Source organism: Nansenia antarctica, assembly GCF_963989245.1.
Source record: "Nansenia antarctica genome assembly, chromosome: 4".
NCBI classification, from domain to species: Eukaryota; Metazoa; Chordata; class Actinopteri; order Argentiniformes; family Microstomatidae; genus Nansenia; species Nansenia antarctica.
Window position 1 is genome coordinate 56,252,152 of NC_137689.1, and position 142,165 is coordinate 56,394,316.

Below are 142,165 nucleotides of genomic sequence, written 5' to 3' on the forward strand. Positions count from 1 at the left end.
AGAGGCAGTAGTAATTATTTTTCTCTTCCATTTCCAAAGGGAAGGGTTTCTCACTTGCAAATTGAATCAATTAGATTACAGAAATACATTTGCATTCTAAACTCCACTTGTGCCTCACTTGTTTTTTTATTTTATTTTTTATTTGTTTATTTGTTTATGTGTGTGTGTGTGTGTGTGTGTGTGTGTGTGTGTGTGTGTGTGTGTGTGTGTGTGTGTATGTGTGTGTGTGTGTGTGTGGGCGTTTGTTTGTTCATTAGTCTTCACTTTCTGCTGCAATCCCTGATGCAGTTTTCATCATATTTCTTATATCACGCCCAAACCCCCCCACCCACCATCCTTCGAAAATATGCAAATCTAGGCCGACTGAGTATTATGATTATATATTATTATAATTACAAAGTATTATATCAAAGGAGGAACATTCTGAAAAACCCTCAACCCCTTAACCTCAGTTTGTCAGCTTTTAAATCCAAAATTTGCTGAAGTAGATTTAATTAGCAGCACACAAGGGACAGGGGCAGTGAGGGGGTCACATGGTTCTAATGTAGAGAGCCAGAGTTGTGTTTCTTTGTCCTTACTAATTACCTGCTTGATAAGAGGGGGCTAGAAAAACGTTTGGCTGCTGGGTGTGCAGGGACAAGTTTAGTCAATTCTTATTAGTGTCACGCCCTCCACTTCCAGTTAGCCCTCTCTCTCTCTCTCTCTCTCTCTCTCTCTCTCTCTCTCTCTCTCTCTCTCTCTCTCTCTCTCTCTCTCTCCCTGATTACAGGAGTGGAGTCAGGTGTGCAGGAGTCAGGTTACCAGCTGGTTGCCATCATCCCATCATTAGCCCTGCCATGAATACCCCGTCCAGACTTCACCACTCTACCAGATAGCTTCAGTTTCACTGTTAAGTCGTGCTTCCAGCCTTTACTTAATACTCTTCCATCAGTCTATCTGGTATACTAATTCCTGTTTCCCTGTGCCTGCAGTACCCCAGCTTGACTCCTGCCGCTGACTCCAGCCTCATGTCTACCTGCCTGCGTGCCCTGTCTACTTGCGTGCCTTCGTGCCCTGTCTACCAGCCTGCCTGCCCTGTCTCCCTGCCTGCCTGCCCTGTCTCCCTGCCTGCCTGCCTGCCTGCCTGCCTGCCTGCCTGCCTGCCTGCCCTACCTGCTCTCTCTACCTGCCTGCCTGCCATGGGAACTCTGTTCAGCCCATCTCTGCCCTCGCCCCCCTCATCCACTCCCTAACTCACCCCTTGTTCCTACAATAAATACACTGTGTTCTGCATGTTACAAAGGAGAGAATCTGGGTCATGGTGCCCCAGTCCCAACAGCCCAACACAAACAATGCAATGGAACCCCCCACCAGAATAGAGAGCTCAGACCTGTGCTCTGATGAAATATTTACTTTCAAGGTGTCTCTCAGAAAAGCAAGAACAACTTATATCAACCTGCTCCTAAAAGGATTATGGCTAGCAAAGATCCATGGCTATCTTTGGCACAACCCACCTTTGAGATTAAATTGAAACTGATTCAGGATGCTCTCCTCCGCCGTGGCTATGGACAGTGTTGGGCTCAGCCCACCCAAACGTGCATCTTGCCCACCCGATCAAAAGTGAAGACATTTTGTTTTCAGCTCGTCAGCCTTGCCACCGCTAGCCCGTCATCCTGCCCACCGTCGGGTCCCCCCCCCTATGAACCCCCTGTTCTCCAACTCTCTTCCTGTACAGGGTGTGCGTGTGTGTGTCCCAGAAGAAGGGTCGAGAAAGGATCGTTTTCGATCGATTTATTGGAGTCTGGGGGGAAGACAAGCTTGGTAATATGACATTATCTGATATTTCTGTACAACGCCCTGAATTATTCTCTTTTAGCTGGAAGATTTATTTCAACAACTTTATCTTCAACTGAACTAAATGTTTTCTCTCAGTGATATATTGGTATTTCCATCAAGAAGTAGGTCTCGTTTCAAGATTTCATGAGACAGCAGTCTTCCACTCAAAAGTCTACTTTACCTCCATCCCACTGGTAAAGCAAAGAGTGGTTGGTGAACAGAAAGTCCCGGGAATAATGGCCCAGGCCTGGGCAGGATAAATAATGCAAACCTAATATGAAGCTGTTAAGTGTGCTGTGGTACAGGTCCCTTAATTGAAGAGAGACCCACTCAAGCGTGAAGAGCAGAAAATCCTGCTCGGCCTCTTGAACATCCTTCAGCTTTTTGATCTTACATCTTTTGATCTGTTTTATGTTATTTTCATATTCACACCAGACCAAAACACATGAAGGCAGAGAGGTGTGGAAAAATGAGAGAGAATATTACAGAGAGAGCTGGACAGGAAATCAGGGTACTTGATGAAAGATTAAAGCAGACTGTTCTGATCCCAGTTATCCAGATGTTGGGCATTTGGCTTCAGAAGGATAAAAGCTGATGAATAGTCCAGAGGGAGTATGAGACAGAGACAGAAACAGGAGGTAGGGTGAGGGAAGAGGAGATACAGCAGCAAACAGATGGACAAAATATAGAATGAACTTGATGACCTTCCGGCAGAATAGTGATACAACGGAGAGAAAGTGAGAACGCCAGTGACAGCAGGGCTGACAGGTATTGATGGTAGTTCATGGGACATGGTGCATTAGAGTCCATTGTGTATCAAAACTAACTCTGGACCTTACATGGCTTCGCTCCTCCCTTCCACACTCTGCATTGGTCTTATTTTTCTCTCACTCAACCTGTCATTCCAAAACATACGTTCTTGTCACTCCTACCTCTGAGCAGTGTTGCCTCTGATGATTTCTTTGTCATTCGTTTTTACAGGGAAGCTTCTTGCTGAGATTTTGTCTCCTGCATGGTTTTGTAGTCCTGAAATGAACACTGAAGAGCGAGCATTGCACCATGATATGGCTCATCCAAGACACACCATAACACACACAGAAATAGGTGTGTGAATGCAACTCCCTACTTTACAGTGAAAAATAAATACAACTGCAGAATAGAACAAAATATTAATATGATCACAATACACTTTCCCTTTCAAATATCCATGACTGTGTACAATAATTGTATGTTGCGATATGTCCAAAAACAATGATTTCTCTTTCCCGTTACACTGATCCCCTTGCTCACCCAGGAAACGATGCGCAGTGATTATAAAACATGTTAATTTTGTGGTGCAATGCAGTGTTCGTGTTTCAGAATCATGTTGTGTGTTACCTGATACATGTCAGATGAGAGAAATATCAAATTAGATGAATTCAACAGATATGTCGTCATGTCATATCAACAGTCATATTGATTATGTCCGTCACAGTAAGTGGCTGCATCTACATAATAGTGAACAGTCTAAGGTCTGCTCCTCTGGTTAGTTCATCCTTGTTTGACTCATGGGCCTCATAACATGGTCCTGCTATTACCCCCTTCACTTGGGTGAACGCTGAACACTCTTCATGGTGACTGGGCTGTATGTGACATAGCATAATGGGTCACTCATGTATAGTAGAGCAGTACTGTATAACCAATTACCTTTTTAATTTCCATATCTTGTCCCTCACAATGGATCAGTTGAGTCATGGACTGACTCTATCACAATGTTTGACTGCCTACAGTATAATGCGTGTGACTTAATTTAATTCTCAGAGAATGTGTGGCTGAAGCATATAAAAATGAATACCATTGAAGCAGTTCAGAGAGGACAGCCACAATTAACAAAGTTCATATCAAGAAGCCTAACACTCATCCTGTGGTGCAGGTTTGACGCATTTATATCACATACAGTCAAAGAGTAAAAATTACACATCAATCAAACACATGGAGTGTGAATCTCTCTCCCCAGAGCACGATGAGAGATACGAGGTGTGTTTCTGTAATGAAGCAAACATTGTCAGGAAGATATGAAATATGACTCATAGAGGTAGAACAGACACATGAAAGAAATCCATCACCATAACAGTCTCTTGCACTGAAGAACACTTCGCTCCAGTATTCGGTATGTCATGAAATATTGTAGTGCACAGATTAAAGCAGATAAGGTAGTAGGACATTCTCACATTTATATGTAATTAGATGTCTTTATGATTAATTATTAGCATAATTATAGTATGTAATGCAAGCTAGCTACATAGGTGTTCGTGATTAATCATTGAACACATTGGTATTCATTTACAAGGCACAGTATATGCTATCACTTGTATGAAGCTCATGAGCTGTAAAACAATAGTAAAAAAAAGTAGAACTGTAACTATTAAAGCTCATCTATATACAGTATGTGTAATAATGCTCCCAGCATCCATTTTAAAAGACCATATCAAATGGGGTGTTTTCTATCCACGGGGGCCATTTCCTCTCACATTAACGAACAAGAGATTGTAGAAATCCAAAGGGGAAAAAACAAAACCATGTCTCAACTCTAAAGGGCCGGTTTCACAGACAAGGCTTAAGCCTAATCCTAGACTAAAAAACATCTTCAATGGAGATTTTACATTGAAAGTGTGATTTAGTCCAGGACTAGGCTTAAGCCTTGTCTCTGAAACCGGCCCTAAATCTTTTTAACTTGTGGCTTAAATGCCTATTGTATCATTCTTCCTTCTTTCTCCTCTGATGGCATCTGTTTGACATGTCACCTGTCAATCTCAGAGATGTTCTTTTCTCTTCACTACAACTGATGTCAACACTGCTAGACTTTATGGCTTCCCATTATAACGGAATAGACAAGGATTAAAAAGACAATGGTACACTATCGCAGTCATCTGGATCATCTGCCAATTTTAGGATTTCACTGTCCCTCCCCATGTCTCAAAGTCCAACATATAAATAGATGAGAATTAGAATTGGGTCTATTTTTATATTGTGGTTAAAAGAAGAAAAACAGCAACATTGGATTCATCTATTGTCAACTGTATGTTGGTTTTTGCTTGATTCTTCTTTTTGGTTAGATTTTCATTGATTTTACATGCACTTGTTTCAGGGGTGGTCCAGTGGTCTAGCACCACAGTCTACAGTGCACACATTATGCCCATGTCAGCACGGGTTCGAATCCGGCCCATGCCTTCTCTCCCTTACTTTAATGGCTGTCTTCACTATATCTGTCCAATAAAATGAAAAATATGAGTTGGACTGCCCCACTCAGAAAAATATACTTAAAAATACTTTATTTTTTATTTTTTAAACCCTACGTTGGTTAAAGAGAGAAGCTGTAGTAAGTAAGCCTAGAGAACGGATGGTTCTTGAGCCTAATGGCCCTTAGGCAGCAGGAGCCTATCTCCTGATTCCGTAGCATGAGGAGGCTTGATGTACAAGTACAACCCCTGGACATGACGCTGGTATGTCACAGGGCCTTACCCCCAATCCAACCCTTAATGCTGAGTGCCAAGCAGGGAGGCATCGGGTACCATTTTTATAGTCTTTGGTATGACTCAGCCGGGATCGAACTCACGACCTCCCAATCTCAGGGCGGACACTCTAACCACAAGGCCACTGAGCCACTAGAAGCCACTATTAGTTTAATGTGCAGGTAAGAGTCTCTTTAAATCCCAAGATGAACAATCTTGGTTTGAATGGCATGGATCAATTAATCAAGTATTTTCACGTTTCAAGTTTCAAGTTTAATAGTTTAATACAAGTATAAGAGAATACCATGTTTATGCTTCAGTTCCTCGACATTGCAGCAACAAGAGAAATAAAGTGACAGTAGTTATAATTTTACTTTTTTAATAATAATAATAATAATAATAAGGCAAATAAGGCAAGATAAACAAGTGACAAGTAAGACGAATAAGACAAGTGACAATAGTTTAAGAGACAAATAGAGAAATACAATAGTGGTAAAAATAAAAAAATACAAGTAATAGAAAAAGCATGAGTAGTGCAGTAGAGGTAGTATTGAATAAAGTGACAGTGTACACTCATCTAAGGTAGTGTGGAACCTTTAATATCCAGATAACAACAGATTAATGGTGTTTGTCTCAATTCTCAGAGAGACGAAGCACATGACTTTGTAAGGATAGACAACATTTCAGCCAATGCTTCAGTGACAAAATCACTTGTTCAAAACATTCAAATGTTATATTATCCTCTCTTACTTACTGTAATATCACAACAGTAACTTGCAACTTCTGACTGCAGCACATTATGAAAAAGGAGGACTACCCTTTCTGTTTCACAGGGAGAGACAATAGAGTAGCAGCTCATCATGAATGCCCAAGAGCACGCACGTCGTTATGGAGCAGACAGTAAAAGGGAAGGGTAACCTTTCCATCCCATACAACTGACACTATTCTTATGGGAGCGCCAAACCATCCTGACTAGAATTCACAATGAGACACCATTCCAATCCAATAACCTCTGCAACTTTACAAAAAGGGATTGATTTATGGAAAGGCTTTCCCTCCACAGCCTCACCTCCCCCAGGGCCAACAGATCTACATAAAAACTCTGATTAGAATGAGCAGGAGGAGGAAAGAATCCAACTGAGCAAATCTATGAGGAGGAGATATTGGAACTGGAGCAAATTTAGTGAGCACATTTGGTCTCGGTCAAACGAGTGCTACACTTGTACAATTCCAGCAGTTGAGCATGAGGAACTAAGTGGATGAACTCCAGAGAAAATCAGGGATCCCCTTAATGTATTGGTCAGTTCATAATAGGAAACTCGTTCCCAGAGAAAAATAACTGGTTCTAGAATAATTATAACAATGTCTGTGAGCAGTATGAATATGAATATGAATGAAGATGATGATGATGATGATGATAACGTTGGTACTGAAATGCTGTTGGGACAGGTTCCAAGAGGGAAGGGGAGTCAAGGTTACTTGGGTGACTACTGCACTTGTGAAAGGGTTAACTAGCATCCTTCTAATCATGTGTTCTAAGTAGCGCTGCTTAGCCTCTTCTGTGGCAAGGTCTAAGAGACTTCTGCCCACTCTCTGCTCTCCCTTTCATGTATTACGTGACAGGTCGTTAGAGTCACCCTGTCTCCACAGGCACGTGTTCTGTATGCCAGCCAATGGGCCTCTTCAAAGGACCACGAGCCCGGTGGAAACCTCAGAGGTAGGACTGAGATGCACATGGATCGACCCCTGCTGCCTGAAGAATAGAGAGACGGGAATCTCAGACAGACACACGGATGTTGTTCTGAGCCAGTGCACACCAGCAGCTCCATCTCCTCTAGCACACACTTTCAGTCTGCATTTTAAATATGCTGTATGTAAAGCTTCCGTATGTAATATTTAATACTGTAATACTTAATATACTTATACTTAATATAACATATACCTACGCGTACATAAATTATATATTATTTCCTCTTATGTAACCCAGAATCATTGACATGTAGGACCACATCTTGCAGACATAACTTTTTCATATGGAACTTCTAGACATGATATATTCAGGTCTCCCTTCGAGGGCAGTGTGATCTTTTATCCCCTGGTTTTACACATTTATGAAATGTTAATGAATGCCCTCCAGAACGTATGTATTATTGCATGTGTCTCACTCTACTTAGAGTAATCATTCTCTTGGGCCGTTTTGGTGTCATGAGGTCTCACGCACAGTGGGATTCTTTCTCTTTCTCTTGACTGCTGTGGGAATTCTGTCTTCAGTTATGGGGTTTCTCAAAACTAGTTTTCAAATAATCACCTTTTAATAGTTATGGGCAAAGCAAGTAATAGCATATGAACTGAATCCAGACAAACTGCATGGCATTAACAAGCTCTTGAATGATAGGGGCTGAATCTCACTGCAGCTAATTACCTCCACATCTACATTAAACCAACATCAAAGAAGAGAAAAAGCGTTGGTCGAAATACATCTACCGCCATAGCGACTGTTCATTAATAGTATAATGTTGAACTCATTGGGTATTACGTGATGGCAGTGAAATGTCAAGATGGCTGAACATGGTCTTTCTCTCAATAATAACTCCTATTACCAGACGCTTACAGTGGATAAGCAGCAAACACTGATATTGTAGGTCTGCACAAATAAGCAAGTTCAGAATCATCTCACTTGAGACTGAGAAAAAAAAAATCATCATGGAAGGACACTACTTCACAGAATTTGTCTTTGGAATGTTCCTTTCTTGCTTCTCCTTATGTTGTCAAAGCAATATAACTGTAATGCTTCAGTGCCAATGTACTTTTATTTGGATCTCTCAGGAAACTGCTTTGGATGAAAGTAGCACACTCTAGCAAGATAAAACGGATGTCCTCTACATATTCTCACTAAAAACCTGAAATAATCACTTCTTTCCTTTGAGTGGTGATTACTTTGTACATCCTGAAGTATTATATAAGTATTATATAACAGCAACGAAGATGAGTCAAGCATCAGTACAGGACCATCATCAAAACAGATTTTATTTAATTTTTTCCTATAGGTCTTGGTTGAAATAATTATTTTTTTTACCAGATGTGTAGCTATTCTAGTTAGTGGACGGGGTCAATGACACCCTGTGCTTTATTTTGTCCTTGAGTTAGTTGAAGTACTCTGTAGTCTCTTACAATAAGGTGCTTATTTTTTGAGAATGTGTTTTCTGTTTAGCTTGAATTGCCTCCATGATGGAAACAGGCCTTGTTTGGTCAGAAACTAACCAAGACTACAGTAGGGTCACCAAAAAATAAATTTGTTTATTCACTTGATGTCATGTAAAACATGAGAAGCTGCCTTGAACCCCTGAAATGTTGTGGATGTTGTGGGTGTTTCAAGGTTTGTGGATACTAGTCTATTATTGGCAAGTGCATTATGTGCATTATGGTCTTGACAATGCAACTACTTGTACCTATACTGTATGTATACTACAGGTGTACAAGATGTACTACAACAGGGGTAGAAAACCAACATTAGGTTTTATCAAAAATGTTCTGGCTGTGTTATTAGTAGGTTGGCATTTGATTTGTATGTATGTGAGTGTGTGAATCTCAGTTGGTGTCGATAGCGTGTTTCTTGGCAGTGAACTGGCACATATTTTGTGACGCTATCTTACGCCAGATTGTTAGTGATTTATTTATATAAATGTATTAATTATTCAAAGATATAGGAGAAGGTATGAGGATTATCTTCATTCTATCAAATGGTAAGACAATGGCACATACAGTAAATAACACTCTGTCAAAGACAGATAAGGAAATGAGAAATGATGTAATAGATTATCCAACAAAACAAAATATTGTTTTGTTAATAATGTCAAGGAATGAGAAAGGAATACATTTCACAGAAATAGGTTACTCTGACAACATCAAGGAACAAAAGCTTACAGTAGTTGACTCAAATATTTTGGAGTTCCATGTTATTTGATAAATACACACAGACCATCATCTCCCTGTTGAAAAACCTTTTATGTTTCATAATGTGCTTCAATCAATTTTATTTGGAAAACACATGACACATGGAGAGAGGGCTAGGGAGGGGATGGGTGGTTTCCAGCTTTGGAAACGAGGAGGAGGAGATGGTCATAGCAGCTCAAATCTGAGTCCCACCACCACCACCTTTCATCCTGATGTTGCATGCCTGATTGCCCACCCCCCCAGAGGCCGCAGCAGCAGGGCGTGCTTCAGGAATGTGTGATTCTGTCTGCCCTTCTCGCTGTTTTGTGTCTCCGAAGCAGCAGGAGTCACCTGACTGAGCCTAGTTCCCATCTCTCAAGCTGTGCTTGTAGTTAGTGGGGGAAAACACAGCGTAATTTAATTTCTAGCTGTATTGGCTTTGTGATAGACTGCTGCATGTTCATCTGTCTTTGTCTGTAATGAGTTAACAGCATGATGTATGCTGGTTGACTGTCTTAGGTGTTGTTTGATTGATTTGATTTGTTTGTCACTTCCTTGCATTCATCAGCATAATTCAATTGCATAATTTGATGAATAAAGGCTATTTATCCGATTATAATTGTTGTGTTCGGTGTAATGCAATTAAAGATATTCTCTATACTCTTAGGTATATTGTTATGATGAAGATCAAAAAGATTATATTTATTTTCAGTCTATTCGACATTTGGCCACATTATGTACATTTTGTCTTGTCTTTTCTCTTACTAATTATCTCAAATATATACCTGTACTACTAGTACATTATTATATATTACATCAACATTTACATTGTCATACTGTAAGTTTCATCTAAACCTTTGTCCATCAGATAGACCTCCCTCCTTAATAAGTGTCCAATAACTTATAAGTAACTGCACTGGATCTTGCTTTTGCCTCTCTTTGGAACAAGGTAATTGAACAGTGGGTCAATATTCCAAAAGGTTAAACACCACTGTTCAACACAGTCAGTTATTGGAGCGGAAGAGGGTTCTGTAAAAAAAAAAACGAAGGATTTCTTGTCAGTAACAGATGCCCTGACTAATGACTGAGTAGAATGCCATTTCAAACTAATTAGATGAAAATCGAAGACATGGCCTACTTGTCAAAAAGTTATGTACACTGTTTGCACAACAAGACCACAGGCCAGGGCAAATAATAAAATATAGTTTTGGCAAGAAACATGGTACCCTGTGATCAGAGCATACAGTAATCATCAATGGCATGGACTGAATTGATATAAAGGTTAAATTAGACATTCCCGTTAACAACCCTACTTCCAGCGAAGAGAACCGTTATTGTCTGCCCTGGGTTTCAGCTGTTGTCTTTATCTTCTCATCTGGAAGACATCTTGAATGTAACCCAGGTTCTCTGGGAGGGGGAGACCACACACCTTGTGCTAATCCTGGTACACACATAAAGATTTTCTAAATCTTAACAGATTTGTTATCTTAGAGAGACCCCACACATGACGATAACAAATCATGGATTTAACAGTTTTGATCGTATTGTGTGTGGTGTGCCCCGATATTCCCAATAAAGCACACCACATACATAAAGATCTGTCCTACGACAGTCTAGAGTCTCGCCCCGCAAGCCAGAAATCTCGCGTGATCAGTAGTAGTACCCTGACTGACCTGTTCGAGGCAGCCATGTGCGACAGAGCAAATATAGTGCAGAAGAACGAAAAGAAGAAGACGCGTCAGTCAGCTAGCTTCGTGATTGGCTACATTCCATTCCACGTCACAGTCGGACTTGGGAGTTGCCCACACACAAGAGGACCTTTGACCGTAAATATTGAATTGTTAGGAGAAATTGACTCTTAACACACCTCACAACACAGGATAATCTTGTAGGATAATCTTTAGAGCCAACCCGATAATCAGGCATTTGCTGTCCTTGGTTGGAAGGGGCGAAATCGGGCCAAAATCTGCCAGATTATCTTTATGTGTGTACCAGCCTTTAGTCTTATATATAGGAGGACGTCGGTATCTGCCTGCAACCGTCACCGGCTTGTACCATGTGTGATTATATAGGGGTCTTCAGCGAATGTCCCATATGAGGGGTCTCTAGTTACTAATGTGGCATATAATTGTAACTAAACAGCTTTGATGCTTTGAAATATATTGCAAGCCCTCCGGTGTCCCCCGTATAATTTGTGCGTCCTCCATTCCTCCAACTCCAGTACACATATTGCAGTTCAAACAGAGGACAACTGGAAATGTATTTACTATTTACAGTATATGCAAAGGTGAAACTATAGTAGAAGAGGCACTGTGGGGATTTGCATTGCATTTCAGGAGACTTTCACACACACTCACCTTTGTGTTGCAATGCCAGAGGATCTGCTCCAGCTGTTTTGAGGAGATGTCTCATGACTCATTCTCCAGTCCATAGCTTTATTCTTCAGCATAAGAACAAATAGGCCTACAGTATGCAAGACAAGAAGAAGAGTAGAGTATGTGACCCCATCCCCCAGTCCCACCCACAACGTTAACATCACAAAAATCAAAAAAACTCAGATTCTATCATTATACTGTAAACCACACAGCAGCAAATAGCTACAGCCTGAAGGCTGCAGTTGAGATACTATTACAAATAAATAATAATAATAATAATAATAATAAATCGCCATAAATCTGCACAAAGTAGTGAATGCATCAGAGGGACATCTACAACACATACATACATATACATAGAGTACATACATACCAGGCACGTGCCGTGAGCTTTTAGATTGGGTAAGCATAAGATATAGAAATACACATAATTACACATACACGCTATCAGTGAACGCAGTTTCAAGGAAATGCAATTTTGATGCCCTAGAACCCGCTAATAAACTGTAGTGTCACTTTGTGATCAGATTACCAAAAACAAAAAAAACAGTTGCCAGTTTCGACTATATCAGGGGTGCTCATTGTTCAATCTTTTTTTAACCAAGATCTTATCAAGTAGCCAGCCTGCTGAAATCTACAAGTCCAGTTTCAACATCGCAAACGCACACATGCACAACACAGACACACACCGTTTCCATCCTCCATAGTAAACTCACAACACACTTTCTTTTCACACTTTGTCACACAGGCACTTAGCTCTCGGCATTTAGCCAGTAGTTGTGTTTTTCCAGTCCAGTCCAGTCTACGAAATCCCTTTAGGTCGCTGACAGTAATGTCCATATTCACAAAATCAAGCAAGTTATCCTTATTGATTATTATTATTTAGATCGTTTGAGCTAGTTAGCATAAGCTATTCTGCCGGGCGAGAGGTGAAATGTTAAGTGAACTTGAAAGTGATGAGAGCCAATCAGTAGCTCTTATCGGAATGAAAGACCTACTGATTGGCTGTAAGCATGCTTACCCTGGCCACATTAAACAGCGGGCTGAGGCATCGGGAAAAAATAAAAAAGACATTTTCACACATTCGAATGTACGCGAGGGAAAGCAGAGAGAGAAGTGCTTTTAATGTAACGCAATGCAAGCAGAGTAGGGAGTGCTTACTCCTGCAGGTGGCGCTAAAAATGCAACGTCAAAATGAATGACTCCTGCTGCCCTGGGACCTAAAATACGACTCTTTTAATGAAAACAAACAAACGGTTACATGCACTTTTATTTTAATATTTTCACAGTCCTTTTTTTTTTTTTCGTTGGGTAAGCACTGCTTACTCTGCTTATATGGACGGCACGTCCCTGATACATACATACATACATACATACATACATACATACATACATACATACATACATACATACATACATACATACTGTACATACACCAATCATTGCTTGAATGTCACACCCTATTTGGAGTATTGGTTGCTGACCATGTGTATCCCTTCATGGCTATAATGGAACCATCTTATAATGGCTACTTCCAGCATGATAATGTACCATGTCACAAAGCAAAAGTCATCTCAAACTGGTTTCATGAACATGACAATGAGTTCAGTGTTCTTCAGTGACCTTCCCAGTCACCGGATCTGAATCCTATAGAACACCTTTGGGATGTGGTAGAACGGGAGATTCACAGTTTGAAAGTGCACATGATGCAATCATGTCATCATGGACCAGAAAGGAATGTTTCCAACATCTTGTGGAATCAATGCCACAAAGAATTTAGGCTGTTTTGAGAGCAAAGGGAGGCCCTACCCGGCATTAGTATAGTGTTCACCATGGTACATGTAGATCAAATGGAGATCTTGTTGTTTTCTATAATTGCATTATATCCCAGCATATGCAGTAGGCTCAAATTATTTCTCTTAAGACAGTGTGGCCTAAATCCATTCATGATGTTTAATATTTCATACAGCTGCTCTTTCCCACTATTGCACAATTCAATAGGTAAGAAGTTGTTTAAGGCTCTTCACAGACAAGCAGTTGTATTGCATAAGCCTGAGTCTCAGTAGAACTGAACTGAAACACTGAACTTCTCATATATGCAGGCTGTATTTACCCTCTCCTCAGATACAGTAAATATCCACTATCTCTGTCTGGCACTATGGCATGGAGGGACATTTAGAAAAAGAAATGTATTCTTGGTGCAACATTATTCCTTGATGCATTCAGTGTGGAACTATAATTACAGTGGAACACCCACACACAGTTTGACATGTTATTGTTATCTAACCTATTACAACATGCACTTTGTGCCTTGAAAAACAACAAAATACTGTTGAAATATTTAAATAAAGGCTCTGAATAATTTAAGCTGCTATTTCTGATCATTTCTACTTAATCTCTAGCAGCACCTAGAGGTCACTGAAACACTAAACACTATAGTACATTACCCGACTTCTGGATGTGATTTATGCATGTTAACAATGCTTGTTTCTACCATGAATAATTGGCCTCTAGCTGGTGGAAACAGAGAGTTTAATATACAGTGAGGTAGTATGCAGCTGTAGGTGTGCAGCAGTGAGGAAGTAAGCAGTGTATTGATTCATATGCACAGCAATGTTTAGTTCAATCACCTAGCGTACAGCACAGTGTAGCATAGGGTGTTTTTGCATATAATTGACATTAACATAAATATACATATTTTACAATGTTATTACTTTATCTGTACAACTAAAGTGTCTATAATGTTCTATCACAACTGAAGTTCTCCAGCTGCACAACCGCGGAGAGAAATGCGCTACAGAGAGTCGTGAGAACAGCCCAGAAGATCACCGGCGCCCCCCTCACCTCTCTGGAAGAGCTGTACAACACACGCTGTCTCAGGAAGGCCTCCAAGATCTCCAGAGACCCAACCCACCCTGGGTACGAACACTTTACCCGGCTGCCCTCGAAAAGGCGGTACAGGACCATGGCCGCAAGGACAAACAGACTGAAGAACAGCTTCTACCCCAGGGCCATCCAGGCAGTTGAATGAATGAATGAAAGACCATTCATTAATTCATTCATTCATTCATTCATTCATTCAAATGTGCTTATGTAGTGTCAGATACTGTAGAATTGAGTAGAGTTGTTGAACCAAAATTGACTTTTCTGGAACTATAAGGTACTATCTGCATTTGCACCCACCGAAATCCTGTCCCAGGATTTAGATTTTTCTGCATTTAAAGTACCCTTAGGGTGATGGACTTATTGAGATACAAGAGAGGAATACATTATTTAACAGTTCTGAGATGTGAAATCGTTGTTGCTCAATATCTCAGAACTATAGTCCTAAGCTCTCAACCTACTGAATCTTTCACAGTCTCTGAATTATCCATGTTGTTTTTTTATGTTTCCAGCGATATTCTACTGGCTGTTACTATTCTATGTTAGAATGGGTATGGTTGTTCTCTGATTGAGAGGTCAGTGTTGATGGAGAGGGTGACCACTAACTCAGGTGGAGGGACTTTCATGTGAGCCATCTAAAATGCGTGGCCATTTGTCCCTCTGTTATCCTCAATTTCATTCTCGGGCCTGTAGTATATTTTCCTCAAACAGTGGCGGCTGTGGGGGTGGCTGTGGCTCAGGAGGTAGAGCCGGCATCTAATGATTGCAAGGTCGGAGGTTCGATCCCCAGCTCCTCCTGTCCACGTGTCGAGGTGTCCTTGGGCAAGACACTGAACCTCAAAATTGCTCCCAATGAGCGGGCCGGCGCCTTGTGTGGTGGCTTGCTGCCATTGGTGTGTGAATGAGAGGCCATTGTAAAGCGCTTTGGATAAAGGCTCTATAAGTGCAGTCCATTTACCATAGTATCATAGCACACATTATTCAATAACTGAGGAGGCAAGAACACAAATCAACATCCAGACCAATACGCTGGCTCATTCTCAGCAACCAGGAGAATGCAATCTCCTTAGTTCTTCATCCTTTTACCTATGACTGACTGCACTCAGGATAGATGGGGGGTGAGGCTGGCAACAGTATCCCGATTCTTAATTCTCTTGGAGGATTACCAGACAATGTTTTTTCTACAGCAACTAAGACATTAAGACACAACTTGCAGAAATTGCCAATATTGTTCTTCTGTCTTAACTAGATCGGCGGTATTGAGAACCAGGTAAGTGGTCTAACCTGCCACCGATCAACTCATTATATGAATGACAAGGAAACATAGGAACTTGCTGATATTGCAATCCTCCAATAGCCAATCTAACAGTGGGTACAGTTACCGTATGAACACTGAACAGGGACATAACACTTTAAAATGGGAATTATAGAAGGCACCAACCCTTGGTTATAAATTGATACAGTATGACGGCAACACTTAAGTGATATGACAAAACAAGGTCTAAAAAAACATTATTCCTCCTCCACTGAAATACACAGTAATTCCTTTATATGCACTAAGCCAAATGAAATATGACAGGCCAATTGAAATACTGCCGCGAGAGACCACTCTGGTAATCCTCCAAGAGAATTAGGCATTAGGACAGTGTCGCCGGGCTCTCCAGCTATCCTGAGTGCACACAGACAAAAAACTGAAGACTCTTTGCCTTCATCAAATGGGAGCATCCTTTGGAGGTGATGGTGGTGCCATATTCTGGGTCCAGTACTCCAATGTATCTGGTCTGATTTTGGCAATCAGATTGGATAAAATCGTAGTATTGGGTATTTAAAAACAGAACATTTTGATACTCTAACAGATACTCTATCTGGATCAGAATGATCCTATACGATAATGTTTTAGATCATTTTGATCCAGATTAAAATTGTGGAAATACTGGGCTCTGACGTTTTTTATGATTATTGATTTCACAGAAGACTACATAAAATGTATTCATAGTTCATGGAGAATTCCAGGAGTCTCCACTTCTCCACATACTGCAGGCAATACATACTACACACACACACACACACACGCACACACACACACACACACACACACATACCATACATACCATACATACATACCATACATACATACCATACATACATACATACATACATACATACATACATACATACATACATACATACATACATACATACATACATACATACATACATACATACATACATACATACATACATACATACATACATACATACATACATACAGTGGCGGCTGGTGGTGATACTGAGTGGGGGGGCTAATGGAATGGAATGGAATGGAATGGACTTTATTTGTCATTGCTACAGTACAGGTACCAAACAACGAAATTTAGGAGGGGTGGCTCCCCTGGTGTTAGGAAAGGGAAAATAAAAAATAAAAAAATTGAAAAAGCATAAAAGCATAAAATCACAAGAAGGTAAGGAGCTGGTTTACATCAATAAAGGCTATGTACACAATCCACTGTACTATACTGCACAGATAGTCAACTAGGGTTGTCATATTGCACAAAAGTATTTTTTCACGTTATTTTAAAGTGTCACAGTTTGCAGGCTTGAAAATGTACATGTTTGTGCCTCAGCACTAGCTGCCATACAATCTGTCCGGACTGTCCTGGGCCCAGAACTTAGGCCTTTTCTGTGTTCAGGGCCTTGACGGCCCTGTGGTAGAAGCAGTTCTTCAGTCTGGTTGTCTTAGCGGCCGGGGTCCTGTACCTCCTGTTCGAGGGCAGCCTGACAAAGTGTACGTGCCCAGGGTGGGTCGGGTCCCTGGAGATCTTGGAGGCCCTCCTGAGACAGCGTGTGTTGTACAGCTCCTCCAGAGAGGGGAGGGGGGCGCCGGTGATCTTCTGTGCTGTTCTCACGACTCTCTGTAGCGCGTTTCTCTCCGCTGTTGTGCAGCTGTGGAACCAGTTGCAGATGCCGTAGGTGAGGATGCTCTCCACTGCGCCGTGGTAGAAGGCCACCAGTATCTCCTGCTTGTTGTGTTCTTTCCTGAGGCATCTCAGGGTGTATAGCCGCTGTTGTGCCCTCTTGATGGTGCCTTTTGTGTTGTCCTTCCAGGCCAGGACATCCCGCATGTGATGTCCCAGGAATCGGAGGGTTGAGACTCTCTCCACGCTCTCTCCGTCGATGAGCAGGGGCTGGATCTCGGACTTTTTCCTCCTGAAGTCTACGATGAATTCCTGGGTCTTTGACTTGTTTAGCAGCAGGTTGTTAACCTTGCACAGCTTGCTCAGTTGCTCTACCTCATCCCTGTACGCCGCCTCGTCCCCCCCCGAGATACATCCCACCACGGTGGTGTCGTCTGCAAACTTTACGATGTAGTTGCTGGGACGGACGGGGGTGAAGTCGTGGGTGTAGAGGTTGTAGAGGATGGGGCTTAGCACGCAGCCCTGGGGGGACCCAGTGCTGAGGCTGAGGGCTGTGGAGGTGTGGGGGCCCACCCGCACCCTCTGGGGGCGGTCGGTCAGGAAGTCCTTGATCCACGCACATATAGAGTGTGATAGACCCAGGTCTAGTAGTTTGGTCACTAGCCTGTCTGGAAGGATGGTGTTGAAGGCGGAGCTGAAGTCCACGAAGAGCAGTCTCGCGTAGCTGTTTCCCCTCTCCAGGTGGGATAGAGTGGCTTTAGAGTAATAAAGCCATTAGGCCTAGGGTCTATACCAGGGGTGGGCAATTCATTTTCACAATGGGCCACATGAGAAACTGGGACTATTGTGGAGGGCCGGACCAGTAGGCTGAACTTAATTCTACTCAATATTACTTTTATCGCTTTATAAAAAGCAGTAAATTATATGGTTTTGACTAGCTGCTACTGGTAAGAATACATGTTACGATAAGGCTATGAAAATGTGGAGTAGGTCAAATATAGAAGAGCAAGAGGACTCATTTAAACACAGGGAAGTAAATGCAGCTATAGTTTTGACCTTTTGCAACATCAGTCTGTGCCTATTATTTATTAACATTACATACATACAACATTACGAGTCACAGTGTAGTATTTCTACCTTCTGAAATGGCTAGGACTGGTGATCAAGCGAAAGGTTCTTTATATACAAATCTGCTGACGTACATTTACATTTACATTTTTGGCATTTAGCAGACGCCTTATTCCAAAGCGACTTACAATCAATACATTTGAATACTAAGCATGTGAATCAGCAGTCCACTATTCGTTGCAGGAAGAGTACTCTAGCTCGGGCCCGGGGCCACTGATAGAAGGAAAAACCTTCTCCCTATTATCGCCTTCTACTAAAACGTTTTTATTTTTTTTATTTATTTTTTATTACTGGAGAAACTGAGAAACAGTACAAGGGGGGCAGTAGAAGTTCTTAGGGACACAGTAAAGGGGAAAGCGGGTGTCTTTAGGAGACGTAGTGGTGAGGGTCAGAAGATGTCTCAGGAGGAGCAGTTAAGATGTAACCTGAAGAGATGGGTCTTCAGTCTACGACGGAAGATGGGTAGTGACTCGGCCGTTCTGACAGCCGTGGGGAGCTCATTCCACCAGCGGAGAGCCAGTGTTGTGAAGAGACGTGATCGGGCAGCCCGACTGCTGTGTAGAGGAGGTGGGGCCAGTCGGCCAGCCGAGGTGGAGGAACGGAGTGAGCGGGCAGGGGTTTGGGGGGTTACCATTTCCTTCAGGTAGGCAGGGGCTGTCCCTTTAGCTGCCTGGTATGCAAGCACCAGGGTCTTGAATCTGATGCGAGCTGCTATCGGGAGCCAGTGCAGGGTGCGAAGGAGAGGGGTGACATGCGAGTATTTGGGGAGGTTGAATACCAGCCGGGCAGCAGCATTCTGGATGAGCTGCAGGGGTCTAATGGCTGAAGCGGGGAGCCCAGCCAGGAGTACATTGCAGTAATCCAGGCGGGAGATGACCAGTGCCTGGGTCAAGAGTTGCGCTGCCTCTCTGGTAAGGAATGGTCGTATCCTTCTGATGTTGTAGAGGAGGAATCTGCAGGAGCGAGCCGTTGCTGCAATGTTCTCCGCACAGGATAGTCGGTTATCCAGGATCACTCCAAGGTTCTTGGCTGTCAGGGAGGGGGTTACAGTAGAGTTCTCCACTGTGATGGAGAAGTCTTGGAGAGGGCAGGCTTTCCCGGGGATGAAGAGGAGCTCGGTCTTGTTAAGATTGAGCTTGAGATGGTGGTCAGCCATCCAAGTTGAAATGTCAGCGAGACATGCTGAGATACGGGTTGCCACGTGTACATCAGACAGGGGGAAGGACAGGAAGAGTTGAGTGTCGTCTGCGTAGCTGTGGTAGGAGAGCCCATGTGAAGAGATTACCGAGCCAAGAGACTTGGTGTAGAGGGAGAAGAGTAGGGGCCCTAGGACGGAACCCTGGGGAACTCCAGTGGAGAGGGTTTGTGGAGAAGATAGCGATTCTCTCCAGGTCACCTGGTAGGAGCGGCCCGCCAGGTAGGAAGAAAACCAGGAGTGTGCGGTGCCAGAGATGCCCAGGTCTGAGAGGATGGAGAGAAGGATCTGGTGATTGACTGTGTCGAAGGCAGCAGACAGGTCAAGGAGAATGAGAACAGAGGAGAGGGAGGAAGCTTGGGCAGAGTGGAGGGCTTCCGTGACAGCAAGGAGCGCAGTCTCAGTGGAATGCCCAGCCTTGAAGCCGGATTGGTGGGGGTCTAAGTGATCCATCTTCCGGAGATAGTCAGTCAGTTGTTTAGATGCCGCGCGTTCAAGGGTTTTGGAAGGGAAGGAGAGAAGGGATACCGGTCTGTAATTGTGGACAGATGATGGGTCAAGGGTAGGTTTCTTGAGGAGAGGCTTGACTCTGGCTATTTTGAAGGCCGCTGGGACAGATCCAGTGGATAGGGAGGAGTTGATTAGGGTGGTAAGGTAAGGAAGGATGTCGGCGGAAATGGATTGGAGAAGAGGGGAGGGGATGGGGTCAAGAGGGCATGTGGTTGCCCGCTTTGATATGATAAGTGTGAGAATCTCATCGGGGGAGAGGGGGGAAAAAGATGACAATCCAGAGATCGAGTGTCGAGGGGAGAGTTTGGAAGGGGTGTTAGCATTGTTAGTGGGAACAGTGTTAGCATTGTTAGTGGGAGGAGGGAGCGGTGGGGGGAGAAAGGTGCTGCTGATGTCGTCCACCTTTTTTTCAAAGTAGGTGACAAAGTCATCGGCGGACAGGGAGGAAGGAGGAGGGGGAGGAGGTGGATTAAGGAGTGAAGAGAAAGTGGAGAACAGTTTTCTAGGATTAGAGGCAGAAGAATGCATTTTTGAATGATAGTAGGATGTTTTAGCAGCTGATGCCGAGGAGGCGTAGTTGGCAAGGAGAGAGTGATAGAGGTTAAGGTCATCAGAAAGGCCAGTTTTTCTCCATTTCCTCTCAGCTGCTCTGAGCTCTAGTCTACAAGCATGTAGCGTTTCAGAGAGCCAGGGAGCTCGAGGAGAGGATCGAGCTGGCTTCAAGGTTAGTGGACAGAGGGTGTCGAAGGATGAGGTGAGAGCGGACAGGAGGGTTGAGGATGCCGCATCAGTGGATAGAAGGGAGAAGGATTCGACAGAGGGTAGGGAGGATAGGACAGAAGAAGAGAGGGCGCTGGGGGACAGGGTACGTAGGTTACGACGAGAGGGTCTTAAGTGGTTAGAGGCTGAGAGGGAAGAGGAAGTTTTGAGGGGAAGGGAGAAGGATATAAAGTGGTGATCAGAAACTGGAAGAGGGGTAACGGTAAGGTTGGAAGTGTGGGAAGATCTGGTGAAGACAAGGTCGAGCTGATTGCCTGCCTTATGAGTCGGAGGAGAGGGGGACAGGGTAAGGCCGAAGGAGAGGAGAAGGTCAAGTACTCCAGATGAGAGAAGACATACACTTGTGATCACTTTCTTTTTTAATAAAACAAGCTATTAGATATTTCTCTTAGCTATTTCTCTTTTTTTTCAGACTTTTATTCAGAAACTTTTTATTTTCGGACTTTTATTCAGAAACTTTTTTTTGTAGGACTTTTATTCTGAAACTTTTTTTTAAAGACTTTTATTCAGAAACTTTTTTTTATTTTTTTTGGAAACTATTTAAATGCTGCTATTGTTAGCGAATTTTTTTCAGAGGTTGCAAAGTTGTAATGTAGCGTAGGCTATGGAGATGTTGTAGTTGATCCCTAAATCTGTTCAAACCCAAGCAGCGAGACCAGCAGGAAAACACAACTTGATCTTCTATAATTCTAACTGGATAGTACTTTGTTTCCAATCATAGTTAGCTAGATTACTTACTTAGCTTGCTTACCTTTACTTATCAAATGTACATTTTGTGATATACAGTAAACAAAATCTTTATTAATAAGTTATTACAGAAGCAGTAAGTGAAATTTTCCGAGAGCGGAATCTGTTGTGGTATTTAAAAATGGTGGTTAAACAACCTCCATACCGCTGTGACTAAGCATGAGCGTGCATCTTCCCACATACTTTGTCTGGTCAAACTTCAGACATTTGGCAACACACGGAATGACAAAGTCATCATGGGATTTACTAGGAAGGATCGTAGGATGGACTTTGCCTACACATTTTTTGTTGTTGCTTTTTTGTACTGTAGCCTCTCCGGTTGGGTTTGGTGGCCTCAATGTGTTGTTTCATTTGAATATTCAAAATTCGCCACTGTATTATAATAGGGTAAAAATACGGGAGATTTACGCGAAAACATTTAAAAGGGAGCACAGCGGGAAAGAAGGGTAAAATACGGGAGGGTTGACAGGTATGCCTTAGTATTTAATAACCAACGTGATACAAGAAAGTAATGAATAAATGAATTAATTAATTGTAAACTATATTTCTATTTTTATTTTTCACATTTGAATACATTTCCGCATCTGATTGTCCGCCACTGATGTATGACATCACAATGTTCTATGACGTAATGTGCCACTACAAATGCCGCTGACAGCCGTCCTGTCGTCAGTCACAACTTTGAAATAAGTTGAAGGACATTTCACAGCTGGAGGTAACCACGGTTAAACCAGACTGACTGAGTATAGACCAAGAAAAACGATGGACCAAGACATGGTAAGGTCTTATGCTAACATTGACAGAACAAGCCATTTGCTGCCTTCTGACTGATTATCATTTTAATACTTTTTTATGCGATGCCATCTGAAGCTACTTTGACTTCATGTAACAAGTTGACCAGAATCATTCTGAGAATGTGAGGTGTGTGTGTGTGTATGGTGTGTGTCAGTGGAGGCTGTTTACTTCCAGAATTGAGGAGGCCAATTTGTTTCCTCTTGCTCTGTGAAGAAATACACTAACTCTAACAAAGAATGTTACAAAATGCAGTAATTTGATATGGAAGAATATTAAATTGACTTTTAATAAAACGAAATCGACTACATTAAAAATAATGTGAGGTGTGTGTGAATGTGAGGTGTGTGTGTGTGTGTGTGTGTGTGTGTGTGTGTGTGTGTGTGTGTGTGTGTGTGTGTGTGTGTGTGTGTGTGTGTGTGTGTGTGTGTGTGTGTGTGAATGTGAGGTGTGTGTGTGAATGTGAGGTGTGTGTGTGTGTGTGTGTGTGTGTGTGTGTGTGTGTGTGTGAATGTGAGGAGTGTGTGAATGTGAGGTGTGTGAATGTGAGGTGTGTGTGTGTGTGTGTGTGTGTGTGTGTGTGTGTGTGTGTGTGTGAATGTGAGGTGTGTGTGAATGTGAGGTGTGTGTGAATGTGAGGTGTGTGTGTGTGTGTGTGTGTGTGTGTGTGTGTGTGTGTGTGAATGTGAGGTGTGTGTGAATGTGAGGTGTGTGTGAATGTGAGGTGTGTGTGTGTGTGTGTGTGTGTGTGTGTGAATGTGAATGTGAGGTGTGTGTGAATGTGAGGTGTGTGTATGTGTGTGTGAATGTGAGGTGTGTGTGTGTGTGTGTGAATGTGAGGTGTGTGTGAATGTGAGGTGTGTGTGTGTGTATGTGAGGTGTGTGTGTGTGAATGTGAGTGAATGTGAGGTGTGTGTGAATGTGAGGTGTGTGTGAATGTGAGGTGTGTGTGTGTGTGAGGTGTGTGTATGTGAATGTGAGGTGTGTGTGAATGTGAGGTGTGTGTGAATGTGAGGTGTGTGTGTGTGTGTGTGTGTGAGGTGTGTGTATGTGTGTGTGAGGTGTGTGTGAATGTGTATCTGAACTCTGTTGTGTTGCAGGTGAGTAGTGGCAGTAGGGCCAAGAGAGTCCAGGGAGCAGCCCCCCTCCTAGAGGTCAAGGCTGAACCCGAGGCCACCTCTGCCTCTATGGCCATGGCTGCCCCCGCGGACAACCAGCCCAAAGCTTCATATGCCAATGTGGCCCAGGTAGGCATCCCGCAGGTAGAGGCACTCCAGAGAGAAGCCAGCCAGGCCAAGAGAGCAGTAGTAGCCCAGGCCCAGAGAGCTGCCCACACAGCAGCCCAGAAAGCAGCCCGTATCCAGAGAGAGGCCCAGAGTCCCACAGCAGTCAACTGGGCCCAGGGTGAAGCCGAGAGAATAGCCCGACAGGCCCAGAGAGCAGAAGAGATCCTGGCCCAGGCCCAGACAGCAGCCCAGGCCCTGACAGCAGACCCACAGGACCAGAGAGCAGCCCAGGACCTGAGAGAAGCGCAGGACCAGATAGTAGTCCAGGCCCTGAGAGCAGCCCAGACAGCAGACGAGAGAGCAGCCCGTACCCGGAGAGACGCCCAGAGTCCCAAAGCAGACCCATGGGCCCAGAGGGAAGCCAAGAAAGCAGTCCGATGGGCCGAGAAAACAGCCCAGGACCTGAGAGCAGCCCGACAGGCCCAGAAAGCAGTCGAGAGACTGGCCCAGGCCCAGACAGCAGCCCCACAGGGAGCAGCCCCACAGGTCCAGAGAGCAGCCCCCCAGGGAGCAGCCCAGAGCGCAGCCCCACAGGTCCAGAGCGCAGCCCAGGCTTCATATGCTTCTGTGGAAAAGGTAAGACCCACCCCATGTCAGGAGACATGTGCAATGTGCAATATACAGTAGTACAAAGGTAGTAATGTACATCAGTAGTGCAAAGGTTATAGAGTGATCACATTAACCAGGGATGAGCAGCCATTATTAAGTATTGTCATTGTCATCATAGTGTAGGCATTTTCCATTGTCATATCTATAGTATCCTAAGGTGGGGGGGGGGGGGGGGGGGTACTGAGAGTCATAGTCAAGTGTGTGTGTGTGTGTGTGTGTGCGAGGGGGGGGCAATAGTTCAGTGGGGTATGTGGAGGGGGGGATTGTTTATCAGAGTGATAGCTCTGTTATCTTCATCGGGGAGTTTCAAAGGACTATGGTACTGTATTTGATAACTGCCCACTCACCCTATTTAGGATTGCTAAAAATAGACAATACACAAAGATGAGGGGAGACAACTGACTGGTTTTATTCTCAGAAAAGACAAGGGACCCCTCTTGCCAAATACATTTGAGATTCCACCTTAAGTGTGTTCACTGTATGTCCACAGGAGTGTAAAGATGCCCAGGCTGCCCTGCTGTTGGAGGTGAACCAAACAAAGGCGGAGCAAGAGCTCTACATGGCAGAGAAGGCCCGAGTGGCAGAAGAAATAAAGGAAGAACAAGGGGTCTGGAAGAGGGAGATGGAGGAAGCCCAGGCCAGGTACATGGCAGAGAAGGCCCGAGTGACAGAAGAAAGAAAGGAAGAACAATGGGTCTGGAAGAGGGAGATGGAGGAAGTCCAGGCCAGGTACATGGCAGCCCAGGCTTCATATGCTTCTGTGGAGAAGGTAAGACCCACCCCATGTCAGGAGACATGTGCAATGTGCAATATACAGTAGTACAAAGGTAGTAATGTACATCAGTAGTGCAAAGGTTATAGAGTGATCACATTAACCAGGGATGAGCAGCCATTATTAAGTATTGTCATTGTCATCATAGTGTAGGCATTTTCCATTGTCTATAGTATCCTAAGGTGGGGGGGGGGTACTGAGAGTCATAGTCAAGTGTGTGTGTGTGTGTGTGTGTGTGTGTGTGTGTGTGTGTGTGTGTGTGAGGGGGGGCAATAGTTCAGTGGGGTATGTGGAGGGGTGGATTGTTTATCAGAGTGATAGCTCTGTTATCTCCATCGGGGAGTTTCAAAGGACTATGGTACTGTATTTGATAACTGCCCACTCACCCTATTTAGGATTGCTAAAAATAGACAATACACAAAGATGAGGGGAGACAACTGACTGGTTTTATTCTCAGAAAAGACAAGGGACCCCTCTTGCCAAATACATTTGAGATTGCACCTTAAGTGTGTTCACTGTATGTCCACAGGAGTGTAAAGAGGCCCAGGCTGCCCTGCTGTTGGAGGCGAACCAAAGAAAGGCGGAGCAAGAGCTCTACATGGCAGAGAAGGCCCGAGTGGCAGAAGAAAGAAAGGAAGAACAAGGGGTCTGGAAGAGGGAGATGGAGGAAGCCCAGGCCAGGTACATGGCAGAGAAGGCCCGAGTGGCAGAAGAAAGAGTAAGGACAGCAAAGCTGGCAGGCTTAGGGTTAACACTAGGCTTAGGCTTAACACTAACCCTAAAAATGTTGCATGTTTTTTTCAGATAATTTTTGCATTTTAGATGCAAAACTGAACTGTCAGAGCAAATCAATAAATGTCCTGAAATGTCTAAAAATGTTTTTTCACTTTGTCATTCTGGGGTATTATGTGTGGATTGATGGCAAATTATGACTTTGCTTGTTCTGTAGACATGGGTCTACGGACATCAACTAAAGTTGTTTCTCTAAAAGCTTGTTTGCTTTGAGAGAACCATAAACAGCAGAGGAACTATTAGCTCTTACAGGAGATACGAGAATGATAGTGATTTGGGATATTAAGATACACAGGTTACACAGTGTCTAAACTAGCAAGATAAACACCTTATATTAAGATACCCAGGTAACACAGTGTCTAAACTAGCAAGATAAATACCTTATACTGATCCACGGGCTGAACCAGCGCTGCACACAAGAGCCCTCGGCATGACGAGTCTCATCATGATTATCTACAATCATTCACCTGTAGGCGTACTCAATTTATTGAATTGATTGAAAACCTTTATTGTCCCCAATGGGGAAATTTTGTCAAACAGCTTAGTTAGGGCAGACAGAAATTTTGTCAAACAGCTTAGTTAGGGCAGACAGAAAACATTCAATAAAATACATAAAAACAGTGCAGGCTCAATAAGTAAAAAGTTCCAAGTTCCAAAGTTCCAGCTCCAGGTCTCCCCCACCCTGCAGGGCCTGGTTGTAGAGTCGGAGTGCAGCTGGAACAAAGGACTGTCCAAATCTTTTTGTACTTTGACTGGGGAGAACAAATCTGTGGCTGAACTTGCTCCTCATCCCCGCCAGCTCGCAGTACATCGGGTGGGAGGGATTGGCCAGCATGGCCGCCAGTTTTTTCCCCATCCTCTGTTCTGCCACCACCTCTAGGCTGTCCAGCCCGGTCCCCACCACAGAGCTGGCCTTCTTCACCAGTTTGTTTAGCTTCGCAGCATCCCTGGCACAGATGTTTCCACCCCAGCAGGCCACGGCGAAGAACAGAACGCTGGCAACCACCGACTGATAAAACATTCGCAGCAGCTTGTTGCAGACACCGAAAGACCTCAGCCTTCTCAGGAAAAACAGTCTGCTCTGCCCTTTTCTGAGAAGAGCCTCGGTGTTGTCAGTCCAGTCCAGTTTGTTATTAATTTGTACTCCCAGGTACCTGTAGGAGTCCACCTCCTTACAGTAAGTTGTCAGTGAGGTCACCTTGTTGCGTCCTTCTGAAAGGTAACAAGTTCTACAGCAATAACTGTACGCAGTTGCAGCACAGCTGCAGGGCGGAATACCACCGGCATCCGTCCAACTTCCCTGCTTTTCCCAGTTTTTTCTTACATTACAGAAAGGTTCCACCTCTAAGAGGACGGTTCTACCTCAACGAAAGAGCTTGAAAAGTCAAAAGATACAGCCTAATGTTGGTGCCTGTTCAGATACAAAAGAACTGGTCTGTTAGAAAAGACTAAAAGTGATTTCTATTGCCTCTGCCCTTAACGGCGATCATTAGACGGCGACTCTACCTCCTGAGACACAGACGCCCCAGATTCCGAACCCACAGCAATATCTTCCTTGTGATGAAAATTCACCAAAAGTGTGTAACTTGGCTTCAAATTGTGTAACTTTCCTCACCACTACGAAGCCTGCCTAACTTACTGTGTATCCCTGTAGACGCTATTATCAACTGACCTGACATCTGTGTTCATATCAACTGACCTCACATCTGTGTTTATAGCGTAAGCCTACTTCTGTATAATGGTAAAACAAACACATATTTTTGTTACACCATTCATATATACAGTATATTTTAAAAAATACATTTAAAAAAAACATAGAAAAGCTAATAATAATAATAATAATAATAATAATAATAATAATAATAATAATAATAAAGGGCCAATTGCTTTCAAATTAGACAGGGGCATCATCACAGTCTGATCACTTAACACCAGAACAGCAGCGTCTACTATAAGAGCCGCCTCGGGGGTCACATGACATAGTCTTTACAATGGGAAACTGCTACTTACACACAACGACCACCAGTTGGCCACCTTGTAAATTAGCCTGCCTCCTACACAGAAAAACTGCAAAATAGCTTTATACTAGCTTATCCTGATGTGATTTTGAAAATGTAAAGATACTGGGTGGTAGAACGCACATATCTAGGAAAAGTCATGAAAGGAGGCTCCTCAAATTTTATCGAGTGCAAAGATATAACTTTTTACTCTTTACACCCACGGCTGTTCTAGTGATAAACCAGGGTGTTTCTATGCTCTACCCTTCCACCAGCAGCATGTCACATGGTTGACTGGAGCTCCACCATACTGCTTTACATCTGTCTAGTTCCACTGTCAATATGAGTGCTATTAATAATTCAATAGAATCTTTGCGTTCTGTGCTGTTTTCTCGGAGGACATTTGAGGAAAAAAAGAATATTATTTCAAGAGAACGTCCAACTCCTGAACTTGCCATCACAAAAAACAACGAAGAGTTTCGTTCGTCACTTTCAAGCAAGCACATATGAAAAACAACGGTGTTGTTGGCCATGTCTCCTTTATTCTACTGAACACAGTCTGGACCACGACAGGCTATGGTGATTTAACACTGGAGGCGCGACGTTTTTTTACCTACTAAAGTGCGACGAGGTGTGGAATCACACGACCACTAATCACAATGGGGGTGTGTGTACTGACCTACAAAAATCGCTGGATGGCGATGTCACGCAAGAAGCGTGAACACGCAACGCCAACACACCGCGGGTGAAACCCGATCTCTTTGTTCATTGATCGGAGAGCCATCAAGTCAAGTCAAGTCAAGTCAACTTTATTTGTATAGCACCTTACGTACAGCAATGCTGAGCCAAAGTGCTTCACAGTAAAAATAGATAAAATGCAGGAAACAAGCAAGCACAATGCACACAACACAATGCAACACAAAACATGGCAAAATCAAACGAGAAGACAAAAAGGACCAAAACAATAAAACAATAAGTTTTACACAAAGTCTGTTTATTTGTCGTGAACTTCACGCCGGCCCTAACATCAGCAGACAATCGAGCTGTGTGGACCAGGTATCTGTATTTTCACACAATGACAAACATGTGATGCGTTTTATATTATATTCTTTGAACAACAGAACGGGACAGGCGCCAGAAACTGCCATAATATACCATACATATATCTGCCATATATTGTACCTCCGTTTTATATTGAGAAATATGATGATAAATACATATAGGGCGGAGCTATGATATGTGGTGTGTGGCTAGATATTTTCATGTAGCACTGTGACTGTGCCTATCTGTGGATTATTATTTATAAATAGTGGTCTCCTGAGAGGAGCGACTTGAAGGAGGAGAAAATGGTTACAGAAACACACCGTTGGGACGTGGTGGAGCGGGGGAAACCCGATGTCTTTGTTCATTGATCGGAAACGATCGAGAGCTATCAACCCTCCCCCATCAACATCAAGTGATTGTAACTCAGAAGTTTTGTAACTTAGAAACGAGTTGTCGAGCGGACATGCCACATATCATCCCCGTACCTCCATCCCACATGTATTCATCATCATATTTTTCAATATATGTTGTATTGTCTGAACGAACATTTATTTCACCATATTACGTGACTTATGCACCTTAGGTTTTTGTGAACGGGACGATCAGAAAGAGATTAGTTTACCACGAAACAAGGAATGCAAAATCAAAAAAACAACGCATTACATTGGCCGTCCTATTGAGATGATAACTGTTTACAGATTGAACTCATTATCACTATTAGGCTACCGAGTCTCGATCTCAAATGGCATTCAATTGTCAGGATTCATCTTTGATAAACAATGGCCTACTAATCAATCGTTGATGATTACATAATCAAATGTAGCCCGCAGCGCAGAGCGCATGTCTTATTGAGTACACATTTCACGGCAAGAGAATTCCGATTTGTGGCAAACACCCAACAATTGTTCGTTCACTAAACATTATAACATGAACACAGTGAGGATTCAAACAAACAAAATAATTAATACACATCATTTCATTTATAATGTGCAGTAAACAAACAAAATAATGTATACTCTCTGCAATTGGCTAATGGTGCCAAAATCAACTATCCAAATATGAATCTGCGTATATCTATGTACAACCTTGTTGTAGCCTATTATTATCATGGTCGACATGAGAATTGTTGGCTACTTCATATCACAACTGAACATTCATATATATAGCCTATTGCATTATTTGAAAATTGACAGCGCTGTACATAGTGTCATTCAATGCACAAGCACGTAATTTCAAACGATTTTGGTCGACAGCGAAATACATTATCAATATCTTATTATCAATTGTCAATATACTCTCTCCCTTCTTCTCCTTACTTTCCTGTCTGTCTTCACTATATCTGGGACTGCCCCACTCAGAAATATCCGTTCGTTATATCGTTGATTCTGGTGGGGGATGGTTTGAAGGGCTTGTTGGAGGCATCCTTTGTGTGGTGATCGGAAACGATCAGAAAGAGATCATTGAGAATAAGATGACCCTCCCCCATGCATCAACCATCAATTGTCAGGATTCATCTGTGATAAACAATTGCCTACTAAACCAAGTCTTGCATGGCATTGTTGCATCCTTTCAAATACAGTGCATAGGCCTGTAGTGACTTTCCATCTTCAGCCTTTATGCTTGGCCAGTTCAAGGCTTTTTCCATGTAGGCACTGGTTATCTTGATTTCATTTCCAAAGTTCTTTTCAAGTAGCTTCTTAGATTCAGCATAGCCTCTGTCTGGTTGCATATGCATGCAGCTACGCACCAAGTCTCGTGACTGTCCAGTGGTGTACTGTTCCAGGAAATAAAGCCTGTCTGGATTGCTACTTGTCTTGTCCTACAATATTCAAAAGCACGCATAAAGGGTAGGAAATTCATTGGGTCTCCATCAAATGTATTCATTTCCCTCACAGGAAGTAAAGCAAGTTTCTGCTGAGTAAGAAGGATATCAGCGATGTCATGTTTTTGCTCTACATTGGACATGGTGTCTTGATTGATAAGATTATCCATTGTTGACTGATTATTCATTGTTGACATTTGATCATGTTCTCTTTTACTGTGCAATGTGTTAGTAGGCTTTGGATGCTGCCTTTGAATAACAACCTTTTGAAGTGGGGTTTTAGGCACTGTTCCTATATTAGCATATTCAACCGGTGATTGTTCAAGATTCATAGACACAGATTGTCCCTTTTGCATATCATCATAATAGGCATTCGTGTCATCATGTTCTTTACATATTACATAACCAAGATTTATTTTGCAATCACAACAATGTCAACACAATCACAACAGAATCTTATTTAATCCAATCAGGTTGTATATATAATCTATATATATAATCTATATATAATCTATATATTGGTTTCAATATACCTCCATAGCAGTCTACAGTCTAATTTAGCTATATCTATAATTACATTATGAGAATATCAGTATTTTTACGCCTTTGGTTGTATTGTCTGAACGAACATTGATTGGGAGACATACTGTACAGTTTATAATTTTCATAACTGTCTGCACATATACATATCTTATTTTGATTGTTATTGTAGCCTATATATAAACACAAATATCAGTCTTATGCACTGTGTCTCATTCAGCACTGAAGCCTGAATTTGAGCACAGTGTGTGCCCCCTTGCTACCTCTGCTGATATAAAAGAGAATTGCAGGCTTGGAGAAAAAGATGGCAGCCACAAATACACAGACACACACAGAAATACTGCTAAAACGCTTTATACTAACTCGATTTTGAAAATGTAAAAATGCTGTGTGGTAGAACGCACATATCTAGGAAAAGTCATGAAAGGAGGGTCCTGAAATGTGATCGAGTGCAAAGGTAGAATTTTTTTTGTACTCACTGGTGCTGTTTAACACCTCACGGCTGTTCTAGTGTTAAAGGGTGAACTCTGAACATGGGATGACGATGTTGTGACGATTCCATTGACCAATCAACGGTCTGCAGCGTCACACGTCACACACAGCCTGGCAAAAAGTACCTCTCGCTGCCCCTCTGAAACGAGAACTAAAACGGCTCGGCCCGGCCCGGCTCGGTTGGCAGTGGAGAAAGCAAAACAAACCGGGCTCACGCGGTACGCACGGGTCGGCATGGTAGTGGAAAAGCGCCATAACATACGTCGCACATACGTAAATTGAAAATAAAATTGTCGCCTTCTAAATAAAAGCAATGCAATTGTACTGGACTGTCTGGACGCATTGCCTACACTTATTTACATGTTATTTCTATTATTATGAATAGAGGCTAAAGTGGTTAGATACAGTACTGTATGAGGGCTTCCAATCCTGCACATCAGAAAATGACAGGATAACTTGTGTTGAACAATGGGATGCTTCACAGAATCCACAACACAAAATAGTATACACGATAGAGACTAGAAAATAATGATTTAATGAGTTTTATTCCAACATCTTGACATCTTGAGTTGCCACCTGGTGTCACCTTGTCAAATAACGGGTTGGTTATTTTGTAATGGGGTTCATTTTCCTTTTCAAATAAGACTGACATATAAACAACATTTATTTGGCACCTCTGCATTAAGTGTTATGTCCCGTTCCAGACCTGCCTCTAAAGCCTCGTCTGAAGTGTCAGAGGTGGAAAAACAACCTTTTCCCACCCCATTCTCTGATGTCATTCAGAGGACAACATTGTATTTAGCTGCTATTAAATCGATGAAAAGTGTCTTTCATTTTCTGTGTCATGTGGGGCACTTTCTTGTTAATGCAAGTCAAAGAAATAAAGGTGCAAAGCATTGAAACCCAGGGATCGTCGTTTAACTAGATATATAGAGTAAATACATACAGCACCACTGAAACTGCAGCTCTGCAGCCTAGCATCAGTTACAACTGGCTCTATTTCTCTCACATTAACTAGCCCCAGGGGACATGGTACAACGCGGCTACTCTGGAGGGGTCACACATATGAAAAACTCTAAATCACACTCTTGTGTTTATCTGCCTGTAAATGTCCAGCTAGAACTGGCAGCAGGACCCTGTTCATGGTTCATGGCTGAAACTGACTTGAGAGAGAGGGAAGAGATAGGAGGGAGGAGGGGGGGGGGAGAGAAGGGGGGAGGAGAGAAGAGTGAAAGAGAGGGGACAGGAGAGAGAGTGGGAGGGTGAGAGAGCGGAGAGTGAGAAAGAGGGAGAGAGAGGAGAAAAAGAGATGGAGATAGAGCAGCAGTTAACAGAAGAGCACCATTATCGCTAGCAGCAAATGATAGAATGAGATGGGTGCTGGAGGTTTGTTTACCCAGAGTGAAAGTCAGAATGTGTGAGTGAGAGGAATCATGATGAGTGTGGTGGCATGTCCTAATCACCAGTACCTAGGGGGAGGGGCTGGGATGGAGGGTAGAGGGGGTAAGAGACACAAATGGTTAATAAGCGTTCTGCATTAGTAAGGAATGGATAAAATATAAGGTATGGAAAATCTGTAATCAATACTGATTTTCCAATGTATAATGATATTTGACGCACAGTATTTTTTATAAGATAGTATTTTATAAGATAATGCTATATACATGTCTACCAGACAGAAGAGAAGAGATAGAAACCATCTACTGGAGATATAACTGAAGAAGACTCCTCAATGTCGGTTTATAATATTTATTCAGACAAAGATGTCAACACCCTGTGGGTGGGAATACAGCGTATGAGTAAATACAATTACCAAAACAAGACATACATAACAAGATATAAACAAACATGAACGATTACTGTTAACCACAATCTGATAATAAGATACATATAACTAATAACAGACTTACGTATAACAGGCAAACACGTCCTAAAGAGAGAGGAGAAACAGCGTGTATCCTCGGACCACCTGGCATCCACAATGGCCACCACAACTTCTCCTAACTCTAACCTCTTAACAGAGAGTACTAAACACATAAACCAATACTATCGCCCCCTAGCGGTCGGGAGTACACTCCACCCTGCATCCCCCCCAGACCGGGGAGCCACGAATCCACGTGGGTCCACGGGCTCAAATCCATTGGCCAGACTCAGCTTCATATCGCTTAGGTGGCCTCCTAGCACGGGCCGGCCGGGCGGGCCGCAGTGGCGACGGCGCAGGAAGAGGTGTAGCGGGAGCCACACCAGCGGGAACTAGGGGTGCGGGGAGAGACGACGCCCCGCCTGAAGGCCCTAGCAGAGAGGGGCCCAGAACAGCAACACGGGGCCCATCCGTCCCCAGCCGGGCGTCACCCTGGGGCACCACTGGACCAGAGGGGGTAGCTAGGGGCAGAGAGTCCAGGGAGGGAGGAGGCAGGGGAGGCGGCGACGGCAGCCGCTGGGTACATGGGGCGACTGGCGTGTAGCCACGGAGGAACCGCCGGTTGCGCAACGTCAGGCGTCCTGAGCCATCAACTCTCACCCGATACTGATCGTGGCCAAGCGACTCCACCACCACCCCAGACCTGTCCCACTTATTGGGGCTCGGGCCCTGCTGATTCTGGATGAACACCCTCTCACCGAGTGCCAGAGGGCGAAGTGGTCTTGAATGAACCCCCAGAGACTCGGTGGTACGGGACATCCGCGTACGAAGGGCATCCTCCTTCACAGCCCATGCCTGACGCCAGAGAGGACGGATATGCGGGTTCGAAAACTTCTCCAGCCTGTTAACGAAGGAGAGCGAGCCTCGAAGGGGGTGACCGAAAATGATCTGTGCTGGTGAGAGGTTGCAGTCTGGGTCGGGTGTGTTACGCAACTGTATCATCGCGCGCAAGAAGCGATCCTGGTCGAGACTGCCCGCCGGGCCACTGTTGGACATCAGAAGCCGCTTCGCAGTCTTAACAGCGACCTCCGCTCTCCCGTTAGACTGTGGGAAACTGACGGAGGACACACGATGCCTGATCTGCCATAGGCGGAAGAAGTCCTGAGTGTGGCTTGCCATAAATTCTGGGCCGCCATCGCTTGAAAGCTCCTCAGGCACCCCAAAGGTCCGGAAGAATGAGCGGAGGTGGCGAACAAGGCCAGCTGCGCCTCCAGCATCAGTCCCGGCCGCAGCGCCCAGGACCTCCACCCAGCCTGAGAGCCGATCCCCGACGACCAGGTAGTGGCGGCCCCCGTAATCAAAGAAGTCAGCAAACACTGCCTCGAACGGGGTGGACGGTGGCGGAGATGACAGAGGGGGCGTAGCTGCCTGTGATGGAGCATTGCGGTTGCAGTCCGCGCACCCGGTCCTGACGGTGCGGATATCCCCAGACATCCCAGGCCAGTAGACTATGGCCCGGGCGTGCTGCTCCATCGCCGAAACCCCCTGGTGGGCAGCATGAAGGTGTCGAAGGACTCTCCCGCGGAGGGATAGGGGAATCACGACGCGATCCTGATACAGCAAGACCCCGTCCTGCGCATAGATGGAGTCACAGACCGGCGACAAACTCACCACGGCAGGGTCATGCGCGTCCACTCCGTCCCCGTGCTCAATCATGTCCAGCAGGCGGCCGAGGCATGCGTCAGCCGCTGTCTCTTGCGCGAGGAGGGGCCAGGAGACGGCGCCGAGCTCCTGAGCATCGACGCAGATGGAAGCCATGAGTGCCAACTCAACAGTGTCAGGCACGCCTGGCGGTTCCAGGGAGAGGCCGCTAGCCGAGCCCGAGGGGGAAGGGTGCCTTGAGGCAGCGTCAGCGGCATGGTTGCTCACGCCAGGGAGGTAAACAATCTCGAAACGCCATGGGAGGGTACGCTGTTTGAGCCTGAACAAGCGTGAGTTTGTGATCTCGTCGAGTGTGCGGTCCCCGAAGATCTTCACCAGGGGCTTGTGGTCGGTGACCACGACGAGATCGTCGCATCCCTGCGTGAAGTATCGTGCCTGCTCCAGACCCCAGGCCACGGCCAGGGCCTCCCCTTCGATAGCCGCATAACGCTGCTCCGCGGAGGACAGGAAGCGAGACCCAGCGAGTGTGATTCTCCAACCTCCCGGGCAGCAGTCCGGCACGCCCGAGGCACAGCTGCAATGCTGTTGGAGAAGGAAGTAGCCAATGCCTCGCCTGGACCAGTCGGGGCGGAGGCAGGTGCGCTTCTGCATGTCATAGATCTCTACACCTTCGCGAATGGCCCCAATTATGGCATGCTTAGACGCCTGGAAGGCCTCCTCCAGCTCGGTTGACCATGCGAACTTGCAGCGTGGGCTGAGGAAGGGCTTGAAAGGAGCCATAGTATCGCGCAACTGGGCGTAGTTAGTCACTTGATTTACAAGGCCGAACCAGCTTCTGATATCTGTCGTGGAGACCGGGCTGGGGAAGTCCCGGATGGCGTCCAGGTATTTGGGAAGTGGCTCGATGGTAGCGTCCGACACCCTGAAGCCAGCGAAGTCCACGCTCCTCTGCGCAAACTGAAACTTGCCCGGGTTCAACACGACGCCTGACCGCCCGACACGTGTCAGGAAATCGATGGTCCTCCACCAGTGCTGCTCCAAGTCGGTGTCGTAGTGGACCGTGTCATCCACACACCGTTCCTTGCGTTCAAAGTCTGAGAGGATAGCGTCAAAACGGCGGTTGTAGCCATCACCCGACGAGAGGAAACCCTGTGGTGCCCTGGTGTAACGCCACCGGCCAAAGGGAGTGATGAACGTTGTCAGATGACGGTCAGACTCGCGCAGTGGCACACTGTGATAACCATTCCAAGCGTCCGTGACTGTCTTCCAGGTGCCCTTCGGGACACGACGTGCGAGGTGGAATGGGGACTCAGTGGCGAACGTCTCACGCTGGCAGAACTTATTGAGAGGGGAAAGGTCCACGGTCCTGCGGGGGGACCCGTCGTGCTTCCGGGTAACCACCATCCGGTGGCACCATGTAACCGGTTCGCCGTACGGCACACGCTCGATGACACCAAGGGCCTCGTCCCGGAGAAGGTCGTCGTGGACCTTCTGCTGCCAGTGGAGAGGCACACCGGCTGCGGTGTGGCACGCTTTCGGCGCGGCAGCAGGGTCCACATGCATCTCGACGGGCGGCCCCTCCATGCACGGCAATGCCCGATGGGGGCACGTGTTAAATGTAGATGAGGCATACCTCTCAATCAACCACCCCTTCATCCGGCTATTGTTCTCAGGCTCGCAAGAGAATGGCAGCGCCGCGGGGCGTGACGGAGGGACTGCACGCTGTGGACACGAGCACCCGGCGTCATGGGGGTCGCTCGGGCCGTCGCAGCCGCCGTTGGCGGACCTCAATGCATTCACAGACAAGGGCCGACCCGGCGAAGACGGGGGGGCAGGATCGTGCGTGTCCCTGGGTCGCCCCTCACCACCTGTTGGGAAGTCCTTAGGCAGGAGGCTGAGGTTGAGCAGCGACTCATAGGAGAGGTACATTCCCCGGACCGAGCTGCTCACATACACCATTGAGCGGCAGGACGACACCTCGCCGCCGTTGGAGACCGCCGAGAGTGTAGCAAAGAATGCGCCATCAATGGCTATGGGGGAGCGATTTGCAGCCGAGAGGCTGAGGCTAACAGGGCGCAGGTCGTCACGCGAGAATCCGCAGGACAGGTACTCCTCTAACGACCAAATGTCCGACTGCGCACCTGTGTCTGCGATGGCGGACACCTCCACCATGTTCCCCGAGGGCCGACAGCCGGCGCCGCCCCCCTGACCCACCGGATTGTCAATCGAGACGGAGATCAGTGCCCGGGGGTGTTCCCTCAGCCTGGCCCGCCTCCATTCGCCCTTGGAGAAGATATGGTGCTCGAGTCTGAGAGGTGCCGTTGTGCGGCGCCGACGATGGTTCCCGTAGTGTCGATCTGGGCGCGCCTCAGACTGAATGACCGAGAGCTGGGAGATTGGCTCCGACTCCAGGGCGGCCTGCTGACCGTTAGACGGCGTCCGCAGCCACACCTCGGATCCCATGGTAGCCTGCTGACCGTCAAATGGTGGCAGCCGCCGCTTGCGTCGACGGGCCTTGAAGCAGTCGACACAGAGCTGGTGAGGCCTGATGTTCCATCCGCGAGACCCCTCTGTAAAGACATGGAACGTGTTCTGACACCCTGGGCACACGGCTCGTTTTGCCACATCAGCTGGACTCGGGGCCAAGGAGGGGCTCCGCTGTGGGCTTGGCTGTGGGTCCTTCCTCAAGCGCTGGAATGAGGAGACAGCCGACAGGGCGGATGATGGAAGGGCGTTACGAGCCATCTCCTTGCCCTCGACGAGCGCGACCACATCATTAACGGGCTTCAGAAGAATGTCAGGCGTCCCTAACGCCTCGCGGCGTATGTCCGGGTCGTAGATCCCATTAACAAGGACATCGCGGATGATGTGATCAGTGTAGCTCACACTCTTGCCACACTCGCAGACAGCCACGTAAGAGCACGTCTCCGCCTTCCCACGCACTCTGGCAGTAAAGGCGCGGAATGTCTCATCGCGTTCCTGGCGCAGCTGAAGCAGCTCTGTGCGCAGGACGCATGTGGCGACCGGGACAACGGCCAGCAAGCGCATAGCAGCAAGTAGTTCCTCTAGAGCCCCAGAGGCGACGTCCGGGTCCGCTTTCAACAGGCTGTCTCCAAGTTCGATCCCAGCGCACTGAAACAGCTGGAACGGGGCCTGGGCGGCTCCAATGCCCGACCCCGCCCGGAAGACCTCCCACCGCCGGACGAACACGTTCCACTCCTCCGTTGAGATGCCGGTGTCAACCCTAGGCCGCTCCATCCTCGGGCCTCGGGGAGCTGGGGTCTGAACCGCCGCACCTCGATGGAAATGTCCATGGTTTGTCAGCAAGACGATGGCGAGTGCTTCGGACACGTCTCTGGTCTCGAAGTCGCAGCCGGGGAAGGGGCATTCCACCTTCATGGTGTTGACATGAAGAAGACTCCTCAATGTCGGTTTATAATATTTATTCAGACAAAGATGTCAACACCCTGTGGGTGGGAATACAGCGTATGAGTAAATACAATTACCAAAACAAGACATACATAACAAGATATAAACAAACATGAACGATTACTGTTAACCACAATCTGATAATAAGATACATATAACTAATAACAGACTTACGTATAACAGGCAAACACGTCCTAAAGAGAGAGGAGAAACAGCGTGTATCCTCGGACCACCTGGCATCCACAATGGCCACCACAACTTCTCCTAACTCTAACCTCTTAACAGAGAGTACTAAACACATAAACCAATACTATCGCCCCCTAGCGGTCGGGAGTACACTCCACCCTGCAATAACCTGAATGAAACAGTAGGTAAAGGTAAAGGTAAAAACCAAGACCTAACTTGAAGCTATACAGTACATGGTTTGCATTGATATAGAAGAGGCTGATTGATGGTAGAAAAGGAAGTGTTGTATACCCGCTGGTCCATCATAGCTTTTATAGTCATGTCTCCTGGTGGATTTCTAAAATGGCAATTAGCAGAAGTCCCCTAATTTAATGTAGCTTAACAAGATATTTCATGTGGTGCTAATCGATGTTCGTTCTCACTGGGATAGAATAAAACCAGTATAGGTAGAGATTTCCATAATCCTTCCATTTGATTCCTTCCTCTCATTGGAGATCAGAGCAAGCTTTTCTACATAATGAATTTGTTCCTGAAGATTTGTGTTAATTCATGTAGTTCAACATATTGGTATACAGTACATTTCATATGATATACTACTCAGGGAAGGCTGGTGGAGGTAGAAATCCAGGGAGTCTATTCCATTCCATACATTACAATGAACCTGTCTTCCGATTTCCACCTCCACAAGCCTCCCCTGCTACTTAAGTACATTTCAAGTGTAAGAGAGACAAATGGGACGAGGATATGATCATTTCTCTATGACAACAGCATTTTGTCCACTCCGGATATAAATCAGCAATTCCCACATTAGTCATCCTATACAGTACGTCAGTCATATGGCTGCTTTGGTAAAAAATATGGGGGTAATTGAAGCACTCAGCGATACCACTATAACCCAACAGAGGCAATGGAACTGCTGATCCCTACCACCTGCTGTCTTTATTTTCTCCTCTATATCACTCTTTCATTAACAGTGCTGTTCCTCTGTGGCGAAGGTGAATGTTGCCCCTCCAGTCAACACTCAGCATCAGTATATTTCACTTTGATTTGGCAGATCCAATATCCCTTCCTGTGTAATTTACTCACACCTGAAAACAAGAGTCTCTTCAGAAGTCTTCACATGTCTGCATGTGTCTGAATTCAAATGAACTGGTTTTGCCCTGACAAACCATCAGTGGCGGTGTCAGGGAATGTTGTAGGTGTCAATCATCCTGTAGTCTCCATTTCATCTCTGAGTGGGAGATCACACTCAAACCTGCATACTTTCAATGAAGGTCAGGAGTGTACTGTTTCCGTTGAGATGATCTACCCCGGCCAAATAGGATTTGCTTATATGGTTTGACATATTTGTTCAAAGCAGGAATGTCCAATTTAATTCAACTTAAATATGTAGTAACATAATGTATTTGAAGATAAAGGAATATAACAATGATAGAGGAATACATATTGACAGAATGATGATTACCTCAGGTGTGGATTCTATGGGAAAACATGAGAACCAAAGGGAATGGTGATGAATACAACAAATTCATGTAGGCCTATCAAGCTTCATCCACTAAGTTCAGCTTCATGGGTCTTTAAAGAGCATCTATCAACCAAAATAAATAAATGTGTAAGTTCTATCATTCTGAGAAATTGTATTGCAATGCAAAGAATGCAGCTGATTTCTTCTTGCAGACCCTAATAGAGAAAATTAACGTACTGAGACTCATTTGAATTGAATAACTTCTAATAAATGTCAAATGGGTGCAATGACTTGGATGTTATCCTTTAGATTTCATTATTTGCTGCAAATGGTGTGTTGTGTCTAAATGATCGATGTGGGCTATTAAGGAGGTCTTTCTAGGTCTGTCTGCTGATTCATGTCCTCCATTAATTATTTGCATGAAATAAAACACAAGAGGAACATGAGTGATTGTACCATTGTAATGGTAACATGTTAAGAGTTGGGTAGGCTAAGTTGTACATCATCAGGCATTACACAATGTCTGACCGTATTGAGACTTCATTGCCACAAATTAACTCAAATTCTGCCAGGTAAAATAAAAGCGTGGTCAGAATATGCTGTGCCTTCATTTATCTCCTATCCATTATTCATGGTCACTAATTTGTTTTATATTGTTTCATACAGTATTCATCACCTTGTTGTCAATAGGGAGATTGCTCACCAGGGTCATTTGGCCACAGATGCCAGAGGGCGGCAGACAGTCATGATTATTATCCTTCTTCACATTATTTGTGCATCTAATTTCCTTCTTTTTAATTCAAAGTGTCCTAGCAGCATCACATCAGATTTTACATTTCATTTATGAGTGAATGAATGAATGGCCAAATTAATAGTTTACAGATAATACAAGGTGTTTCTCTTTGGTGTTAGAATATTATTAGATATTAAACATACAGTAGATATTAAACATTGTTTAGTTTCACCTTTGACCTTGTGAGATGGGGGGGGGGGGAGCCTGTCTACCAGCAATAAACATCATAAAACAGCCATGTTTTGAGCTGGCCACTTCATGTTTCCATGGTAACCAGCCCCAAAAAGGGCTGCTACTAACTTCCTTGTGGCGATAAATGGATCCCAGGAGTCAATAGCTCTTACTACAGAGAAGTCAGCCTATTCTATGCTACTAACTGCAGTACACCAAATGCCATTCCATAGTCTTTTTTATCTGACTATTCAACTGTATGTAAGTAATCATTATCTGACTACATGGTCATATGGAGGGAACAGACAGAGGTTGGGGCAGAGAGAGGAGTTCTCTTCTGATGGGCACATACATTGCTTCCATGCACACCTGAACATGACATGTACATTTCAGGTTTGTTTAATAATTTATCTATTTGTTATATAGCATTTATTTTTCTAACTTTGGGGTCTGTCGTTTCAAGGATGAAGGTGTATGAAGGTGTTTTACTGCCCCCTGCAGACAAACATGTTTGGTATTGCTACTCTGATCCAAGATGTTCATATGAACATAATGACGAGGTAGAAACCGAGTGAAAACACAGCGGACATACAGTCACTGCCATGCATGCTCCAGAACTTATAAGAATGTGTTTTGAAAACTGATACTGCGACATCATTTGCTACAATTGCTCAGGGAAGCGTGGCTCACTTTCAGGGTAATTCCCATCAATGTTTTAGTTTTATTGGGTAAAACAGAGTATCCGACCACACCTGTTCAACCATACAGTACAATACAAGCCTTCTTTTAATAAACACAGACCAAAACATTGAATGATAATTTACCTTCTAATTAGTGCGCTTACATAGAAGAAAAAATACACATGTTGATACCTTTCATCCCTTTTAAGCTATACCTTCAAAACAAATGGACATGTATATGGGTTTTAATAGGGATGATTTGCAAAGTTGTATGCACCTATGTGAGGACATTTGAGACATACCTCACTGTGCAAAGATAGGATATAGATCTGGATTCCTCAATAATGCCAGCAGTGGTACCCCCCTATCCAGTAGTAGTAAGATCACAGGTATTTTCTTTCTTTCTTGGCAATACTAGATCATCATGTAACGGTTGAATGGTGAGTGTGTGAGAGAGAGAGAGAGAGAGAGAGAGAGAGAGAGAGAGAGAGAGAGAGAGAGAGAGAGAGAGAGAGAGAGAGAGAGAGAGAGAGAGAGAGAGAGAGAGAGAGAGAGAGAGAGAGAGAATTTAAAAACATAATAAATACATTTTAAAATGCTGGGTCTATAATCAGCTCATAGCTGTTATAATATTTGTTTCATTAATGAATGCAATCGGATGATGCTTGTGGATACATACAGCAGTTGTATGTGCTTCTCCAAGTTCAATTGTCCTAGTCCGAGTCACAGTCAGTAAACTATAAAAGCATATCCTTTAACCAACCCCATAATCGTGTGAGCCACAGGTTGACCCCTAGCTCTGATAGGTACTGTATCTCAGGTGTTAGCATTTTATGGCAGAGGGTCCTGTATTTATGGCTGATATTTTTCTTTAGATTGTATCCCAGGATTGAGGTCTCTCCAAGGGGCTGCCAGGGGAGCAGACCCTTGTCCTGAATCATCCCAGCCTCAACTGCGCCCCCACCCTGGATGCAGATGGCTGCCATCTCTGCATTCCTCCTCTTCAGCTCCATGACATCCTGCTCCATCCGTGTCCATCCATACGCCTCCACCTTAGCCCAGAATGTGGTGTTAAAGTGCTGATAGAGCCGCCAGTCTGCCCCATTCCATTCCAGGGCCTTAGCCCTCAGCTCAGGGGTCAGCCGGGACACAGAGGAGCCCTTGCGGGCATTGAGCTTGAAGAACAACAGGTCTTCCATCGTCCAACAGAAACTGTCTTTGAGCAGGATGAGCGACTCCTCAAAATGTTCTGCCATAAGGACCAGTTGGAAGCGTTTGGAAAGGGTGCGAATGTTCCTCTCGACATCAGGGTTGTCCGCTTCCAGGTTGTTGTCAAATCCAAAGTCAAAAAATAGCAGGTTCTTGAGGTAGAATGAGTTATAACCTTCCGGGGAGTAGTATGTCGTTGGGTGGTACAAAAACTCTGCCAGTTTGTCTTCCCCGTGGATGCCCCAGGTGAAGGGCACTGCCCGGTGGTAGTAATGGAAAGAGGACTCAAAGAGTTCTGCTGGGTCTCGCAGGATGGTGAAGTAGGTGGCATCCATGGGCAGAAGCTTGCCCACCTCATGCTCATCAAAACGCATATGGTTACATACAATGTTGAAACAAGCACCTGGCTGGTAGTCCTTGACCTGAGAGCACTGGAAAGGCGAGGGGTAGAAGAAGTCATTGCGGCCATCAGGAAAGGCAAACTTTAGCCCATGCTTCTCACCGAAGCGCAAGAGGATATTGAGTAATGTGCTGCTGGCGGTCTTATGAGTCTTCATGAACATGATGTCCATCTTGGGCACACAGGCCTTTGACTGTCCTTTCGTGCTTTGAGAGGAGTTGGTGAAATTGTGCCGCCATTTTTTCAACAAACTGCGAGCACAAGAAGGAGCAATATTGACCCTGTTGAAAAAAGAATTACAGTAAATGTACTTAATTTAATTTAACTTTAACATTTAACATTTTATTTGTGAAGCGCTTTTCATTTGAACAATCTCAAAGTGCATACAGTTGAGTGCATTGAAAACAGGGAAGCAAACAAAACAAAGAAGACTACAGGATGGCCTGTCTAAAAAGATGGGTTTTTAGGCCTGATTTGACTATGACACGTTTGTTTATGACATTACTTTGGGTGTGTTCGTAAATACGCTCTGAGAGCACCAGAGCTTTCTGACTGTTCAGAAATTAAATGATTTCAGTGGAAACCAGAGCGATCTGAGCGCTCAGAGCAGATTTCCAGAATGTATTTATGAACACACCATTTATTGTATCCATTTCAATTAGATTTAGATTTGTCTGTTTAAGTTGAGTTATCTGATTTTCTTTTACAACAAATATAGGCCAACCTGGAAGTTAACATAAATATATACTTCACAGTAGCAACTACTTACTCTTGATGACTATTGACTTGGACTCCTGGCGCAAAAAAGCAGTACAGTAGCATCATGATACTGGTCAACAGAGCACCTATTACCAGTCCTCTTATGACAGACTTGGGCCGTCTTCCCACACCAAGCATACTTCCAATGTCAGGGCAACCTGAAATGGAAGAGGGAGACAGTTAATTAGTTTCATTCCATTTCAAGCCTTAATTCCAACTCGGGGACCACTGAGGGAGACACATTTTCAGTGGGGCCAAGTGAACCGGATATACATAACAATAATAAACACAATAAGAACAATAACAATAATAAACACACATTTCTTTTTTTTTTGTAAGATTTTATTTTCCATTTTCTTTTTACTTGACAAACATCACAATACATCACAGCTTGACAAACATCACAACATATCTCAACTTGACATACATCACAACGCATCACAGCTTGACATACACACACATTTCAACAAGGATCAAAGAAAGCAAGTACAAATAGATACACAATGGTCCCTAGTCATTGCCTTGAATTGATTAGTAGATGGGAGAGAGTCTATCTTAAAAGTCTTTCCAAGTTCTGTACGCATACAGGGGACCTCTAGAGCAAGTTCACTATTTTACATCTAATAGTCAGATGGTTCCTTACCCTGAAAGTTGTCTATGGGCCAAGAAAAACTGTAATCCATGGTTAAGAGTTGATTAAACAGCCACTACTAATTTCAGCTAATTCTAGCATTCTTGCCAAAAAAATCTCTTCACAATCTCAATTTATTATGAATGCTAGATTATCAGTGCCCTTTGAGTCTTGTCCCGACAAAAAGTTCCCTGTTTATGGAAACTGCGTCTCAGTCATCACCCTCATTGGGTGTCCCGGAATTTCCCTGGACTAACATCATAGGGCACTGTAGAGGACTGGGTAAACAAAGAATTGGCCAATCAGTGTAAAAGACAGTGACTCCATCGTAATAGTTCATGCTGATACATTTGTTTTAAGAAAGATAATCAGGAAGAGTGGTTAGAATAGGTGTTCTTTCACAGGTATCTCATTTAGCCACTCCATGACATGTTTTAAATGTAATAATTCCCCTTGGTGAAGGAGAGAGAGAGAGAGAGAGAGAGAGAGAGAGAGAGAGAGAGAGAGAGAGAGAGAGAGAGAGAGAGAGAGGCAGAAACAAGGACATAGACTTTGAGACTTAATGCTTCATCGTCCTTTTTTACACAGCCTTTATGTTTACACATCAAACATGATTGTGGTTCTGAAATCCTGCTTTCAAACCAGGAAGACACAAATAAGGGGGAGATTGAACCACGCCATCTGGGGAGATAGACATGTTGTTGCCAGGTATGTCCAGAAGTATACCGGCTATAAATGAAAATGCTGCTTTAGGTGTACTTTAACTGACGACCATCTGTCGCCTGAGTGCAAGAAGAGCTCAAGCCAGGAATTTATTATTATTCTTTAGAACAGAAAACCTCTTACAGATGCTTTTGTTCACCTCAAGGTTGTCCTATAACCCCCTTTTTTCGCCCCTAGCATGAACCTTTTGTTTGGCATTAGCGACTTATTCAAGTGCATCTTGATTTAGTGGAAACACTTTTACAGTTGTATACTGTAAAATCAACCTAAAAGTGAGAATGAACTGTAATCTCTCAGTGAAAGCTCTCAAGAATGTGGTAGTGCGGTGGTGTTATCTGAATAGAATAGGCTAGATGCAATCTCGTTGGTACTCCTTGCAAGCTTCTAATTTAAATCTTGTGGTTGAAGTGGGAGGTAAAAACAGAATGCAGAATGTCTTTCTCTTTTTCCTTTCTTTGTGTCCTGGTCAGAGGGTGTTGTTTCATGATTACAGTAAACAGATCACGTGGTCTCTCTCTCTCTCTCTCTCTCTCTCTCTCTCTCTCTCTCTCTCTCTCTCTCTCTCTCTCTCTCTCTCCCCATCTTCCCTACCATTGAGGGTAGAATGCAATGTTTCTCTGAAGTATTTGCCTTATATAAAAATAGTACACAGTATAAAGCCTCACTTGATTCATTCTATTTGCACTAGTCAGCACAAACTCAACAATTATTTGCACATAATACTCAGCAATACAAAGTGAAGCGGGCGGGCATCTACAGTGACAATAGTCATGGGAAATTCACTTGATTCAGGTGTTGGTGTACAACCCTTATGTTTACATACCAAACACAGGAAAGCTGACAGAATCACTTTTTACACCTAAGACTTTAGTGAGCCAGGCTAGTGTAAGCAGATGGGGGTTTGCATTTAGATTAGATTTAGATTAGATTCAACCTTTGTCAGAGTACAACAAAATGTATGTTTTGCTCTAGGCACAGGATGAATGAATGAATGAATGAATGAATGAATGAATGAATGAATGAATGAATGAATGAATGAATGAATGAATGAATGAATGGTCTTTATTGACATTGATATAGTACAGGTACCAAACAACGAAATTTGGGAGGGGGGGCTCCCCTGGTGCTAGGAAAGAAAAGAAAAAGAAAAGGAAAAAAAGAAGGGAAAGGAGCTGGTTTACATAAATAAAGGCTATGTACACTATCCACTATACTATACTGTACAAATAAAACACTGTGCTGTACTCTATGCTATGCTATACCTGTTCTAACATTTCCTATTCTCTGCAACCTTATGTACCCTAGGGTTGTCATATTGCACATAGTGTTATTGCACATTCATTTAAAGTGTCGCAGTTTGCAGGCTTGAAATGTACACATTTGTGCCTCAGCACTACACCTGATTTTCAATCCAGCAGCTGCCATCAGTCCGTCCAGACTGTCCAGGGCCCAGAACCTAGGTCTTTGCTGTGTTCAGGGCCTGGATGGCCCTGGGGTAGAAGCTGAGCTTCAGTCTGTTTGTCCTTGCGAACATGGTCCTGTACCGCCTGTTCGAGGGCAGCCGAGCAAAGTGTTCGTACCCAGGGTGGGATGGGTCTCTGGAGATCTTGGAGGCCTTCCTGAGGCAGCGTGTGTTGTACAGCTCTTCCAGAGAGGGGAGGGGGGCGCCGGTGATCTTCTGGGCCGTTCTCACGACTCTCTGTAGCGCATTCCTCTCTGCGGCTGTGCAGCTGGAGAACCAGTTGCAGATGCAGTAGGTGAGGATGCTCTCCACTGCGCAGCGGTAGAAGGCCACCAGCATCTCCTGTCTGATGTGGTCTTTCCTGAGGACTCTCAGGAAGAAGAGCCGCTGTTGTGCCTTCTTGATGATGGCTGCTGTGTTGTTCTTCCAGGACAGGTCATCCTGTATGTGCACCCCCAGGAATCGGAGGGTTGAGACTCTCTCCACGCTCCCTCCGTCGATGAGCAGGGGCTTGACCTCAGATTTTTTCCTCCTGAAGTCCACGATGATTTCCTGGGTCTTTGACTGGTTCAGCAGCAGGTTGTTAACCTTGCACAGCTTGCTCAGCTGCTCTACCTCATCCCTGTACGCCGCCTCGTCCCCCCCCGAGATGCAGCCCACCACGGTGGTGTCGTCTGCAAACTTTACGATGGAGTTGCTGGGGTGGACGGGGGTGAAGTCGTAGGTGTAGAGGTTGTAGAGGATGGGGCTTAGCACGCAGCCCTGGGGGGACCCAGTGCTGAGTCTGAGGGCTGTGGAGGTGTGGGAGCCCACCCGCACCCTCTGGGGGCGGTCGGACAGGAAGTCCTTGATCCATGCACATATAGAGTGTGATAGTCCCAGGTCTAGTAGTTTGGTCACTAGCCTGTCTGGAAGGATGGTGTTGAAGGCAGAGCTGAAGTCCACAAAGAGCAGTCTCGCGTAGCTGTTTCCCCTCTCCAGGTGGGATAGAGTGGAGTGGAGAGTCGTCGCGATGGCGTCCTCTGTGGACCTGTGGGCTCTGTAGGCAAACTGGTATGGATCCAGGTTGGGCGGGAGGCGTGTGACTATGTGGGCCCGGACTAGTTTCTCGAAGCACTTCATGATGATTGGTGTGAGTGCCACCGGGCGGTAGTCGTTTAGGCAGCTCACCGTGCTTTCTTCGGGACTGGGATGATAGTTGAGGTTTTCAGGCAGGGTGGGATGGTGGCCTGGGACAGGGACTGGTTGAAGATGTTGGTGAAAACCCCGGCCAGCTGGTCGGCGCAGTCCCTCAGCACCCGTCCCAGGACGCCATCCGGCCCTGAGGCTTTCCTGGGGTCCACCGCCTTCAGCACGCGTCTCACTTCATGCTCTGTGAGGGTGAGGCTGCTGAGAGCTGGAGAGAGTGGTGTTTGTGTTGTGGTTACCTCCGTTCGCCCCTCGTCGAACCGGGCGTAGAAGGAGTTCAGCTTTTCCGCCAGCAGGGGGTCGTCCTCTGCGGCTGTGAGCCTGTTGGCTCTGAAGTTTGTCATGTGCTGAACCCCCTGCCACAGCCATAGTCAGCAACCCTGGAGCAATTAGGGATTAAGTGCCTTGCTCAAGAGCACATCAGCAGTGGTAGGCACCTTAGATATGATGCCAGCAGCCCATCCACTCACCAGCTCACATCTGGCTCCTGGAGGCAGGGATCGAACCAGCAACCTTCTGATTGCTAGCCGGCTCTCTAACTTCTAGGCTACCTTCTGTATTTACATTATTTTAAATAATTGTAGCAAACAATCAAGTTCCCTTCACATCTTTCAAGTTTTACTAGTAATTAATATATATATATATGTTACGGTACATGTAGGAATACGGTACATGTGGGAAAACTAGGGTTAGGGTTAGGTCAGGAAGTCCTTGATCCATGCACAGATAGAGTGTGATAGTCCCAGGTCTAGTAGTTTGGTCACTAGCCTGTCTGGAAGGATGGTGTTGAAGGCAGAGCTGAAGTCCACAAAGAGCAGTCTCGCGTAGCTGTTTCCCCTCTCCAGGTGGGATAGAGTGGCGTGGAGAGTCGTCGCGATGGCGTCCTCTGTGGACCTGTGGGCTCTGTAGGCGAACTGGTATGGATCCAGGTTGGGCGGGAGGCGTGTGAGTATGTGGGCCCGGACTAGTTTCTCGAAGCACTTCATGATGATTGGTGTGAGTGCCACCGGGCGGTAGTCGTTTAGGCAGCTCACCGTGCTTTTCTTCGGGACTGGGATGATAGTTGAGGTTTTCAGGCAGGGTGGGATGGTGGCCTGGATGGTGGCCTATACTACTATACTATACAATAAAACACTGTGCTGTACTCTATGCTATGCTATAAATATCCTACTAATATTGGAGCAACGAAAAAGCAACGAAAAAGTGAGTGCGGGCTACCTTATTTTGTATACAATCTAGTAGCTGCCATCAAATTGTCTAGATTGTCCAGGGCCTAGAACCTAGGTCTTTGCTGTGTTCAGGGCCTGAATGGCCCTAGGGTAGAAGCTGAGCTTCAGTCTGTTTGTCCGTGCGAACATGGTCCTGAACCGCCTGCCTGAGGTCTAGTACAAAATGTTCGTTCCCAGGGTGGGATGGGTCCCTGGAGATCTTGGAGGCCTTCCTGAGGCAGCGTGTGTTGTACAGCTCTTCCAGAGAGGGGAGGGGGGCGCCGATGATCTTCTGGGCCGATCTCACGACTCTCTGTAGCGCTTTCCTCTCTGCGGCTGTGCAGCTGGAGAACCACACGCAAATGCAGTAGGTGAGGATGCTCTCCACTGTGCAGCGGTAGAAGGTCACAAGCAGCTCCTGTCTGAGGTGGTATTTCCTGAGGACTCTCAGGAAGTAGAGCCGCTGTTGTGCCTTCTTGATGATGGCTGCTGTGTTGGTCCTCCAGGACAAGACCTAGGGTCTTGATTTAAGACATAATAACATTATATCCCTTGTTATGACCTTGGCTCAAAGGCCACAACAAAAGGGAAACAGTTTTATGGTTTAAAAAAAGGATTTATTGACTCAAAGGTTAAAAAAGAGCACTAACTAAATTAAAGAATGTAATATGAGGTGTGAACTTCAGTGGTGATGAATGTTGGATGAGTGAGTGTATGGGTGGAGGGATGTTGAAAGGTGCTAAAAGCTAAGTACATTACCCTTAACATAATCAAACAAAGGATACCTGTAAAGGAACCTAACCAAAACAAAGGCCAAGTGGCAGCAGCCAAAACAAAGACAAAACAGAGTGCAGCAGAGAGAGAGAGTGAGTGTTTGCAAGGTGGCTTTTATGGCTAAGATGCACCAGGCCCAGGTGCACCGAGTCAGGCCAGTCCAGCTGCAGGATAGACAACAACCAACACTCACCCCCAGTGCACACCCCTAGAGGGCACCACAGGGGCCATCCACACCCTATCAACCAAGTAGGTTACTTTGCTGTTGTTGGTAGTAATGATATTGATCATTGAGGGGAAATAATACATGTTTTTATTTTAGAAGTTGAAAAGCTCAGCAATCACATTGTATTATTAACTATTGTAATAGTGATGTCATGTAGGGTTGTATTTCTCACTGAATGCAATACAGCCTCAAGATACGCTACACCACAAAGACACCCAAGTACCTGTCAACATACTTCCAAAAAGTGAACAACGTCCACACATACAACACCAGAGGAAGCTCCACGAACCACGTTCAACCGCGTTGCACCACAAACAAGGGGTTAAACTCGTTTGCAAACTATGCAGTAAAAATGTGGAACGCCCTTCCTATAATCTTAAAGGAGTGCAAAACACTGCCCACCTTCAAAACCACTCTCAAAAAACATTTACAGGAGGCTGCAATCCGTAACTGGACCCTCTAAATCAAAAATCAGATTAAAAGACCCGAACTACCCACTGTACATACTTTGTGTTTTGTCCCCCGCCCCCACCTGTGGTGTATGTCCCCACCTGTCCTACCCGCTGTACATACCTTATGTTTTGTTGTATTGTTCTTCCCATGATGGATGTGTGTTTATCTTGTAGATAGTAATAGTTATTTGTCTGTATTATCTTGTAGATAGTACTAGCTTTTTTGTCTGTCTTACATGTAACGATGAATTGAGAATCAAGGACCCCAATTGAAATAAGCCAGTGGCTTTCTTGGGTTTTTATCCTGTTAGTTGACCTTGTATGTAATATGTACTTTCATGTACCTACTTCTGCAAATCTTCTAATAAAGTTTTCAATCAATCAATCAATCAAAGCCTACATGCACGTGTATTCTTGAGACCTGTGAAAACCCTGCACTTCTTCTATGTTACTATAATTCATTATTGTTATATGATTCATATAATAATTATCAGAAAGTCACTGAAAACCAATTGATGACAACACACACTTGCAAATACGAAGGCGGGCCTTTGCAGCCATTGGTCGAAGGAGCTTCCTGACAGTTGTCAGCTGAGTTCCTGCTGCAAGGAGGAAGAGGCTAGCCAGTGTCAACGCTGTCGTTTGTCCCCGAATTATAGCGAAGATAAGTGTACGGAGGTACGTCTGAAACCCATTGATTTAATTTGATATAGAGTCATTACAAACCAAATTACTTTTGTTTATAGTCTCATTACAAGACGATAAGAGTTACAACGTAATTTCAAGGGAGCTAGCTAGCTAATAAATCAGCAACACGGAAGCAGCAACAAAGGGACAGCTAGCTAGCTGGATCTGCCTGCAGACATGCTGCCCATGTTGTTGGGATTGTTTTATTTAATCGTAACGTTAGCTAGCTGGAACATCCAGGCCCATGTATAAACATATGTGTTTAATTGGTGTTTCTTAAAAGACAATCATGAATTGCTTCGCAACTACTGTCTGCCTTCCGGCTTCGCGGGAAATGTCAAAGAATGGCTAAGCTGCTTGCTAACCCGCCCTGTCTGAACCGGTCTGGTTGGTTAGCTGCACCATGTAGCAATGAGCTTTTATTATACGTACTGATTCGATCGCCTAGATAACTTGGAGCCAGTTTCACACACAAGGCTTACACCTAATCCAACACTAAAAAGACTACCCCTAGACTAAAAAAACATCTTCAATGGAGATTTTACATTGAAAGTGTGATTTAGTCCAGGACTGGGCTTAAGCCTTGTCTGTGAAACCGTCCCTTGTAGTCACATAATGATATGCAAAAGTGATCTTTGTTTTCCTAGATCAACTAAAAAGGTGATTCTATTGGGGCGACATGGGTTAACTGTTACAGTAGAATCCGATGGCAAGGTTGGCTAGCAGCTGGGGTGAATGCATAACTGTGTCAGGAAGTGTTCCCACTTCCACCTGCTTGATTGATGCATGTACCTGGTATCTGCCTTTTCAGAAGTTAAGTAAGCAATAAAATGTGCACAGGTATAGACTAAACTAGTGCATGTTCCAACGTGTTTTGCCGTGTTAATAGGGACCCTAGGCATTCATTATCTTGTGTTTTAAAGCTTTCAGAGTTGGGTCCAAGGTCCTGTGCTGATTGTCTTGAACTCGACATGTGCTGCTGCTGCTCAACACAGATTTTAGTTTTTTTTTCTAAATTAAGGGATTAGAGGAGGACGGACTAGGATTTTGGATTGGGACTAGGATTTTGGATTGGGACTAGGATTTTGGATTGGGACTAGGACTAGGATTAGGATATGGATCATCTCCACACCTCCACAGCTATCCGTGAGAAAAGACGTGAGCTTGAAGCCTGCAGGTGCTTCCGGTTTGTGTTAGCAGGGCCAGTCTGACAACTACAACCATGGCGGATGGACGGATCTACGTGGGGAATCTTCCAATGGATGTCCAGGAGAGGGACATAGAGGATCTCTTCTTCAAATATGGAAAAATCCGGGATGTCGAACTAAAGAACAATAGAGGCACTGGCACCATCCCTTTTGCCTTTGTCCGCTTCGAAGACCCACGGTGAGTCCTTGGGATGGTCATGTGCGTTAACAAGTCAACGGTACCCTACTGTTGGCAAGATGTTCTCCTAGTAACACCACCAGTGGCCGACCACAGTGAACGGATGCCGATGGCGTTGCCAGGTGTAGGCATATGTCCCTTAGTCAAACAGGAGTGATTTAGTAAGGAGTTCTTTGCTCTCTTCTCTTAGGGATGCAGAAGATGCTGTCTATGGAAGGAATGGATACGAATTTGGAGATTCCAAGCTGCGTGTGGAATACCCTCGCTCCTCTGGGGCCAAATTTAGTGGCGCTATGGGAGGACGAGGGGAAGGAGGAGAAGGAGGAGGGGGACCTAAGGGGAGGTTTGGGCCCCCAACTCGGAGGTCTGAGTTCCGGGTCATAGTGACTGGTAGGTGGACGTTCTGAGTCGTAGGCAGTTTTGTTTTTGTCTCTCTCTCTCTCTCTTGGCGGACTGGAGGTCAAGGGGACTAAGTGGATGAGGTCAAGTCAGCTACCCAAAACAATCATGAACCAAACAGTAAAAAAAAAAAAAACTCAAACTGATCATGTTGCCTGCATAACCCCAAACACCGGCCATAGTGACTGGTAGGTGTATGTTTTCTCATTTTATTTAATTTTTCCCCTTAATTGAAGGTACTCTTACATTGTATCTGTGTTGTATTGTCCCCTATTCTTTGAAGTAGGGTAATTTTATATCACACATCTAGTAGTCAACTCAAAATGTCAAGTACTGGAGCAAAAATGAGACTGATAATATCTCAGAACTTTGCATGTCATTTGAATGTGAGTTTGTGTTGTGCAGATACACTTTTTTTAGGTTTGTACTCACGTTAAAAACATTTTGTTCTCTAGCTTTGTTTGATTAACATGTCCTTCTCTAAACTGTTTGAAACCATAGATCATTGTAGCACCAAAATGATCACCCTCCCTTGAGGCATTTTGCAAACAGAACAAACTCTTAAAACTATCCAAACTGCCCATCTTAAGATCTTCTATGGCCCTGCTCTCACCCCTCCTAGGTTTGCCTCCAACTGGAAGTTGGCAAGACCTGAAGGACCACATGCGTGAGGCCGGGGACGTGTGTTTCGCAGACGTGCAGCGGGATGGTGAAGGAGTGGTTGAGTTTCTCCGTAGGGAGGACATGGAGTACGCCCTGCGCAGGCTTGACAGGACTGAGTTCCGCTCCCACCAGGTGAGTAACATGTTTTTAAAATTATTATTAAGTGGTCAAATGTATTGAAAGGTTGTATTAATGTTTTCTGCAAATGCAATAACAAAAGAACTGTTCTTTTTGTCCTGCAGGGGGAGACTGCATATATTCGTGTCCTTGAGGAAAGGGGTTCCAGCTGGGGTCGCTCTCGGTCCCGCTCCAGATCCCGGGGACGCAACTCACCTCCTCCTTATCAGAGCAGAGGGTCCCCTCCTCCACGCTACCAATCGCCCCCACGCCGCTCTATGTCCCGTCATAGCCCCCCATCAAGGCGACCACAGCGTCATAGCCCTCCACAGCGTCATAGCCCTCCACAGCACCACAGCCCACCCTCACGCCACAGCCCACCCTCACGCCACTATCGGTAGACCAGCAGGTCATTCACATGATGATTAGGGGCAATTTTGTTCTGTTCTGTTCACCTCCTCCAAGGACACACTCATAGAATATTTATCCTCTTGCTTGCAATGTACATTCCATGATGAGGTGTTCACCCCCCTCTCCTCTGCCTTAATCTTGTAGACTCTTTCTTTTTGGTCACTGTGGAAGCTTCCGTACTGTTTTGGGTTGCTGTAGTCTGCTCAGTTCTGGTATGAGGAGAGACCATGTGTTAATCGAACAGAGGGATAATTTGATGGTTTTTTGCTTTCTGATCAATGTATGAACTTTATCCGTTTACATTGAGCATTGCCCTGATAATGGTGTGACACAAAAATAACATAATGTGAACTTCTGCCTGTAACCTGTAAGCTTTTTTTTTTTCATTATGTGAGCGGACCGCTGAATGCCTGGGTACATTTGGACATTGGTTTTGATTGTAATTAAGTTGTGAAAATGCTTTTTTCTCAGTAAAGATCTTTTTAACTAGCTCTCTCAGCTTTCTCTCCTAATAATGTTGTATTGTGTGGTTGCTCTTGTATGCAAGAGAGCTTTGTTTTTCAATTAAAATACTGATACAAACACCTTCAATGTTTTCTGTCATCATGCATGATTTTTTTTTACTAAAAATAGCCTGTGCTATGCAATAGCTGCTAAAATAAAGTTGTTTTTTGTTTGCAACTTCATTTGATCGGTATAAATGAACTTTGATGAAGTCATATGCCAAAGGACAATATCTTAAATACATCTGATGACAGATGGAATAATAAGGGGGAGACAATACTGACAGGAGTATTTTATTTGGCATGTATACGATTTAATTATTGCTATGTTTTTCTATGCACTTGTAAAACAAAAACAAGTGTATACAAATGTCACAATTTCCATCATGTCATATACATAAGTGTCCAGTTAAAAAAACTATATAAAAAATGTTCTGGATGATCTTGGTTGGCCCAGAGCTTCCACCTTGCAAAAGGAAAGACACCTGCTGTGTTGAGTAAGATGACCAGGGCACACTCATAGTAGACATCCATATTGTCAGTACTGTAAATAATAAAGCAACATCCTCTAGGCCTTTACAATAAATGGGTATCTGATGACATCCACACATCTGCATTAAAAGCATAAAATAACCAAGAGTATTATTGGTTTAATCCAAATGCATATGGATTCTGAAACCCTGCAGTGCTCTTGTATGGTTCCTCTTTACAGAAGACAATGTTGTCAATGGTTAAAACGGAACAATAATTACAATCACCATTCATTTTCAGCATATTTGATCCTCACAATGAATGCTCATTTGCCACAACACTATAGCGACAGCGACCTCATCCAACCCCCAGTTCCAGCCTGAGCTAAAATGGTGGGGAAACTGTACATGTTCCACCGCATGCCCAGAGAATCACAAGGCAAAGCTGTTGGGGAGATCCAACTTAGTCCCAATGGCTTCCAGCATCAGCTGTCCGGTTTTTCTTTATTGGGGCCCATGAATTCCACACCATCAATGGGAATGTCCTTTTCTTTAATGGCCTTCTGCAAATACAGTACAAGCAAGCACATACATCATTAGTTTGTAAAGTATGTATTGCATGTAAACAGGAAACGAGAAACATGAACAAGTCATGTTTGTCCTGTTTTTATTTTATTTTTTTGCACTACATTTTTTGCACATGAAATCGCCCAGCCCTTTAGACGGGAAGTGAGAGCATAGCAGCTACCCAATGACACCCCCAACACATTGGCGAGTGCACTCACTGACAATTATGGCTCATTAGCTTCCTCAAAGGGGTTTGACTTAGCTTACCTGAACACAATGTTGATATTTCTTGAACATGTCTGTACATGGGTCACCGCTTCGATCTCCCTTCAAGAATTTCTCAGCGAACCAACGATTGAAGCACTGATCATATTCCCGTTTAAGGTCAGTGCAGCCCTCTCCGACACTATTCATTTTAGCGAGAAATCAACAGAGATGTTGTGAATATAGTTTAAGATTAAATTATAATCATTTAAACACTGTGGTCCCTATCTCTTCCGCAGACCCACTTGACTTTCCTTGAACCATGTGGTCTGATTGGCTCATTGAGGAGACGCCTGGCGTATTATGATGACGTAGATTGATAAGCGACACATGTACTTGTGCTGATCCAGGATGGATAACTTCTCTTCCCCCTATCAAGAGCCTGAATCATTCCTCAAGCATCTCGACCCTGGGTCTGCGCTCAGGCCAAACACAGATCTGAATACAGTATTAATTAATAGCGCATCTGATGCAACAACAAGTAATACAAAAACGGTGTGCTAAATGTGTATGGAAAAAGAATATCAAATTGAACAAATTGAGCTATAGCTAATCTCGGGATGAGGTTGCTGTAGCCTACCTAATATAATGTAGCTCAAAGTGAAATTCTTTGAAGTGAACCACTGTGCTGATTGCAAAATATACTGATTGTTTAATACACAGCAAATACATAATTACAACAATAAACTATTTAAGAAGACATTGAAAAAATAATAGTATTTTCTTTCCATTTGCTTATGATGATATTTACCACAAGCATCAAGCAATAATAAATCACATGTACAGTTTGTGTCTTTTATATCTATTTTCTATATAGTGTATTCATAGAGCCATTCATATATCTCACGGGATGGGATACAATTGAACATTGTGTGTTACAAATAATTTCTGGACCAAAAATTACAGTTTACATCACAAACAGCAACAGACATGTACAGTATATCAGGAGAAAATATTTGACTCAGAGACAGAAAAGCACTTTTACAAAAACATTGGTATATATGATCTGAGCAACAGTAAGGGCTTCAATCTTGGAGAGGTTGAGGCTATTATGATGCACTTCCACTCTTGGATCTTATGGTTGGGATTTTTCCCCTGATGCAAATTCACAAATAAAATAATCTTTGAATGGCAAGGAATTATTTGGTTATCATATTGAGAATTTCCCTGAACAAAACAGCTCAATTTAAGGCAAAAATAAATACAAAAACATCCTGAAGCAATATGCAAAGAGTTTTTGTTTTTAAAATGATACATTCACAAAGTGAACAATTACATTTTTTTGTGAAATTATTGATGATAATGTGTGACATACCTGAACATAGGAAAGTGCATTAAGAAACTGAGTCACGGACACTGTGTTGTGCACTGTAATTGTGACAATTAAAGGAATAAAGCAAATGATTGCAAATGAAGTATGATTAGGTTTAACATGAGAACCACATCATTCTTCAGCATGTCAATTGTTTGTTTAGCTTTTATACACATAGAGGGTACCATTCCCAGAGTACATGGGTTGTAAGATATCATGTAACCCTCTCACTATTTTCACAATTGTGTACACTGACTGAAAGAGAGGAACAGAGGCATGCTGAGTCATTTGTTTTCTATGAGGGCCTGCACTTTGTGCACCAGGTCTCGAGCCATCATTAGGACCTGCTGGACGTTGTGACGCTCTGCCATTTCTGAGGAGGAAATTCAAATGAAACATGCTAAACATGAACATGAACGACATAAACCTCTAGCAAACACGATAAAAACTGCGGGTTTAAATACAGTTGGCACATTACATTTCATTACAATACATTCTTTATTGGCCTCACCGTTGAAGAACTTGATGATGTCTGTGAAGTCCATATTGTTCTCCAGGATTATGTCTCTGTACGTCTCGACCAGTGCCAGAGCAATGAAGAGGACAAATTGACTGGAGGATGCGTACTTGGCTGCCCAGATGGTCTCCCACACAGAAAACACATCATCATACACCATCTCTGTAGGGAGAATCACAGAAGGCAATAAACAGGGTTATACACCATGTCATCATGGGCTGAGTTAAAGGTGGCGAAAGGTAACAGATGGATAGTGTATTCAATTAAATCCTGAATAAATTATATTTAACACACAATTCAAGTGATTGCTGGATAAAAGGACTTGTGAAATGAATGAATTAATCAAGAAGGATGTGTACCATGTGGCTGTGTAGGTACCGTTACATCAATAATAATTAGGTACGATATTAGAACTGAGCACTGTCCACGGACCTATGTCTTGCACCCCCAAACCGAAACATCAAACTACTGTACACGTATGTGTGTCACATGTTCTTTACATTCTTCTAACTCCATCATCATACAGATAGTGTATGTGATACATGTCCATGATTTCAGCACCTCTTTTGAAGTCAAGCAGGAACCAGCGGTAACAGAAGTAGAAGTGAGTGTAATCTCCATTCTGCTGCATCAGTTCAAACAGCTCTGAATCGAGGATCTAGCAGACAAAGTATCAGAGCAGAGCAGTTATCCATGCAATACAGTACATAACATTACAAAGTGACATCACTTCATTATATCATGTTGTTATGTTGTCATGTAAGCTACACTACAATATACAAAGAAAACTATATTCACTACAATATACAAAGAAAACTATATTCACTACAATATACCCCAAAAAATGCAATACACTATGTGAGATACCTGGATGAGGGAGCGCATATTGGCAAAGTGTGAGTCCATGGCTCCTCCGTGGGGGAAATTGTGATTCATCCTCTTCATCAGCTCAGAGAAGCAGCTGAATGCCATGACCTCTGAGAAAATACACGCATCCACACACACACAGACATAAAACAGAAAATGACTCATTCTATTCTTACAAACTTCAGGTTAAATTCAGACCTCACATTCACAATGGTCAAGCTATTGTACTGATGCAGACTGACCGTCATCCAGAATAACCAGCAGAGGAGCCAGCAGATCACACATGCCCTGGACATAACCAATGTCAAGGTGTCGCCACACATAACTGCAAACACAAATTGTCTTGATTGTAGTTCTTTTAACAACATATACATACTATACAAGCCAATGGAAATATAATAAATAAATAATAAATATTTGCTACTGTAGTTAAATCAAGGAAGAATGGTTAACTCATTTCAATCTATAAGAAGCATTGAAAGCAGACTACCGGCTACCTGTCTGCATTTCAAGTGCGTTCAACTAATTTACCTGCACATAATGTTGCGTAGTTTCTCCAGGTTAGCAGCAGTGAAGTACGAGTAGGTCCTGTCGCAGCGTCTGACATCCTTGTCAATACGATGCAGGTTGAGCATATACAAGTCAAGTTGCTCTTGCTACCGGAGTGACAAACAATGACTAGGTTAAGACAGTAGTATTTTTGTGTTAATCAAGCCAAAGATCCTGGTTCTCATTACACTACAACACATACTGAGCTTACATGTGGAATACTTACAGAGTAAGTAATTCCCCCAGAGGTCACTTGTGAGGCCTCCTCAGGTTTGAGTTCCCCTCCCATAGCCACAGTGTCTGCCTGGGGGTAGAGACTCTCCATCTCTGGCTCCTCCTCAGACAGGGCCAGCTCTGTTCCATCAGGGCTGGTGTTGGAGCTTGCATCCAGATGATGCTCCAGGACAGGCTCCCCAGACCCAGCAGCCTTTCCCCCCTGGCCCAAGGAGGCAGAGGGGGCAGCTAAGGCTGACAAGGGCCTAGCCCAGCTAGTGGGAATGTCCTCCATCTCTAAGGCAGACGGGGAGTCATCTGAGTCTGCAGTGTCAGGAGACTGCTTTGAATGGGCTGTCACTGAGACACTGGCCCTGTACTCTGTAGACTGGGGTGCATTCAGTATGTGCAGGACAGGTGCATTGGAGCCACGTGTCTCTGAACCTAAGGCAACTGTACGTTTTGCAGCTGTGTCTGGAGATTTGGTTTTGGTTAATTCAGAAACCTTTGCATTATCCATTGCTGTATTATTCCTACTGGTTTCACAAATACTAGCCTCACTGGTTTCACATGTTTCTCCAAGGTCAGAGAGGTTTGTGCCATCTTTATCAGAATGATCAGCCTTCTCTGCTGTTGGTGAATGTTTATATCTCCCTGTTACAGACAGAAAGGAGGGATCCTTCTCTGAAGCTTTGTTCTCTTGTGTTTCAGCAGCTATGGTCTGGCCAAGTAGTGGAGCTTGGATATATTCATTAGAAACCTCTGTTTCTAGTTTTAGAATATTTGTATTCTCTGGCACTGGTCTCACATGGAGGTTTGAGTCCTCTGTATTGGAAACTTTGGACAACCCATTACCTGTGTTTTCTTCCTTCTTAGCAATTCCTGAAGGGTTTACGTTACTGACAGAAACCTTTTCTTCAACTATCTCTGGAGTTTCCATGACTTCTACTATTTCAGAGTACTCAACCACTTCACTTGCTGGGTCTTTGGAATCTTCTACATGTGTAACCTTATCCTCGACTGCTGTTGGCACCTTCAGGTCCTCCACTGCTGATCCAGTGACGGTGAGTTGGGCCTCTGTTAACTGTGGCTCAGCCTTGGTCTCAGTGCTAGCTCCCTCTCCATTGGGCCCTGATGTTTCTGGTGATGTCTGAGGGGCTGTGGTAGTGACAGCTGAGTCAGATTCCAGGGTGGGGTCTGAGCTTTGGGGCTGATCTGATATACCTGAGCCAACAGAGGGGATGCAGGAGGATGTTTGCCCAGAGTCTGAGGTGCCATTTGGGAGGTCTGTTTTGGGGATATTGGGCAGCATGTTACTTTCCTCTGGCCTTGCCTCAGATTCAATCTGATCCACCTCCTCGACAGATCCAAATACCTGCGACAACAAACCCCAGGACAGGGAATATCTAGAGTTATCAGGATATTCTATCAATACCATTCAGTATCGCCCACAATAGTAAGATGTGATTTTCAATGTTATTGTCATTGTTGTTGTAAATAGTGTGAGACTGAGTGAGAAGCTACCTGCATGCTGGTGCTGGTGTCACTCTGTGATTGGGCATTGTGTCGCTCTGAGCTGGTGCACTGTGAGGACTGGAGGAGGAGGAGGAGCCAAACACCATGAAGGAAAAGAGACACCCTTCACATTAACCTTCCCCTATATCTTTGTAGTAACTATGTAATTACTTTAGTAACAACAATGTAATGTGTTGTTACATAGTACATTAGCAATATTGTTTGCAACTGCATAGGCAGAGGTTGCCTAATATATTGTATTTTGTTATGTATTGCCTTGATGAAATGAGACTGGTGTGATTCTCTTACATCTGTACTGATGGTAGAGTCCCGTGTGACTGGTCCTCTGTCCACACTGGCCCCAGACGAGCACCTGGCTATGGCCTCAGCATGCTTCTCACTCTCCCTCTGCTTGACGATGGCTTCACAGCCCAGCCACTCCCTCATAGTCTGCTCATAGCCGGCACGCACCTGCTCATCCACCTATGGAAACCCAGGTAAACAAACGCACAGGTGAAATAAATAAAAAAAGGTGTGTACTGGGTTGCGTCTGTGTTGCGTCTAGCACTAAAGCTGAAGTTAAAGTTGGCGTGCAGAATTGATTGTCAAATCACCTGATCGTGTTACAGTACCCACCTCCATCCTGCGTTTCTCAGTCATAGGGAAGTGGTAGTGTCCCAACAGGAAAGGCCACACCTCCTTACGTAGTGGTGGGGCCACGCCGCCATAATACACAAGCCTCAGAAGCTCCTGCTCCTCATAGGCCTGCAAGACAAGGAACAGGTACAGTATGTGCCTCCAATCACACTGAAACTCCCCACTTAAATACTTTATATATTCTAAAAGTGGTGAACATACACCGACTCAAGATAGAAATGCACAATAGGTCAGTTTTGTAATGTGTGTTTTTTTCCTGTATGCCTCGTAGCTTGATGAGTGTAGGCATAGTCATACTGTGAAGAGCACATACAAACAACAGTTGTTGGGGATGTGTTCATGTCTGAGGATGTTGAGCAACTCTTACTGAGCAGTCCCGGAGGAAGTGGCCCCAGACCTCCACAGAGAGCCCACCACGAGCGTCATGGGGGACATCAGGGTCCACAATAGTCGGGTTGACTAGAGCTGAGAGGTGAGTGCGAACAGTGGACAGGTGACGGCAGTAGGCAAGCCCTTTAACAAAGAGAAAGAAACAAGAAGAAACAGGTTTTCATTTCTCTTATACCATAAACATGCATGAATATTATGGGTGATTATCAATTATTATCAATTAAATATATATTTACAGTATATCATTGGAATATCATTCCATGAAAAATGTGTCTATGACGCATGCACTCACAGCCATAGAAAGCACGGGAAATGATCTGGTACTTCATTGTGTCACAGAGGAGTTTCAAGGGGGCCCTGTTAAAACACGCGTATGTATAAAACAAACACTTCCTAGTAAGTAGCTATGCATAGACTGAATAATGAATTAAATCATTTGTTATGGGGGTGGGGGGTCTTGCTCTACTTGCCTGTCTTGGTTGCACCCATTGGGAAGTGAACCATCAGAGGATCCATTCTGAGAGCAGGAGGAGCAGGAGGACTTCCTGGGAGGAGGGTGCCACATGTTTGCCGCCTGGTCCATCAGCTCTGGAGCAACTGAACAGAATCATCTTCGTCGTCATCATCATCAACAGCAACATCAACATTGAGGATTTTGGTTCAGTTCTTTATCGAAACAAAACAATAAAACAAAACAAAAACATGGAAACAGCAACAAACCAAGCCAGAGGATGAAGATGTGAAAAAGACAACTTGATGCCCATGCATGGTCTCAAATGGTGCCTGTTTCCAAGGTACCAGATAAGGGGAGCTGACAGAGCCACAGGTAGACACAGGGGCTACACAGAAACAGGGAGGAGTCTGAGGGAAGGCAAGTGGGACAACGGTTACCAAAATAACAATGAGAGAAAAAAGAAACAGGGAAAAAGTCCATTCTGTATGGACTCAAAGCTTACGTAACTTACATCATGTGTGAAACGTGTTTGTGAGATTATTCTATTGAAGCAAGGTGACATACCAAACTCTGTCTGACTACCAGGGAACAGAATCCGAAACACATAATCTGTGGCTTCGTCGTCCTCCTTATCCGACGCAGAGTCACATGATCCCTGCGGACTCCTGTTCCGCAGTTTAGGGAAAACCTTTCCCTGTGGGCAAAGAATGGGGTACAGTACTTACAACAAGTAGTAGTACTACTACTACTACTACTACTACTACTACAGTACTTAAGAATCTATAATTATATGTACTTTAACACAGGTGATCTGTGAGATTCCTGTGAGATTTTAAAAAAAATCTTTCTCTAAAGCTCAGATCAATATAATTTCATTGCGATGTAAAACCGGGCAACAAATAACAAATGATCCAGCCATAGAGGGTAGAGCAGCTCAGAGTACTTCATGTCATTCTGGGGTTCATGTCCTTTCAAATGACCTTCCTGATGCCTAGAGGATGCATCAACATCCTGCTCACACCTACACTTGTTGTGCCACTCAGATGTTACAGGCTTTTATTGCTCAGCAGAGTAATATACCACCCTCGCAAAATCATTCTTACTGCACCCTGTAAATTACAGTTCAGCCAGCTCTGCTATCACCTTTATCATCATAACCCTCCTCAACACTTTCTCATGATGATTGCTTTGACAGGTCAGCGTCATTTTCTCCTTGCAGGCTAAAGATAAATAATATGACAGGGAGTCACAGTAAAGCTCCTCCCCTAACACAGCATTGTAGTAACACAGTAATCAGTGTTAGCCTCAGAAGACATGCAATAAACCATGCTAGAGGTGATCCTGCCTCTAATAGACCTGGACAGACTCAAATTGGTTTTAGACAACGAATGAGTCATTGTTGTATTTGTATTAATTATATTAAGAATATATTTATATTTCTAAGACCTTTCCTCTTTGAGACCACAGCGGAGGGTCCAGTTGTCCATGTGGAAGCAGGCCGGTCTCTAGGCAGGTGAGGAACTGGAGCAGGTGTCCACCCCTGGGGAACCGCAGCGGAGGCCTCTGGATCCCATCCTGACTGACCAGTACCACTGTCCCACCACTATCCACTGAGAAAACCAGAGTTACATTAAATGCTTAATTATATTGAGCCTCTCTTTCTCTCTCTCTCTCTCTCTCTAACCAATATTTCCACTCGGTAAGTGGAGAAGGTCATGATAACAGAGTCAAGAACGCGAATTACAATCAATGCATATACTTTCAGACACATAGCAATATGCAAGTACACCATAACACATGCAGAAGAGAGGTTACTGCACCTTGCTGGTGGCAGTGTAGGTAAACAATATCCTCTAGACGAATGGTCATGGCAAAATCCCAGTAAACACTGTAGGACAACCAACATGAGTCATTGACAAGGACGCCCAAAAGGCAATACAAATATCGATACTTGTCCTAATTCATTTGACAATACTGTTGTGAATAGATATGTAATATATAAATATGTAAATGGAACTAACTTGTATAAAAAAATATATAATAATAAAAAGATATATATATGTTACGGTACATGTGGGAATACGGTACATGTGGGAAAACTAGGGTTAGGGTTAGTTGCTACGTCGACTTGGTACATGCTGGCATGTCTAACCCTAACCCTAATCCTAACCCTAACCCTACCCCTAACCCTAACCCTAACCCTAACTGTAGCACTCTAGCACCTAACCCTAACCCTAGTTTTCCCACATGTACCGTGTTCCCACATGTACCGTAACATATATATTAATTAAAATACACCTTTTTTCAGTGTCCAGGTCACCCACAGTGGTGCCATTCATGAGCTGGTTTGGTGTCCATTTCAAGGTCATGAGATCTGCTGTTTGGTGGAGAGACAGGTATCCTGGGATAGCCTCCATGTCATCCCTCTATTGACAAAGACAAGAGCTCCGTTAAAAACCACAGCGCTCCTTGCTGTACATACTAGAGAGAAGATACTAGACGCAAACAAACACACACACAGACAGACACACACACCGGCTGCACCAAGACGTTGTTCTTCCCAAAGAGCAGCGTGGCCCTGGAATTCTGATGGAGGGACTCGACGTAATCCCTGGCCCACTGGATGGGCCGGTCATCCATGCTACCACTGGACTGCCTCTTCTGGATCTACAGCACGACAAGTCCAAGTTATTGAAAAACATTGTCCCTCGTTACACACTTATGTACGATACGATGCACTGTATCATTAAGTAAACACCTGTCATTTATTTCTATAGTCATAAACAGTCTGACCAGGGCGGGGCGTCTGGAGGGGGAGTCCTGCCGGCAGTGGCCACTGTGAATGCGGTGTCTCTGCACTAACTCGTCGGCGGAGGGGTCTGTCCAGAAGTGGTCTGCTGTCTTCACCTTGGTATACTCCAGAGCGCAGGGCCCAACTGGGAGGGAAGGGGTAACACAACGCTAAGATACAAAATAGATTGAGGATGGAAGGGCTGCTGCTATCCCCTGGAGCACCTCAAATGTTGCACCCACAGGATAAACACTTAAATATTATGGTAACGATTGTTGCCGGGTGGACTATCCTGGTTCAAGATAAAGATTACTGAAACCTACATTTGATCGCCACAGCAGGAGGACAATTGCAAACAACGTTACTGGTGATATATGACTGATTCTCCTGTCATATGTTTAAGAATACAGTCTATTTGGAGTACCAGTGTATCTTCTCCCCCATTCACAGCATCGAGGAATTGCTTTTATTTGATGTAAGTTAATTTCCCCTGTAAAGCATGAGTAATCTCCTACAGTACGTCATGTTTTATCTTAGTTACTGGTATCACAGAGCCATGTGGTCACATCCACTGTAATGCACTGCTGTCCTGTAAGTCAATATTCAGCTGTATTCTATTTAATCAGAGACCTGGCCACATCCTGGCTGTAGAAGCCACAAGGAGAGATGTCATGAATACCTAGCAGCGATGCAAGAATTGGTCCATCCACAGGGTCCATTAGCATGGCCTCCCTCTCATAGAATGTGCTGAAAGAAAGAGAATAATGTTTGCTCAAGACCCTGCAAGAAGAGGCATTTCTGCTTATACATATATTACAGTATCAAACATACTTTCTATGGGACATTATAGCTCATGCAATGGCTCACACAGGGGTTACTTACTTAGTATTACACATACTTTCACACTTTCCTTCAGCAAGAGGCAGATCAGTATATTACAGTAAATGACCAACCTGCAGTTCTCTACCAGGTAGAGGACTATCTTGTCTAGAAGCTTCTCCAAGAGAGCCGTGCGGATCCACAGGTATTTCAAGGCCTGAGGTGGGAGGTTGCCCAGCTTGGACTGCTTCCGACCCCTGTCATTATTCTGGTTCTGAGTCTGGGTCTGTCTGCAGGAGAAATATACAATAAATAAATAATAATAAATAAAGTAAAAACAGGGTGAGGAGAGGAGAGGAGAGAAAAGAAGAGAAGAGAAGAGAAGAGAAGAGAAGAGGAGAGGAGAGGAGAGGAGAGGAGATGAGAGGACAGGACAGGAGAGGAGAAAGGACCTCACTTGGCTGTCTCAATAAGCTGCTCGAGTTCCTGGACCTTCTGGGACAGCTCCTCAGCCGGGGCGAAGGTCTTCCCCACCTTCATGAAGAGTGCTACCACCTTATTACTGCACAGGAGGCCTGCTGCTCTCCGCTTCAGGCCATGTAGCAAACAGGCCTCCACTACAGCTGTGGACACGCACACATACAGCACAGAGCAAACAGACACATGTATTTGATTGCATAGATTACATTACAGATTACAGATCAGATTCAAATATAAATATAGGTGTGAACAGACTTCACACAGAGAGCATCCTCTGAAAACAAAGTCAGAACCTTTGGACAGCCTCAGTGATACTGAAGGCATAGGGTGAACGGCAGGTGCAAGCTCACAGCAAGACCAGAAATAGACTGAAATCTGCCAAACCCAGTTGACTGTTGCTAGGATATGTGCACGTGATTCACTCCTATTTAGTCTCAACACCTTTTGAATAGTGTCAGTTCAATATACGGATATATTCTTATTCTGAGAATAGCAATGGTCAGCAGCACAGTCCTTAAATGAAGTAGAATGACCTGAACACATTCTGTTCGGTAGAGAATGTTCCTGCTCGAGTAGGGGTAGTGGTGGTCTAGTGGATGGGGTAGTGGTGGTCTAGTAGTGGATAGTGAGTTGGACTTGGGATCGGAAGGTTGTGAGTTCAAATCCCGCCTGAAGCCACACCACTACTAGTGTGCCCTTGGGTAAGGCACTTAGCCCTCAGTTACTCCAGGGGGAATGTCCCTGTAATTCGTAATTGTAAGTCGCTTTGGATAAAAGCGTCTGCTAAATGGCAAAATTATTTATTATTATTAGAATGTTACATCGCACTCTAAGTACACACAAATTGGCTAGTAGGAGGTGGCAGGGCTTTGCACTGTTAAATGTCAATGTAGTCATGATACTAATTAGAAGTGCACCTCCCAATCTCTCCCGCTCCTAGACAACATGCTGGACCTCAGAGGTCTAATGGTTATACATCGGTATAATTGGTAATGGTTATTACCAATACACTGTCATTTCTGTTTTGTAAGGTAACAATTATCCATACACTGTGCTGACAGTTTGACAGTCCATGTCAATATATAATACAATTAATTCTGCAATAGTGACACTGCCTCTGACTCCATATTGCCGTGCTGGTACTGTAGCAATAATTCTGTGTCACATCCAAGAGTGAAATGTCAAGGTTTAACAGTTCAGAAAACGTGTGATTACACATTCAAACACACAGTGATCATGCAATAGAGAGAAAAGGAGCACTGCTTAGGTCTGTAAAACAGAACAAAGGTGTTTAGATTATTAGATTAAATTAGATTATGCTGTCCAAGATTGATGGACAGGCTACACTGCAATTTCCCAATGATTTCCATAACTATGGTATATCAATCCTATCTGGCTATCACATCAGAATCGTAACCAAATTAAGGCTTAATTAATCCTTCATTAACACTTTATGGGGCCTAGTACACTGACTCTTATTTGGTCCAGAATGTTAAACAAAGTAAATGTACAGTACATTTCTTACTTACAAGCAAGGCAGTCATTAAATCGACACTTCCACCCAGCTATGCAGTACATCAAACTATGCCCATCAACCAGGGCACCTTTGATCCAATCAAATCACTACTGGAGCGCTGCCATATGACTCTGGAGTCCATGAGTGGGCTTATATAGATCTGCACGCTCCCTTCCCAATGATTGTGTACTACTCGGTGTAAATACTTTAAGACAAATCAATGGCACTTTAGTCAGCCATGGATCTTCTGACCCTAATTAATCTGCATGAGCTTTGGTAGGAGGAAATGCTTTGATTCCTAGAATAAAAGGGGAAGATATATTTGTTTTATATAAATAGACACAGCACTGCTATAGTTATAGACAATATAGAGTATAAACAGTACGTAAAAATGTGTTCTTCTTATATAGTATGTAGAGTGTTCAAATCCCACCTGGGAACACCACCACTAGTGTGCCCTTGAATAAGACATTTAGCTCTGAGTTATCCAGGGAGACTATCCCTGTAATGTCTAATTCTAAGTTGCTTTGGAAAACACGTCTGCTAAATGGTGTAAAAAGTAAAAGAAATAAACATATACTGTATATCTGATACAATATGATATATATATATATATACACTCACCACAGAGGGATATGATATGGCTGCTGTCAGCATGCACAAACTTCCTTGTTACTGATTCCTCCATTATCTGTTTCACCTGAGAAGAAAAGAGAGAGAAATAGAAGTGAGGTGGAGTTTGACAGGTAGATCTATACAGGCCCTGACACGAGGAGACACAGAAAGAAAGGGAAGGCAAGGATAGAGGGATAGAGGCAAAGATGGGGCGAGATTATGCCACAATAGATAATCAAGGATAAGAGGAGGGTGGGGAGAGAAGGCAAGAGAGAGGGATAGAGAGAGAATGACAGATTTGAGACAGACAACAGGGGAGATATTTATCACTACAGACAAGCCAGAGTTTGATGCTTTAGAGGGATGAGGAGTAACTATGGTTACCATTCTGACTAATTTCACCATGAAAAGCTGAAAGAGCAATCAGCAAGGTTGTTTTGATGAAGATGCTTATCTTATATTTTGTTTTTACATACAGTAGCATAAAGCAGTGGCAAAACTAATAAGTAAAGGGAAATGACTGAAAAGAGCTCTTATGGTCAGTGAGATACAGTGTGACAGTTTGCCCGCTTGAGAGGAAATAAATAGCATTTCAATCAATTCTGCTAGACAATAAAAGCCAGTCACAGGGTATGAGATATATTCGGCATCACAACTAAAATCTCATCCTTGCTGGAGGATGAGGTGCAAAGCTACCCGCAGAGATATGAAGCCTCCACAGGCAATGAGTCACAGGTGAGTGAGAGCATAGGTGGAAGTTCCAAACCCCCACAGTACTAAATAAAACATCCTGTTTACCCTCCCAGGGGGGCCACTGAGCAATGATTGCTTCCCTAAGACACTTCAGAAGAATCAGCTGTCGTGAATTACTTGTGTTTCTTTCGAACACACACTCTCTCTCTGTGGGTGTGTGTGTGTGTGTGTGTGTGTGTGTGTGTGTGTGTGTGTGTGTGTGTGTGTGTGTGTGTGTGCGTGTTTGTGTGTGTGTGTGTGTGTGTGTGTGTGTGTGTGTGTGTGTGTGTGTGTGTGTGTGTGTGTGTGTGAAAGACAGCGAGAGAGTGTGAGAGAGACCCAATATGATGATAAATATATATTCTATATATATATATATATCACCCATATATTCTAAATTACATAGTTAATAATATCTTATAAACGTAATTACCAATCTATTTTTCAGGACAAAGGTCAAGCTCTCAAACAGTAAAAAGTAAATGATAAATCTGTTCTCATAGTTTTCTCATTATCTGAAAATTTCACCATCATAGACAAGCCTGCCCATACAAATTAATACTTTATGGTCTTCAACTAATAATGATGCCATTTTACAATTTGTGCAACTTATACATGATGGTGATTGGATAGAGGGGCAGAACATCAAGCATATCAGTAAATATCCCCGTGAATCACGACCTCCCTAGCAATAAGCAAATAGCTTGAGTCGCTGGCAGAGGTTTGGTGGGGCCAGTCCAGAGGGGGTGTGAGCAGGTGGAGTCCCAGACCAGCTTGGATGACACACGGGCAAGGTCTTTTCCTCCAGATTGCATGATACTAATTATGAACATCATATTAATTTAAGATACAAAGCACAGCAAGATTTACCAAGCATCTTCGAATCAACAGATGTAAAAGTTCCCAAATTAAAGAGGGAGAGCTATAGGCCTTAACATTCAGGTTGAGAAAAATAGAAGTCGCAGACCGAGCCACACAATAATGAGAATAAAAACAAAAATGAGGTTTCGATTATGATATGCACCCAATTGATTATTCAATGTGGGCGGGATTATGAGCTGGCACCTGCATACGCATCTTTACATTGAGCGAATACGGATCCATTTGTGTTATTGCTCCGTCGGCTGTCCGCTGAGGCCAATAATGGTTCTGATGGTTATGATGCAGGTAGGCTGCATCCTTCCAATGTCACTTCACCAATAAAAGCAGCAGCAAATATGCAATTTTCCCCACATAGGCTAGGATTCTTTATTTAACATAATCAATTGGTCAGACTAATCTCAGAAGCTGCATGTTTCTCTCATTTTTGGCATCCCAGGAAAACACCAAAATCAGCTGCTCTCATTAGCGCGGGTGATCCATTATCCATCATTAATGTTTCTGTCATATTATAATTCATTCTAAACACAGCAAATAAAAGCACCCACCTCTTTCTTCACATTGCGCAGCAATTTCTGACGCGTCTCGGCCTCTATAATATCAGAAAACACAATCATTCAAACACGAACGCCCAGCCTATTTACGGCTCTATATTAATTTATAACAAATAGATATTAACATGAAATATTGAAACCCTGTTGTCTCACCCCCCATTGCACCCCGCTGTTGCTGTTGATTCCGTATGTACGAGACGGACAGGCTATTTGCATCAGATGAGTCCCTCTTGCTTCAGTTTACACTCTGGCACTGGCAAGACTGTGAATATGTGCGTGTGTGCGTGCGGCCAAACACCCCCTTTAAAGCGACAGGCAGTGTGATACACATACATACTGGAATATAATTATATTTCTTTATAAGGGCAGGACTGGTACCGACACACATAGAAAAACAGAGAGACAAGAGACAGACAGACAGACAGACAGACAGACAGACAGACAGGCATACTGACAGACAGACAGACAGACAGACAGACAGACTGACAGACAGACAGACAGACAGACCGACTGACAGACAGACGGACACAACCCCCACCCCACCCTCCAAATATTCTAATGTATTTTTGAAATCCACATTTAATTCGACCGCCTATTGTTTGATGGTGTGATCCAATGACCCCCAATGATCCTCGTGTTACACCCATCACCATATCCACCAGTTGTTTTTGGGTGAGTTCAGTTGATAGGCTACAGTACATATCACAGATGGACATGGAGTCATGAAGTCATGTATGAAAAAGTAAAGTAAGTGTTGTTGACATAGAGTTAGGCCTCTGACACATTTTGAAAGTGGGATTTGGAGGTGCTGTAGGCATAGATGGACCTACTTATAACTGTCCCTATCGCTTACCAGATCATGTGTGTACAGTAGGCTACACCCAAGGGGAAAGTACAGTGGGCATAGACCTAATAATGTACTGTATGTGCAAAGGTCTGCCCAAAGACCGCATATCATGTATGAATGTGCAATAACACTATGTGCAATATGACAACCCTCGTGCACATAAGGTTCAGAGATAGGAAATGTTAGGATATTTATAGCATAGCATAGAGTACAGCACAGTGTTTTATTTGTATAGTAGTGGATAGTGTAGCCTTTATTTATGTAAACCAGCTCTTTTCCCTTCTTGTTTTTAGTTAAAAAAAAAAAATCCTAGCACCAGGGGAGCCCCCCCTCCCAAATGTCGTTGTATGGTACCTGTACTATATTAATGACAATAAAGACCATTCATTCATTCATTCATTCATTCATTCATATCCCTCTTTGGCCTGCCTCTCATAGGATTTTGAGTTTGCGTTTCCGTCCATTATTACTCACCAGTTGCCTCTCGTCACCCGTAGTTGATGTCAGATGGAGAAGAGAAAAAAAGAATCGGGGAGGGGATCTGTCTTGATGATAATGAGATAGACAGTTAGCTAGCGTATTCTCCATCAAAACCACTGCCTTCGTCGGTGCACAGTGTTGTAAACAGCGTGTCTCATGAGTGCCTGCCCGAATCGGAGAGTTTAAAGGGTTTTGATCAGCTCAAAGGGATGTCAAAGCGACTGCGGAACAGAGAAGTCTGCGCTGATTGCAGTGCCCCGGGTATGCTAACTCAGCTAGCTTAATGCTAACAAGTAGTATCTTTCTTTCATTCAATGAGGTTCTCTTGCTTAGTTAGTTCACTTAAGTAATGGTTTCCTTGCTCGATAACAATAAGGCAAAGGGATGGCGTTCGTTTCCAGTGAGATTTGAATGCTGAGCTTTAACCAATCAACTTTGTTGTTGTTGTTGTTGTTGTTGTTGTTGTTGTTGTTGTTGTTGTTGTTGTTGTTTATTGTTGTTGTTGTTGTTGGTGGTGGCTATCTTGCTGCTACGAGGAACCTTGCCAGAGTCAACTCTTTGTTATGCAGATAGCCAGCTAGACAGATGGCTGAGAATTATAACATTTGTAATGTTCGGTTCCTGGAAAAGTAGTTCCTGAAAAGAGTAGGCTACTGTCAGCTGCACAGACAATAGGGTATGAATCATAGCGTATGAATGGCATGGCTCTGCATTGCACTGATAACAACTAGGGCTTCTGTTGATCAGGCATGTATGGTAGAGTGTGGCATAATAGCCTTTTGTGAAACTGTTGTACAACTAAAAGTGCTTCTGATGACGATGGCAAGGAGTTGGATGTTTTCACAATAGAAATATAAGTACATTATATTCATATGATTTTCACAGCTTGATTGTGTGTGTGTGTGTGTGTGTGTGTGTGTGTGTTTCAGAGCCACGCTGGGCTTCAGTGAATAGGGGTGTGCTGGTCTGTGATGAATGCTGCAGCATCCATCGGGGTTTGGGGCGACACAGCTCCCAGGTGCGACACCTGACTCATACGCCATGGCCCCCCTCCCAGTTACAGGTGAGCACACACACACACACACACACACACACACACACATCCATCCATACAAACCCTCTTGTTAACAATCTATCTCTATACATGTTGTTTGTGATTTAGTTGACATTTAATGGTTTGGATTTCTTTCTGGCCCTATCCTAGATGGTTCAGACACTGTACGGCAATGGAGCCAATTCCATATGGGAGCACAGCCTTCTGGACCCCTCATCCATCATGAGTGGGAAGCGCAAGGCCAATCCCCAGGACAGAGTCCAGTGAGTGGGGCAGTTGCAAAGCTGAAGCTCATGGTTAAACAATAGAAACACACCACAATGTATAAGCATCTCTCCATGAACTCATTCATCATCCTTATTTATTACTGTTTTGGGACCTTTATGTTACATAAACAAATATGTGCCATTCGTGTGAGGTACCTCCGAGGCATGTTTACACAGGCTACCTGAGTCAGTTTTATCATTACGAGTCTCTCTATCCTTCCTTTCCAGTCCCAACAAAACCGAGTTCATCAAGGCCAAATATCAGATGCTGGCGTATGTCCATCGGATGCCCTGTAGAGAGGACGACAGTGTCACCACTAAGGACCTCAGCAAGGTGAGAGACGGCTGTCAGTGTGACCATGCCCTGGAGAGCACAGAGCAGGCTCAATTGTGAATTAGCCCCACTCATTTAGTTTTTTTATGCCATTAGTGGACTGTACAAACAAATACATGTTTTCCCTGGTTAACCAAACCTATTGGTTGTTCCCTTCAGCAACTACACTCCAGTGTTCGGACTGGGAACCTGGAGACATGCCTGAGACTGTTGTCTTTGGGAGCCCAGGCCAACTTTTTCCACCCAGTAAGTGTACCTGGCAGATTGATTACGAGCCGGAGAACGGTCTGTGCCCTCAGGCAGGTTCATGCCTCATTGTCTCCTTTGCTGTTCAGGAGAAAGGAAACACCCCGCTGCATGTAGCGGCAAAAGCAGGCCAGGTGTCACAGGCAGAGCTGCTGGCTGTGTACGGGGCGGATCCTGGTGCCTTAGACACGGGGGGTAAGACCCCCATTGACTCTGCAAGGTAAAACAGTCCTTATTATATTCTCTTCTTGTACTACTGGAGCAATTCATTACCTCTGATTAAGTGTTAATGAAGCGTCCTCAGTGGCTCTCTCTCTCTAGTACAAGCGTAATCAAAATGTCATATAACTATTTATTCTGTCTGTGTGGAAATTATAGCTAGTGTTATGCTTGGCATTTAATGAAACCATAAATAGACTTCACATGAACTTGTATTGACATGGACAACACTACCGTAACAACCTTTGATTCCCAATCCCATCAGACAAGCAGGGCACCAAGAGCTGGCAGACAGGCTGCTGGAGATCCAATATGAACTCACAGACAGGCTGGCATTTTACCTCTGTGGGAGAAGGCCAGGTAAATAGGAAGAGCAAACACAGACACAGGGATGTTGGGAATTAATGAATGATGTCAGCGGGCATCTAATTTGACTTTGTTTATGTTGTAGATCATAGAAATGGACAACACTTCATAATCCCGCAAATGGCCGACAGGTAAGAACTGAGCCCTACACATGGCAACATGTTCTGGAATGCTGTTTGTATTGTGTGTGTTTTGAGTGACATATTCTCTTTTCATAGTCCTGATAAAGAGAACGGAAATGCATAGATCTGCCTGAATCCTGCCTCTTGGAATAGCCATCAATACTTACTTGTATATTGTACACTGATCATGAAAAATGAATCTTTTTTCTTTGTAACAACATCATTTCAAAATTGTTTCTCCTTTTGCTGCAATATATTGATGGATAGAAATGTGTAAGTATGTTTTGTAATTGCTGCACGTTATTTATTGTTTCAAATGTACTATCAGCATAAGATGACGTGTAGGATCTCTCTTTTGATCTCTGTAGCAGTCTGGATTTATCCGACTTTGCAAAGGCTGCAAAGAAAAAACTCCAGTCTGTAAGTGATATTTTTATGGTTTCCTAAGAGATCTCAAACATGGGTTTGTCTAATGGTGGACATGCTTGTTATATGATTCTATTTTGGTTTGTGATATGATTTCAGCTCACTAACCATCAGTTTGAAGAACTTGCCATGGATGTTTATGACGAGGTGGATAGAAGAGAAACGGATGCAGGTACATTTGAGATGAACATTTATTTAATGTTTATGGTATTGATAGATGTATGATAGAACAAATATGTTTCCTTATTGACAATATATGTTTGATGATGACACCTATTTTGCCCTTGATATAGTTTCAACAAACAAATAAACCTGTGTTTTTATAAATCTGAGAACCTATGATACCCAGCTATTTGACAATGTCTTCCCCACTCTCTTTGTTGTGTCAGTGTGGTTGGCTACTCAGAACCACAGCACTCTGGTGACAGACACCACCGTGGTGCCTTTTCTCCCTGTCAACCCTGAGTACTCATCTACCAGGAACCAGGCAAGTAAAAAAAATGTTTTATCTTGGTTAGTTGTATGCTAGAGATCACATGTTAACTATTTTCCAAGTTAACTGTTCACAGCTCTTTTGTAGCACTTCCCGCATTGCAGCTTCATAACTACGGCTGTGTCTTGGGGTCATTTGTTTTCTAGGGCCGGCAGAAACTAGCAAGGTTCAATGCTCATGAATTTGCAACACTTGTCATTGATATACTAACTGATGCCAAACGGCGGCAGCGGGGGAATTCTTGTGAGAGTCCCAGAGGTACAGTACATTTACATAAACCAACATTCAGCTGTTTCAACATCCATTTTGGATGTGATCAAGGCAACAAGTTGCCAAACCCATCACCCTAACCACCGGGGCCTTATGATTGCTTGGTCTGGTCCCCTGATGTTGTGCTCTCTGTGCAGACGATGTAGAGCTAATCCTGAAGGGAATCAGCAGCCGTCATGGAAGCGAGAGCCAGGATTACGACCAGCCAGATTATGACAGTGTGGCGTCGGATGAAGATACAGAGAGGGAACCTGCCCCTGGGAACAATGGGAAAGATGGGCGGACCAAGGTAATGTAACACACAGCCAGCTGTGTGTGTGTGTTTGTGTGTGTGTGGGTGTGTATGTGTCTGTGTCTGTGTCTATTTGTCTCTCTGTGTGTTTGTGTGTCTGTCTGTGTGTCACCATAGTCTTGCCACACTCATTAAATTCTCCCATTCTACCCTGCAGAGTTCAGAATCATCCGATATGTCTGATGGACCCATCACAGTGCAGGAGTTTCTGGAGGTGAAGAGCGCCCTCAGTGCCTCAGAGGCCAAAATACAACAGCTTCTCAAGGTCAACTGTCACTTGAGTGAGGAGCTCCGAATGATGCAGAGCAAGGTACTAGTTTGGCTTGAACCGACACATCTTTTCCTCCAAAAGCTCAGAATATGTTGTGATATGTACCGATTCAGCTTTCAGCAGACCTGAGAAGGCATGCAGTTCCCACGAGAAAGCAGAGCTACACTAGTTGCTTAGATGGCTTTTCTCATGTTGTTAGTACAAATAAAGCAACCTGTTCATCTTGTTCAGAAAAAAAAAGCTATGCGCTTTCGGGGGGGGGGGGGGGGGGGGGTTAGGGTTACATTTGAATCAGTACATGATTGATGATGACCTGGACATTTTTGGGCTTAGTCTTGTAGCAGCTGTCTTGCTGTTTTCTCATGAGAACAATGGTTGGGGAGTTTCCTTCAAGACATGGCCAGGCTAAAATTAGAAAAGGAAGTGAAAATACAGAAGAGGTGCAGCTTTAGTGTGGTCATAGGACATGGTTCCCTCTGGAGTCTGTTGTAGTTTTTACATGGGTCATATAAACATCATTTATGGGTGATTTCAAGTCTATTGTTAAGTGATTTGTGATTGGTGAAACAATAATATCTTAATGTCTTATGTTTTCTTATCAGGAAAACACTTCTGCACTGACATGGTAGTATAACTTTGAACATGAACTAACCCCCATCTCCTAGTACAAGATCCTCCATCCAACCCAGGCTGATGTGAATGAACTGTTACCCCCCCAGCTGAACTCCCTGCAGACCGAGAACACCTCTCTCCAGTGGCAGACCCCTAGCCGCCAGCCACACTCCCAGGACCCCTCTGGCCGCCCCCCTGCCCGTGGAGGCCGCACTATGTCCATGTACGAGACAGGCTCGGGCCTGAGGCAGTACCCCCACAGAGGAGAACCACCTCGTCATGACGACGGACTCACCCTGCAGCCCCTCCCAACCAATGTAAGTAGCACAGAGCTGAAACCGCCCCCTCCCGGCCCGTTTGCTCATTCGCTGTGGACGATGCCGTCGCCATATGAGGTTTGGTTTGTGTTGATTCAGTGTTTGCGCCATTTATCCCCCCAGCCCCCTACTAGAACACCTTAGACTTCCTTCATGTGTAAACTTGGTTTGACCCCCTTTCTAGATTGGGAGGGGTCCTTTGGGGAAGGCTTCTTCCTCCCTCCCTACCTTCCCCTCCTCCCTGTCCTGGTCGCGGGATGAGAGAGCTCGAAGGGTTAAGTACTGAATCTCTCCCCTCGGTGAAGAGGCAGCCCCCAGGGGAAGGGGTGGACTGTCCCCTCTGCTTGACTCCAATACTATACTTTCCACCTTCCTCCTTGACTGTACCTGTCCTTTATAACTGCTCCTCCACTGCCTGTCTCTCTCTCTCAGCATCGCCTCCCTGCATGCACCACTGTGCATCTGCTGCAGCTCGCTGACCTTTACTCCCACAGCAGCACTTCCCTAAGTTGACCTGAGCCCCCTCTGGGCTGGGCTTCATTAGGAGTGCCACAGCTCTACTGTGCAATACATAGACTTGAGTAGGACTGTGTTTACAGGCAGCGAAACCACCACATGTATACGGTATTTCCAAAGCAGCTAGTTTGGAAGGGCACAGCCATAGGGTTCTAGGAACAGACAAGGACACTTGCTGTCATTTGAATACAGGATTAATGTGAAATAGCTTTCAATATAGTGTGATACTCAGTATTCTTGACCAACTATGGGGTTGAGGACCATGTCTGTATGGAACCATGAGTATAACAGGACTCCTTCAGGTGATCTTGCACCACTAACAGCACCCACTGCTGTACTTACTGCTTCATGCCACAAGGATCTGGTCACTGGTTTCAAATTTCCTGTCCCCACCCCCCTCTCTCTGCTTTGAAACCAATTAAAATCTCTTATTGTGAATTGGCTTTTCTATTTTGGAGAGCATGATTCTGATCCGGCTGCTCCAACAAGCACACTCAGACCCCGATATAACCTGTATGTGCTGCTTATTCAGGTCAGCTCACCTCGTCGACTGAGGACAACTTCAGTCGAAGGAAAACAACACAATGTTCTAACTGTCTATTTGTCCCAATGTAGGGGTGTAGCCTGGAGGGCCACGGCAGCATGCTGGAGAGTGACTACGACAACACTCCAAACCACTCTGAACTGGACGAGTCTGGGTAGGATTTTACCACCTTACTCAAAATCTCCACAGTCTAATCTGAAATGGTTTAATAAAAGGTAGAACTCAGAAAATGTTGTGAGCAATATACTTTTGTAAACATTCACATCCAGAGCTCACCTGACTAAATAGCTAACGGTTAGTTAATTACTACAGGGAGAGACACAGTCTAGTCCCTGCATACAGTAGAAGAGGAAGAGTTTGAATCCCTCCCTCCCTCCCTCCCTCCCCCCAGTGTGGTTAGGAACAGCGGCTGGCTGGGTGACAGCTCTACGGCAGAGCTGGTGGAGCCGGAGGACGAGAGCGAGGCAGACTCCACCCTGCCATGCACCGAGGATGTCATCTGTAAGACGGAGCAAATCACCAAAAACATCCAGGAGTTACTGAGGGCCGCCCAGGAGAACAAACACGAGAGGTTAGCGAGGCCAGACGGGGGGGTCTCTGTAATGAGACTAGCCTTGAGCAACTCAGGTCAATGGTATTGTTTCAGTAACTATCCAGTTATGACTGTGGGAAGTACTACTGTTGTTATACACTGTACTTATACCTGTCCCTACAACCATTCAGCTCCACAACTTATCCCTGAACGTATAGTAGCTGTGATTTCAGGTTCCTGAATAATACCTAATAAGAGACTCTATCCATTTTTTTCATCTTTCTGTTCTTTATTCACTCTCCTTTTATTTCCATCCTGTCCTCTCCTCCCTCTCTTATGTCCTGTCTGATTCATTTCCTCATGCTGTGGGATACAGTAGCTCCAACCACAGGGGCAGTACGGGCTGCTTCTCTGGCCTGTTGCCCTGCTGTGAGGCGGGCGGACGGGGCTGTCTCTCAGGTCTGGTGCCCTGCTCTGACAGGGCTGACCACGGCTCTCTGTCTACCCTGCTGCCATGCCCTGGGAAGGCTGAAGGGGCCTCCTCCCTCCAGGCCGCCCCTGGCTCCTGGTACTCGGGCCTCTGTGTCCCAGGCACTGTGACTGTGTCTCCTCTGTCTGTGTGCTGAGGGGTGGGCTTGTGTCAAATGCAGCTGGCAGGAAACAAGGACAACACACATTCCCCTATGGAATGCTAAATATATTAGACAAAGAATACAGACAGCCCTTGACCTGCTTGGACCTTCATTAACCACAATAGTTTCCTTATTTGGTGAAATTTTGGACACAAAACATTATCTTGGATTTTGGATTAGATAGAGTCCATTTGGATTCAAACTGTTGTTGTCTTTAACACAAAGCCTCACATTTAGCCCCCATTTGACTAAATCGGTGTGGTATTTGCTTAGCTCTTGCGCTTGTGTGCCAAACATTACTCTGGTGGTGACCACAAATCACTGCTGAAGAATTCTTTCCATGTCCTCAGTCATGTAGCCAATAAGTTATTGATCTTGTTATCAAATGAAATTGTTTAAAGTTGTGATAGACTGAACTACACAACTACCAGTGCCTTATTTGGCCTAAACCATATGTAGTTTTGGTTTGACAATGTTATGATTTGAACAGACTCACATTATAGTGCCACTGGGAACAATACACTGCACATGTTCATACTCTACTAGAGCATATGGTTGCTATTAATCAGCACACCCTGAGAAGTCAGTGAGTTGACCTTTTTTTGTTTGCCTCACAGTATGGACATAGTCAGGGCTACTCTACTTTGAGCGGACTTCACAAGTGTACATATGTGGGCGGGTATGTTTAGGTTCACAATGAGGTATCGCAATCAGGAATCGGATAACGTTGATAACACCATACGTACAGTTGTGAGGTCCGTTTGGGCTACCACCCCCAGGGTACTGCTGGATGAAAGTTTGCTTTTCGAGACGTTTTCAATTATGTGGGTTCAGTATCATTCCGAAATCTTACATTTGTATAACCATATTTGTGAAAACAACTCTGGGCTGGAATTTTGTACTAACCTATGATCTGGAAAAATGATTTGTTTCCTTACTGTTTTCTTTATTAACCCCCCCCCCCCTCTCCGCCTTCAGCTTTGTACCATGCTCAGAAAGGATCCATGTGGCTGTGAGGGAGATGGCCACCCTGTTTCCTAAAGTAAGATGACCCCTGTGTTACTCCTCCTTTGTGTACATGAAGGAGTGAGTGCTGTTTGTTTGGTAAACAAGAATGAGAACTGAATAGCACAATGGTGGAGCAACACACACACACACACACACACACACACACACACACACACACAATCACACACAATCCCCTTGACTCCACCCTGAGAGTACTCTGTAAAAGGTCCGTTCATGGACTCTGTTTTGCCAATAGTATGTGATCCCTGCCTCCCTCTCTCTCCTCAGAGGCCAAAGTCGGAGACGGTGAGAGGTTCTCTGCGCCTGCTCACCTCCAGTGCAAGCCGCCTACAAGGGGAGTGCCAGAAGGCCACGCCCCATGACCCCTGCCCCTCCGACATGCAGCTGGTCACGCAGCAGGTCATCCAGTGCGCCTACGACATCGCCAAGGCTGCCAAACAACTCGTCACTGTGACAACCAAAGAAAACAGCAACTGATTTTTAACCCAAAGACTAACTTCATTTGATGATATGTGTATCGTTGCTCTTGCTAATTTCAATTTTATCAGTATTACTGTTATGTTATTATTTGTATGCCATTTTTATTTAAAAGTAACCTTTTTTTTTAATGTAGGTTTCTCGTGAAGAAAGTTTACAGAAAATGTACCTTGCAAAATGTTGGTCAATCCAAGGATTTGTTCGAGAGTTTTTGTTAGATGTTCTCATACTAATAGAGTATGAAGACCTGCCTATGTGGGCTTACCTCAATGGAGATATGCTAGTTGCATTCAAGTCAATATACAGTTTTACAACATTTCACTTTTGAACAGCTTTGGTTAATTATCTGTGGTAGAACATTTCTGTGGTTTCTGGGTAGCTTGTGCTTCCTTCTATGCACCAATGACACGTGGCTGTCTAAAGGTTTCAATCCATTGTTTATCAGTTAACTTTTATCTTAGGGTTAGGGTTAGGTCAGGCCAACATCCTTGAGATCTTGAACACAACTACGGTAGTTAGATACCAACTCAGCCCAATGATATGGCCAGCTGAAAGGTTTTGGCTGCCTTTTTGTCCAATTTATATACCATTATTGTGTTTCTTTCTAAAGCCATAATCCTTAACAGAGGTAGTGGTTTGAGCTCAAAAGGTGAAGCCATACCTGCAATATACATGTACCACACGCCCAAGATATTTTCTGTTTTAATATTTTTTTTCTTCTTTCTTTTCTTTTTTTACATGTATCCATAGGGATACACAAAATGGCCAACCCCAAATCATTTGTGTTTATCTTTTTTATGAAAGTATCAAAATGTACAAACATCTGTTCCTAATTCATATACTCATGATTATATATTCTATTTAAAGATCTTGTATCTCACACCTGTCTAACAAAATTTCAACATTTATTTTCATAAAACGTATGTTTAACAGTTGAGGCTTCCTCCTATATACTCTGTTTTCAGACGGCATTTGTGTTTTGATATAGCCACCGGCAATCGGGGGTATTCCATCAACGTTGCTGAAGGAAAATCCAGGCTTATTTTTGATAACTCTCGCGATATTGATCAAAAATAAGACTGGATTTTCCTTTAGCGACGTTGATGGAATACCCAGTTGTGCATGTGATCTCTGTTTGTTTTGTTGGTGTGGTGCTAAACTCTGTCTTTGCCCAGTGTCCCGTGCATTATCCTTTAAAATGCTGCTAGTGGTCAATCTTGGCTACTAATAGTTTTTTTTTTTAAATGTCTGAATAAAATCTGTTTTAAGCAGTCGTGGTCCTGATAATGTATGGGCCTTACAGATCTTTAGGTTGATCTGTTCTGAGATGTATAGGGAGAATGATCAATGATGTGTACCATCGAGTGTTATGATGAACCAGACACACTGGGATTCCATACAATTATTGCCGTTGTTGTTGAAAAATACATGCCTTCAAAATAATAAAAATTAATTTATAATTCATCCTGACTACTTTGCTATTCATGTCTCACTGTTTGTTTGGATTGGGGTCTACATCGTTCCAATTGAATCTATCAGATGTTCCCTTTCACTTCTCATCTACATGTCATCGCAATGTATAATGTATATGTTATATCTATTAGGCCTAATATGAGCAGCCTATAAGAACTACCCATGAGCAGAATCTACTGTTGGCTGAAATGCTTTTAAATGTGAAATTGAAATTAGAGACGGGAATAATCCGAATAATGTGTAGGTCTAAAATGACCATTAAGAATTCTAATGACAGAGAAACTTGAACGTTATAAAGTTTCACACTTTGAAACCGAACCCGCAGGTGTTACCATCTGTTGAACGGACGGCCAGGGTGCGTCTCCTCCCCCGGCGGAGGGAACGCGAAGACAGTTCCGGGTTCATTACAGCAGACAGACAGCACTGTGGCTCTCGTGATCATCTGTTGCAAGTTCTTTAAAAACAACAAGGATGGCCATTTTACTGGATAACCAATTCAAAGAGCTACCTGCCGACAACGCAGTGGATACAAAGTTGTTCCTGGAGTCCGTGTCTCACCTGCCTGCTTTCTTTGGTAAGTAAGTAACGCACCTGGACAGAAGACCATCTGTGTCCTTCGTATCATGAAACTAGATCCTACCAGTCCTGGCTCACCGTTACCGATCCTGGCCGTCTGAATTGTGACTTATTTTATCTGTTGCTTCACTTTCCATGGTTCACCCTTATTTCTCCAACCAACATCGTCCAGATCGTCCATTCTTTACTTGTTGTTAGATACATTCAACTGGTCTTGTGGCATAAGTCCAGCACGGTAGCAGAACCTGCTGTGTTCATTGATTAGATTACACAACACCAGAGCCGAATACACATCTCATCAGCCTTCCAGTGGAGCTTACAGTGTCATTGATTGATTAGTGTCACAATTATCAATGTATGTGTGTATGACTAAACTACCGGTATATTAGAATTGGATTTAGGCAGCCCTAGTGAAACAATAGATCTAAGAGGAGGTGGCAGAGGCGGCTTGTGTGTGGAGCTGCTCTCCTCAAGGCTACACACACACACACACACACACACACACACACACACACACACACACACACACACACACACACACACACACACACACACACACACACACACACACACACACACACACCTACACTCACACTCACACTCACACACACACACACACACACACACACACACACACACACACACACACACACACACACACACACACACACACAGAGACTTGTGACTTCAGACTTTATCAAAGGACCCTTTCTCTATTGCCCACATTCATAACATTCCCACATCCTTTTGTGCCGAACAAGTCTAATTTTCATTCCATCCTCCAACGTAGCATTCCAGAGCTGCTGAGTCTGCTAAATACATATTAGCATTTCAATGTTTGTACATCCCTGATTTTCAGATTGCCTGGGGTCAAAGGTATTTGCTCCGGTCAAGTCAGACATCAGTGGCAATATAACAGTAAGCATGTCATTTTTTTCCCATTTGTTTTTTAAATCTTCAAGTAAACCTTTAATCTATGCTGGTTATGGGGCTATGGGGTAGTGGTGGCCTAGTGGATAGTGCGGTGGACTGGTGATCAGAAGGTCATGAGTTAAAATCCACCACCACTAGTGTGCTTTTGAGTAAGGCACTTAGCCCTAAATTACTCCAGGGAGACTGTCCCTAAAATCTCTCATTGTAAGTTGCTTTGACTAAAAGCGTATATACAAAAAATTATATATATATATATATATATATACACACATGAATACTGTATACTAACAGTGTAGTTACAATTGCATATTAATGTTCATGAAGATATTATCCTTGCATGTTTTCAGAAAATCCGGGGGGTGTATGACAAAGACCCTGCCAGGTATGCAACCCTCCAGCAGATAGTGGAAGCAGAGAGGGAGGACCATGGGGCAGAGTGGCCCAAAGTGGGCGCCACGCTGGCTCTCATGTGGCTGAAGAGGTGAGTAGCCTACAGAATCATGTCAGATTGGTGTGTTGAGGCACTCCCCGAAGGCTGGGATGATAGTCACTGACCATGAAACCATTTCATATGCTTAGATTCAGATTAGATTCAACTTTATTGTCATTGTACAATAAAATGATGGTCCTGTCTGTCTCCTCCAGGGGTCTCCGTTTCATTCAGATCCTGCTACAGAGTTTGGCCGATGGAGAGAAAGATGAGAACAACCCCAACCATATCCATATCAACGTAACCAAAGCCTATGAACAGGCACTAAAGAGATACCATGGCTGGCTAGTTCAGAAGATCTTCAAGGTGAGGCCAATGGCTGGTGTTATATGTTGTTATCTTTCACAGAGCTGTCACTCTGAGAAACAATCCCCCTCTCCACACATGAGGTACATTGTCAGTGACTCTCAGTAGACCCCCCCCCCCCCGGACACTGTGAACAATCCAATTTAGCCTTTGCACTACTGCTGGTTTACACACCCCGGGTCAATGTGATCACTCACACATTGCACATACCTCTTTGATATAGCCTCTTTTATACATCTGCACATTACATGCTGTACATAAACTACCTTAATTGTACTAGCTCATAACTCTATATACCTCTAAACTACCATACTTGCCATACTGTACCTATCACTATCATTGTCATGTTTTTATATCATGTGTTTATATCCCTATTTGCACTTCTGGTTAGATGCTAAATAGCATTTCGTTGTCTGGTACTCTGCAATGACAATAAAGTTGAGTCTAATCTAATCTAATCTAATCTATCTTCATCTCTGCTAAAACCTTTGTCAACCTTGATCCATGAGTGTACACTCAACTTCATATATTTGAAGTAAAATGATGAATTAATTACAGATATAATTTATTGGTAGATTTAACTTCTCAATGCAGATGCACTGGTTTTGTAACACTTATTTCTCCCCCTATAGGCTGCCTTGCTCGCTTCACCGTACAAGACAGACTTTCTCAAGGCTTTGTCAAAAGGTCAGCTGGTCGCAGAGGAGGACTGTTTGGCAGATGTGCGCCAGTTCCTGATCAATTTCACAGCCACTGTGGATGCCATCTATGACATGTACACAACACTGAATGCAGAGCTGGACTACACCGCTTAATGTTGCCCCTGTATATACTGTATAATGTAGCATCCTGCATGTTAGTTTCTGTCAGTCTTCTGTTTCTCATCCTTTCTCAGGTGATGGAACATTCAAGCTTTTGAGGATTGAGGATTTTTGTTCAAAAGTGTTGTTTTTATTCCCTTCATAGTATTTATTATTTTATTCATGTCTGTCTTTATTGATAGTTTGGCCTCTAATGAGGTGCTACGGGACGGAGAATACATTTTAATGGCATATTCAAGCAGGACATACATTGTGATGTATTATAAATCAGGTACTATTATTTATCCTTTGCTTAAGTCCAAGAAATACAAATGTGGTTAAATGGCAGGAATATTCCTGGTCAGGTACAGTTGTGCTGTTACACACAATGCACCTCGGCAACCTTTACTAGTGATATCCTGAGAGCTGCTCAGTGTTCTTTCTGAAGGGGAGTGAGTGTTTCAGGGTATCCCCACTGCCCTGGAATGTGAGCCAATGCCTTGGTAGTTACTGGGAAAAATGAACAGCATACTAGTATCCCCATGCCTTTAGAGATTATAAAGTGTTCCCTCATAGTGTATGTTGTTGTGGTTTTTCATGTTTTGAACAACTGAATGTTTTTTGTTTTTTTTTACTGTTTTAATGTATTTTGTGTGAATCACTGAATCCAGTTTTGATTGAATTTCCTCATCATTGAAATCCATATATTTGACATCTGTTCCATTTTAACAACACAGTAGACACTAAACTGTATAACTACAGTTTCTTCACCCAAAGCAAGGAGGGATTCAGATGTGCCATTATTTGGATTGTCTGTGATGGGCTGTGTACTGAAGTTCTGCATACTGTTTTGAAGGTTAGGTATGTCCTTGAAAGTGAGTCCTTGAGTTTTATTTTACAACAGTCATTTCACAAAAGGGATTTGCTTTGATGAGTACTAAAACCATTTTCAGGTATACGACTCTATCGAGTTCAAAGAGCATATTCATACAAGACCATACATATTGGTTTATTTGCAAGGTATTAGCTTGGGTTCATCTGTATTTCTAGAATATCATGTGCATAGATTGATGAAAACGTTTTCTATTCCTGAAATTCTAAATTTCGTTGTTTGGTACCTGTACTGTAGCAATGACAATAAAGTCCATTCATTCATTCATTCATTCAAAATGTGTTGATTTTGAATTATGAACTTGATTTATTACTATATTACTTTGTATGAATAAAAGGTGAATTGTTTAAACTGGTGTTTTATCTATTAATTTGGTCTCACCACTTAACACCACACAGACCAGTGGATTCTTAATAATAATAAACTCCTGTCCTCAACATTGACTGTCATCCAGCAGTAGTTCACTTTTCAGCCTCATGGGGGAGACATTTACTCAATGTTCTGATCTTTAGAAGACACGTCATACAGATGTATGTCCCTTGATATTGAGATGTTAACCCATTTTCGACAATTAAGATGAAGATTACTTCACTCTAGTCCAAAACTGGGAGAAACGTATGAAAGCTATGAGGTTCTCTGACCTACATTAAGTTGTCTTCCTCCACACACCACATGGTTAGTAGTATCATGTCAGTCCTGTGATTCATTCAGAGTGCTGGTTTGATTTAAATGGACTGACTTCCATACAGGAAATCACACAAAGCTCGAGGGGGGCGAAGGTCTTGGAGCGGTCGGCCGGTCCAGATGCGTGTTGCTTGTGTGTGTCTGGCTGTAGTCTGGGAGGCTGGGCATTCCTACTGCTGGTACTTGCTAGCAGACTCGTCTCAGCCAAAGACTATCGCAAACTAGCTTTTTTTTTTTTGAGAATCATGTTACATTTCTGAAAGGTCTTGATAACAGTGTAAGAAAGTGACTGTAGTCTACTGTTCTTCTAGCATTGTGACTGTCAATGGCCCCTTGTCCTACCATATATTAGTTTTTCTTATCACGACTGATGTATAGAAGATGATTCACTTACTTAGACAAATGTACTTGTAAGTCGCTTTGGATAATAAAGGCGTCTGACTAAAATGTAATGTAAATGCAGTTACAACTTTCACCCAGCAGATGTCTCCCCCTACTTATCTACACACAGCAGGAACCTACCCTTCCACTTTTCATAAAATGGCATACATTTTGATGAAATATAGGAGCACTCTGCTGTTCATTGAGCTCATGCAGACAAGGCAACACAAAGTGCCAGCTCTAGGGGAACTTTTCCTTTCCCCCAGGCCATTCACCTCTCACTGATTATCTCTCTACCTATTTTCAACTGACCCCAATTTTCATCTATTACCTTTCCTCTCTTGCTTTATCTCTGTCCTCTCTCCTTGTGTGCCTCTGCTGCTGAGGGCCAGCGGCTCCTGTCCGTCTCCCAGCGGACTCTAATCTTGTGTGAGTGTGTGCAAGGTGAGCAGGGCCTGTAATCCTGCAGGTTTATCTGCACAGCTGTGCCTCCAGGGGAGCCAGGCCAGACAGCCAGGGAGGAAGGCTCCAGCCTCCAGGCACACAAGGCCTGAGACAGGGCCCAGACCTCAATGGCAACAACACCTCAACGACAGGCTGCCTCAACACCTCCTACACACATTAAGGACACAAAGCTAACACCCACCATTTACAGCCAGGGGTGTCAAACATACAGCCTGCAATTGGATCTATAGCAGATGTGCTTCCGACAGGCTTGCCAACATCCTGTGTGTTTTTGTTTGAGGTTCAGCCTTTTAAACTGATGTGTGACCCTACTGATGCCCCCAGCCCCCCACCACTGACGACTTTGATTTACATGAATGGTCACACCTTTAAGAAGTAGAATTTTGGCAGTGGTAGGCTGAGAAGGGGGACCATGGAAATGATGCAAAACCAGGGCTGTAGGCGCAAAATCTCAAGGCTAAATATTTAACAGCTCAGAGTTGCCTAGCCTATTTTTGAATAATGTGATGATGATATACATTATTAAAAGTAATATATTCTTGCACATTTATCCTGAGGAGAGTGCACATTTTTCACACACAAATGCAACACTGGGGGAGGAAAAAGAGTGGGAAAAGGCCTATAGATTCCTATTTCCATATATATGACTCTTCCAAGGTTGCAGTAGCTCCTGCCCCAAGCTCTAACAGCCACCCCTGGCTACAGTAATAAAACTGAACTGTGAAGAATAGAATCCTTCGCTAAAAATAACAATAACATCCCAGGTTTACCAGTCCACACTGTAAACCCACAGAGAGTGGTGATTCAAATTGTATGATGGACGTGCAGCTCTAAAATAAAGATAACATTTTGAATGGGATCAGCACCAGCTCAGTGGCCTTGCGGTTAGAATGTCCGCTCTGAGATTGGGAGTTTGTGAGTTCGATCCCCGACCGAGTCATACCAAAGAATATAGAAAATGGTACCCGATGCCTCCCTGCTTGGCACTCAGCATTAAGGGTTGGATTGGGGGTAAGACACTGCTGACATATCAGCGTCATGTCCAGGGGGTGTACTTGTACATCAAGCCACCTCATACTACTGAAACAGGAGATGGGCTCCTGCTCCTATGGGCCATTAGGCTCGAGAACCATCAGTTCTCAAGGCTACTTACTTACGTACTTAAAATGGGATCTCAGTCATAGAACCTCTGTAGCCACATGTGCTGTGGGTACCTTCCTTCAAAACCTGAACGTATTATAGCCGAAACCTTCTGTCTTAGTTCCTCTTATTGACATTTTAGTCTTAAACATCCCCATTAAACATTAAGACTTTGACCTGTATGACTGAGATGTGCACATTAAAAACCACAAAAATACAATACAAAAACGACTGAAACAACTGTTTGGGTTTAGAAAAAATTAGATTTATTTGACAATCTCAATTAAGAACCAGGAAGTGGGTATGGGATTTGAGTTCATACATAAATGTAGTCATTTCAACAGTACATTTGTAGAGGGCTCACCTGTTGTTGTTTTTGTTGTTGTAGTTGTTGTTGTTATTATTATTATTATTGTTATTATTATTATTATAATTGCACTTCAAAATCATTGAGTCTGTTACAGACGTTGTCATTCAACAGAATCCTGACTGGTAGAAGGAAATAAAGTCATGATCACTGAAGCAGTGTGCACACACACACACACACACACAGAGTTACTCTGTCATACATCTTAGGCCATCAGATAAAGCCCTAGAAAGGAAGTAAATATCATATTCGTGAAGAAAACCGTGACAGAAAAGCAGTGGAACGCGAGGGGAAAACAGGGAATGCTTGTTGTTCCAGTGATGTTTCCCAGAGTGATCGGGAATCGGTAAGGGATACACCTCTCCAGTGAACTTGACTCATTCTTAGAGCAATGCTATTATAATAGATAGAACATAGTTCATGACTTCAAGTTGATAGTCATGCCATCTGATGCTGATGCTGCATGTCTCCCATCACCAACTTGATCAGACTTAACAGACTCACCTAGATGTGTGTCAACACAAGCATACAGACAAGCTAATGTGAACTTAAACGCTCAATGCCTCAGTATTGGTTTGGGCATGCAGTCGAGACGTAGGAAATGCCATATAGGGCTGAGCTGTGTATCGTCCATTAAACCAATGAGAGCTCTTCAATAGCTTCTATTTGGTTACAACTATATGATTGACCAAACATTATAATGGAGGTACATTATGATAAAACATGATTCTATGGAGTTAGGTCATTCAAATCATTTAAATTATACAATATGATGGCTAGCAGATATCTGGCTTGTGACATGGGGTTCAGCAACAGCCTGGATACATACTGTAATCACTCAAGAGGACACAACACAACATCAACAAAAAAAATGCAATATATAAAGAAAGAAATCCCCATTAGCAGCCAACACATATTTGCCAAACAAATACAAACAGCAAAAAAAATATTTCAAGTTTCAAGTTTTTCTTCTTTTCAACATTACTGTTTCCAGCCACCATTCCCCATGGACAAGTCAAACTCGTCATTTTCCATTCTATAAAACAGTGCTTTATACTAAATGACCTTCGTCAATCAGTTAAGTGTAAGGTATGAACCGAAATAAGTGGATAGCCTCGAAGCCTGGAGTTTATGCCCTCTGTAGAAGAAGCATTTTGGCACCTTGTAAAGGGCAGTAGAAGGATCATAAGGTCACCTTTCACCTTACTTCGAGTGGCAAAATATTCAAACGGTTCAAAAAAGGATGTCAGAACATGGAAAATTTGCCAAATCAAGCTGATTCAGACATGGTGCACAACACTGGAATCATCTGAGGAATATATATATATATATATACGTATATATATCAGGCATTTGTGAACTGATCCACTGCTTGGTCAATGAAAACATATGAATGAAAACATTTAAACGTCATTTGTCTGGCATTTCACGTCAGCCATGATTATCATTACCTTTTCAGGTTTACAACACTCATTCACACATGTGAACTACAGTACAGAGCCCTCTACCAATACATACATGCACACGCTAAAAGGCATGTTTCTTCATCCTGAAGTGGTCTCTCCAAACTGACCCACCTCCATCCACAGAGATTTTAGTCATGTTACACTAGTGGCCCTGTGGTCTGTGTGGACCTGGCATGTCTTATCTGAACACAGGGAGCTGGATGTGGGTTTGTTGGTGATCCAGCAGCCGGGGCATCCCCATAGCGTCGTAGCCTCGGCCCAGCATGCGCTCCTTAATGCAGGGAGGGTGGATGTCACTGATCAGGCACTCCAGAGACTGCAGGCTGCTGCTCAGCACAGAGGCATGACACAGGCTGGTACTGGGCAGCCCACAGCAGAGGCCCAGGCTTTGGTCTGTGGTGTAGGCCTGGGGATGGAGGTGGGGGTGGGGGTGAGGGTGGAGCTGGGGATTGAGGTGGTAGTTCTGGTGGTGTTGGTGTGGGTGGGAGAGCCCCATGTCTCTCGGCCTGCCCATGGAGGATCCAGGCACAAGCTCCTGAGGGTTGTAACAGTCGCTGTCGGGAGTCACCAGAACACTGTTCCAGGGGGGAGCAAAGTACTGGCCGACGGAAAACTCCCCGTGCATGGCAGCGCAGTTTAGAGGGGAGGAGCTGACCCGGTCTTGCCCGCCCCCTAGTCCTGCCCCATTAGTGCCTGCACTGAGGGGGTGGGGCCTATATGAGAGCTGTGTGGAACAAGCCAATGGAAGGCAGGTCTCTGGGGAGCAGCTGACTGCAGCCCCTCCCCCGCTGCCTCCCCGAGCACTGCTGTACATCCTCAGCGCCCCCTGGTGGTAGTGCTGCTGCCGCTGCTGCTGCTGCCGCTGCTGCTGCTGCTGGTGCTGCCGCTGCCACATACTGTAGTCCATTGCGTCAAGGTAGCCAGCCTTCGCCATGTCTGCGCTCTGAGTGGGCAGCACTGCCCCTGAGTATGCCAGGCTGGTCTGGGGCGGCACTCCCAGGGCGAAGCCCGAGTCTGAGCAGGCCACAGCAGCGACAGCCTGGAGAGAGGGGCTGGGCTGGGCCTGGCCCCCCTGCTGCAGGGACTGGCTTTGAGGGTGTCTGTTCATGTGCCGGAGAAGACTGTGGACGTCCGCCAGCTCAGACTGGGGGGCCAGAGTCTGACCGCCTGTGGTGGGGATGACGGAGGTAGCCATGATGATGTTGGAGGGTACAGACATGTTGGGCACTTCAGGTAGCTTGCAGGAGCCTATGTGGTAGGCCTTGTGCCCATGTCTGCTGCCTATGGTGCTGGTGCTGAGAGGGTTGTATGGTGCCACTGCGCTTTGGGCAGGGGAATGTTTAGTCCTCTTCCCTTCCGAGTTTTTCACCACGCCTTTGACCACCACGGAGGCCGCGACGACGGCCAGTAAGCCCCCCTGGTAGCCTCCTGAGTAGGGGTTGTAGCGTGGGCCTGTGGTGTCCAGGCCATTCACAGTCCTGTTGATCTGTTTGTGCTGGGGCACGCGGATGTTGGAGGGGAAGATCTTGATAGCCAGGGGGCTGTTGGCAGTCTTATGTGCGAAGGCATCGAGCTCGGCAGCGGAGGGATACCGGGACGACGTCATGGAGGGCACCTCACCTGAAATGCAAGAACAAAAAAAGAACATTACACTTCCAAGAATTCATCTAACACAAAGTGCCTCTGCGGGTTAGAATACTATAGGGAGAGAAGGACCTCAGAAGACTACCACCCATATCTGAGCTGCAACCTCTGATTCTAGCCTGGTTACTCCTGGTACTGAGGAACAGGAATGCTGTATACAAATACAATCTGGCTTGATACTGTACTTGCAAGCTGGAGCATTGCCAAAGTAAAGACACTCAGTGTATTGATCTTTCCACAGAAGCCGTATTCAAAAATACTGCTTGTGATAAACATTCCGACCGATAAACAAAACATGTCAGAACACAATATCCAAGGAGCAGAGCTGAGAGAAGAAGGATTGTGTAATAAAACCCCACTTATTGTAATGTCTCCTCCATTTCCCTTTTACACTCCAGAGTTTCACCCCCTCCTCCCCACCTTCCCCTCCATTCTGGATGAGGAGCCCGAGACATCTGCATCTCTTTTAAACTCATTTGGGGGAGGGAGACACCTCAGGCACTGTTTGATCAGTGCTTTATGAAATTAATTCGGACTTATTTCAACCCAGAATCGGATTACCCTGGGAAATCAGGGAGAGGAGCAGGAGGCAGCGGGGGGAGAGGGAAAGCCAATTTTATCGCAGCGGCTCAAGTGGGATTCTTTTGGTGACATTTGGCCATTAAACTACCGTAGCCGTAGGATGCCCTGGGTAAAAGATGAAGCGGGGGATATTACAGCTGTGGTCATAATGTCTCTAATATAGGCCATATCTACAGTAAACCTTAATGGTAAAGCTGTCGTTTCCCATAAAGTATGACGGACAATATCCTTCAATCGAGTCTGATGAGAATCATCCTCCGCTAATTCCTTGTGTTGTCTTTCTGTTATATCTTACAGCCTACCGCACATGTGATACAAATGAGACTGGTGTAGGCTAAATCCGACCATCTCTAATGTGACTTCAAGATGGAGAGAGCTTTAAACTCTTTCAAGGCTACCTACCTGTAAAAATTGTACCTCTAAATCCTCTTATAAACCTGTATAGACTCTAATGTAAAAGCCTGGAGCTTAAACTGTGAGGAGAAAGTCGGGGCAGGCTGGAAAAAGAGCAATCTCCATGGGGACCTCTATTGAATGGTGTACGGGAAAGCTGAGGGGACAAACCAAGATTGGATTTAAACACCATTATTCAGGCAATTTCATGGCTGCTTAACTCACAGCGACAAAGGAGAGGCGGAAAAGGCGCTCCATTTAAAAGCAATAAATCACCTGGCAGAAATTACCACCACCCCGTCAAACGACACTTTTATGGAATTCCTGACATGAAAAGCAAAAGTGCTGAAATTAACCTAGATTATTCTGTAGTCAGCGAAAACCAACACGGCCTATGTAACAAAGCAGGGAGAGGCGACAATGGGAGAATGAAAATATCTAAACAAAACACTTCATTTCATTTTCAATAACAAAACCCATTTGAAAAGGTACTTCAGCCGCGCAAGAGAAAGCCCACTTGTTGTTCCCGTTCGGAATTGATTTGGGAGTTCATTTCATTTCAGGACCACAATGAGCCTCCAACTGTGAAAATGATTTAATCTACAAGATCCATCTCATAAAGGAAGTAAATTGGGTGTTTAAAATGGAGGAAAGAGGAGAGGTGGAGTGTTCTACCCATCGCGGCATCATCTCCCAGTGGAGCGTGAGGAACAGCTCCCAGTGCCAGCAGCCTGAGTGAATTCCACAGAGAAATACAACACAGCAAAACACTAGTTATTTATGTATCGCTATACAACAGTGTTACAGGAAAACAAGGGCATCCAAGTGTTGAACAGATGTCTACACAACCTCTAGACGTGCACAGGCTCCCACTGTACATGACCAGAGCAGTCTCCATCTCCACACAGGGTTAGGGAGGAACCCAGAACTGGATCCAGACTGCTGTCCGCCGGCCTCCACAGAGACAACAGTTCACCACCCCCCTGGACACGTTGAACAAAGAGTCATCTTCACCTGAGAGCACCAAATCTCCTCTCCATTAATGAGATGGCCTACTTCAGTGACAGGCTAAGCTAGGCTACCTATTATGAAAATCACATGAAGACAGAGAGAAAAAAAAAACGGCCTCATTCAGCAACACCCAACAACGTCAGAAGTACTACCACTGCACAAAGAACATCCATTCTGCACTGAACCATCTCGCCTCATTACCACAGAGAGATAAATATTGTGAAACCAATCACAAGCTTCTGTTGGTGCCATCCCTTGTTTGGCACGGCGTTAGTGTTTTGCCCTGAGCTCTTGAGATCGGCTTGCTGTTACGTAAACACTTCAAACACTCTGAATGCTAACTCATCTTCAAAGGCCGTCTCGCTCCATAAGTCCAGAGATTACAGCCCTGTCAGAGCCACAGAGACGCAGCACATCGCCATGCCACCCACAGTCAGTGGCTTAATGTAGCAACAACTGAGGCCCCTGCTGGTGGGACTGCAGACCCACCCTGCTCAAACACTTCATCAACTCAATGCCACTGTCAGCCACGGCATAGCAATGCCTTTTTCTTTTAGTTCAAATGACCAAAGGGTTGCTGGATCAAACAGATTTCTATTCAGTACTGGAACTGCCTCAGGGTGAACCGGCGTTTAGATATATACAGTCATGTGAAACAGATATGTCAACCCATGAAAATCGTTATCTTTTTCAACACATTTAAACACATGGACATTTGATCTTCATTTTAACAATATTGAGAGACGGAGGTAATATAACTAAACAAATAAAACTGAAAAGAAATCTAAAATGTAATTAATAGTAATAATTAATACAAAAGCAATTTTCTTGTGAGGAAAAGGTTAGGACACCCCCACATTTATTACTACTTAAAATACCTAAAATTAGAATCAATTATTAGAACATCGTTAGAGATTTTGGAGGAGCCTGTCTTATTTAAACCTCAGACATTTAGTTTGGTTTGCGCTTGATTGTTAAAGTGAGTGGTATCACCATGGCGCGATCAAAAGAGCTCTCTGAGGCCTTCAGAAAGAAGGTTGTAGATGTGTATGAGTCTAGGAAGGGATTTAAAAAGATCTCCAATCAATTAGAAATCAGCCATTCCACTGTCTGGAGAATAATTTACAAATGGAGAACATTTAAAACAACTGCCAATATGGCTAGGTCAGGCTGTCCTAGCAAGTTCAGCCCAAGATGCTTAAAGCAAATAATCCTAAAATGTCATCACGGGACCTAAAGGTACAGTTGATGTCAAAGTACATGCATCTACCATCAGAAAGAGACTGCACAAGTTTGTTTTTCATGGGAGGTGTGCAAAACAAACTCTAAAGACTAAAGTTTGCCAGAGAACACCTAGACAAACACCAGGATCTCTGGAACAATGTGCTTTGGACAGATTAATCCAAAGTTGAATTATTTGGGCACAGTAACAGAAGACATGTTTGGCACAAACCAAAGACAGCATTTGAGCACAAGAAGCTTATACCAACTGTGAAGCATGGGAGTGGAAATGTCATGGTTTGGGGCTGCTTTGCTGCTGCAGGGCCTGGTCAGCTACCATCATAGAATCCACTATGAATTCTTTATTGTATCAGAGGGTGCTTGAGAATAATGTGAGACCATCTGTCCAAAAATTGAAGCTGAAGCAGATGTCATGCAACATGACAATGACCCAAAACATTCCAGTAAATCCACCAAGGAATGGCTCAAAAGAAAGAAACAGAGACTTCTGGAATGGCTAAGTCAAAGTCTGGATCTTAATCCTATTGAGATGCTGTGGGATGATTTGAAACGGGTTGTGCATACAAGACACCCCTCAAATATCACACAGCAGAAAGAATTCTGCATGGAGGAGTGGGAATAACGTTACCCTAGTAGTTGATGTCAGAGACTGGTAGACAGTTATAGGAAATGTCTAATTGAGGTTATTTCAGCCAAAGGAAGCAATACCAGCTATTAGGGCATAGGGCATAACGTTTTCCTCAGTTGTTCATTTTTTGTTAAATAAATGATAACAAAGTTAAAATGTCATTGTTTTTGGTTCAATTCTGTCACCTTTATCTATAGATAGGCCTATTGTTTGAAAGAAGATCAAATATTGATATGCCCATATTTCTTTAGAAACAACTACCGGTACATATTCTATGGGGTGCGTATGGGGTGTCCTAACCTTTTCACATGACTGTAAGGAGGAGTCATTCATGTAGAGAATGAAGTCCAGAGTTTGGGTTCTTTTTACTTTCCCAATCCAAAATGCAACAAACCAAAAGACTACCATTGTACCACTGAAATCACAATGCAAATTGAAACACAACATCCCCCTCTTTCAGAAGGCCTGTTTTGCTAAATGAGTGCACAGCCAACTGCCCTTTCCTGGCAGCATTACATATTTATGGAAATCCGGGACAGAATACTGTGAATAACAAAAAGAAAACATTGGCTCTAAAGCCTACTAAGACAACGCAAGTGTATTACGCGCACGCGCGCACACACACACACACACACACACACACACACACACACACACACACACACACACACACACACACACAGCTTTGTTAGGCATGGGGTGACAGAGCGAGGTAATTAGCGGTCTGACCTTAAGCACGTAATCACCCAAACACGCTAACTGCACCAGGTATCACACTCCTCAGCCCAGAGACAGAGGGGCAGAGAACCCTCCCCCAGTTTAAGCCCTCTCCACATGCAAGGCCCTGCGCTGAATATAACATCCCTTACTTAGCAGGCAACCTTGGCCGAGGGCGTCTAACAGTGCTTACAAATTTACATTCTGTGACTCCTTTAAGCTGCTTTCTTTCTCTCTCTCGCCTTTACCGGGGTGATTGAGGTGAAGCACTTGGGATTTGGAACGCATGTTCGTGAGGCTCCGGCGCGCTGGCCTTGAATGCACCAGGGTTGGAGTGGGGCTAGGGACATGCTGCTTTAACTGTTACAGCACCGTGCTTGGAAACACTGGCCCACTTCCACTGGAAGCTCCTGATCCTAGCTTCTTCCTTGTGTGTGTGTGTGTGTGTGTGTGTGTGTGTGTGTGTGTGTGTAAAGGTTATATCTGATCAATGATAAACAGTCAAGGGTGAAAACCTATTGGTGAGGTTATGTAGAACATTGAATATTTACCATCCCCCAGTCTTTAATATTTACCATCCCCCAGTCTTTAATATTTACCATACCCCAATCTTTCGTAACCCTGCACCGAATCCACCCCCATACAATCCCACACGATGCTTTCAGTCGCCGTAAACTGGCTAATCTTTTTTCCCATGGTCACGCTTAAAGCAATTCCCCGCAGATCAGAGTGGAGACCTCATTGTTTTGGAGCCGTTTGAGTTAATCACTGATTAACGGGCAAAACAAGCCCTTGAGCCAGAGCTAAAAACAGCAGTTGGACTGGCTCAGCGCATTTCCACTGAAAGTCTGTTCTCCTGGTTTTCACATGCCTACAAGACTAACATTAGGGAACGGGAAAGAATGACCACAGCCGGCTAACTCCACAGAATAGAACAATCGCTAACGTAGCTGACATTTGGATGTTGGTCATTGTCTAACTATTACACAAAGAAAAGTGATCGTTAACATTTTGCTATGTTGACGCACCCCTAATCCTGAAGAGAGACACGGCACAGAAGCACTCAGAAACTCTGTCTCCGTGCCCTGCTTTGGATCACGAGCAAACAAGCAGTAGACTACCAAAGGTCACATGAAAACAAGCCAGTGTTTCAATATTGTAATCCAACGACTCCAAACCAGTTCCACATTATCTGCCCTACACAACCACATCTCGTCCTTGACACTAGGTTGATTAACAATGTTAAAACGAATAGCCCATGCCCCCCCCCCCCCCCCTGTTGCCATGACAACCTCTCGTACGAGCACAGTTGTCCCTAATAGGCCCACTCATTAGAACCCATGTAATTAATTGACCCCGCCTCCATTCAGCTGCGAGAGCAGTGGCTCTGTAATTGACTAGCCTGCTGCTCGGGAAAAGCAAGGACGCCTTGCCTAGTATTGACTATTTGGACCTGCTTCAGGTCCACCACACAATATACTGCCAGAAAACGGTATAATACGGTGCTAGAACGTGGTAACATTATTGTGTAGTGTAGTAGTGTAGCAAGTAATTCGCCTCTAAGGCAAACCCCAACTCAAAGCCTGATTCATGCATTCAACTTCCTGAAAAGATACTCAACGTTTTTCAGTTTTTTATCAACATCAGTGTTGTGTGTCTCGCTCTGCAGAGGTCCGTACCCGTTACAGAGGACACCCATTCAGATGCAGCACCTGCAGCTCTCTGTCATCCGTCCGTATGAAACGGCGTTAGTATGAATGAGGAGTCTCTGAGGAGGTGAGCAGGGTTTCTGACCTGAGGACTCCCACAGGCAGACAGGTTAGACAGAGCCTCTGTGTGCAGCTGTACATACTCAACATGAAGACGATACACACCATTCCAACTCTCACTACCCCCCCCCCCCCCCCGCCCTGAACCTGGCAACCCGGAGCACCACCTGTCTCTCTGCACACACACACACACACACACACACACACACACACACAACACTCTGTTACACTGACTACCTCTCCCTCACTCACTCACATATCACAAAAACATCTCTCTCCCCCTTTCCCTCCCTCTCCCTCCTTTGCCCTCCTCCTCCTCCTCCTCCTCCTCTCTCCCTTTCCCTCTCTCTCTCATAACCCCAGGGTTGAACACTTAGTTATGTGTGCTTGAAGAGACTCAGGCGGATACCTCTTAAAGCGAGTGTCACTCCTCATTTGTCTCTGTGCCTCTCTGTTCGGCTCGGCAGTGCCGGGAAAAAGCGCTCCTCTCAAAGAGAGCCCTCCGGAAGCACAGGCCGGCAGCGTGGGAAAAAGCCATTCCCAGATCCGCTGCGCCGTTCCAGCCAAGAGCGGAGAGAGGAAAGCAAAGCTCTCATTAGCTCTCATCACATAAACCCTCTCATTCAGTCTCACAGACTCGCACACACATCCACCATATCTTCGGGGACTCCTCTGTGAGAAACTGAGATTGAGTTCCACTGCCTAGACCCACCTAAACCTGGGATCACTCTGAATGTAAGTGTTCACCTTAAACCTGTGCAGTATTTTCTCTGCTCCGAGTGTCCCACTGGAAAATGTCAACTCGATCTAACCACCCCCCCCCCCCGTCTGACCAGAAGGCTCCAGTCAGTTGTGTTTGAAATGTCAGGCTAGAGAGCTGGAGGGGAGGGGGATGCTGTTCAACACACGGTCGCTGCACATGAGGCACTGGGTGGGGGGGGGGATGGGTCCTGCAGGTAAACAGGATGAGAAAGGCGCCCCTGGTTCTGCCTGAGGCAAACTAGGCCCTTCTGTTCCAGCGTTTAGCAGACAAGTGCTCCACTGATTCCCAATTAATATTTAATAACACAGAGACAAAGGGGCGTTTCACCCCGGGAGACGGATGGAGAGATGAGGGGTTGGGGGAAATGGGGGTAGGGTAGGCTCTAGGGGAGGCTCTCACGGACCACAGCGAACCGTTTCTATGTGATTAAAGTGGATTTATGGGTTTTTATGCACAAAATCTGGCCGATGAACCTCAAGAACTAGGCTACAAAGCAAATTCAACCGTTTTGTCAACATCTCTCGACACAATTAGTCATCGGCCTCGAAGATAATCAGTAAGGCAATTTATGCGTTTTTCATTATACACCACTAATCATAAAATGCTAATATCATGTATGATATGCAGGGCATGATGTGCTGTTTCTAATCAATTCGTTTAACATCATCTAGGTAAATCATTTATGGGCATCTATTAAGATAAACTCAGAATGTCCTGTACTGGTTTCATCAGTAACAGTCACAACATCTCCTCGCATTACATTTGATCATATCTGCGCTGGCAGTGAGGACCATAACCAATGCCTTTTGAAATCTCTCTTTATGACATGGTTGCTTGCAATCACAGATTTGCTGATTAACACAACATGTGTGTTTTTAATGGGCTTTTTTCTGTCAATCAGAGTTCAAAAGGGAGACCTCTGTTGGTCTGGGAATGAGGCCATCTTTCCCTAGTGTGTAATGTTACATGGGGGTCTCTGGGGGTAGGAGCACATCGAGGCTGGTTTCAGAGGCTGTGTATGGTCCCAGCTATAGAACTGCATGAATATATCAGAGTAGCCGGCAGAATAAACCCAACGCGCTAAGTGTGTGTTACTGGGCTATCATCTCCTTGTCTGGAATAGAATGGCTTGAGCGTGTCTGTACAGTACATGTCTGAGGTAGTGGTTTGTTGTGGTACAAAGTGGGGAACAAGTAGTTCTGGAGAGAAAAGTTGTGGGTGGAATATAGTGAGGGAGTGGAGTGTGCCCTTGACGGGCGCGCTCCAGCGTTGATCAATGCCTTCATGAATTAAATTAAAGACTGCGAGATGACTACCTATGATAAAGGCTGGGGAGGATTCACACAGATGGTGAGCAGGAGATAAACCCTGGGTGCTCTTCGGCAGGCAGGCAGGCGGGCAGGCAGGCAGGAGGCCAAGGTGAACTCACCCTTCCCAGAGAGAGCCAGGCTATCTGCTGCTCCATGGCCCTGCAGGGCCTCACTCCTCTACTGCAGCTGAGGGGCGTCATTAAAGCAGATCAACTTCATGAGATGCCCGGAGGAACGTCTGTTACAGAGGTGCCCGTTTTAACACTACACACCCGTATGAACCCGGCATGCCAGGGTGACAAATTGTTCTCGATGATCTATTTGTCATTTGAGATCTACACTGGTCCACTACTCTACTCCACACAGACACCAACACAACTGCGCCACATGTTTAACATGTCTCTCAGAGTCTCTCAGTGACTGCACAGAAATGGAGCGTGGTTCTCTTATACGCTTCCGTCTCTGGACTAGGCAGTATATGAAGTGCAGATTCCTGTTGCTGATGTGAACCACAGACCACCAAGAGGGTGTTCCAGCTCTGGGTGCTGCTCAGGAGCAGAGACCAGTGGGGAGAGAGACATGGCGACTCACTTTTGCGAGTGTTGGGCGGCGGCAGCGTCAACTGCATCTGCGGAGCATCCAGGACCTTGGGGGTGCAGACCAGGTGCTGAGACGAGAGGTTCTGCCGTCTGTGGAGGCAGGCCAACATGGCGACTCTCTACAGCCACACAGAGCTCAGAGGAACCTGGGGGAGGATGAGGGGAGGGATGTGGAATAGGGAGAGAGAGAAAGAAAAACAACATTAATTCTACTTTTAATGATGTATCACACTACAAGCAGCTGGTAGTTAAACATGAGCCTCTTATCAAAACCTGAGTCAAAGCCTATAAGCAAACTGCAGATGGATGCTAGAGGCCTATATCCCCTGAGGAGTCTCTCTCTAGGCTCTCCGAAGCATCCTGCTCTTCGCTCTCCTCTTATATAGCCTAAATAACACTGCATTTGGACCATATTACCATATTCAAACTCAGCAAGCCCCCCCCCATGAACTGCTGAGGCTACACATCTACTGTAGGAATATAATATCACTCAACATCGACTCAACTTCCCCCCTCTCTGCTTAGACGTTCTGAGGGATCTTTCCTGTTATCCATCTTGCTCTGACTGCTGCTATAACACAGAGCATTTACAAGGCCTCAAGTAGCTGCAAGGCTGTTCCCGTCACTCTCTCACAACCCGGGTGCACTGGGACTCTAAAATTGCTTTATAAATTGATGGTCGTATTGATCAGAAGGGACAAGCCTAAAGCAGCTCCTTTCCCAAAATGGCTTTCACTGTTTGCACTGTGTGTTTGCGTCTGATTACATCTAAGTAAGTCACATCTACAGTATTCGGATATCATTCTGAATACCGAGTAGAGCTTTATCTATAGGCCTAGTCCCCGTAGACTAGATAAGTGCCGGCAATGACCTCTTTGATCATTTGATTGAGTCAACAATCAAAATGCACGTTTAGCTAGGCCTATATAAAGATGAAAAACTAGAGGAAGTCTCATGTCAAGTTGAGAGTTGTAGTGGCTATAACATGTGTACACACACTGGCTTCCGACGGACTCTATTTCTCATTCTGCCTGTCTTCCTCCTCTTTTCTTATTCTGCCTGTCTTCCTCCTCTCTTCTTTTCCAGTTATTTTAGCTTATTGTTTTCATTTCTCCCTCCAGGTCCACAGGGCAGCTTAAGTGAGTCACCCACAGGACAGAGTACTCACTGACTGGCTGCAGAAACATGATTACCTCCACCTCAAAAGAAGGAAGGAACATAGTGGCTTTCATTCTAGTCAGGTGCCTGAAGACATCCCCTCTCCTCTTCTTCTGTCTTTCTTTCTTTCTTTCTCTCTCTCTCTCTCTCTCTCTCTCTCTCTCTCTCTCTCTCATCTGATCACACACAGCTGAAAAGCTAAAAGCCTCTTCATGGTCAGACTCCATTTTGAAAAGAATACCAATTTCACAACAACCCTTCCATTACCACACATTTGTCAAAAGAGGGATGAGGAGAAAAGGCAGGGAGAAAGAGAGAAAATGAATCTCTGGGGAAATGCCTTCAATGCTTTACCAGCGGAAAACGAGAGCAGAGTATCAGAATACCTTCCATTACTCCCCCAATTTGCTCCTGGATACAAATGCATCAAGGAAGGCATTACAATTCACAGAGAGAGGCCACTGCTTTATTTAAGCAACAATGTTTTTGCTGGAAGGGGAAATGGGAGAGTAAAAGGGAAATGGCATGCATAACTGACAGAACGTTTCTTTCATCCTATAAAATCTAAAAGTAAAATAAAGAGGTTTTGTGAGAACTAAGAACTTAGCTTTAAAGTGCCTTTCCATTCTCCATTAGACTGACTTTTAAAAAGACAGAGACTTCAGATCAAAGTGATTTCAGAGCAGTCTCAGGCCACTTGAGTGTCAGTATCTGAGGCTAAAAGCTCATACATTCGCCTTTGACAGACCTCTCCAGGCCCAGCTCTCTCTGTGATGTCCATTATCCTTAATCTTAGACCATTTCCATAAATGAAACAAAAAAATCACACCTGCAGAACATCTCACAATTCAAGATATTGTTGAAACTTTTAGAGATAGTTGAGAATGCACCAAACCCAAGTTGAATAGCTTACATTAACTGTCAACCGGTACCAGAAAAAAAACATGGTCATCTACCCAATTAATTTCCTGCATTTCCAAACTGTAACTCATTCTCCAGCATTTCTGACATTTATAAACCTCAAACAAAACAAATGCGGAGAAGAGATTTTCTCAAATTAACCATGCCATGGTAGCTCCCGATTCATAGTGAGCTCCTCCTCCACCTCTCACAACCAATCACCCCACACCCTCCCGTTCCCTATGCTCATGTTTGCAAGGTCTCCACGGCAATAGTTAATGAGAAAAGGGGACAAAGTTTGAGTGGCAAGGACATTAAATCCTTGCCACTTTGGGGTGACATCAGTGCGGCCGATAAGAGGCCTTATCAGGCATGATGCGGTCCGCTGAGGGTCTGCTGGGGAGATAAGGACCCCTCGCTCTGCAGTCCATCTTTTGTCTCCCAAGGTTTCCTGATAAGGACATTTTGGCAGACAAATTGGCCCCTCCATCAATGATCGTCTCATTTCTGGAGGGGCAGGGGGGGGGGGGGGGGGCTAGTGGAATGGCATAGCAAAATAAAATGTCTCATTTTACAAGCTATTGTCTTTCCTGGGCTCAGGATGGGGCTCTGTGTGGGAAGATAACAAGGTCACTTTGGGAGAGAGAAGGGCAGTGATGGGGGAGCTCAATGACGGCTGTTATGGTTTAAATGGGCGCTGACAGAGTACTGAATGATCCTCTAAAATTCTAACTGAATCCAGATGGCATCCCCTGGGATATGCCTTCTCTTCAGAGCAATTGATAAGTAACATCAACCAGAAAGCCCTCATTTAGAAAGTGTGCCTGACATGAATTACAGTCATTTGTCAGGTTGAAGAATCAAGGAAGACTATTTTCAGAATCATAGCCAAAGTGACTGAATTCACAGTGCCCCATCGGCCAATTAATATCTGCACGCCCCAATTTAGCACCACTATCGCCATGCAAAAAAAAGAAGAGATATTTGTTTGATTGTGTGGAGTTGAGAAGTACAATTGCGTTAGGCTTTTAAGTGAAAACCCCTAACGATGTTAGAAAGGCCATCCTCATTGGCAGACAACAGTTTCATAGTGCACACAGATAAGAGCCTTCGCCTGACCTTCCAGTCTATCCTCTTAGAACGGCCTCCAGGGCCTTGACTGGAGCAGAATAACATTGCCTTGAGACCCTTCCTTTCAACCAACACAAAAACACACAGACAAAAGACACACTCACTTCACATCCCCACTAAAATCCCCCTACCCACCCCCCCACCCCCCCTTTCCCCAATCCTCTCAGCTTGTCTTTGGAGTTCTCAGAACCCTCAGTTAATAATTAGATGATAATGAAAATAGGTTTAAGCTGAGCGTCCTTTTCACTCTCTAGTTGGATTAGCATTAGAGTGCTATGCTAATGTCCTTCCTTCCATGCCCCACTGAGGAGGCCTTGACAGGCCCAAAAGCACGTACAGATTCAGGAGGAACAAAACATTGGCTTACTGAATGATCATTCATAGATAAATAATTCATTTCCTAGACTCCGTATCTATACATTTTAAAAGACTGACCTTCTATCAAAGTCAGTTACGGAAATCAGTTGGCTCACAGCACCAACAACTTGCAGATCAAAGCTTCCTTTTCCACACCTAGTGGTGTGAATAGAGGCTAGACCAAGTGTCTGCACCAGACCAGAGCACAGTTGGGTTGGACTGTCTTCATCCCTAGACAAGAGGGGAAAAACCCACTGGGTCGACACAAGTCCAGTGTGAGTAATGGAGACAGGGTAAAGGAGCCCGGGTCTGACAGACAGACAGCAGCGCCACAGCTGCTGCTGGATTCATCTCTGCACCCCCCTCTCATGCATTTTTAATGGAATCTATTACTCCCGGATTAGCCGATAAGAGACGGCCTGGTTAAATTCTCTAATAGTTTGCATAATTGGCGTCAGTGCACGGTATGAGAGAGAACCAGATTTCTCTTATGTTCTCTTCATAAATAAAAAAAATAAATAAAAAAAACACGAGGTTGAACGGCAGGACAGCCAAACAACTCCGAGCCGCTCTGCCCCGCACAATGAGGAGAGCTGAAGGCCCGAGGCTGATGACAATGGTCCTCATTTCCATTGAGATTAGCTCCTGTAAAAGGTATTACAACAGTGTTAAGCAGGGCTTTCTGAGTTGTTATTTCTATTCAATTCTTAAAGCTCATGGTGGAAATACACCGAAAATAAATACAACACTGGGTCTACAGGCTACATGAAATCCCTGAGACTCTTCAGGCTATTGATGGAAATCATAAAATCATACACATTCATGTGGGATGTTAATCAGGAGGCTATTCACTGTTATCCTAAAAGTTTTTTTGGGGGGGGCCCATGAATACATTGCTACTAGGGCATCGTTAATGGTCACCTCAGAGAAGCCTTGGACTCACACATGCTTGTCGTTGCACACAGGTGGTGCCTAGGTAAAACCAATGATCGGTGGAGGGTAGAGCCTGGCAATGGCCAGGACGGAATAAAAGGTAGGAAACAGTGTAAACAGTGAATAAAAGGTAAACAGTGAATAAAAGGTAAACAGTGTAAACAGTGAATAAAAGGTAAACAGTGTAAACAGTGAATAAAAGGTAAACAGTGCATTTTCTTATCCACTCCTAGCTAATGTGGTGAGGCTGAGAGTCCAGATCTCTCCTGTGTTGGTCCAAACGGATGTTTCCCATCAAAATTCCCCATCCTGAGCACCCAGTTGAGTGAGGCTTTGTAATTCCAGCCTTGGAGAAGATGGTTTAGCTGCTTTTTAAGACCAGCGGTATCTTTTTAAGACCAACGGTATCCTTTATGACAATAAGCCTGCCGTGCTCTGCACATGAATCTCATTGTAATAAAGGAAAACACATCATATTTTATTCATTATGGATTACCGCATGCACACATTGGATTGATTTGGATGTTTTCAAATTGTGCACGCCGACTACGACTGCTTTCACTTCCTGTTTTTGTACAGGCACACCTGTTCCTCCACCAATATCTCTTAATTTGGACATTGTTCTTGTGAAATAAAACCGTGAAACGACTATGGCCACAACAGTCATTTTACAATATGAGGCATGGTCCATGCTTTAATGACATTCATATTGTGCCATAGACGTTCTGGCTTTCTGACAGCTAGACTTGAACACGGAAACACACACACACGGAAACACACGGAAACACACACACACACACACACACACACACACACACACACACACACACACACACACACACAGTACTAACTACCCAATTTGATCTACAGATGCAGTGTGTCTATGATCCGCCCACTGCTAGTCATACCCGCTGAGACCGAATACTGTGACAGCTCAACCCAGGGAATAATCAAAAGAATGCCTTTGTCTTTAATCAGTTAACATAGATACATACATACATACATACATGTTCTAGTTAGAACATAGGCCTAGTGACTTCTGTCTCACTTTATACTGTACAGTACATCAGCATGGTGGCTGAAGTTGATTTACAGAACCAGACTAGACTAGACTGGACCACAGCCAGTGTTGACGTCAAATACTGCAAATACTGAAAAGAACAGTTAGCCGACCTCAAGCAAATCTTTTCACTGTTACTAGGCTGTAAACGAGTACAATGATTTATGAAAGGTACACTCTCAATCCAGACACGAACAAATCCACCAGCTAGGTCCTTTGGGTTCATCAATCTCTTTTCAACCATCATGTTTGTTTTGCTAACTTACGATCAGGAGAAAACAAACATTTTTGAAACCGTGAGCCCGTCTACAAAGCAAAAATGTTCCTAAATTATAGCTAGCTCTGGCTATAGTAGTGCCTCTCACTGCCAAAACCCCCTCCATACCCACCCCCACTCTCACCAAGCCCTCCCCTTAGCAGGCAAGGCCATTCATTATGCTGTTAAGGGTCACTGGTTCCTTCAAGTCATTAAAAATGTTAATAAAACAGAGAACTCATGAGAAAAGATTGGTAAATGCTCCCTGCAGGGTACTCACACGGGAGAGAACTCCTTTTCCACGCTTAATAATAAGCTCTGCACAGAGCAGCATGGAAAAAACGGGTGTTCTGGGAGAAATAGGACTTTAGTCCCTGGACTAATCCAAAATGACCTCTGCCTGCTGCCTTCCCAGTAAGGGCAGATAACATTGCTCTGAGTGCAATCAGAATGTATGTGTATCATTTGAGAATGACTGAGTACCATAATAACAGTGTAGACAACATAAGGACTAGGCTATTTCAAATGGCAAATAGAGCAAAGACAGCCCGAGACCTTACCACCACCACCCCCACCCCCACCCCACCCCACCCCCCACATGACCTCAGAGGCCCAATCCCCCCTAACCCTCTCTCTCTGCTCCCTCATCCCATCAAAATAAAAAAAGACCAATTAGGCAGATTTCAAAAGATGGCAGCGAGCCCATAATTACACACGACATCCTTAGGAGATAAAAGGTGATTACTATGGATGCACGGGAGGAATTGCTTAGCAACCAAGCCATTGACATTATCCCCGTAAGTGGAGCAGGGTGATTGGACGTCCATACATGCCCTCTCTGAGGTCACTTTATCTCTTCCTCTGACTGTCTCTCTCTTGTTCTCTCTCTCTCTCTCTCTCTCTCTCTCTCTCTCTCTCTCTCTAGGTAGGGTTTTTAAGGTAGAATAAAATAATAATATATTATATTATATAATATGTTAATCCCAGCACTAGTGGGGGAAAAAAAGAATGTCAGTGACAGACTGGAACGTCCCCAGGCCAACAAACAGGCTCACATAATGAAAATCTCAGGTAGACCACTCTCCTTCATTTCCCTGGCACTTGAAAGGAAGGGGCCTCGGGCACACAGTAAGCCTCTATAACCCATTTCACAACCCAGATCCTTCATAAAGAAGCCATGCCATCCATCCCTTGTATATGGAGTAGAGGGGAACAGGCAAGCAGATGACAAATCCCCTCTCATCAGAGAGCTGGAGATAAACTGCTGATGGGGTGTGTGGAGATGTGTGGGAAACCCCAGGGACACTTCCACATGACTTGGTATGTAATTCTACCCCTTCTAGGCTCTGATACTGGCCAAGCCACAAAAAGAAAGGTTTTTTTTAACCATTACTCGGGTCGAGACAAAGCACACACACCATGTCAATAACTAGAAAATAAACCAGAGAGAGAGAGACTAATGCATTTATGTTACTACTATTCTATTTATGTCTAGCTTCAGCGCTAGCTACATGGCAACCCAGAACATCAAACATTCTTTCCATCCTTCAAAAACAAAACGAAATGTTCTCCAATATTAAGAATGTTGTGTCAAAACCAATACAGACATCACATGCAGAGCAAAGGCAATTTCAGAGTAATTACATTGGCTTAAAGCTCCATCATCCACTACACATTGAGTGGCAGCTGAAATTAAGATTTTTTTTCACCACTGCAACTGCAGACTTGACAGAATTATGAAAGTAGACCAGTCAAACGGATTGAATGTCAACTCAAGATGTATGAATAAAGCAATTTCCTTAGTGTGGAGGGGGAGGGTATAAGTCTCAGCATTTTTCATTTAGTTTAATTACATTCTCTGAACTCAAAGGCCATAATGTTTATTTCATGATTTAAATATATTTAGAGGCAACCATATAATGATACCAAATTATGCATGAGGAAAGGAATACACAATATTTCTGATGTGTTGTCAGAAGCATCACGTTAAAACAATAATTCAAGGTGTTTCAGCTCCTGAACCTTATAGATCAGAGGCAAGTCCTCCCTACTATCTAATGCATCTAAGGAAAGGCTCGAACATGCCGATGTTAGTGTATACACCATGAACCACAAATTGTGTCACACAAAAATGTCGAATAATAGGCTTGGGGAGTGACAGTATCGGCACATTTGGCGTGTATGATGTATTTCTCTTTTATAGGCTCGGATCTCGGATGGGAAGCTGTGACTTCCCGTCTCTCTGCCCAATAAATGATCTGACACATGCAGGAAAGCATGCAGGATAGAATGTCACACCTCGGCACTAATCTGCAGCTTATATGGCCCTCTGCAGCGGCCAACCTTCAACCTTTACACAGGTGCAATGAGGTGCGATGATTCCTCCGCCGGCTTTTGACAATAGAATTGGAAACTAAGCCTTCCAGAGGCAGCTTTGAAGGGTCCAATAATATACTTCAAAGCATTTCCTGTAGCCACTGGGACTGACACATAAGTCCTCCTTTATTGCCCGCTGTACATCAGTCACAAAACCATTCCGCTCAACTCTAGGGAGTCGGGCCATGGAACTTGGCGCTTCTAATGAGCCTAAACGCAGACAAGTTCCAAACGAAGCGCTATGACATTTCCAGAGCTTAACGCGCACGCACATAGGCTACAACGTAAATAATAATAATAATAATAATAAACAATCGTAGGCTATATAACATAGGCTATTCAACACATCGAAATAGGCTACATTATGCTGCCTTGGAAGGTACAGCTGTACTATAATTTGTGCCCAAAAAGCAAGGACCTTTGGTTTTGTTAGCAACTAGGATTGGATCAAACGAGCGAGTCCTGGTTGTTGGCCGCCGCCTATATAGGTCCCATGCACATCCGTCTCCGATCTATTTCCAAGAAATAGGCCTATGCCGCATTCAGATCTTTGTAAAACCATAAATCCTCCAGATACGCGTATGATACAGGAGTCCAGACAAGACAGGCTCTAGACGGAGGGCGAGACACTCATCCATATTGCGCACAGGGCATCTTGATCATATTCCCCACTTTATGTGTGATCCATCAATTGAGCAGCTGCGACAATTAATTCCAGATTGCATACAGTAGCCTTTCATAAATGAATGTGATGTTTCATAAACTAATTTCCTCCATTTCGAAACCCCATGGAGCTCCTGACGTCCATGTAGCTATACCTACATTAGGCTATTTACCATTAGGCAAGAATGCACCTGCTGATATATATCTTTTTTTAAAAACGAATTTAAACGAACGGATAGCCTGACTGACAACTCAAGAAAATATTTTAATGGATTGATTTTAATGGATTGATATAGAAAATAAACCGCATTTCTCACACATATCATTCAGTTACACAGCTTGTTTATCTTTGGCTCGCCAACACGGCTGATCGCTTGTTCCCCTCACCCCTGTTTGGTATTTCCTCCGCAAAAGAGACCTCGCCACTGATGTCCGGAAAGACTGAGGGTAACGTTTCCGAAAATATCCATGAAGGAGGTAACTTAAAAAACGTTCATCGAAATGACAAGTGGGGAGATAAGTGAAATTAAATAGTTGGTTTGATGAAGCGTCCCTTCCATATCGCTCGTCCCTCAGCCGACCGAACTATGATGTCGAAGTGACAGGCTGCATTCTCAGAACTCCCACGACCCGGAATCAGACCAATCAATTCAGAGTTCATTTGAATATTCCCACGGCTCGACCAATCGGTTAAAACAGAAGGCGGTAACCACGGTGACGACGAAAGCGTCTACTTGAGCACGTTGTTATTTCGCGGAAAAACTTAAAGCGATAGCACGTAGTGTAACAGTAGGCATACACAAGATGGTTCATGATAATACATGGAAATGTGCATGCTCAAACCTACACTTTTTGCTTAGTTCTTGATCCTGACCCACAGGGTAATTCATTAAAAGAATGTCTTCATGATTAGTTGATCACGTGTATGTGAGCTGGAGCAACCTGGACAATCTGTCCCAGCAGTTTATAGTTTGACACAGTGTGCAGTCCACTTGTAGCCTGTGCGTTTTTTGTCTTATAGATATCATCAGACAACTACACAAATCACCCAATGTAGGCTAGATCTGGTCTGTGATACTGAATTTGGGCCTAATGTTGTCAGACTGGCATGAAATAGATTGGTGAAAAGATAAATCAATTACTTGTGTACATTTACAAAATGTACATTTACATCAAAGCAACATAAATGGCATACAATAACGTTTTACTCTACTCTGTAGTTTTCTTTTTACAATTCTTGACATTGATTTCCAGTACTACTGTAGACCTCCTCCTAATGCCCCCAGAGAACTTCCAGCGATAGCCTAAGATTTGCAAATTCCACACCTGGATGGGAACTGCAGCTGCATTCTGACAACCTTTCCATCACAAATTATAATTTCATCAGCAATGTGCCCTTACAGCAGACACAGCTCATTCAAAACACTGTCTCCATGGTAACTCTTGATAGCAGCTTGTTATGGCTTGTTGCTAGAAAATGATTACTTTCTGATGGTGCAGTGGGACCTCCACCCCTCCATGTATGTGTGTGTGTGTGTGTGTGTGTGTGTGTGTGTGTGTGTGTGTGTGTGTGTGTGTGCGTGCGTGTGTGTGTGTGTGTGTGTGTGCGTGCGAGCATGCATGCATGCGTGTCAGTGTGTGTGTCTGTCGTACACACAATGCACTGTATAGTAATCATTTATAACATTGTCATATTCCAGGACACACAATCAGAATGTATATTGAGTTCAGTAAAAAGAGACATTCACAATTTATTTTTATTTTTATCATAGGCCTATTCAAGGGAAGGGAAACTGTGCCAAAGGTTTAAAATCTGTATGTAATTGGTTTGTCATGCATTCCTTTGTCTGTATATGTTGAGCGTATACACTATATTGGTTGGGAGTGGAGTAGTAACTATAGTACCAAGATTTTGCCACAATTCTTTGTAATATTAGCTGCATTTCGTTGACATCAAGTCTATGTAGGATGTCTCTCCTGTGAGCTTTGCCTGAGTGAGTGCTCACCCTGTCTAATGATGCTTCCTCCTGGCTCTTTAAATGTTTCAGCTCCTACGTGTTATATGGCTAATGGCAGCACAGGGGCTGTCTGCCTGTGGGTCAATGTACCTGTGTGTGTGTGTGTGTGTGTGTGTGTGTGTGTGTGTGTGTGTGTGTGTGTGTGCGTGTGCGTGTGCGTGTGTGTGTATCCATGCAGGGGCTACCACATTGCTAGGCTCTCAGAGGGGTTTATACTCCCTGTGACAGTGTAAAACAGCTGCACCCAGCTTCCTACCCCCTACCCCTACATCCTGCATCTGTGACCTTATTTCCTATTTACCCATACATGCAGAAACACATGACCCCAGTATCTTCTCATCTGCCATTGCTCAATTAACCTTCAAACAGCCCTGTAATTTCTCCACATATTAAACACATCACAGGATACTCTGCAGCACACATATAATGATTATTTCCAAGTCTGTGTGAGCACGTAATACATAACCAAATGTCCATAACTAAATTTCCTTTACTGCAAATCTAGATTTGACAGATCTTTTTTTAATACACAGACAGAGGAAATTGAACACTCAGCATGCATAGTGTAATTTGATCAGCCATGTTCAACCTAGAGTTGTTTTCAAGAAGAATATTGGACTGTTTCTTGACAGCACCCCTGAGTGCTATTCGTCAATATGAATGAGGGCTTCAGATGGCAAATGAGGTTACCATGCCAACCACCTTTCTTATATGATATGAAATAGAGGGAGAATGTTCACTCAGTGATCGCTGTTTGCTGTCACAACCTTAAACAATGCAAAACACACTAATGAATTCATAAATTAACGTATCGATCAAAGGGAAATTACTTTGTTACAATTGAATTTGTGACAGCAGAACAATGTGTAAGAGAGAGAGCTCGTCCACAATCAGTCTATCAAGATTCCATAAGCATATGAATATTTACAGAATGATTTACAGAATCAGCCAAACAGACAATTTCTCATCACACCTGCCATTACAGTTTGTGAGAGCCAATCTTATTCATAGAAATGAGACATTAAATTAAAGTTTTAATGTATTCACAAAGTCTGATAATTGTTCTGTAACGTAGAGAAAATACGCTTTCACATTTGCATTCTAGAACGATAGGATCCGTTTTTGACTAGAGTCTAATTAGAGCGACAAGCTTGACTCATTGGATGAGTGTTCAATTCCCTCCATTCATTCAATCCATCTGGAAATAGCTATGTGGTTATATTCCTTTCATTTCAGTTTCCATTTCCCCCCTTCTATTTGATGTTTCATTAGAAAATAATGACTTTCCAAAGTAGAATGTCTTTGATATAGCAATTAACCACAACCAGCAAGGGAGAGCACTAAAGTGAATTTCAACCTCCAAACTCAAAGAGCAGTCCCTCATCTGAATACATTAGGCTTATATGAAATTAACATTCTCAAACAGACTCAGTAATTTTTCATAATATTAATTCTCCGCCACCACTAAAAATAGTCTGCTATATTCTAAACATAGTTTTCAGGCTATTCTCCATGTTATTTGGACAAATAATCTCTTTCTGAAGTCTCTCATTTTCAAACTAAAGATATTGTGGAATCACATTCAGTAATGTAAATGAAATGAAGGTGAACATCAGCATTGTTGCTGTTTTATCCCCCTAAAAGAAAAAGAACAAAAAGGAGAGAGATTCTTTTGAATCCATGGAGCCTGTTTAGAACAAAAACAATAGCCTGGGTAGGAGGACACAGGACTACATTTGTCTGCCAAATGACAAAAGAGAAACGACACGTGGAGCCTTACTGTACAATCTGTGAGACACATTTGGGGAGGGCTAGAAAAGTAAAATGTGAATTGCGACTATCCATGTGATTAAATGAACAATGAAAGGGTGAGCCAGATTGAGTTTATATTAATCAGTAGAAAACCAGAAGAATGGTGATAAGATCTGGTCATCTAATAACTGCATTGCTGTGATGCTTTTTTTCCATATTGGAAAAGAGGTGTGACAAAAGCTAAGAGGAATATAATAACTAGGATCTTGAAAGCTGCATTTGTGGCTTCTCTGGTTATAATATTAAAGGCAAATAAATATCTGTGTGACACAGTTTTCAAATTCATCTCATACATATTTCATAAGAGCCTGAAAATGAATGCATGTAGGCAGTAGAATCTTAGAGCCTAATTTTAGTTTTCATTGTCTTCAAATTTCCCCTCAACTGTCTTGCATATGAATTTTAATTTTTTACCTATTTGATGCTGAATGAGAGCTATATACGTATGTGTTTGTTTGTGTGACCCTGTTTTGTGTGTTTGGGGTAAATAAAGCATGTTTATCTTGCATTTGCATAATCATTGTGTATACTAAGGAGGTGACAACCAAATGACTAACATTTATGAATGCCAGTACTCACAAAAATCTCACTGAGAGAACTACACAATAACCCTACTGACAGTACTCACAATAATACAATAATCTCAAAACAGAATGAAATAGTAAATGTAGTCATGTTAGGTTATGTAGAGGAATACAGTATATTCTGCAATATATTTCTTGTTAATGTTTTCACTATACCATATATCTAGTTCTTGGTATTCTTTTCATCTCTCATTTGGACAGTAGTTCAGGCCTATACCTCTGACAGATAATGGTCAAGAAGGCTGAGACCCTCTGTCCTCTCCTAACTTCCATAGTTCCATCTCTTTACCCATTTAGCTCCTGGACTTGACTCTTCCAGTTCACCTCACTGTCTCTCATCCCAGAGGATGTCAGGCCCTCCCTCTATAGTGTCCTCATCAGAGCGGAATCAACCTGCTGCTGACACTAATAAAGAATACCATCTGTGCCTGGCAGGCGGAAGGAAGGAGCGCGTGAACCAATGAACTTCTGCTGCTGTGTCTCCTCTCTCCCCCCATGCCACTGGCTCCCCTCAACTATGTCATGATGAAAGGGGAAGAGTGCAGGGGTAATTAAATTCCAGCTGGGGTCAGGGGCAACCCTGATAGCATTATCTGTAACAGGGTCAGATAGGACATTATGACTGTGAGGGTCAGAGATGCCAGAAACTAATGGTAGCAGAAGCGTACTATCTTCTAATTGCGCCATCTCTCAGACCCTCATATAGCCTACAGTACAGCAATATGAACACTTCTGGGGAGGCAAATGGGCCCTCTCAGGTAAACCGTACGAATGGCAATAATATGCATAATGTGTTATTCTATAAAGAAGAATTCTGATTACATCAAAAAAAAGAAGCTTAGGCCTACATGAATCTTCATCTTTCATTCTCAAGTGAGAATCCACATTCAGCTTAAAATAAAAAAGGAATGCACGTGTATTTGGGATGTGATTGGTTGTTATGTGCTGCCATCTGCTGGTTGATATAACTCCTTACATATCATAAAGTAGCCTACCCATGAGGGTTTTCATTTATTACAGCTGTATTATAAACATATATATGTTTCAATCAACTGTTTTAGAGGGATGTTATATACACTTCAACTTCCTTTTCTTCGTGTCTCCTCAAATTCTCCTAAAATGTGAATCACATTATCACCTCATGTAGGCAGCATTGGTTGGCACCCACCCGGCACACTAATTCCGCCTCCTGAATACGCCCTGGCTGTGGTAGTCTGGACTTCAGCCGAAGTCGGAGGAAACATGGTCAAGACCGAAGAAGCACGAGTCTGATACCCTACACTGGCTACAACATGTACGTGACGCAAGTAACCTTTTATACGAGACCATTGTCAAATGAATGGCTGTGTTCCAATATGCGTTCTTGGTAAGTGTAACGCGTGTTGGAACACAGATGTCTGCTTCTTGCTACTAGGCTATGGCTATAATACGTTAGCCGTGATACTTCTCAATGGAGATAATGGCTTGGTAAAAGTCATGGCTTGGTAAAAGTCATTTCTAAGATAAGACACTGTCATAATTGTGACAGTGGGTGATCAGAGAGGTGTTGTATTAAAATCGATTTCTAAATAATGCTTTAAAGAAAAAAAAGAAGAAGAAAAAAGATGCTTTGAATCGAATGACACATCAAATATTGGCACAAGTTCACTACTCTGTCAAAGTATCCATGTCGGAATGGGCGGGGCTTCAGTACAAACCAATCTGGTTGACCAATGAGCTCGTGTTCTACCACGTAAACAGAAGACATTTGAGCTACATTGTTATTTTATTCTGCGCAAAAAAGATTGGTTGCAAGTTCCAGCGGTGATTATTTTTAATATGAGTATTACATGCCATTTAGCTGACGATTTTATACATAGCGACTTACATTGCAGTGAGTGCATACCTTTTTCAGTAGCCTATTATTGGTTCCATCGGAATCAAACCCACAACCTTAGCGTTGTTAACGCCAAGCTCTACCAAATGAGCCACAGAGTACTATGCATGTAATAATTTACTCCCCTGTTATTCTACTCCAGATGTGTCATTTCTTGTTTACATCCTGCAGAGTGTAATTTAAAATGTCTTCCACTTCCATGATGGCACCAGAAACATACATTGAACTAGTCTACTACTCTGTCATACTCACACTGAATTTATTTGTCTTGGTGACAGCAACATGGAGGAGGTTCTGAGCAAGCTAAAGACTCTGACTCCAGATCAGTTACGGCAGCAGGTCATTGGGGCGGGACTGAAGTGTGGTCCCGTTACTGCCACCACACGGGCCATCTTTGAAAGGAAGCTGGCCCGAACCCTCCTAGAGAAGCAAGGAGGGGATGGAGGAGTGCCCGATGGCAGTGACTGTGGAGGTAGCTCATCTAATGAACAGGCAAGAGGCCCAACAGACAGAGAGGAAGGGCCTTCTGATCATAGCTCAGAGCTGAAATCACCAGCCAAAGAAGGGATCAAGGGACCATGTGAAGAGATAGAGGATTTGAGTCAACCAGAGTCTCCCATTGTATACTACGGAGTTTGCCCTCATTGGGAGGATTCCATGGTTAGAGATGGTAAGACCTCAATTAATGCCTGCTGTGGGCAATGTAAACATATTTTCTTTATGTAACAGCATGCTTAAGAGTGATTTATATTGGAGCTCAAACTAGTAAATGACAAAGTGTCTTCCATCAGACAAAATCCATATATACATGGACAGGAAGAAAGCTCTAAGAGTCATGATGACAATGAAAGGGGCCAGGTTCAAGGGCTTCTCAACATTAGAGGAAGCAAAGAAATTTGCTGAAGGCACCAATGACCATCTGGCATCAGCCAGCTTAACCACCCCAGATGGGCCTCAAGGGATGCTGGAACCTGTAGTCCACACAGGTATGTCTTATCATAGCTAGATATGTTTCACATAGCATTAGCAATAAAACGTTTTCGACTGAGTCAGTGATGATAACACTTACCACATCCATACAAACAACACAGATTTCTCCTCAGGCAGCCCTGTGGCAGGTGGAACTTCACCTGGGAACTGGGAGAAGGCTAACGAGTACCGCAGCCCCCGTACCCAGGACCTGACAGCCAAGCTGCGGAAGGCTGTGGAGCAGGGTGACCAGGCAGCCTTCAGCAGGCTTGTGTGGGACAACCCTCGTTACCTCATTGGATCTGGAGACAACCCCACCATTGTGCATGTACGTACAGTAGGCCTGGCCTACATATGATCTATGTCTATCATATCTGTGTAAACAAAATGGGTCACTTCACTTCGCTCATATGTAAGAGAATTCTCTCTCTGTGTCGATGCTCAGGAAGGATGTCATTACAATGTCCTGCATGTGGCATCCAAAGCCAACCAGTCTGGGATCACCCAGCTCCTCTTAGATACCATGGAGAGCCCGGAGTTCATGCGCCTCATGTATCCTGATGACCAGGAGAACATTCTACACCAACGCATTCGCTACATTGTAGACCTGTACCTCAACATGCCGGACAAAGGAGTGAGCACTTTACTTTAGCACTGTAACAGTGTAATTCATTGTTATTTTTGGTTAATTGCACAGCCAAAGTGTTTAGACTAGAGCCATAGTGCCAAGCTTAGGGAAGGGGTGTGTTGATAATGTGTGAATGATACATATGTGTTTGTGTGTGTGTGATATCCTTGTCCCTGCAGGGTAATGAGACTCCTCTTCACTTTGCCTGTAAGTTTGGTTGTCCAGACGTGGTGAATGTGCTGTGCTCCCATCCTGCCACTGACAAACACCGCAAGAACAAGTATAGCCAGAAGCCCTCCAGTGTAAGTCACATGATGCATGCACTATTACGCAGCTCTGTTGGTATTACCGTAGTTGGTATTTTGATGTGTCTTTCTTTTTTTGCTATATAAATTATATAAAAAGTTTGGAAACGTTATTTCGGTCGATTATTACTCCCCTTTAATAATACCAATTGGCATTGTATTTTATAACGTTGGAAAGCCTGATTAGTCACCTTTACAACGAGGTATAATTTGTAAGGATCATGCATTTGTGGAATGAGCAACACAGCTAAACGTGTGGGTACCGGCCCCAAAAAAATTGCCAAAATCCCCTGCAATATTCTTCTGTTGGTATTCACTCTCGTTTTGAGTTGCTTGGTGGATTCCACAAATGCATGATCCTTACAAGTTGTACCTCGTTGTAAAGGTGACTAATCAGGCTTTCCAACAATATAAAATACAATAACTTCAACAAACTTTTTTTTAGGAGTTTAGTTAAACCATGTTCACTTTACTTTCCACGTATAGGTGATTTGTGAGAGGAAAAGCAAAAGCCCGGATATAAAGAAGAAGATCAAGGAATATTTGGAGGGTGCGTACAGCTCGCTAATATGAGATTTAATTTCTTTCTTTACAAATACCAATCTGTGGACAAGCATTGACTTAACACCTTTTTCACCACAGATCGCTGTTATATTCCCTTACTGAGGGATACAGACAACAGCTTCCAGCCTGTGATTGGCTTGCCATGGTCCCCTTGCCCATTGGAGATGGATCTTCATTCACCGGGTTCTGAAGTGGCAGGGAGTCCCATAGACCCAGTCATGACTGTGAGAGCTTACATGGGCCCACTCAGTCCTTCCAAGGTAACGGCACCATTTGAAATAATAATCATTCTCAATAATGTTGAGTATTATTTACTGATATACATATCTATATTCTGTATAGCAGCCCAGCTCATATTTCCAAGAAAACGAAAACTCTAAATATACAGGAAAAAACAAGTATTCACCCTTGCCTTTTTGGCTGTGCAAGCTGATGTGACAGCAGCTGGTGAAAGTGTGAACAAGTCGGCAACCAATCAAAATGTTCAGACTTTTATTCTTAAATAAATGTCAATGTTGGTTGCCGACTTGTTCCCACTTTCACCAGCTGCTGTCACATATACTGTCTGTCTTACAGGCTGCTGAGTTGTACAGACGATGGAGGACCCCACCCAAGGACCAAGCACAGTATTTCCATCGCATCCTCAAATCAGATCCTGACAGAGGAGCAGAGCGTGTGGGGAGGTGAGTGAACAGTACACAACACAAAGGGAAAGGATTTTAAGCATAACCATAATTTCACTAACGATTATGAATAAAGAAAATAAATTGTGTTTGTGAACAATGGTCTACCATGGCCCCTTTACAGTACTGGGAGTTCATTAGTAATGGATGAATATTAGTGGCATGTTATATATGAGTGATCTCTATTGATAGGGAGATTGCACATGACACGGGCCATCCATGGGCAGAGTATTGGGACTTCCTCGATAGCTTCATTGACCTTTCCACAGAGGAGGGGTTGAAGAGGCTGGAGGACTATCTGGAGAAGAAGGAACATAGTGAGTCTTCCAGAGAAGAAGGCAGGGGGACAGAGGCAACCAGTGAAGAAGTGAGATCACCTAAAGGTTAGCACTTGCTCAGCAAAACTAGCGACTTCGGAAACAGTAAAACTTATTCTTATGGATACCATTTTACTAGAGCTTCTAGTCCTTCATAAATAATTTAGCTTATTTTTTATTTTTTTTACAGTATAGACATTTTACAGTGAAATCCAAAGTAATGTGCTATTCACTGACAGTGATGCTGTCATTCCAGAGAAGAAGAAACAGAATCTGAACGTCCAGAGCAACCACATCTTCAAAGACAAACACTCCCCACCGAAGGACAGGAGCTCTCTCTCCCTGGTCTGTAACCTCCTCCCAGAGTTTGACAAAGCCATTCCGAAGTCTACGGTCGAGCACCAAGACGAGGTAGAGAGTGAAGACGACCGTCTGGCTCCATCCATACCGGGGACTGGGGGAGAGGGCCTGGATCTGGAGGATAGCAGCTTCTGGAGGACGTGGGGGAGGAGCCAGGGGAGGAGGGACGTGGAGGAGCTATCCAGCACCTGTTCAGAGGAGTACCTGACTGCAGACGAGGGCTCCGTGGGTTCAGGCTGTCACAGAGAGAGGGGGGAGAGGAGAGGCTCCGGGTCCTCCAGCTCATCCTACGAATCCACACAGGACACTTCTGTGGACACAGTTTTAATGGCACCCACAACCCCTACAAGACAGGGACTGTTTATTGAGGGGTAAGTCTTCATTACCTACTGATGAATGTAACAGTGATATTTACCAATCAACCACTAAGTCTTCATTACCTACTGATGAATGTAACAGTGATATTTACCAATCAACCACTCCAAATTCTCTGCTGCAATGTAAGAGACTGAGTAAAATAAAGCAATGAATTATTTTCATCATAGACATAAATCCGTATGTTTCTTACAGGGTATCTCCCACCAAGTTGGACAGAGAGGTTATCTCTGCAGTGAATAACATGGAGATTGACCCTGTGAGATACCCCTGCGTTACCCAGTGGAGGGACACCATCCTGGCCTATCCCTCTCCACAGAGGCTGAGGTGAGTTAGATGTGTATTCCTCTACTCAAAAGCTGTGCCAACAGTTTTGTTTTCTGTTGTCTTGAGATACTCCAGGTGGAGAATGCTGCTGATATTGTTGTCTTTCCCAGCTGGCCAAGTCCCACGGGGAAGAGAAGCTTTACTGGGACACCGGATGGGACGCCCAGCAGGCTCGGCTCCATGTGGCAACCAGCCTCCAGCAGCTTCCAAAGCCCCTCAGGCCTCCATAGCCCCTCCCAGAGTGCTTACACCCAGCACATCCTCCATAGGAATCTCTTCAGGTCCCCACACTGACACCACCACTGGTCTGGACAGTGGGGAACAGAGTGGCACCTCCTAAATGTTGTCTTTTTTTCTTTTTTTTATAGTAGGGTGTGTTTGCAAGCATACTGTACTACCAGTTTCATGGTGCATAGTCGAACACGTTATTATCTATGCAGATACCTAGCCATGTAACTTGATGAAGGAACTATTGTATTGCCATTAAGCAGGTCACCTGTCTTACTTTCCATTTGATCTGGTTCCTACTCTTGCTACTGTTTGTTGTTGTCCTATGCAAGGCACTGCTCTTTACACTAACCATAACTTGGTATTACTTTGCACTTACACTATCTGGCTACAACACTTAAGCATGTCCTCATTTGTTGGATAGCACTGCTTACTGTGCAAATTGTACACTATGGAGTATGTACCGTACTCCCATTACCAAGTTGATGTATAAGATATTTAAACAATGTACAATATTTGTATATACAATTTGAAATTAGAATTCTATATTGTTAATTATTGACTGATTCTGAGATGTCTGAGATCGGATAATTTTAAATTTTGGTAAATGATCAAGAAATGACAGCTGTAACTATTATTCTGATGTTTTACGTACAGTAGACAAAAAGGCAAATGGATGTACCAGAGAACATGTCCTCATGTTTATTCATAAAATGTACTAATAAAGAATTATTGTAGAAATGTACAAAGAAATGGCACTGTCTGTGTAAAATACATTATTACAAACTTTTCCCCATACAACAATACAGTCACAACAATGATTTCCATAATGGGAAAAATGATGGCTTCATAAGACGAAGAGAAAGCAGAGCTCCAGGGGGTCAGGTCAGGGTCAGCTCCAGGGGGTCAGGTCAGGGTCAGCCACTGAAGGTAAACAGTATCAGGTACGGGTGAGTTTGTCTGGGGGCATAAAACCTGAGTCCCCCATCATCCTCAAGCCCACCCTGCCGCTGGGTCTGATGGTGATCCAGGTGATGCTGCCGTTGTTCAGTCCCAGACGCAGCCAGCCTTCTGGGGGGAACTGCAGGGCCCTGGAACAGACAAGGAAGACAACCTGAGAAGTGCAGGGCCCTGGGATAGACAAGGAAGACAACCTGAGAAGTGCAGGGCCCTGGGACAGACAAGGAAGACAACCTGAGAACTGCAGGGCCCTGGGACAGACAAGGAAGACAACCTGAGAAGTGCAGGGCCCTGGGATAGACAAGGAAGACAACCTGAGAAGTGCAGGGCCCTGGGACAGACAAGGAAGACAACCTGAGAACTGCAGGGCCCTGGGATAGACAAGGAAGACAACCTGAGAACTGCAGGGCCCTGGGACAGACAAGGAAGACAACCTGAGAAGTGCAGGGCCCTGGGACAGACAAGACAAGGTGAGAGCTGCAGGGACCTGGGACAGACAAGGTGAGTGGACTGTTCTAGAGAACAATCAAAGACATTTGAAATGTCAACTTTGGCCCAGAGATGCATTATTACACTAGGAAATCAGAGAATGGGAGTAGATCATCAGAAACTACTGGTCACTATACAACTCTCACATGAGTACGTTGTGGCTTTTCTTCACCACAACAAGTATCCTGTGAGCCCCATAGTACTCATCTCAAGTAGAAGTGCTCCCAAAGCATTGGCTGGGATATTCTCTTCCGTTTGTGGAAGGTTTTGATGACGAGAGGCACTAACCTGCACACAAAGTAGCGAATAACGTTGGCATGACAGACAATGATCTCGTAGCTGTCCTCTTTCTGCTTGGCGTCAGCTCGGTGGATGTAGCGACGGAAGGCTGCCTCGATCCGAGCTCCATCCTCATGATACTGCAGAGATAAAAGCACCAGTGTGTGTAAGGTAAGTTCCATGCAGGACACAGTATTGCACAGTGCCTAACCCTGAACCCAGCCTTGAGAGGTAAATATTACAGGGTCGAGGGATTGGTCCAGACTTTCGGTGAAAATGTCTGTCAAGCAATCAGATGAATTGCTCAGTTAGTTGGATGCACCTCTAATGTATGTAATTCACCTCTAATATATTCGTGCAGTAATACGTGTCACTCACCACACAGTCGGGTTTCCAGGAGATGGGTGGCACAGGCTCAATGGGAGCACCCTCTCTAAGCAGGTCACAGCTCACAGTCTCCACCTCTATTACAGAGAGAGAGAGAGAGAGAGAGAGAGAGAGCGAGAGAGAGAGAGCGAGAGAGAGAGAGAGAGAGAGAGAGAGAGAGAGAGAGAGAGAGAGAGAGACAGAGACAGAGACAGACAGAGAGAGAGAGAGAGGCTTAGTTAGGATAATACTGCATATTACTGACTTGAGTTTTCAGTTCAGGTAAGAAGGACTGGGGGCGGGCCTTGTTATTTCTGACCTGGGAGGTGCTTGCTGATGATGTTGGTAGTTTCTGTGGCACGGGTCATGGTTGAGTGGATCATGACATCATACTTCAAACCCAGGGCAGCTAATCGCTGCCCAGTTAACTCTGCCTGCTCCCGACCTGTAAACCAAGGAATTAATCATTGCTTTATTGGATTAAACCTGAGCCTCCATACTGATAGGCCTACATTCCAGAAAGTCATATAGATATACCTAAAGGAGTAAGGATCCTCTCCTTGTCCACCATCCCGTTCAGGTTGTACTGTGAATGGCGGATCAAGAAGATATGACGGGTGGCTTTGGGTTTGTTGATCTCCAGCTCTGCGTTCAGGTCATCAGTGGTGCTCTCTTTCTCCTTCTTCTTCCTCTTGCCATTGGTGAGTGTCAAGGGATCGCGCCTATACATTAAACACATGACAAATGGCTTTGAAATGGCAGATGAGGTGGCAAATCATTGATCTAATGTCCGTTCAGTGTTCATGTTACTAAGGAGGTGTTGCACCTTGGAAACTGGTAAGAAGCTAGGGCAGGTGCCAGGGAAAACATGCAGAAAGAAACATACACTATGATATTTGGAGCTTACTTATCCCAGTTGGTGTCCCAGCCGATCGCACTGTGTTTGACGGTATGGTCATGGCCTGTTGACCACTGGGGCTGTGCTGCTTGGAGAACACCGAATGCTGTCCACTTTGTCCAACTGTCGGCATGTTGTCTTCTCTCAAAATGATATCCTTTCGATTCTGCAAATGCCACAATAATTGCTGATCCGCCAGCAAGCCCACACACCAGCTTCGTTACTCTTCTGAAAGACATCCTAGCTAAGAAAAGGAAAAAACAAAACAATATCGGCAAATTCAGAGGGAACTACTAGCTAACACGCCGAACCCAACAAATGATTCAGCTTTGAGCTGGACACATTTAGGAAACTACATGAATGTTGACAACAGGAAGAAAGGCGCATGCAGAGCAGAAAGAAAGATACATGTACGGAAAAACTGAAGGGACAAAATTACTGAAATACTCACCGTGAATTTGGACAGCCAGCACACTAGTAACAGCCGCACTACTCATATTGGCCACAAGACGTCAGTATAGCTTCATTTGGTGCATTGGTTCTCTGGGAGGGCGGGGTTGCCAGATGGGGCGGGTTACCGCCCAATGGGCTACTTTTGATTACAGTGGGCCGGGGAAAAAAGCATTTGGGCGGTATCAAAAATGTCAGTGCCTGAAAGTTACAAAATGCGTGAAGTTAAAACACACACCCTAGTAGCTACATATGTGCAGTTTTTTTTTATTTTTATTGGCTGGAGATGCATTTTCTGACAATAGATTTTGGGCTGGTTTTTGATGGATTTAGCGGCTTTTAGACTGTGATTAGGATGGAAATTGTCAATCCCATCTGGCAACCCTGTCCCTAGGCAACGCCGTAGCTTCACTCGGGGGATCATGGGTAGTCATTCTCGGACTCCGGAAGCAGAGGGAAATTCGAAATAGTTAAATATCATGGTTTTAAAAATGTAATGTATATAAATGGACCAAACTCTTGCAGCAATTGTAAGTACAACGAGTCTTCACTTAAACGATTGCATAGTTTGCCAATCACAGTGCTAGCTAGCTAGCTAGCTAACGTTTCTGCCAAAACGTAAACAATCATCCCAGGTGGAGCTGAGCCTCCCAGTCCTCCTAGCCCTGGCCTCGCCTTTGACTGGTTGCTGTGGACGCTTCGCTAAGCGAGCTAAGTTAGCTAGCTAGAAAGCGTAGACAGATACAGTACCAACTATGTTGTGTACGAATCATAGCTAGCTACTTGTCATTATCCCCACAGTCTATATATGCGCCAGTCTGCAGCATGGACATCTGACTTGAGATAATCACTGCCAGTGACACTGGACTGGCTAGATATATAAATCAATGAGTCAATGAATATGTCTATACACTGACTGTATGAATATTGCTTTGGTTCTCTCAGAAAGACCTGTCTGAGAGGAAGCTGCAAGATGTCCTGTTTCATTGATTGGTGCGAGATCTGCTAAAGATGGAGCTGAGGCTGGAGGTGGTGCTGTCATCCAGCATCAAACGGAAGAAACCGTGGCCGCGGTTCTGCTGGCTCGGATTGGTGAGGAGACGGAATTGTCATCCACCAGTAAAGAGCTGAAACTCACTAGTACCTGGTGTGGAGTAGACACGTGATGCTGTTGAAATTAATGTGTTTACGATTGTGTTTGTGTCACAAACCGTAGAGTCATTCAAAACAAATCTAATGTGCAGGAGAAGGAGTCTGTTTTTCTGCTGGACGACAAGCGGATCAGTGAGATCAACATGGTGTCTGGACGTACCAAGAAGAAGACCCCCAAACTCCAACCCTTCCTCCCCAGGGTGGTAACCATGGCAGCATCCCAGAATGGTGTGCTTTCAGTGACTTCAATTGAGCTAATACAACTTAAAACATAACACTTTCAATTTAGACTCAGCAATTCTCCTCATTTTTCCGGTTTGTTATTTGCAGGTGTATGGCTTGCAGGATTACTTGCCTCAGGAGAGATGTTTCTATGGAGCAGAGACAAAGACTCCTTAAAGACTATTGCGGCAGTCCCAACAGTATCGCAGCTAGTTACTGCAGCTCAAGGTTGGTGTGTTTATGGATGTGAATGTTGTCAAAGGCCACTGTTACTGTGAGACATTTTCAAGCTTGCCAACCCTGTTCCATATCCTTATCACCTGTGTGTGTGTGTGTGTGTGTGTGTGTGTGTGTGTGTGTGTGTGTGTGTGCTGGTGTTTCCACAGGGTCTTCTGTGCGCCTGTCTCTTCTGGTCTCAGGGGATGGGATGCGGGTGCTCCTGGTGTCTCTCATGGGCCAGGTGTTCCTGTGGGAGTGTGTTGACATAAAGGACTTGGCAGGGGTACGGGATGGCACCGCCAGGGGAAGCTGGGTTCAGATACAATCCCCTGAAGACTCAGCTCTGCCATCTCCACAGGACAAGGAGGCATCCCACCACAGCCTCTTCATCAGGGGGGAGGTGAGTGACTATTCTGTCCACAGGGATAGAAAAGATCCCGTTGGTAATGTTGAATCTCTAGTAGACATTCCTACCTTAATGTTCTTCTGGTCTTGTAGAGCAGTAAAGAGTTCAACCCTGTCCCATTGTCGTCTTAAGCAAAGTCGTGTTTTACTCCTGGCTCTCTCCCTCTTTCACCCCTTTGTGTGTCTGTCCATAATAGGCAGTGGGTGATGTCTGCTTGTCAGCATTTGCGTTCACCTCTGGGGACAAGCTAAGTGTCACTTTCCTGAAGATCCAATGGGAGGAGGGCAGAGGGAGCAATGTCTGGTGAGTGTGCGATGACTCTGTTACTGTTTTCAAGACAATCAAAGTTCTCTCACATTACTCATCAGGAAGGCCTGTGATGGTTATGCCTTTTTACATTCTGTAGTTCTGTGGGGTACAGGATACACTGGGTCACCAAGACCTACCCCATGTCCCGCCTCACCCCACCCTGTCGCCCGGTCAAGTCAAGAGGGGCACTGGTGCCAGCGATCTCCCCCGACGGCCTCCTATTGGCCATAGTCCTGAACCAGAGAGACCCCAGGGTAAGAATCCTTATCGACTGAGTTATTCAGTTCAGATCTGCTGGTAAGAACTCACTTTTCTCACACAGTCAAAAGCATGCATACAGGTAGTCGACAGGAAAAATAAAACTCAATCTGTGGCTGGCTGTTCATGGTTTTGTCTATGTGTGTTTGTGCAGGCTACGCAGGTTTTATTTGTCAGCACACAGAACTTTGTGACTGTGTCCAGTGGTCTGGGTGGATGTGGCAGTAAGAAACTCACCATCCCATCCAAATATGTAAGGTACGTTACCATCGATCTCTCAATATCGTAACACGCTAACATTGTACACATCACATATGATGGTTATACACAAGTTATATAAAAAATTCCCCACTACAAGGTATAGTACTTGTGTGAGGTGAAGAGAAAAGTGTGGGTGAGCATAAGGCAGTGTGTGAGTGCGCAGCTCAATGTGTTTCAGGCACAGATTCAAACTCCAGTGTGTACCTGCAGGTCGTACTGGGTGGGCAGTGTGAGCTGGGCTACGGGAGGCCTCTATCTGGCCTGCGTGCTGAAGAGAGGCTCCTTCCTCATGCTGGCCCGTCTGGGAGGCCTGCTCTGTCTGACTACCACAGGGTGCAATGTTGACTTTGGACCGGCACACTTCCTACCCCTGCATCCTCTGGTCACCTACAGGTAATATAATGATTGCACCACACACACACACACACACACAAACGCAAACCTGCTGATGACACCAATCTAAGCCACTCCGTTTTGAAACAAAGCGTGTTGTGTATTTTCTATAATACCACGAAGTGTGGCTGTACTTTTTCATGGATCAATCCATAGCTATCGAATGCAATTCTCTCCTGCTGAGCGTCTCTTGAATTCACTCGGCGATTCTTTTACGTGGCTCGATTCATTTCTCTCTTTACTTCCTTTCCTTGTTCTCCTCTCTCATCTGTAGTCATCCTCTTTCTCTATTTCTTCGCTCTTCTTCTCTTCAAACATCGTCATTGTGTCGTTTTCCCTCATGTAAGTAGTGGTAAAAAAGAACATTCTGTCTCCGCAGCGCACATCTGAACTGAGTTCACTTCCCCACTGTTGGCACTTTGAAACAGCACTGAGTCTATTGCATGGATTCTCCATTCACAGACATTTCTGATGATAATGACTTCTATACACATAAGTGTACATTTGCCCTGTTAAAAGCCTGCTACTACAGTATACTAACATATGCATGAATAAGGCAGACTTCTACTGCATTATATTATTATGCATATACATATATTATATGAATATATATGAAGCTCTCTCTAATCTGCTTTTTTTTCTCTCCCGCTCTCCTTCCCTCCTCTCTCGTCAGACCTCCCCTCTCAGCGGGGGCCGGGGAGGCCTGTCTGTCCAGCTCCGGTGCGTCTGTGTTGGATGTCCTGAGGCAGCGCTACTCCGTGTCGTGGCACCCGCGGCTGCCCTACCTCATCGTGTCCGACGGCTACCAGGCCTCGGTGCTGAGGGTGCCCGAGGGCCCCTCCCCTGCGTCCCTCCTCAGAGCCCTGCTGAAGGACACCAGCCTGGGCCTGGAGAGGGCCAGCAGGGCCCTGGAGCGCTCACAGGTTGGCTAGCAAGTAGATGGTGGAGGGGATTCTTAAGAAAAAAGATTTACAGCTACAGACAAACAAACCGTAGATGGGGTGGGGGGGGATTCTACTTTCCAGGGAAGATCCATTTGCTCCAAGCTCCATTTGCTTATTTTGTAACCTCTCAGAGTGACTCTGAGGTCTTTATCTGACTTTCACCCCTGTGGTCCTCCTGTTGTTCATCATTTCTTCTGTTTCCTGTCCCCAGCCCTATGCCAGGGCGTGGCTGGAGTCCCTGTCCTCCCTGAAGGTCAGCAGCAGCCAGGAGGAGCTGAGAACCAGAGCCACGTCTGTGCCCACTCCCACAGCCACGCCCGTATCCACCCTGCCTCTATTCCTGCAGGACCAGGGAGTCATGGGGGACACCAGGGAGCTGGTTCAAAGAGTCCAGGTCAGACATATACAGTATATATTGGTTGTTCTCCATATAACATCTGTGTAAATACTGTATGCCAGTAAATGTGAGTCTCTCACTGATGGTCTGTCGGTATGTGTGCTTCCCCAGGCGTTGTTTGAGGATGACTCTGATATAGAAGGACCGCCTCTGGGTTCACATATGGAGGATGGGGGTCGCCTTGAGTTTGCCTCAATGTTCGACACCCTCCACGCTCTCGCTGACACTCTTCCTGACCCTAACCCCCGTCATGACCCGGAGCTAGACCCGGACCGTGGCTCTGACTCTGTGGATTCAGAGAGGAGGGCCCCGACCCTCTCTCCTGAGCTCCGTCGGGTGCAGCGCAGCCTCCTGACCGCCTGGGCTCTCGGTGTGTCCCTGGGGGGCGCCGTGGACCAGAGAGAGAGTCTGCTCACGTACACGGTCCGCTGTGCTGTCCGCTTCGCTGCACTCCTACGTCTGACCTCCAACGACAGCTCCCGTTCAGGCAAGAAGAAGAAGATGAAGGCGAGCATCCCCTTCTCCTCCCGTCTTCTTCACCTCCTCAGGACCCTTCTGTCTTTCCTTCCCTGGGACGCCCCTCACACAGGGGGGAGGAGCTGCCTGGGGTTGACGGTGGAGCTCAGCAAACAGCTAGTTCACCTGCTCCTCTCCTCTCCCTCTGATCAGCTCTCTGTCTCTCAGAGTCTCTCCACTGCCCTCGTCGTCCTCCAGCTGACCTCCCACTGTCTGGACCACACCTACAGCCTGCAGCAGAAACCAGCCTGGGGGTCCTCCCACCACCAGGGGGAGCTCTCACAATCGTCCCAGCCCTCAGATAGCTACTGTGTGCCTCTGCTGCAGGAGGAGGAGGAGGAGGAGGAGGAGGGAGTGAGCCCTGGGACTTCACAAGATGCTTTGCCTTTACCTCAGAAGCCGTCTAGCAGGTAGTCAGCCTATTGGAGTGTGTGTGTGTGTGTGTGTGTGTGTGTGTGTCTGTGTCTGTGTCTGTGTCTGTGTGTGTCTGTGTGTGTCCGCGCACTTGTGCGTGTCGAAGAGGAAGAAGAACAAACAATAAGTCAACCACTGTTTCTTTCTCTAGTAAATAGATGCTACCTTCCTGCACGTACGGTGCTTTCGTTTTATGCCTCAAGAGTGTCATCTTAGTCCTATTCCTCTGTTGTCCTGGTCCAGGTTGCTGGGAGTGTGGCGTACCGTGTACAGACACACCCTGCAGTACCGGGAGGAGCTGAAAGGCCTGAGGGGTTGGGAGGAGGAGCAGGGGCGTGTGTCTCTCCTCCTGACCCAGATCCAGACAGCTCTTCAAGGGGCAGGAGACAGGCTGGATGAAGGCCCAGCCCTGCTAAGCTACACAGGTATGAGTAAAGGCCACTGTGAAGCCTTGTCTAGAATACCAACGTTATTTGTTGTGTGGCTGTTGTGTAATTACTTGCAGTTACTACTCAATAGGGAGCAATCGTTCATGTGCAGCTTTCTTTCGGGTCCCCAGGGGAACAGCATTTCCTGTCGGGGTCATACACAGAGTGCGCCAAGGCTTGGAGGGCTGAGCTGTGGGCTGAGAGAGAGAGAGGTGAGACGCATGGAGATATTAGACATACTCCTAACAGTGCCAACAGAGTTGTGGAGGACCATAATGAACCTGGAGGCTGTACAGTTAAGACGTCATGTCCTGATTCCCCAGACGGCCCACGGAGTGCGTTTGCGGAGACGCGCCTGTGCCTGGCCCTGCTGTACGGGCTGCTGTTCCGGTACCGTCTGAGGGAGGCCCAGGGGCTGGGGGACCACATGGCCCACCTGCTACTCCACCAAGCCGGGCCACAGAAGGAGGACAGAACCCACACTACCGGTACTGTCTGGCCCCAGTCCCCAAGTCTTTATCCTGTCAGGTTGCTGCTGCAAATGAGAATATGTTCTTACCTGGTAAAAAAAAAAAAAAAAAGGGTTGAATAAAAAAAGCAAAGTAAATCATCCACTGTGGAAAAGAAAAGGCTCTAAATGTATCGCCATATAGGGCTACCTTGTCTCTGCTCTTGGTTTATATTGTAAAGAAACAGCAGGTGACACAATGCATGGATCAGAGCACACATGAACAGTGGTATGTGTTGTATGTGTTGGTTGTAGAGGAGGCTGTCCCTGGGTCCTGGCTGCCTGGGCAGGTCCACAGTGAGGCAGCCTGCGCCGTGGTTCAGACCCTGGGCAGGTTCATGGCCTCCTATTTCACCAACCAGCCCCTGCTCATCCTGCCCCCGCACAGTGTGGACGTACTGCCTCCCTTACACCTCCCGCATGGTAAGAAAACCACACACACACACACACACACACCCCCTGTGTATTTAACGTGTATGTCAGTGTGTCTATAGGGCTAATGTGTTTGTCACTCTTCCCCTCCCCAGCCCCTGGCGTTGGGCGCCTCGTGCCCCTGTGCCAGGAGCGTGTGGCGGGGGCGGTGCGGGAGCAGCATCTGTCGGAGGTGTGGACGGTGGGCTACGCCCAGGACCTGCTCCTGCAGGGGGGGCTGCTGCCCGAGGCTGTGTGGTTCGCTCATCGCCTGGGCGACTGGAAGACTGCAGCCTCCCTCGGCCTGGCCTACACCAGCTACTGCACTGAGCACTGTGATTTCAACGGGTCAGTGTGTGTGTGTGTGTGTGTGTGTGTGTGTGTGTGTGAAGGACTACTGTTACATGAAGAGGTGCTGAACTTCTCTATGAGTTTTCTGTTGACAACCCCTGCTTTTGCCACTTCAGGCTCAGATGGAAAGAACTCCATCTCCCAGCAGCCCTTGAGGCCGGTAGCATCTTTCAGGGTCAGCTGGAGTCTCTTCTGGGCAGAAAGGCCGGGCCAGAGGAGACGCAAGCAGACGAGGAGACCTACAAGAGTTTCACAGGTGCGGTCACTCGTCTCAATGTATACTATGACAGAAGTATGTCGTGTCTGTCCACTCTCTTTTCCATATCTTTCTTTGCGCCCATCATACGTTTACCTTTTCTCCCTCCCTCCCTACCCCAAGTCTTCATCCTTCTCTCTTTCCTTCTCAGACTCTCTAGAAGGGGAGGATATGGATTTGCTTCAGCAGTCGGTGCAGGAGATCCTGAAGGCTTCGGTCATGGCTGGAGTAGACGTGCTGTCTCGGCCCCTGTGTGCTCTGCTGGACTCGGCCAAAGACCTGGCCTCCTGCCTGCCTGCCCTGGTGCCTATAGGACTGTACCTGCCGGCCCCCCCTCTCTACTGCCCCCAGCCTACGCCCAACACACAGGTGCGTACCAGGGGACGGTCAGCTGTACGGAGGGGCACAGAGAAGGCTTGAAATCAAGGGAATACTAGAAGATGAAATGGAGCTTTAAGATGTTGTTGATACTTGAGACTTAAGGGCTGTGTGTGTGTGTGTGTGTGTGTGTGTGTGTGTGTGTGTGTGTCTGTGTCTGTGTCTGTGTCTGTGTGTTTTTGTGTGTGTGTGTGTTTCTCCTGCCTAGGACCCCTCAGGGTCTTTTGCTCAGCTCCTGGAGGAGTCGTCTCGCCACAGGGTGTCCGGGGTCCTCCAGAGGGCGCTGCTGCTCCTGAGGTCCGCTCGCTGCTCCCGCCCCGCGGCCCAGTGGTACATCAGCCACCTGCGCCGCTCCCGCCACCTCCTCCACAAGGTACACTCCTACACCCTCTCTTCCCCCCCTGTCTCCAACCCCTCTACTCTACCCCTCTCAACCAGGATAGGGAAAATAACCACTGTGAGAAGGATTGGAGTAAAATGCTGGAATATCCTGGTGAGTTACTCGATGGTGGTTGGTTGGTTGGTTTACAGATCCGGCAGAAATCCTCCCAGCAGAAGCAGCAGCCAGTGGCTGAGGAAAAGGCTTTCCCAGAGGGCCTGATGAAGTTCGTCAGCCGTAGTGGATTCTTCAAGCTGGGACCCAGTGGTGATGGACACTTGGATCCTGGCACTATACAAACTATCAGTAAGAGACATCCTATGTCACATATATGTATATACTGTATGTATATATATATATATATATATATATATATATATATTCCATTGAAACAACATTCACCCCATCGAAGCATCACATGTGAGAGAGATTATGTGTGTCTCCTCTAGCCTGCTTCAGGGAGCTGTGTGGCCTGTGCTGGATGCTACACGTCAGGGACCAACTCTCTGTGTCCTGCAGGAAGTACCAAGCTGCAAGGAATTGTGGGAAAGACACGCAGGTACTCGTACTTCTGTGTGAAGATTCAAGAATGTGTAAAAAAAATAAAATTATATATATATATATATATATATTTTTTTTTTTTTACACATTCTTGAATATATATATCCTCAGTGATTTATGTTCACTTGACAGTTGACAATGGTGTACGTCTGTGTGTTCGTCCTGTAGGTCGCGGACGCCTCTGTGGCGACAGCTTCCTGTGTGGAGGCTCTCCGTTGGGCGTGTCGTTTCATGCCCTTCACGCGCTTCCTGAACGCTGAGGAGATCCTCCAGGACACCTTGCTCAGCCTGGTGTCTGAACTACCCCCCGTCAACATGGTGAACAATCACTCACTTCCTTTACATTCACTCACCAAACAGATGCTACTACTTAGAGTGACTGGTGTCTGTGGAGAAATCGGAGGACAGACTCATTGTAAAATGGGATGTGTGTGTGTGTGTAGGATGGAATAAGGAATTGTATGTTCCTGGCGTGTCTCTTAATACATGCTTGATACCATTCCTTACTCCGTTCCATGCATTACAATTAACCTGTCCTCTGATTTCTAGCTCCGGCAGGCTCCCCTGCTATGGAGGAGGTCTGTATGGGAGTGAGGGGTATAAGAGTGATTTACTTTTACACTTTTACATTGACATTTTTGGCATTTAACAGACACCTTTATCCAAAGTGACTTACAGCAAATGCATTTGTCTAAGTAAGTGAATCATCTATCCATCAGTCGCCACAAGAAAAGGTCATCTATACCAAAACCAGGGGCCGTCGGCAATTGGGAACCAATCACAATCCACAGCCAATGTCTTCATTTAACATTTAGTGTCGAGGGTGAATATAATTGCCCAAATTGTCAACGTTCTACAGTGCCGCGGGTGACTTTATTAATCCAAAATCAAATGGTCTATCTGTGTTGACCTCAGGTGGCAGAGAGTCTGGTGCGGGCGTTCCCAGACGAGGAGGAGTCAGTCAGGGTCCCTCTGAGGGAGAAGTACAACTCCCTGCTGCAGAGACTCAGACACTGCTCTGTCCCAGGTACTGTAGTGTACCTCTGCTCTACTGCAGCCTACCCTAGATCTGTCTCTCATCCCCTCTTTGTACATTTCTCTCCGTCATACTCATTGACATTCTCTCCTCCCCCTCACACCTCGTCTAGCCTCGGAGCAGAAGGAAGAGGGTGAGGGTGAGGAGACGATGATGACGGTCGTGGTGCAGGACAGGCTCCGTCAGAGGAGGAAGGACCTGCGGCGTGTGGGGAGGCACTTGGCACCCCTGGAGCTCTACCTGTGGGAGAGAGAGGAGGAGGAGGAGAGAGGAGGAGGAGGAGGAGGAGGAGGAGGAGGAGGCGGCCATGGCACAGCCGTGCTAGAGCGCTTCTCGCTGGGAGCCAGTCTGAGCAACAGCACCCTGACAGACTGCGGGCGCCCCCTGGTTTACAGTGACGGAGACACGGCTGAGAACACCTCGGAGGCTCTCTCTCCAGACCTGCGCAGCAGCAGGCCGCCGCACAGGTAGACCGTCTTATCTGGGAGGAATTCGTCTGTCAGAAAACGTCTGGCACTAAAGTCTGTCTGTTAGCGACGTCGAATCCGTCGATACGATCAGAGATCAATCCGTTCACCTCAGTCCACGTAGAGCAGGGGTCCCCAAACTTTTTTCTGTGAGGGCCACATCATTTTTCCTTTCTGTGATGGGGGGCCTGGGTCGGTCTCTAACATAAAATAATATGGAACGGAGTGAAATGGAGGCGGTTGCGCAAAGCAATTGCGCGCAGGAGAGCACTGGTGGATGCAAACAAAGTCTAAACAGTTGAATTTGGATGGAATTTATACCTATAGTGATATGTCAATGAAATATAATCAGTTTTACAGTCTGATACATGAGGGAGGACCCTCATCATACACGGGGGGACCCATGAAGCAGGGCTGTCTGGGGGTCCTTAAACGAGCATCAAACACTTAATTTCTACCATTCTGGTGAATTGATATGCACCAATTTGTGACCTTTCTGCATCAATTTATGGTGGAAATGTCATTATTTATGCAAAGGAAAACACAATATTCAGGCACCAGATGATCAAAATATAATGTAATATAATGCAATATAAGGCTCTCAGGCATTCTGTACTTTCAAATATGTATTCTCCTTGAGCAGTCAACATCAACTATCAGCTATTTCACTAGCAAAAACGAAAGATAACTTATTTGCGAAACAGCGCCCCCGCCACCACGTCGGCGCAGTGCCGCTATTGCAGTCAGAAATGACAGAAATCCACCGAGTGCAACGCTTGTAGAAAATTGACGTTGTTCAAAGGGCCGGTCCAAGTGTGGGGGTGGGCCGTGTTCGGCCCGCGGGCCGTAGTTTGGGGACCCCTGACGTAGAGAGACGATGCCTCCTGTAGCGACATCATCAGGTAACTTCATTGAACTGCTCTATAGAACTGTTTTGTTTTGGACTGACTTTGTGGTGTGGCCAATTCATCTTTTCCAGGCAAGAGAGCAAGAGAGTGAGGCAGCAGGACAAAGCAGACAAGCCAGGAGGCAAAGTGACAGTGGGGGAGAGCATCCAGGAGGAGGGGGGCGAGAGCAAGCAGGACAGCCCCACCCTGCCCGTGGTCGGGAGCTGGGAGTTCGAGCTGGACGACGAGGACTACCTCCGTTTCCTGGAGCTCTTCCTCAGCTACGTCCTGGAGAGGGACGGCCCCGAGGGGGGCGACTCCGGCTGTGACCCCCCCCTGCTGAAGGGCTTCTGCGCCCAGCTGAGAGAGAGAGAGCTGCACTCCCTCACCTTCGACGTGCTCACCACCCTCCGCCGCCGCCAGAGAGACGGGCGCCACCACGCCCCCAGGAGACAGGCGGGCGGCGACGCCCCTGTGTTCAGAGCTGGCCACTGCTACAAGCCGGTCCACCCGGACCACACCCCTGTACCGCCCGCCTCCTCTCTCCACAGCGAGACCCCCGTGCCTAGACCCAGTCTCCCTGCCTCCTCCCTCCCTGGCCTCAGGACTGGTAAGCAGCAGGGTTTGTTTGGCCTCAGGTTGCAGTCCAGCCCAGCCTCGGAGCCCGCACCTAAGGGAGGCCGCCTCGGCTCTGAGCCCAGCCCCAGTCAGAGCTCTGTTCCCGGGGAGCAGGAGTCAGACTGCTGGGCGTTCGGCTCCCTGGCCCCCGTGGAGGCTGCGGAGCTTCAACAGGAGCTGGACCCTAAGTTGGAGGCCCAGTTCCCAGGGCTGGGCAGGCTGCTGGAGTGGATGGTGCGCTGGGCTGATAAGAGGGTGTTGCTGGGACACCCCAGCAGGAAGAAGGAGAGGGAGAGGGAGGCAGGGGGGAGTGGAGGAGGGCAGGCTGGAGGAGGAGGTGGAGGAGGAGGGGTGGTGATGATGCGGGTCAAAGCCTCTGCCCCAGCCGTCCTCACGGCCCTCAGCATGCTGCAGCGCAGATACACCGCCGCCCTGCTGGGGACAGACCGCTACAGCGCTCACCTCCAGGTCAGTGTGTGCTGTATGAAAGAGACTGGCTTGAGTTTGTGCTCAACTGAGATGAATTCATGAACCATTCTTTAGGGGATGTGTATTATTTGTAGTGTTTGTTGCAGACATATTGCAGCGATCCAAGTCTTTAACAGTTTTTTTTAACCCTTCTTTCCCTCCTTTCCCTCGTGTCAGGTACCAGCGAGGGAGTGGACCGTGGCCCCGGTACTGCAGCCTGAGGTGGGCTGGAAGCTGGAGGGAGACAGCAGTGTGGATACTGGCTACCCCGGCTCAGCTGACACCCCCGTTAACCTGCCTGACCAGCACAGGGAACTGTCCTTGTGAGTTCTGTGTGTGTGTGTGTGTGTGTGTGTGTGTGTGTGTGTGAGTGTGTTGTGTGTGTGTGTGTGTTGTGTGTGTGAGTTGTGTGTGTGAGAGTTGAGTGCGAGAGTTGTGTGTGAGAGTTGTGTGTGTGTGTGTGTGTGTATGTGTGTGTGTGTGTTGTGTGTGCGAGAGTTGTGTGTGTGTGTTTATTGAGGTGTCAGCGTGGATCTCTTTGTGTTCCCCAGCAGTGGGTCACAGACCGAGGAGGCAGAGCGAGTGACCTCCCGGGGGACCCTACACCCTTATGACGAGGAGAGAGCGACCGCTGACTCTGAGAGGAAGGCGGCAGACTCCCAACCACCCTCGCCAGACCCTGAGCTCCACCTCGCCGCCGAGAGAGAAGGTGAGCTACTCTTCGGTGGTCGTCATAGTCCGACGATTCCTATTTACTCGCTGACTTAAAAAAAAAATCAAAAAATAATCGAGATTTTGCCATTCGTCTGTTGACTTTGACGATGTCATAGACGGCAGCAATGCTGAAGAGGCGTCGAGGGTGTCGTCATCTCTCTCCGTCCACGACCTCTCTGTGCAGATGGCAGGGTTCCCCCCGGCAACACTGAGCAGGGCGCGGGGCGAGGTGGGCACAGCACGACCTGGCACAATCACACCTTTCCTCTTGTTGTTTTGAAACTTACGTTGGGAATGTAGAGACATGTGCATGAGAACGTGAGATTCAATAACATGATTGTGTAACTAACCGTGTGTGTGCGTGTGTGTGTGTGTGTGTGTGTGTGTGTGTGTGTGTGTGTGTGTGTGTGCGTGCGTGCGTGCGTGCGCGTGTGCGTGTGTGTGTTACATGTCCTCCCTAGGCACTAACACTAGCAGACCTGCAGTGCTCGGTGAGAGACGGGGACGTTTCTAGTGTCTGCTCTCAGTAAGTGCTTGAATAAGGCAGGGGTCTGGCCAACTGTCTGGGAGAATTGTTAATCAGATTTACTAAACAACTGCAATATGAATACCAGCCATACTAAAGGCCATTTAGGCCCACAAGCCAAAGCCAAGTTTTTAAATTTCTATGGCTGAGTGGCTGAGTGAGTAGGTAAGCTGTTGTTACCATGGTGCTAGTCAATAGAAGCTACACCATGGTACGACAGATCCTGTGGATTGTTTCCAAGGCAGCCAGATACGATGTGGATTGCATTCTATGTCTTTGTCTCTTTCTTGATTTACGTTGACTTTACTGCATCGTCATGTTTCGGTGTGCTCGTAAACAATGACAACTCTTGTTTGTCGTAGAGAGGAGGGGATAGAGATCGAGAGTCTGCTAAGCGACGACTCTCGGAGAAGGACATCATCTGATATCCCTCAAGAAGTGACGACTGCTATGTAAGTATGAGTCTCAAGACCCATCTGAGTACAGCTGCTGTACTGGAAGCTTAGAGAGTTGTCCCAGCAGACCTGCTGCCTTAATGCCTTTAGTCCCAGAGGAAACTGAAAAAAGTAATAATCAAGCTGTGACCGTTTAACCTGCACTGTCCTCTCCTTCAGACCTCCCAGTGACGCCCCTCCTCAGCCCAGCCTCCCGCCCCTCCCCCCCATGGCAGAGCCTCAGACGACCGGGGCTCAGACAGCAGACTCTGCACCTACTGCAGGACAGCCCCAGAGGAGCTCCACCCCCAGCACTCCTACTGCTCACGCTGCTGCCGATGCCCCCCCTGCTCCCAGCCTGCCCCAGCCCCCCCCTGCTCCCAGCCAGCCCCCGCCAGCCCAGACAGACCCTGTCAGACAGCTGATGCAGGACGAACTCTTCAAACTGGTGCAGGTCATTATTGATATTAGAGGCAGAGAGAAAAAGGCAAACTGGAAATGTAGTTAAGAATCATGCCATGACTGTTTTGTATGTTTGTTTTTTTGTTTTTTCTCCAGTTACAACAGATCAACTTCATGAGTCTGATGCAGGTGGTGGGAGCCTCCTTTGTCAACCTTGTTCCGCTCTCTCAGCTCAACACACTCCTGGCCCGGTCCAATGCACCCCTTTCCCACCCCAACACACTTCCCCCCCAGCCCAATCCGATCCCCTTCCACACCAACCTGTTTCCTATGCCCCAGACACAGGCTAGTGTTCCAGTGTCTGCATTTAATACACCCCAGTCCAACCAGCTCCCCAGGTCGTTTTCCCCGGACCAGCCAGTCCCCCAGAGCTCGGCTCAGGCTCCCCTGGCCTCGGAGCCCCTACGTAGGGCGCACAGAGCCACCGGAAACACCCAGCCGACCGCGAGCCCTCCTACAAGGGAACGGAATCGCCACCACAGCGCAACAGAGCTCAATTCTCAGGTAAGATCAGGAGGTCGATTCGTGGGATGTGTCCTCTATGTCAGTTCAGTGTCACCTGAACTTATACACACTCAGCAATGTGAGGAAAAACAAACTGAAATGCCTTTGCTTGTCCGTAGGAGTTTCAGCCTTTATCTGTCCGACCAGAGTGTTCCGGAACCATCCAGAGGGAGGGTCACAGGTTGATCCCGTCCTCTCATGGGCTGTTGGCCACTATGGACACCAATCCCCACGCCACGAGTGCCCCTCTGCTACCGCCCCCTGGTGGACTCTCACAGGACACCTTCAATCCTAGCCCTTTTCCCCTCGCCTCAGGACTGAAGCTGCTCCAGCTCCACCCTCCCCTGCTGTCCCTCCAGAGGCCGTCCCACACTGTCCCTGTACGCGAGGCCTGGGCACCCCCGTCTGAGAGGAGAGCCGGCGCCGGGCCCCCCCACCTGAACCTCGACCAGTACGACCCAGCCGCCCTGCGGAGAATCGAGGAGGAGGAAGAGAGGAGGAGGAGAGGAGAGTCCGCAGCCCCACCGAAACACCTCAATCTGACACAGTACACCCACCCTCCCCTCGCCCTAGCCCCCAGGGGCACGATGCCACCCCAGGCCCATCACCCAGAGGCCCGGGCGGAGAGGTCCAGAGGGGCAGAGACCCCCCATCGTCTGCCCTCCACCCCCCCAGCCCACAGACCCCCCCCTGTCCACGGCCTCCCGCTCCTACGCTTTCACCCCGACACCTATCCTCCCACCACCCTCCCTCATATCCCCCCCCCACACTCCTCCAGACCGCTGACTTTCACCCCGTTAGCCATGGGCCACACTCCCAGGATCCAGCTGCTACACAGAGACCCAGAGCTGCCCAGGATGGTAGGTGTCACTATACAACATACACAACAGACGTGGTTTTAACTTGTATCTCTTGTCGTGAAATTGTGTCTGATGCTGTTAGAAACTGTGTCACGGCGTGTCTTTGACCCAGAGGGTGCCCGACGCCATCCCTTCTGCCTGCGTGCCTCGTCTGATCCCGCTGGAGGAGCTCGTGGGCTGGGCTGCAGGGAGGCAGAGGGCTGCGGAGCCCACACTCACACTGCTCCGAGTGAACACACACACCCAGGCCACGCGCACGGCCCCCGCAACACCCTCCACCAGCACCTACTCCAGCAAGAGGTGAAATCTTACCACATCCACATTCTTACCGCCACCCCTCCCTGTTCCATTTTTGTGTTCGCGTCCCGCTCGTTGTCGATTGAACACCTTCCTTTTGTGTGCTGTTCCTCAGGCAGAAGAGGAGGAAGGAGAGGTCGAGGAGGGAGGGAGGGAGGACAGAGGTCACATTCAGACCAGACGACTCCATCATCCCACCACGAGAGGTAAGAAAATAAATACTCATAAGAAATTATGAAAATATGAATATTACCAATGCTATGACCAATACTGAACTCACAATCAAATTGATAGACATTTTTTTTTC

The 142,165-nt window shown here is 45.1% G+C and overlaps 10 protein-coding genes across 13 annotated transcripts in view; 5 read left to right on the forward strand and 5 right to left on the reverse strand.

Moving 5' to 3' along the window:
- Window positions 1–42,902: 42,902 nt before the first annotated feature.
- gal3st1b (galactose-3-O-sulfotransferase 1b) lies at window positions 42,903–43,946 on the reverse strand (the record flags this gene model as incomplete). The annotated part of the gene is made up of 1 exon (XM_080529491.1): window positions 42,903–43,946. The coding sequence occupies one exon, from the start codon at window positions 43,944–43,946 to the stop codon at window positions 42,903–42,905; it is 1,044 nt and encodes a 347-aa protein (XP_080385617.1).
- A 7,868-nt stretch (window positions 43,947–51,814) lies between these two features.
- srsf9 (serine and arginine rich splicing factor 9) lies at window positions 51,815–55,329 on the forward strand. 3 transcript variants are annotated; one of them, XM_080528695.1, is made up of 5 exons: window positions 51,815–51,875; window positions 53,085–53,270; window positions 53,461–53,660; window positions 54,292–54,464; window positions 54,575–55,329. In XM_080528695.1, exons 2-5 carry the CDS (start codon window positions 53,107–53,109, stop codon window positions 54,848–54,850), a joined length of 813 nt encoding a protein of 270 aa, XP_080384821.1. In that variant the 5' UTR covers window positions 51,815–51,875; window positions 53,085–53,106; the 3' UTR covers window positions 54,851–55,329. The 3 variants fall into 3 exon arrangements, with proteins under 3 accessions (XP_080384821.1, XP_080384820.1, XP_080384819.1); XM_080528694.1 differs by having other exon boundaries at window positions 51,852–51,875; window positions 53,082–53,270; XM_080528693.1 differs by lacking the exon at window positions 51,815–51,875 and having other exon boundaries at window positions 52,850–53,270.
- Window positions 55,330–55,655: 326 nt separating this feature from the next.
- On the reverse strand, window positions 55,656–56,914 carry triap1 (TP53 regulated inhibitor of apoptosis 1). Its single transcript, XM_080530014.1, has 2 exons — window positions 56,668–56,914; window positions 55,656–56,396 (listed from the first exon to the last, which is right to left on the reverse strand). Exons 1-2 carry the CDS (start codon window positions 56,812–56,814, stop codon window positions 56,319–56,321), a joined length of 225 nt encoding a protein of 74 aa, XP_080386140.1. The 5' UTR covers window positions 56,815–56,914; the 3' UTR covers window positions 55,656–56,318.
- Window positions 56,915–58,244: 1,330 nt separating this feature from the next.
- Window positions 58,245–71,587, reverse strand: sgsm1b (small G protein signaling modulator 1b; the record flags this gene model as incomplete). The annotated part of the gene is made up of 25 exons (XM_080529492.1): window positions 58,245–58,349; window positions 58,488–58,655; window positions 59,055–59,151; window positions 59,361–59,470; window positions 59,603–59,685; window positions 59,892–60,016; window positions 60,136–60,510; window positions 60,784–61,497; window positions 61,647–61,715; window positions 61,947–62,120; window positions 62,274–62,402; window positions 62,662–62,807; window positions 62,977–63,041; window positions 63,155–63,281; window positions 63,703–63,832; window positions 64,585–64,748; window positions 64,959–65,026; window positions 65,437–65,564; window positions 65,674–65,805; window positions 65,932–66,074; window positions 66,609–66,676; window positions 66,883–67,038; window positions 67,206–67,371; window positions 69,369–69,444; window positions 71,519–71,587. The coding sequence occupies 25 exons, from the start codon at window positions 71,585–71,587 to the stop codon at window positions 58,261–58,263; spliced, it is 3,771 nt and encodes a 1,256-aa protein (XP_080385618.1). The 3' UTR covers window positions 58,245–58,260.
- Window positions 71,588–72,937: 1,350 nt separating this feature from the next.
- git2b (G protein-coupled receptor kinase interacting ArfGAP 2b) lies at window positions 72,938–83,298 on the forward strand. Its single transcript, XM_080528844.1, has 20 exons — window positions 72,938–73,112; window positions 73,781–73,914; window positions 74,056–74,168; window positions 74,400–74,505; window positions 74,665–74,751; window positions 74,841–74,971; window positions 75,236–75,330; window positions 75,422–75,467; window positions 75,827–75,878; window positions 75,984–76,056; window positions 76,274–76,371; window positions 76,524–76,635; window positions 76,785–76,936; window positions 77,097–77,249; window positions 77,876–78,139; window positions 78,324–78,413; window positions 79,271–79,353; window positions 79,591–79,770; window positions 81,342–81,405; window positions 81,660–83,298. The coding sequence occupies exons 1-20, from the start codon at window positions 73,061–73,063 to the stop codon at window positions 81,867–81,869; spliced, it is 2,295 nt and encodes a 764-aa protein (XP_080384970.1). The 5' UTR covers window positions 72,938–73,060; the 3' UTR covers window positions 81,870–83,298.
- Window positions 83,299–83,756: 458 nt separating this feature from the next.
- LOC308155514 (glycolipid transfer protein-like) lies at window positions 83,757–87,584 on the forward strand. The gene is made up of 5 exons (XM_080528842.1): window positions 83,757–83,916; window positions 84,778–84,836; window positions 85,199–85,332; window positions 85,497–85,647; window positions 86,280–87,584. Exons 1-5 carry the CDS (start codon window positions 83,814–83,816, stop codon window positions 86,460–86,462), a joined length of 630 nt encoding a protein of 209 aa, XP_080384968.1. The 5' UTR covers window positions 83,757–83,813; the 3' UTR covers window positions 86,463–87,584.
- A 2,727-nt stretch (window positions 87,585–90,311) lies between these two features.
- On the reverse strand, window positions 90,312–111,828 carry LOC308155510 (protein FAM222A-like). 2 transcript variants are annotated; one of them, XR_013937404.1, is made up of 4 exons: window positions 111,722–111,828; window positions 102,493–102,646; window positions 90,992–93,462; window positions 90,312–90,939 (listed from the first exon to the last, which is right to left on the reverse strand). XR_013937404.1 is itself a non-coding variant. In XM_080528838.1 (3 exons), the coding sequence occupies exons 2-3, from the start codon at window positions 102,608–102,610 to the stop codon at window positions 92,021–92,023; spliced, it is 1,560 nt and encodes a 519-aa protein (XP_080384964.1). In that variant the 5' UTR covers window positions 102,611–102,646; window positions 111,722–111,828; the 3' UTR covers window positions 90,312–92,020. The 2 variants fall into 2 exon arrangements, 1 of the variants encoding a protein (XP_080384964.1); XM_080528838.1 differs by having other exon boundaries at window positions 90,312–93,462.
- Window positions 111,829–117,906: 6,078 nt separating this feature from the next.
- Window positions 117,907–122,707, forward strand: LOC308155506 (ankyrin repeat and LEM domain-containing protein 2-like; the record flags this gene model as incomplete). The annotated part of the gene is made up of 12 exons (XM_080528834.1): window positions 117,907–118,294; window positions 118,416–118,610; window positions 118,728–118,921; window positions 119,039–119,227; window positions 119,401–119,523; window positions 120,013–120,076; window positions 120,169–120,350; window positions 120,667–120,773; window positions 120,966–121,156; window positions 121,347–121,821; window positions 122,021–122,152; window positions 122,263–122,707. The coding sequence occupies 12 exons, from the start codon at window positions 117,907–117,909 to the stop codon at window positions 122,444–122,446; spliced, it is 2,424 nt and encodes an 807-aa protein (XP_080384960.1). The 3' UTR covers window positions 122,447–122,707.
- Window positions 122,708–123,080: 373 nt separating this feature from the next.
- LOC308155512 (serine/threonine-protein phosphatase PGAM5, mitochondrial-like) lies at window positions 123,081–125,850 on the reverse strand. Its single transcript, XM_080528840.1, has 7 exons — window positions 125,824–125,850; window positions 125,382–125,616; window positions 125,012–125,196; window positions 124,794–124,919; window positions 124,487–124,572; window positions 124,118–124,248; window positions 123,081–123,471 (listed from the first exon to the last, which is right to left on the reverse strand). The coding sequence occupies exons 2-7, from the start codon at window positions 125,609–125,611 to the stop codon at window positions 123,321–123,323; spliced, it is 909 nt and encodes a 302-aa protein (XP_080384966.1). The 5' UTR covers window positions 125,612–125,616; window positions 125,824–125,850; the 3' UTR covers window positions 123,081–123,320.
- A 983-nt stretch (window positions 125,851–126,833) lies between these two features.
- Window positions 126,834–142,165, forward strand: part of cplane1 (ciliogenesis and planar polarity effector 1) — a gene marked incomplete at both ends in the record, with an annotated part of 21,292 nt that continues 5,960 nt past the window's right edge. The window contains 36 exon segments of the mRNA XM_080529493.1: window positions 126,834–126,914; window positions 127,067–127,202; window positions 127,305–127,424; window positions 127,583–127,815; window positions 128,018–128,124; window positions 128,228–128,384; window positions 128,543–128,646; window positions 128,860–129,042; window positions 129,716–129,965; window positions 130,198–130,380; window positions 130,495–131,309; window positions 131,557–131,738; window positions 131,873–131,953; window positions 132,065–132,229; window positions 132,505–132,672; window positions 132,777–133,014; window positions 133,134–133,267; window positions 133,419–133,636; window positions 133,854–134,018; window positions 134,177–134,330; window positions 134,474–134,583; window positions 134,754–134,903; window positions 135,501–135,612; window positions 135,734–136,088; window positions 137,068–138,061; window positions 138,239–138,384; window positions 138,616–138,770; window positions 138,892–139,004; window positions 139,237–139,301; window positions 139,664–139,753; window positions 139,916–140,189; window positions 140,294–140,494; window positions 140,579–140,701; window positions 140,821–141,561; window positions 141,674–141,861; window positions 141,974–142,064. Coding sequence (XP_080385619.1) covers window positions 126,834–126,914; window positions 127,067–127,202; window positions 127,305–127,424; window positions 127,583–127,815; window positions 128,018–128,124; window positions 128,228–128,384; window positions 128,543–128,646; window positions 128,860–129,042; window positions 129,716–129,965; window positions 130,198–130,380; window positions 130,495–131,309; window positions 131,557–131,738; window positions 131,873–131,953; window positions 132,065–132,229; window positions 132,505–132,672; window positions 132,777–133,014; window positions 133,134–133,267; window positions 133,419–133,636; window positions 133,854–134,018; window positions 134,177–134,330; window positions 134,474–134,583; window positions 134,754–134,903; window positions 135,501–135,612; window positions 135,734–136,088; window positions 137,068–138,061; window positions 138,239–138,384; window positions 138,616–138,770; window positions 138,892–139,004; window positions 139,237–139,301; window positions 139,664–139,753; window positions 139,916–140,189; window positions 140,294–140,494; window positions 140,579–140,701; window positions 140,821–141,561; window positions 141,674–141,861; window positions 141,974–142,064 — 7,782 coding nt within the window.

Excerpts from the sequence above, each read along its gene's own strand:
- LOC308155510 (XM_080528838.1), bottom strand. The coding sequence starts at position 102,610 with ATGTTGGCCTGCCTCCACAGACGGCAGAACCTCTCGTCTCAGCACCTG. Across the intron at positions 93,463-102,492 it reads GCCGCCCAACACTCGCAAAA|GTGAGGTGCCCTCCATGACG; the intron begins GTGAGTCGCCAT and ends CTTGCATTTCAG.
- LOC308155512 (XM_080528840.1), bottom strand. The coding sequence starts at position 125,611 with ATGTCTTTCAGAAGAGTAACGAAGCTGGTGTGTGGGCTTGCTGGCGGA. Across the intron at positions 125,197-125,381 it reads TGGGACACCAACTGGGATAA|GCGCGATCCCTTGACACTCA; the intron begins GTAAGCTCCAAA and ends TTTAATGTATAG. Across the intron at positions 123,472-124,117 it reads ATTCGCTACTTTGTGTGCAG|GGCCCTGCAGTTCCCCCCAG; the intron begins GTTAGTGCCTCT and ends TGTCTGTTCCAG.
- LOC308155514 (XM_080528842.1), top strand. The coding sequence starts at position 83,814 with ATGGCCATTTTACTGGATAACCAATTCAAAGAGCTACCTGCCGACAAC. Across the intron at positions 83,917-84,777 it reads TCACCTGCCTGCTTTCTTTG|ATTGCCTGGGGTCAAAGGTA; the intron begins GTAAGTAAGTAA and ends CCTGATTTTCAG. Across the intron at positions 85,333-85,496 it reads GCTCTCATGTGGCTGAAGAG|GGGTCTCCGTTTCATTCAGA; the intron begins GTGAGTAGCCTA and ends TGTCTCCTCCAG.
- srsf9 (XM_080528695.1), top strand. The coding sequence starts at position 53,107 with ATGGCGGATGGACGGATCTACGTGGGGAATCTTCCAATGGATGTCCAG. Across the intron at positions 53,271-53,460 it reads GTCCGCTTCGAAGACCCACG|GGATGCAGAAGATGCTGTCT; the intron begins GTGAGTCCTTGG and ends CTCTTCTCTTAG. Across the intron at positions 54,465-54,574 it reads CTGAGTTCCGCTCCCACCAG|GGGGAGACTGCATATATTCG; the intron begins GTGAGTAACATG and ends TTTGTCCTGCAG.
- triap1 (XM_080530014.1), bottom strand. The coding sequence starts at position 56,814 with ATGAATAGTGTCGGAGAGGGCTGCACTGACCTTAAACGGGAATATGAT. Across the intron at positions 56,397-56,667 it reads AATATCAACATTGTGTTCAG|AAGGCCATTAAAGAAAAGGA; the intron begins GTAAGCTAAGTC and ends CTGTATTTGCAG.
- git2b (XM_080528844.1), top strand. The coding sequence starts at position 73,061 with ATGTCAAAGCGACTGCGGAACAGAGAAGTCTGCGCTGATTGCAGTGCC. Across the intron at positions 74,169-74,399 it reads AATCCCCAGGACAGAGTCCA|TCCCAACAAAACCGAGTTCA; the intron begins GTGAGTGGGGCA and ends CTTCCTTTCCAG. Across the intron at positions 78,140-78,323 it reads TGCAGCCCCTCCCAACCAAT|ATTGGGAGGGGTCCTTTGGG; the intron begins GTAAGTAGCACA and ends CCCCCTTTCTAG.